Source organism: Gymnogyps californianus, chromosome 3 (genome assembly GCF_018139145.2).
Source record: "Gymnogyps californianus isolate 813 chromosome 3, ASM1813914v2, whole genome shotgun sequence".
NCBI classification, from domain to species: Eukaryota; Metazoa; Chordata; class Aves; order Accipitriformes; family Cathartidae; genus Gymnogyps; species Gymnogyps californianus.
This window is the reverse complement of record NC_059473.1, coordinates 28,492,387-28,636,565: the sequence shown is the minus strand read 5'-3', so window position 1 is coordinate 28,636,565 and position 144,179 is coordinate 28,492,387. Positions and strand designations below refer to the sequence as shown.

The 144,179-nt window shown below is 40.2% G+C and overlaps 1 long non-coding RNA gene across 1 annotated transcript; it reads left to right on the top strand.

Moving 5' to 3' along the window:
- Positions 1–33,929: 33,929 nt before the first annotated feature.
- On the top strand, positions 33,930–122,750 carry LOC127014901 (uncharacterized). Its single transcript, XR_007766238.1, has 4 exons — positions 33,930–33,969; positions 88,655–88,830; positions 120,807–121,028; positions 121,758–122,750. It is a non-coding gene; the product is annotated as an uncharacterized LOC127014901 (long non-coding RNA).
- Positions 122,751–144,179: the final 21,429 nt, after the last annotated feature.

The window sequence follows — 144,179 nt, the reverse complement described above, 5'->3', positions numbered from 1 at the left end:
GAAGCTTTAATTGCTTTCTTGGCTAAGTTCTGTTTTCCTTATGTGTGCTCAGACTATCAAAAGAGTGTTAAATGTTATATTTCACCAAAACCTGTTGCTCCTGCTACCCTATTTGTTCATTATGTTCTCTTGAAGTGTTGCTGCAGAGTAACTTTATTTCATAGCTCCAATAAAAAATGCGTCCAGAACTACAAATGGCTTTGTGAATGCCAACAGCATTCCTAAATTGTCCTTTCTTGTTAAGTGACCAGTGGAATGCTGACAGGCTATAAATGTAGAGTTAATCTTACCAGATAATTTATGCCATTGCTACACTGTTTGTATCCTGTGTTTCCACATTCATCTTCAAGTTTCCACATTGCTTCAGCTATAACTTGTGCTATGACCTTGTGTAACATTATTGCCTAGAGCACCAATTAAACTGTGACTGCAGCTCATGTAGGCATGAGCGTAAAGCTGAGTGCTGTGGAGAATGAGAAGTGTTGCTCAGAGCAGACTTAAGACCCGGCCCAAAAACCGGGATGGAAACTCAGGCAGTTGGTTTCTGCTGAGTGCTATGCAGTTATCCTGCCTAAGTTTAGGATCTAAGGTCCTTCCAAATTAACATCTACTTGAACTGGATTTACTTTTGAATACTGTGTAGCTCTTACAAGCAGAAAGTGATGGTACTTTCCCCAAAGGGTTGACGGTATAAAAGAACAACAGCAAACAAATAGTGGACAGCAAAAGGGATATTTTTAAATTGCTTTTGCAGGTAAGAATCAAATGCAGGGAGAGACTGAATGATTCATGTAGGATCATGCTAAAAAATGTGAAATGTGGTGTTAAACTGAAACTTCAGGCCAGCACCTTAACAGCAGGATGTGAACTACTTTTGTTTCACTGTTGCTTTGTGCTTCTGATGTGCCTAAGTGTATCCATATTTTGGTTATACTTGAATCATAATCAAATATTCATAGTAGAAAAAAATGGCTGTGGCAATTTCAGATGTGACTGTATCCCTGGCTGCTTGTTACCATGTTTCTGAACCAGGTGGTGGAATGGGGTGCAAGAACATTCCTCACCTGCCTCAGTGAAGAAGCCATCTGTGTCTGGTTTAGCAGGGAGATGGTTACCTAAGGGCGGCTGGCTGATGTCGTGGTGGAACAAGTCAAAAAGCATTGACCGAGACCATTTCCATTATAATATATACGAGGATCTTGTACAATGGGCTAGAAAAATGTGTACTCATTAGAAAACTCATAATTACATTCCTCTTATCCTCCAAAGGATCTCAAAGTTTTTAAATCTTTGAAGTCTCTATAGAGGTGGGTAGAAAGGTGTGAAATTGTGTACTTTGATACTAGAATACACTCATAGTAAAAGATCATTTTTGCATGGGTAACGTACCTGTCTGAACTGTAGCAGACTTTCCATGTTAGCTTTTCTCTCATTGGGTGCATATTCTTGGTATTGGGAAGCTGTAATGCAGTCTGATACTCGACAGTTTGTGTTGTACAATCAACTTGCTACTCTTATAGCCATAATAGTGCCTCATAGTTGCAACATGTTTTTATACAGCACAAGAAAGTCTTTGGTCCTCACAGCATGCCTGAGGTGCTGCTGGAGGCTGCAATGAAAGAAAGTGAAATTAGGAATTAGAGTAATTTTTTGGTTCATGCAGTCCATCTGAGGGAAGCAGACAGATTGGAGCTTCCATGTCAGTGGTCAGCCTTTTTTTTGATTGACGCTCTTAGGGGTAATGTCAGCTGAAGCTCTGTCGCCTGAGTGCAGGAGGATTTATGATGATTTGTATTACAGATCATGGATTTGCTGCAAATAAATAATGGGTGTTCGGCCTGGGGTGAACCAACAGCAGCCCCCCAGTGCCTGTAGGAAGGTTGTCAAGAAGGTAGTGCCAGGCTATGCACAGCAGCATGTGGTGGGAAGATGAGACCCAACAGATATTTATTGAAACAAGAGAGGAGCAAACTGTACACAAGGAGAAACCTTTTCTCCATGAGGGCACTCAGGCAGTGGAGCAAGTGCCCAGAGGGGTTGTGCGGTCTCTGTCCTTGGAGGTTTTCAAGACCCGGTTGATCATAGCCCTGAGCGTTCTGGTCTGACCTCATGTCTGAGCCTGCTTTGAGCAGGAGGTGGGACTAGAGACATCCTGAGGTCCCTTCCAACCTAAATTATCCTCTGATCCCATAACAACTTACACCACAGAACTTTACCATGTAATTTCTTGAGGAAGCCAATACATTTTGTTTTAGTGGAATCACACATTTCTTAGAACTTATTTCAGCTTTGATTAAAGAATTCTATCCTGTTATAACTATTTTGTTAATTATGCATGTGGTTTAAAAAAACGGATGAGAACTTAGCTCAAAACTCTCCATTCCAAAACTCATAGTAAAACTAAAATCCTCCTACCTCTTCTCTGCTTTTCTTCTCTTCCTCCTTCCTCTCCAGAAAAAGTCCCCAAATAGAATTAAAAAATCCCCTGATTGTTAAGTGAAATAGCAATATAGAGGACAATATTTATTGGTCCAATCTTTGGTTCTATTTCAGTGTTTTTAGTTTGTGTCCTTAAATTAAGTGCGATATCTTTTGTTCTTATTCAAAGGAGGTTCTGCTAAGTCATTGGGGCACATCTTGTAGAATAAGGGTGAATTATGGGCTACATGGCGCACATTATTTTTCAGACATACATTGGACTGGCAGCTGGAAGTTCCCATCATCTCATTTTGGGGGTTAATACTTGAGAATAACCAATTTTTTGTCGAAGAGAAAAATATTTTTATATTCTTAGAAATGCTACATTATATTGCAGAAATGAAGTTGCAGAAACTACAAGAGGAGAATAAATAGCATGACATTGTTCCAAGTTATCTATTAGGAATTCTCTAAGTTAAATCCATGCTAGAAATTCAAGCATGCTTTTTGTTTGGATCTTGAAATGATCTAATGCACACGGCTCAGTTTTTATTCACCATGTACAAGATTGGGTATATATTCAAGTCATGAGTAAGAGGATAAGATTTTGAAATCTTTGGCTTGTTTTTGGTATTTAACTGGAAGAAGAGCATAATAGGAATCACATTCACATGGTATTTGAAAAAAGAATAGGGTTATATCATGCTGTCAACTCTGCCAGCTTTATTTACCTAACACTTCAGCTAATACCACTGATACCTCAATAGGGCTATTCATTTGGTAAAGGAGGATTTAGGGAAGTAATGGTGGCAGAAATAACTTAAATTTAACTTGTTTGTCCCTACACCATGAAATAAATTCCTCTTTAACAAAGGCACATCTTCTGCCTCTTCTTCTCATTCTCAATGGTATTGCACTCCGACTGTAGTAAGGTACTTAGCAGTGAAACACAAACACCAGTAAGGAATGAATTAATCTCATATAGTTTAGCTGTCTAAAAGTTGCACCTATCTGAAGCAGTTGCTTTGGCTATTTCTAAAATTGAGGCAAAGGAATAGGTGTTCTAACAAAGCTGTTCATCCCATCGTAGGAATACCTAGTTGACTAACTTAAAGTTTGTTCACCTTTTAGTTAGTTAAGGCTAAATGAGAGGAGCCCCACTATAAGCATGGTAGAATTTCATCTTCTGTTTGCAGAAGTGGTCATATTTTTATGTATTGACCTTTCTAGGTGGAGCTGAAGTAAATTAAGATGGTATTCTAGTATTCAAAAATAGCCTGTGAGTCATTACAGTATATTATGTATTCTAAGAAACCTACATTCTCCCAGCTATTAAAAATAATAAGATTTTTATTGTCTAAAGTAGCAATCATCTGTTGCAATTTGTATATTATATAGCAGAGTCGTTCCTGCTCAACAGCTTTCTGAGCAGTCATTTACTTCACTGTGCCACAAAGTAGGATGCAAGCCAGCAACATGAACAACATAAAGTAATGATAGTGGGTACAAACCTATCAGTAGCACACCTTCAGCTCAAATATTTACTGTATGTAATGCTTTTGGTCCTGCAGTGCACAAAGAACCTTTTGTCCAGATAGCCAATAGAAATCATGGAGAATCACTTTATATTTTCTGCAGAAGGCACTGAGATTAGCCAGAGCAGAAAAATACCAAGGCTTCAGCCCTGATTATGCAAACATTAATTCAGAACAAAGATTTTGCTTTTATAGCTGTATTTTTTCTAACAAGTACACTGTTTCTCAGAAATAAGAGAAGACTCCAAACCCCGTTACAGTCCTAAAACACTTCTGCACCAATTTCCCCAGTCTCTTGGCTGTGTATTTAAGGTGAGCCTGTTAGCCAGGGATTACTGAGCCCAGCAAAGACAAAGTGACGTTAAGGGTGGTAGAGCTATGCAGTCAGAATTGCAGCTGCAGAATTAATACACCTGATGTGTTCTCTGTTCTAAGATCTGAAAGGGTTAGTTATAAAACGGGTTAGAAAGGGTTAGTTATAAAATCTTGCAATGCTGACTATGATGAATATGCTGCTTCAGCGACACTAGCACTGAGGGAAGTATTTTTTTCACCAGATCTCTATTCTCAGTGGGAAATATCTGGACCTTGCTCATGGTCAAGTGGCTGAGAGACACAAATAACTTGCCCTACATGAAGTAGACTAGTTTTATTAAGTTACTTTTTTTAACACCTCTCCAGCCAACCTTGTGCTTGGAACAAGATGAGGTCCCCTCTTCTATAGGCCCCCCCGTGTCTGACAGATAAGGCAACCCCAGGGTTCCTCGGCACTGCATTACTTGTGTTTGACTTATTTGCAGAACTTCAGTCCCTTGCTTTATATTGCCAGTAGGTCCAGCTTTCAGCAGACCGTGCTGGCTCTTCAGATGTTTTAAATGGAACAATGCATTATTCATATGCCATAATATGAATTCATGGCCCTTCCGCAAAGGAAATTACTTCTACCTACTTCTAAGGCTTCTCCCATTCAAGAAAATTAAACGAAGCACTCAGAGATGTTTTTAATTGCTTATGACTCAGTTGAGAAACTTCTAAGAATGAGTTTCTTTTTGTAATGTAACTTGAGAGCTCATTCATTGAATGTAATTATGCTGTATGATGGATTGGGAAGTATAAGTGGAGAGCTAAATAAGATGGAGATGACAAAATAATGGTAATAAAAATAATAGTGCTCAGGTTATGTGATACTTCCTCACAGTGTACATCACCACACCGTCACTGTCTTTGAATACTAATGTAGCCTTGTGGCTTCTTCCTGTAGCATATAGTTAGCAAATGGCATGCATTGTCTCTCTTCTGGACTTTAGTGCACAAATGGCTTGGCTGCATGCTTTGGAGCTCTTTGGAGAGGTGGGAGTGAGAAGGTGTTTCGTCCTCTCTGTGGAGTGACTGCAGACCTGCATCCTTTGGGTCAATGTGCTATCCCTCTCATCTGTGAGACCGGGTGGTAATTTTCACAGTTACGGAGACTAGCCATGCCTCTGCTCTTTCCCTGCCTGGGGGCTCAGCTGGAGTCCAAGATGAAGCCTCCAAAGAGCTGTAAAGGCTGCTGGGCGCAGACCCATGTGTGTAACAACATCGTGACCCAGATAAGGCACTGAAGTTGTTTACCACTAATGAAACCTCCATGACTTTTTCAATAGCAGTGTAAGAAAAGGCTTTTATAGATTCTTTAACACAAAGCAAACACATTTTATCAGTCACATGAATGAATGTGTTTGCCTGTCTAAATTGCTGTATGGTACCAGGGCTGTTCCTGTTAATCTGTAACTAGGAGGCTAGCTGGAGAAGAATCACTTTGCCACCTCAGTTAAGTGTTCACTGGGGCCTGCAGAGGAGGAGAATAGCCCACACATTCATAAAAACTAACGGAGGTGGCTTAGGTATAGCTTCAAAGAGAGAACAGGAGCACTTCTGAACATGAGATATGTGGGGAGGAAGGGCTTATTGCTGAACATTTTCTTTTCTGAGTGCTAACTTTCTCTGTAACTTAAGAAACCAGACTACATGTGCTTTCCAGACTCCCTGGTTTTGTCTAGTGAGACGAATCCAGCCTTTTCCACTCTTCTGTTTCTCTTTTCCCACCCTATTCCAGATGTGCAGGCCTGCATAAACCAGCAGGATTCCAATTATAATGATACTTTCCCATTCACTATTCATCCAGTTTTTTCTTGATGTGAAAATGAAATGTGACCCAAAATAACCCAGTTGGGGGGACACACACACTCTATCATTACGTGCATGCGATTTATTTTTCCAGAGTGTTTTTTTAATCTTTTTTTTTTCAAGTACTAAAACAAAACAAAAACCCACAAACAGGAAGAACAAAAAATTGGATGTATGCAGGAGACTCCAGTTCAAACCAATGGCATCTGAGGACAGGAATTATCTCCTAGATGGAACAAATGAGCAAGACCCTGATACATAATGATTACTAATTAATAAAAACAATATCAAGACCCATAGTGATGAGACTCAGAAAAATGACTTCTGCAAACAATACCAGCATTCTTGCTAGGAGGATATGGATGAATAACAAGAAATATGAAGACCAAAACCTCTAACACTAAGTCCTGGAGCAAAATTTTAATTTACTTCAATATCAGCTTTTCCAGAATCACAGAAATATGGAATAGTATAGAATAACTGAAAAGTAAATATTATAGTATTTACCCCACTTTTAATACTGACTAGGGGATTGTAATGCTCTTCTATTTTTCCTTTCCAGGTGAGTTGTGAGAGCAAAAAGAATGCGTTGCTTTTTGTTATGCAGTTTGTACATCAGAATTGGGATGTGTGGCATTTTACAGACTAAACAAACAATATCCAGAGGCAAGCTGAAGTATAAGTCAGGAGTATAAGTTTATTTCAGCTCCTGTGCATTTTCCAGAAAAAAAGAGCAGTTTTTAAAGAGTGAGCCATGGTATTTTGAGTCTGGGAGGGGGCTGAATGAAGGTATAAGCACTTTGAAAGAAAGGCCAGAAAAGACCTGAGAGAAGAGAGTAAATAGCCTGATATACCCAGTGGTCATGTATCTCCAGAAAAATTGAACTGATCATTTTACATCAATTTGAAGAAAGCATGGCTGGCTTTCTTTGGCTTTCTTTTGCTTCTATCTGAAAGGCTCTCAACAGTGCTTTCCTACAACAGCCTTTTGGGTTTTGCTGAAGACAAAATCTTTATAAAACTTGTTACAAAAGAGTCAATGGGGAAGTTGATTTTTGTTGCTAAACAATCCAAGGTTAGAGGAATTTTGTTAACTGAGTTACTGCTCTGATAGTTAAACTCACCAAGATAAATAAGAATGTGCTGAACTATTCTGAAGAAACTGTTTTCAAAATCAGCTGTTTCCAATGACTTTGGCTCTCAGGTGTGGGTAGCACCTGTCCTGTGCCAGAGCTAATTGCTAGTCTTAAGGTCAATGCAAAGGTTTCAGGAGATCCAGAGGAGAAAGTTGTGTCCTGATGCAAAGCCCAATGGAGCCAACCAAACTCTCAAAACAAGGTGCTCCAGGCAAAGTTCTCAACCTGATCACCCCATTTCTGCACCTCAGGAGGTCCTGGCCCTTAAACAACAAGATTAAAGCTCTGTTCAACAAAACTGTCACATATCCGTTAAGTTAAAAAATTTGTTGACCTTAACCATTTTAGACACTTTGGTCTCATTCCTCTTTCCATCCCCATAAGCTGCTGAGGTTTTTAATGATTGCAGCTGGTCTCACTAAGGGATATTTAGTACCTCTGAAAAATTGAGTCCCTAATTACTGTATCCTTCCAGGAACACGCAGGGTGTAACTCTGCAACAGTGGTGGAAGATGAGGATGCTTTTTCCTCTTTTTTTTCTCTCTTGACATTTACTTAGTCACATACTTATTACTTTCAAATCCTATTTCTCATGCATTTGGAATAAAAGACAGTGTAATCTTATGATAGGGGAGAATCATGTAGTTGGCTGCGTATCTACAGACCTGTTCACAAGTTACCAAATGTTTTAATAGGAGTGCCATGCTTTGTCAAAATTCTGAATACAGGACTGTAGGTTCCAAATAACTTCATCTTTTTAAAGTTTTATTGTATAATTAACATTTTTTCCTAGAATATTTTCTTTGTAAAAGACTGGGGTCTAGTTGGAAATCTTTTTATGCTCCTCTGCTTGGCTAGTATCATTGTCTGAATTAATGATAATCTGTGCCTTTAGCAGTTTAAATGATTGGATTTTTGCAGAACCTGATGCTCTGACCAGAGAAGAGACATACCCAATTATATACATTCTCATGGGCATACGTATATAATTTTAATAGATTGGTTTGAAATCTAGCTCTTTACCATTAACACAAAAACTGGACTCAGAAGGTGTTATTCATGTGAAAATTCTTGTTTACACCAACGGAGATTTCCTAGCACAGGGCTAATCTAGAAACCTAGAAATAACTGAGATTTGCCTTGCAGTACTTATTCTAGGAACTACATTGCAAAATATGCCTTCTGAATTCACAGCAGCCAGAAGAGGTGCCTGTTGGTATTACTTCTCACTTCTTCTCAATGGAACCTGATATTGTCATTTATCTTATTTTTGTAGATTAGGAAATTAATATAAAGGTGGCATAGGTGAGAACAGAAAGTCACAAAGGAAGTCTATTGGATCTTTGTGACTGCAGTCTCCATCTCCCGATACATAGCCTTTTCCTGTGCTGGCCAACAGTACTAGCCCAGGAGTTCTTCCTTTCACAACAGTGCTGAGCTGCCTTGTGGAATGAAAATAATACATGTTGTCTCTTTCATACATCCCACTGAAAACTTTCTTCCAAAATTAAATGATGGAACTTCTTTCATGCTAGTTTCAAACTGGTGAAACTCTACTGAGTTCACGAGTTTTTGATGGCTGACAACCAGTGGGATAGGAGAAGAATCAGGCTCACAAATTCTGCTTTAGAAGCCTGGTTTAAAAAAAAAAAAAAGTCACATTTAAAAAGGCTGAGCACTTGCCTGTGCACTTGACAAGATTTTAAACCATTAGGCAACCAGCAATAGCTTCTGATCCCATGGAAACGGCTGTAGAAAAAAAAGGCCTTCCTCCATTGAAAAGTGATTAGTTTAAAGCATTCTGTCCCATTTTTGGCAGTTTGATGGCAGTTTCCATGGGGATGGGAGTAGAGGATTGCTGAAGTGTTATCATAACTCCTGCAAATGACACAGATGGAGGTTAAAAGATGTAAATTATATTTCAACAGCACCTGTAAATGTATTAATTTTGGGAGAGGGAGAAGGGAAAGACAACAAAATGTTTTTCCTCTTTCTCCATCTGCAATACATCTCTGATGAATGATGCAACTAGTCAGAATAAAATAAAATGATCTTTTTGGCCTCTCATTCATAGTTCTGCAATGTAGTAATATTTACCACTTTGAGAACATGATGACCAGGGGTGTCAAATTTCTTCAAAAGTAGATATTGTTATACTGATTTTATAAATTGAACAGCTGAGTTAGAAAAAAAGATGAAGTGGCCAAAAGACCAGGGATCAAAGATATTGCTGGAAAAACACTGTCTGCTTGTTTCTAAAGCCTTGGCTAGGTGACTGTACAGCTCAAATAATGACATTTTTTCAGGGTTCATATCTCAGGGCCCTGGGGACACCAGCAGGCCCCGGTGTCCCTGCCTGGCCCCTGGGGCTCCCCCCACCTGCCCACAGCCCAGGACCCCATGTCAACCCCTGCCTCAGCGATGCTGCAGCAGGGCCCATCTACAGCTCCCCCTGGCCCTGCCCTGCCCTGCCCTGCCCAGCCATCGGTGCTGCCAAGCCGGGCCCAGCCATGGGCCTACATCCTGGCCTGGCTTCAGCCTGTCCCTGTCCCCAGGGATCTGCCCAATGCCCGTGGCTGGGGCTGCCCAAGTGCCCCCCCAGCGGCTCACTCCTGGCTGGGGCAGCGGGACAGGCCCTGGCTGCCAGGCCTTGCCTGGGGGATCCTCCCAGGGAACTGCTGGGCCGGGCAGCGCCCTGGCAGTGAACCCAGGCAGGGGCTGATGGCCCCAGGCTGAGCTGAAATGGAGTCTTGGGCTATGGGCAGGGTGGGGGAGGCTCCAAGGGGGCCGGGCAGGGGCAGGCAGGGCTGTGGGTGCCCTCAGGGCCTGGCCCTCTGGTGACAACCAGTGACAAGCGCAAGAGTTTTCTTCAGAGTTGATTTTTGAAGCTTTTCAGCTCAGGCAGTCCCTAAACGGAAAAGTAAATCTTGTAGCTTCTGAAAATGACCTCAAATCAACTGCTGTGCCATCGCGGCTTTCTAACATCTCGCCTGTCTGCAATGTGGGGAAACGATGGCACTTGAACCCAGTGCTCTCTCTGTTTCAGCTGACGGTTGGGTCTGAAACCCGAAGGGCTTGAATTACTCGTGCTTTGATGATTTTTGCACTCAGTCAAACAGATACCTAAAGGGATTTTTTGGAGAGGAGGAGGGGAGATTTGGGAGGAGAGGAAGAGAGTGCATGATTCTGACAGACCCTAGCTGAGAAAAGGTCTTCTCATCACCCTTCTTTTTCTTTGTTTTTCTAGTTGGTAACATTGAGGACATAGTTTGTGACTGTGAATTGTGAAGTATCTGCACGGAGATTAAAATCTCTTCAATAGATTCATGACGTGAAAAAAAATTACTATGTGGATTGCTCATGGAAAATCTAATTTTAAACAGTGTTGCTTAGCTGTGATTTGTTGGAGAGCTGCACGGCATCATTCTTCTGGTCTGATGTGATGAACATTGAGGTGCTACTACGTATTCTGTACTAGCTTGTAATTTCCTATGAAAGACATAGGATGTACTGAAGAATAGATATACTGGCCTTCGTTTAATGTTGTCTCAGTACTGCATTATGCAAATACAATGTTTTTTTGCCTATGGGTATTTGTGACAAATACACAATTCAACTATTATTAGTTCCAGTTTCTTTTAAAAAAATGTATTTGTCAATCTTAATACATTTCAGTTTATCTTTATTCTTTTAAGTTGTGCTGTGGAATTCTTTACAGTTACAGCTGAATTTCATTTTAATTTCAAGCTGACTCCTAACTTAATCAACATTCAGCGCATTTCTATGGTCTGCCTAAATCTATTTAAATGAGGAAAATATTCTTTCCACTGTCCTATTTGAATAGGAAAGGACATCAGTCATTTCACAAGTGGTAAAGAAACTGAGAGAACAAAGGTTTAAAGGTGAACGCTACATAATTACTTAGCACATGACTCTTGATGCGGGTGATTTGTGTCTATTCATTTTCAAACCTCCATCTGTAGTTTTATGACTTCATGAAGAGTCAGCTTTGTTAGAGAGAATTGCTGAATCAGACTGTGGAAGTGTCATTTGCTAAAGTTCAAATCTGAATTTTAAATTTTCTGATTTGTTTTTTGGATAGGTAATTTAATAGCAGACCTTTTTTTTATCAAATAATTTATGTAAATTGTTTAGCTTTGGTCAGCAATAAATGGCACAAAAAATGACTAAAGAAATGCCTGATCTCACAAAGAAATCCAGGAATTTCAGAAAATCTGTGAAGAGGATAATTACAGGTTGAAGTGCAAGGACTGTATTAGGGGGAAAAAACATGGAGATCAACTATGTTTGGAAGAGCTACAGAAAGGAAATAAAGCTATTGGTATTTCAATGGCCGAGAATGTCTAAAATCAAATCAAGGAAGGAGGTGACCTATCTCTTCTTCAAGAATTAGCCTTCATTTCTTTAATTCTCTGTAAGTGTGAGGACAAGAAAACATCCAAGTTCAGACTGCAATATAAAAATCCTTTGCACTTTTAAAAGCCACTGAAACTCTCTCCATCATCTCCAGCTCCCTTCACGTAGAACTTAAAAACTGTAATTGTGTATCCTTTCTTAATAGTCAGAAACCATTTCTATGAGCTGGAAAATGTTCTAATATTCTTTCAGTAACTGTGGGGATGTGCTTTAACAGTTCTACATGCTCAAGGTGAAATGCATATTATACGTAAATCATTTTGACAAATTTTTATTACACACTGTTCAGGGTTGAAGGATGACTTACTGATAATGCACCTTAGTGGCTATTTAACTGAAAGCAAATATTTATGCTCATTTTCAGTTAATTTGTAGGCACAGTGGAATTGCTAATGGTAACACCACTACCTATAAATGGTGCTATATTGTCAAAGCTGAAATAAGTGGAATTTTAGTTTATGTTATATTTTAAAATATTTTTAGTTACGTTCACTGTTGACTGAAACAAAGATCAAATTGAAAATTAATTATGAACCTTTCATGTTCATATTAATAAACAGCTTTCAAAACTACACTGAGATTGTCATGACTGGACACCTCAGTTACAACAGAAAGTTAAGCTCTGTTACACTAAGTCTTTAGTTATACACACTGCTGAAGGAAGAGCTAATACAATGCTTAGAATAGTAAACTTTCTTCTAATAGGCTATATAATTTAGAATCTGGTGAAACTTGGAGAATTATATTACTTAATTTACTGTTGCAATCAAGTGGGGTTTATGAATGATGTAAGACTAAACTGTGGTACATTTTTATTGTTTTTGTAGTACTTAGCTTTCTTTCATATAATTTAACATTTTTGAAAAAAGAAGAAATTTTGTTCTTAGAGCCTATGCTGATTTTTTTTTTAACTTGTTCTGATACTTGTACCCGAGATTTCACTGCTGTGAACAACCGAGAAACTTCTGCAGTAAACTGCAGCCCTGTGGCAAATATTTGTCTTTATTGAGCTATGTGAAATGATCTTCCAGCTCACTCTGGAAAGAACAAGTTGTCTTTTTAGGGATTGGATGTCAGTGGGATGTAATCATTAGAGTCACTAGCATGTCTGTGATCTGTGAAAAGAATGCAATAAGCTAAAAATTCCCAGTTAGAGCCAACCTTTGGTCCTGATCACTTTGCTCTGTATTTTCAGTGCGTTGGGCCAGTAGACTCTAGACACTATGCAGAATCTTTCCCACAGAAAGTATGCAGGATAAATCTTCAAATAATAAAAGATTAAGCATACAGGAAAATCCTGGCTAAACTAATTTTAAGGCAGACTAGAGCTAGTCTAGAAATTTATTTCACTCATATTTCATTTATGAGTTTGTTAAATAATTTAGAATATTTGGATTTTAAGGTACTGCAAAAATGTAAACTATTGTTTTAAAGAACAAGTACATTTGAATGAATTTCGGACAACAGTTCTTTGGAAGGAGGGGAAGTGAAACGTTTCCAGAAGTTTTCTTTCTCCTTATATGCTGTTTCTGTACCTATATGTACAAAAACAGAAGTCTGGGGTAACATCAAGATTTAAAGAGTAAAATTTGAATGATGAAACTAGACAATTGGATTTTATTTCAGATGTACAAGTTACTGTATTAATGCAGATAATGTATTTTAAATTTTTTTTATTTTTCTGTTGTTAGTTTTTGTTAATAAGTTCCTGCAGTGAAATTCTACACTGAAAATAAGGTTACTTAATGTTTATATTTTGTTTTGATCTTTAAAGACAAAGGAAGACAAGAAATTAATAAAATAAGGGATTGTTCTTAAAGGATAGAGTCATTCTGTCTGATTTTGGTTTGGACACTTTCTGACTTTTGAAAACTCAGCTGACTTTATTTTCCCACTGTAACTCTCTTTCTTGTCCCCTGGTCTTCAGTCTATGTTTATCTTCTTTCCAACTGAAAAAGAAATTTTTCTGGAATTCTTAGATTTTCATGTAAGACAGATGCCACAGACAGGTCTCAGGAGTGGAAGCTGCTTGCAGATCTCCTGAGTTATCTTTTGAATGTAAAGATTTTATTTGCAAACAGCAAGTTACTCTTCATTATCATTATAATTAAAATAAGCTGGAAGTTCCAATGTTTAGAAACATAGAAAGTAAATAATCTATGTATGCATATGTATGTATGTGGTCTGCATATGTATTAATTTCTTCTTCCCAAAATAGCAGAAGGATCTTGGGTTCTGAGGCTTGCTTATTAAGGGCAATGAGAAGCACAACGAAAAACTTCATTGGCGACTTTATATGATGAATCCTAGCAGTTGGTACAACCCATCACTTCTGGAAACAATGTATGAATAGCTGAGTGTGACTCTTGGTGCAGTAAACTGTGTGTACAGAGATTTCTAAATATAGATGTAGTAATTCAGAGTCAGTTACTGTCAGTCAAATCAATATAGATCTTAAAAATGTCTGAATCTATTTTTGATGTTGAAAAATAAGAGCAGTTACTGAGATTTTAGCAACTATGTAATGCTCTTTTAAGAAACTGTGTGACTGTTCATCCATGCCTTAGTAGTCTGTGATAGAAATTGATGTGACTGTCCTGATATCTGCATCTCTATAGTTAATATATATACCCATACACACAACACATTTTTCTGGTCTAAAAAAGAAAGGCCTGTAGTGGAAAGTGCTATCTATTGCCATGTCCAAAGCTGGCAGCGCATTTTGAGCAGCTGACATTTGCCTTCACATGTAGGAAATTCCTTCTTCGCTGTACAAAGCAATAAAGAGACCTCATGTGCATTAACATGTATTTTATCCCTTTTACTTTTAACTTGTTTGTTTTAGTGCCACAACAAGCAGTCTGAGTTAGACCTGTGACTGAATTTTATGAACACTGTGATTTTTTTTGGCTGAAAATCTGGTAATTATGATGAAATTTAATCATAATATAACCCCAATCTTCTCATAAAAACTCTACAGACATTTTGTATTAAGAGGAGAATGGGAAAGAAAGACACAGAAGGCAGAGTGATGTATAACCGCTTTTCACTCCTGATGATTTTCTCCTTACATCTTAAATGTTGGTTGTGTGCTATGTACTCTTCTGTCAGATCAGACTGACATATGGGATGGGGTAAAAGTCAGGAGAAAGGTTATTCTACAAGCTGTGAAACAGTTCTGCTGTTGCTGGGAAAAAACAAAAAAAAAGTGTTAGCATATTTAAAGGAAGCTTTCATCCTAGGGAAACGCCCCGGTGTGATTCCAGTATAGTATAGATTAATTTCCCTTACATCTGTTTCAAAATTTTCTGTGATAAGTCTATTAATTATAAAATATATTTGTTGCACTAGCAGTTTTCAACCTCTAATGTCCACCATAGCCCATCTGCTCCACCCACAAAACCAGAGTCCAGAATACTGAATTGACTGTGTCACAATTGCTTCCCCAGCAGCCAGATGTCATCTGAAATCAAAATGTTTGGCTGTGAGTGGTCTTTTTAAGCAGAGAGGCTACAGTCCTTCAGAGAGAATAAGCTGAACCACCCAGTCTCCCTATGGAAAAGATACAGCTATTGACTTCAGACTGGAAGCATTCATTTGGTTAAACCAGTATAGTTGAGAGAAACATACTCAAATAACTGGAATCACATTTAAAAAAAAACCGGAACAAAGAAAGAAAGGGTTTTAAGTGGGACCAAACCCAAGCAGTTTACCGTGAACATTGTGTTCCATTCTGGGCCTTATATTAACAGGGGGTGTAGTCAACTTCAAGGGGGAACCCTTACAGGAATAACACAGGTATGACAAGTATCATGATGGGGTAAAAGAGAAACACCAGCTGAGACACAATGTAGCAGCTCAAAAAAACATTTTTAAAGGCTAAAAATTCCAAGCAGAAAGAAACCATTACTCTGTGTAGTATACAAAAGGTGTAAGGAGTATGGACTTTTCTGTCCTTTTCTCAGCTAAGCAATTTTTCAGCATAATCTGGTATTCTCCTGTGATTCTTTGGATTTTTTTCTTACTAGGCCTGGCATTATCAATTATTATGTGACCCTCCCTCCAGCAGGGCAGGTCAAGCTTCCAGAATCAAGTACGTTCAGCTCCATCAGAATGGAAATATGAAAGTCTCATGTAAGCGTAAGAATGAAAAGCAGAGGACCCGTTTACAGAGCTGTGAGAATGTGTGCACAACGCAGCAGAAAAACATACTGAAAGGAGCCAAGTTTTAAGGCAGGGAAAGAGCTAGACTACATGGTTTTAAGAGGTCATTTCACCTGTAGCTTGTCACGTAATGTCTAAAATTACGCCTGTGTTCATATAATACTTTTTATCTGGGATGTCAAACTGCTTTTACAAAGTCAGGTAGTACTGTCTTCATTTAAAGACAGCAAAGTCATGCCAAGATGCATGACAAGGAAGGAGTCTAGATATGTATTTCCTCACCAAAAAATACAAGTCGAAGAGCTGCATAACAAAATTTTGTAACAAGAAATTGCACCATAAGATCCCATCAGAACAAGACTCCAGGCTTGCAGTCATAGGGAGCATTTCCATGTGGCGTGGCCCCAAGTTCAAATTTCAGTTTTCATTCCACTGCCGTGGAATAAAAGCAGTCTCTTGCTAAGACAGCTCTAGGGGACAAATACTTGGTCTTGCTAGAGCTTTAGGACTGCTGCTGTTGCCCTGCCTGGATTCCCCATGAGGAACTCACCTTCCTCTCTTCCCACTGTGTCTGCAAGCAATTCAGTCAAAAATTCATGATATACATTCCTCTTTTCTAGTGACTGTATACTGAGTACAGTATAATTACAAGATGCCGCTGACTGGATCTAGTATTGTTTTATATTCACTTTTCACAAGGCATAGCATATTTGGAGAACATGATCCAGTCTTTGTATTTCCTCTTGCCTTCTTCCTGCTCTTGCTAGCAGCTATCTTCAGTTGGAAAAGCTATGGAATTTGTGTGTGGGGTATAGAATATACAATGTGGTGGGTTAGGAGATTTCCTGGTAAGTGAGAATTCTGTTTTGTTTTCCAGGAGGGAAAGTGCAAATTTACTTGAACTGCCCTGACTGATGGAAATTACTCATATTTCTGTTGAGGAGGCACTTTTATGAGCAGCAAGCAGGTATGATTTTTAGTAGAAAACAGAGATACAAGGAAAAGTTTTTTAGTAAATAGAAAGTCCAAAGAAATACAATCACACAATAGGGATTAATTTCTTAAAATGTATCCATGCTCATGCTGCAGACACTCTTCTCTTGCCCTGTCTTCACTTAACATATAGAGGTGTAAAGGTGTGCAGTTGAAGTGGCTTTTGTACCATTAATCATAAAACAGAGGCTCAGTTAATTTGTCTCACAAATATATGTTTTTCTGCAAGGACTCATCAGAGCTTCATAGCAGTAGCATTAATTGTAATTCTCAGTGTGTAAAAAGAAAATGTGGATTTATCTGTGTGCTAAGCAAATTCTCCAAATAGTGACTATTGTGAATTAAAAAGTTTAAGATCTAAAAGGTGTTTGGCAACTTGGGGTATATCTGAACCCTCACTTCCCCCTCCTCAACAGTGGTTCACATAGTGTGCTTGTTTTGTACCTCTATGGTCTTGAAAGAGAGGGGGAAATACAACTGTGTAGGAGATGATGTCAGCCTCTCTGTTATCAAAAGATACAGTGAGTATGTGTGTGTGTGTGTGTGTTCGGAAAAAAGGAAAAGATACTGGCTTTGAACCCAAGTAAGACAGCTGTGTCTGCCATGCCATTACTGTTGCTGGATCAGTACTGAGAGAGGAAAAAAAAATAATCCTTTGGACCCTCTGCTTCTGCAGCTGTCGGACAAAGGTCTGAGCTTCCTGCAAACACTGTGAAGACATCGTCTCTCAAAGGGTCTAGGGAAGCTTTATAAAAGCAGAGAGATGGAGGGGAAACCTCTCCCTCTCCCTTTCTCCCTCCCATCTACAGGGCACTCATCCACTGGTGTGCCAGAAATGAAGTGATTTTCTGTCTGCTCTGCCTATACAGCCTCGTTTCCTGTGCATGCTTGGACCCAAATCCTCAGCTAGTTTGGCACAGCTCTTCCCAAGTCAATGGAGCTGCCCCACTCAGGACCCAGCAGCTGAGGATACAGCCTTCAGTGTTATTCTTAGGCTCTCTGGCATGCTGAATGCAGAGAGGAGCATCGTGCTGGTCTATGCACCCTTTGACTAGGTGAGCTGATCTTACAGCTACGAAGCTGAGTCGATGTCAGTTTTGGAGAGAGGATGCACTGTTTTCTGGGAACCGAGTCCTAGCTGTTGTTCTGTGTTTACTTCAAGGGTGGAAATCTAGACTGCTGGGTCAGAGTTAAATCCTTTGAGAAAGTGCAGTTTTCATGAGTCTGACAGTCTGAATTTATGCACTCTGAATTTTTTTAACCCTTTCTTTTCTCTCCTGACAGAAACTAATCCTAAATCTGGATTTTTGTTTTCATTTTTATATTTTGTGCCTGAATTTCTGCCAGATTACACCCAGGGGGGAATTGAGCCTTTAGCCACATAATGGGTGAGTGAGCTTACGAAAGTATACGTCTTCTGCACTTTAATAATTCTAAGGACTGCATAACTACATCTAATACATTTGTAAACCAGTCACATGGGAAGGAAGGCCTGGAAGTATTGAGCAAACTGAAATCACTTGCTGAGTGTTTTGAGAAATTCTTCCACTTTTTAGGTGGAATGTGGCAACTGTTAAACAGTACATGGCAACCACAGAGACAGTCTGGGACAGGATGGGAGACAGGAATACAATATTCTTGTGGGAACTGTGGGGGAAATAGAGACAGACTGCCGTGCAACAAACTCCAGGATCTGTTTGTGTAGAGGAATGCACAATTGGAGGGGTGGGGAGTGGAAGGAAAGAGAGGAATAGGAAAAATAGACTTCCCCTCCGTGAAATGGATATTATTTAAAACAATAGCTGAGAATTTCTCAAATTACAGAAAAATATGATGCTGAAGCATACAGAGACAAATACACAACTGAAGAGAGGGAAAGAGAGAGCAAGAGAAGTCTCAAAATCAGCTGGATAGTGCTGGTAATTTCAAGACTACAGGAGGAATACTTGTTCTAATCTGTGAGCCTTCTTGGTACTAATTAAAAAGTACATGGCAGAGAATTTTACTAAAATTGTTATCACGGAACATAAAACCATGGGGATTTCCAAGTGGGGACTTCCTAAGTTGAACTTTAGATAGGACCTTTTTTTTTTTTTAATTTCTCTTTTTAAGGCTGTTGCTTTTTACTTGCAGTTATTTTCAAGGGAAAATGCTAATTCTGAGCCTACAACCACATAACTAAAAGGTAGGTTTCAAAAGAATTTTGTTCCCACTTTTATCCTAGGACATGTGACAAACTTTCAAAATCTTTTAGTGTACCTTTTACAAAAGACAGAGCCCTAAGTGTCTGGCTGTAAGCTTTTGGGTAGTGAACACTTTCAAAAATCTGAGCCTTCTTTAGCTGCCTAATTAGGCACCACTTGTGAGTTGTGGAGCATGTGAAAAATTGCTCTTTGCCCCAGATGTCAAAAAAGATGCCACTCAACCTCTCTTGCACTCTCTAGGTTCCACTTTGTCTGAGACTGTACATCACAGACGCAGTTCATTGCTGCTTAATCTTCAGGTTTGCTGTGTTCCCGAGGGCTTGACCTGTGAGTTTCTGAGTACTGCTGCTGAAATCCTTTTAGTTTTGCTGGAGAGTACTCCACAACTCACCAGCCCAAGTCTGATGGTGTTATCCTGTCATATTCTTGTTCTTCTTCTGGAAGCGCTGGAGTATTTTCTTCTTTTTCCTAGAGTGAATTTAAAATGAGATTTGACTCAAGATTTTTGCAACTGCTGCTGTTATTGATGCTAGAAAGTGGGGTATGTAGCATAAGTAAACCTACTATGTTTGAAGAATCTTGATCTGTGTGGCTGAACTTCTGAGCCTCTCTCAACTTCAGTGAGCACAGAAATCTGCTTGTGCAGCTCAGGCCCTAATTTCGCAACCAGGACTCTGTTTCGTTTTTCCATAATACAGCATGTCAGCAGAAACATGAAGGGTAGAGCCAAGGGATCCTGGCTCCCAGGCTCCTACGCTTTCTCTGGACAATAGTTTTCCCTTAGAAACCAATAAGTTATGGACTAAGGACTGCTCCATTTAAAACTATCTTGGGTTTTATGGCTAAAAGGATTTAATAAAATAGGAGTGATTACTAAAGTATGTTACTGCTGAGGGGGGTGAGGATAGTTAAAACTTATGAAAAGGCTTTGCTTGCAGCAGAAAAGCACAGTAACCACTTAAAAATATCCTTGCTAATGTTTTTATTTTAAAAATGGAAAAAGTGAGTCAGCACTGAAGGCTCTGTATTCACTGCTATGTCCAAACTCAGCTGCTCTGGAGAGTCTCCCCATTCCCTCCCCCCATCTATGCTATTGGCACAAGTGAATATAGCTACTCCTAATTTAGCAGCATGCGGTTGTTACCTTTGCATGGGCTCTAACAATGATCCTGAGAGGTTTTCTGCTGTAGGAATTTCTTTTCCAAGGCTGTAACCAATGGTGGCCTCTGTGCAAAAATACAAGGAAAATAATATGCAGGAATCATTTTCAGGTGATAAGTGTGTTCTGTCTCCAGACCGCTGGAACAAGAAAGTGATGCTGGTGGAGCATAGCTCCAGTAGCAAGAAGCCAAATGGATTTTCATATACACTTATACTTGGTCTAGAGGCTAATTCACTGTGGCAATAGCTCTGGGCATACCTACAGAAATAAATCTTTCCAAATTCTAAGAGATTTTGTAGCCACGCTCTGGGCTTGATCAGTTCTGATTCTATACTGTATTTTGCATTGTGATAAAAGGCAGAATAGCTGTACTAGAGGGTCTCTAGCAGTTATCCTAGCAGTATCTATATCTAGTAGTATCTGCAGTATCTAGCAGAGGGTCCATAGGAAATAAATAAGGATGGACTGTTTTCTATTATACGAAGTAGATACTGCGGTGTTGTCGCAGCGGTGTGTATGAAAATGTGGAATGCACCATCTTCCGTCTCTTCAAGCAGAAAGTCTTCCTGCCTGGTATGCAGCTTTTTTTCCTAAGGAAAAGCTATATTCCATACTTTTTTCCTTCAATATCTCCTGTGGGTCCCAGTCTGACAGGGTTTTCAATGCACACTGCAAACCTAAGCGAAATACACACCACACTGTGAAAGAGATACGTTACATAAGAGGTCTCTGAGGCTTACACAGTGCTGGACTGCAGTATAAACTGTCTCCGGGATGGATAAAAACCCTCTCGCAACCTGGGATTAACACTGATTCTTGTCAGGGGCTCTTGATTTGAGAGAAGAGAAGGAAATTTGTGTGTGCTGTTTTAATGAGTTTTAGCAGCTATATAAACCACAGTTTGAAAGTCTGATGTGTATCTAACCATCAGTATGCCTGAACTGTGTTTGATAAAAGGGGCAATGAGCTCCAGTTATGCAGCCTTTACTCCCGTTGCTTCTCCTCTGCAACCAAAGAACAACCAGGGCTATTTGCATATAAATCCTGAGCATTTGGCAAGTTTTGCTGCAGCATGAGAGAAAGGGAAAGAAATGCAAATTCCCCATAAGTTAGTGTTTCAGCCACACTACAGAAGATTTAGCTTATCCACTGCTTGGCAAGCGATCCCAGCAAGGCAGCTGGGGGTCTGTCTGCCTGTCTGCAGCTTCTCTACAACGGCCAGAGCCCAGTATCTGGAAGATTGTCTGAAGTTCTGGAGTGACAACGGTAGTTGTAGTTTGACCCCTCAGTTACTGCGAGTGTCATTTTGTGGAGGGTGAGACAGAGCTTTCCTGGAGGTCACTCCACAGCTCCTGACCAGACATCCACAGGGACTGCTTGCTGTGACAGAGCTCACTTACTTCCAGTCTCAGTGAAAGACAGGCTGCTTCCGCTTTGACTCTTCTACTAGCCCAACAAGCTGCCTTGTAGCAGCACATACAGGCTGGGAGATGTCCTCCCGGACTTCCAGGCAGGGGATTCTAACACATGCACCTTTTTGCTTCAGGGGAGAGAACAAAAGTTGTATGTTACTCCAATTTCCTAGTGAACTACTGGAAGGCATTCAGATTGCATGGTAGAAGACAAATCCTTTAAATACCTGTGTTAAAAAAGATCAAAAAGTAGCTATATAACAGAAACAAATCCCTGTAGTTAGTGACCCATTATCCTAACTATGGATCTGCATGGGAGAGACGGGGGAGAAGTTGAATCATAATAATTACTGAACACCTCAGGTCATGCCTGCCACAATACCAAACATTTCTCTGGAGATATTCAGCACCTCACAGAGTTATATGAATGCAACAAGTTCAGTTTCAAAGCACGAAGATGAATTAAGGAATGGATTGACAAGGAGGATGGTATAATATCAAAATATTGAATTTATGGTATTAGTCTTGCACACCATCACCATACCATATTTTTTCTTCAAATTTCTTACCGAAGAGCTGCAGGAAGCTGTTATGTGAAGGCTGTTATGTGAAGCTGTTAGATAGGGATATATAAATACATCCTCCTGATACACAGTGCTTTCAGAAAGCCTGGAAGCAAACTATGAAGTGCTGCAAGGTGTTGCCTACTGCAGATCACAGTCTTATCTATCAAATCTATTGGATACTTTTAGACTGCTGGTTTTTATGCATACTTAAGTCTTGGGTAAAAAGATTTTTTAAATTGTGTCTGCTTTTTGTTCCTCATTTATGAAGGATAATTCTTAGTATCTTCCAAAGGACTACCACCTTGCTGTTCTGTAGGTTTAGGAAACAGTGGTTTGCTTAGAGTTGCAGATAAAATTGCCAAACTTTTATCAGCCAAACCGTCTTCAAAATATGTTTTCTTTCCAGGAGAAAGGCCTACACAGAAGCCTTTTATGGCATTGTGTATTTATAGCTTTAGTCTGTACTGTGAATGAACGGATCACTCCACAAAACACAGTGCAGAGGCATTTAATGGGCGTGCTCGGCAGTGTGTGAGGCCACTGGGTGGGGAGGCAAAGGTGCAAGGAACCTGCTTGATTTTCTACTCTTGTACAAGGGAAAGAAGGGAAAGGCTTAGCTGAGTTTGGGAATGACTGAGAGTGTCACTGCAGGGCTGGCTTTCTCTGAACTGCTGAGAAGCCAAAGCTCTGCCCCACACCCCTGAGTCTTGCACAGCTCTCCACAGAGAAGTGGGGGACAGTGGCAGGACAAAGGCTGAGCCATGGCTGTGGCAGCTGGTCAGTCAAAGCTTTCCAGAAGGTGGTGGGGCCTGTGATCTGCTGGTGCTCTGAGGCAAAACGTGCACAAGCCTCACTGGTGCTCCACCAACCACCAACCAGCAGTCTGCAATTCCCACTAGTATTGGAAATAGCTTACATCCAGAATGGTTTGGGTGTCAGTGTGTATATCCTGTCACTGTCATCCAGTGATATGATAACATATTTTGCACCTTTGAATGCCTATCCTGCACGCTGCTCACAACGGTGTCCCTTGGGGCTCTTTCTAACATTGCAAACTTAATACGGCCTTGGTCAGCAGCCATTTTTTTTCTGAATCCATCTGCTTTATTGAATTCCAGTGCCTGGAGGAACATTGGGACTCGTAGTAGAAATAAGACTGTTATCTTACAGATCTGAAGGATTAGGAAAGATAGCTTATTTTACTGGTGAAAAGGGAGATTGAAGTAATTGCTAATGGGAACTGTGACACAAAATATTTCAGTAAATCAAGCATACTCAAAATACTATTCTGTATGTAAAGCTGTTATAAGATAAATATTTAAGGTTTTGAATTATATCGCTTTCCACTGGAAATAATTTGTCTGTAGTTGAATCTATGATAGTAGTTGGTTCTGTACAGCTTTGATATTTTATTTTTTAGAACTCAAAACGTTTCTAACACCGCATGCTCCTTATTTATTTGATGTGTGCAGAGTACATGGAAAGATGCTGTACAAAAGTTGGTTAGCAAGTGAATGACATGCCTGAGCTATTTATTTGGAACAAACTGATTCAGCTCAGATCTCTTCCCCACTGTCAGGTATCTGCCTTTATCTCCCATGAAAGTGTGGGCATCAAGAAGAGTTTATGAGTGCATTTTTGGTAATCAGCTCCGACTATTATAGGCAGATTTTCATAGAGTCTGGATCTCAGTAGTTCTGATAGTAAATGTAGAATTTTCAGTAGTAGCTTCCCATGTAACTGTGAAAATCTGGCGTGTAGAGACAGTATCAGCACATAGCTCCACTTCTCAGAAGCATCCTCCCCTGTGAATGCTATGTAAAAGTGACCCTGAAACTATTTTTGGAGGTGATTTCTGCATGTTGCCTCTGCCACTTTATTCATCTGGCAACTTCCTCTTAATTAATATTGCATAACAGTAGGGAGAAGCAAGATCTAGGTCCCAGTCCCTGCCACAGTGAACAGAAATCCTATCAACACAGAAACTAGAGCACAGGTTCCCTCTCTAGCAGGTGAGTGTCGCGGGCATCAGGTTATGGAGGCTAATTTATGTTGTTTTTATAAAGCCAGGCTTTACAAATGTAATTTGCCCCAGAAGAGAAGGATTCCAGCTCCTTTCAGGTGGAGGAAAGTTTTGAACTGGTGTCTCTTGGGAATGCAAATGAGAGCAAAAAGGCAAAACCTCTGGAAGAAAATGTGCAGAAGAACCTGTGCAATGTAGGGCCTAAAGATGTCTAGACTTGGAATGAGATTACAGATTTCTGTTTTATTTTTCTAGTACTTTAGCAAATATTGCCAAAACAAACTGTCCAAGTTATCTCAACCCATTAAACTGCCATCTATGCTGAGGATAATGCCATCCTACTGTTGCCAGTTCTTTTAGCAATAAGATTTTTTAAAGTAGGATTTTATGAACAAAATGTCTCTCAAAAGAATATTATCGTTGCTGTGAAATCAAGCACCTTTTTTAAAAAAAAATGCCAGAATAAAGATTTTCTTAAAAGACCCACAAGAAAGCATGCACTTCTAGACAAGGCAGTTTGGTTACTTTGCAAATGCAGGCAGATTTGCAGGCTTTTGTTGTTAGGGGGCATAAATGACGCAAACTGCAAGTCATAAACGTCTGTTGCCGTGAAAGAGTGGGTGCAGTTTTGGGTGAGCTGCGGTGTGATATTTCCATCTGATACCTAGAGTCAGCCAATAGCAGCAGGTGATGAGAGGCTGAAGAGCACAACATGTTCCAGTAGCACCTGAGGTTTGATCTCTGTGGCACGCTTGCTGCACGCTGCACAGTGAACCTCTGTCATTGCTTCATTGCTGCCTCTGAATTTGGAACGTACAAACCAAAAGTACATTTATTTTGTTTACATCTTCAATAAGTAGTGAACATTTCCTTAGAGATGTGATCCACTGCACCAAGAAATAGTTCTCAGACATCCTGGTGCGGGCATTGATGATTCTCTAGCAGATATGCATTTACTTCTTTTCTTTCTGGTTTGTATTTAGGAGGTGTGCCTTCTGCAGGATTTCACTCCCTACTGTCTGCAGTCATTACAAATGAAGGGGGTTTAAATACTTTGCCAAGCTATGGTTTTTCTCTGCACTATTTAGAAAATCACAACCTCCATGATCAGACAATAGGTAGTATGTCTTGTACTACGTGGAATCAGAAGAGGGATGGATGTTTCTGTTCCCTTTGTGGAAAAAGAGAAGGTGTGAGCAGTGTTATCTCAAGGATTGTAGATGTGCCTACCCATGCTATTTTACTACTTATAGCAAGATGTTCTCTGGAGTGAATGCATCACCCTGGGAATGTGTTTTGGTTTAGGAATGGGACTCAGCTGCCACAAATGAAAGGACTGTACCTAAAGGTCCAGTTTTGCTTTGGGTTCCTCGTTTGTGAAATGTAGATCTTTGACAAATTGGAATGAATAGTTTTAACAAAGATGATGTTATAGTTTGGCCTCAGGGTACGTGGGGCTGTGGTGTAGTGCTTACTTCGCAGGGTCCCCAAAGGCAGAAGATCACAGAGCTCATTTTACACACGTAGCTGTAAATCCAGGGGGAACCTTTTGTGACAGCTTTCTGTAGATGGAGCAGTCTGGAAAAGTGTCACCTGCCACTGAATCCAAGCAGAGGTAGTTTAGAGTGTTTAGGTGGTGAAAACTGCATTGTAAATAAGAGTTTTGACCAGAACTGATCTGCTTATCTACTCCTGCACTTGCTGGGTTTTGCACATTTTTATTGGTATATAAAGACATGGGTAGTTTTTGTCTCTCTCTTCTTGGCTGGTTTGGTTTTTTTCCTCTTCCTCTCAAAAAATGCAATTGTGCTTTCATGTTCCCAAGGAATCTGAGAGCCTCTAAGTGGGAAGGACCACAAAAGTGGCCTACAGGGTTGTTTCTCAATTTTGCAGAACCAAGAAGAGGAATAAGTCTGGTTGGGATCTGTACTTTCATTTATTTCAGGATGGTACCCAGGACTTGTTGCTGCCGTACAGTTATTGCTGCCCACTGAACCTGCTGATAAACTGTGCAGTCAGAAGACCTCCTCAGCTGCATGAGGTTGTATTAGTCTAGGCAGTAGGCACTCATAAATTGCAGAGAGGGGGACCTGTTTCTTCAGTACTTTCTTCTGATGTCTTCTAATGCTGGCTGTAACATGCTCTGGATGTTGTACGTTTCAATCTCCTTTCAGTTTTAGTGGTTACACTGGTTTGTTACAAAGCTCTTTTCCTAGTGAGGCTGAATTAATTTGCAAACTGTAAGTGACAGGAGAATCTAGTATCTCTGTTTAATTTGTACCCCCTAAATCTGTGTGGCCATATGTGCCTTTTAAATCTCAAATGTATAATAGAACAACGGAGCGAAAAAACCTAACTGCAACTTTCCGATCTTCTGACACATTGGAAAAATGGTTTTGTCTTTGACACAAAAGGAATCTAGCCACATTTCTGCAGAATCCCCAGTTTTGGACTCCAAGTTAGATCCAGTTTATACCCCAAATACGCAGATGTAGGTGTTACTATAATTAAGAAGTCATTTGAGAATTTTTCTTTTCAGTGAAAGTCCTTTGTATTCTTTTGCATTTCATCATGTACTAGCAGAATTTAGATCTACACATTGTTTGCACAATGCAAACAAATGACAAGTAATTAAAGACAATCTTTTAAAATTAATATAGAGAAGCAAGGTATATATAACTAGATTTTTAAAGTGTTTTCTCCAGATGGAATTTTGTGACTGTCAAAGAGAAAAGTAAAATTGATTATAGGTGAAAAAGTAATTTGATATACTTCTAATGTATGAAATCCTTCAGCTTGTGCCAGGAGAAGGGAGTGTAACTGGGTTATGCTTAGTGGCAAGGTGCAAAGCTGAAGTGAGATTTATGTCTTAACTTACACATACTTCTATGCCATTGTCAGTTGTTTTCCTTACCACATTTGTCTCTTCTGGGTTTTTTTGGCATATTAGTCATTCCATACAGAGAACCCTAACTAAAGAAAACATGTAAGATTTTAAATCAGGCTGAGGCTAGACTGTGCCTGATTAAGGACAGAATACAGTTATGGTTTGTGGTTGCTGTATCCCTTTCTTGAAATGCTCTATGTGTATTGAAAAGCTACACATACACAACATCTTTTCCATAGGGTGTCCAAACTGCTCTGTGAGATGGTGCCAGTGCCTGCACGCCCTTTGGAAGAAGTTCTGTTCCTTTAGGCCCAGAAGGAGAAAGGCCCAGGGCCTGTACATAAGAGGCACTGGGCAGTGGAAAGCTCTGTAATTCCTGCTAATCTGGTAATACTGTGAAACCACATAAAGGCCAGTCATTGCCTTGTCCTGGACTGCTGTAACAGTGTGTTATGACCAGTTGCAAAGAGGATCAGCTTACACCAAACTCCAATGTCATGAGGCATCCAACTTTCATAGAATCATAGAATTGTTTAGGTTGGAAAAGACCTTTAAGATCATCAAGTCCAACCATTAACCTAGCACTGCCAAGTCCACCACTAAACCATATCCCTAAGCACCACATCTACATGTCTTTTAAATACCTCCAGGGGTGGCGACTCAACCACTTCCCTGGGCAGCCTGTTCCAATGCTTGTCAACCCTTTCGGTGAAGAAATTTTTCCTAATATCCAATCTAAACCTCCCCTGGCGCAACTTGAGGCCATTTCCTCTTGTCCTGTCGCTTATAGAATCACATTGCTCTAGGAACCAATTTTCTCACCTTACCCCTTAACCCTTAGCACAGAGGTAGATGTGAAAGCACATTTGCTTAGGAATTTAAGACCAGAGAGGTACCTTGCCAAAGGCAGTTTTCTGCCGTCCTACAGTACATATAGTTTGTGTTTATGATAATCCTGCAGGAGTAACTTGATTATGAGTTATGTGTCTTCACAGGCCATATCATCATTGGTTTCAGAAAAGACATTTTTTCTGCTTTCTTCTTCTGGCAGAATTCTGGTGGAAATTAGAGTTGTATGGTATCATTGTTAATAGATAGCACCTGTCTTACCTGGACAACACGACTCTTGAATGATCTTGGTCAGATAATACTTTGTGAGTTCATTATGATTGTGCACTAAACATGTTAAGCACTCTGGTTTTAGGGAGTTTGGTGTTGTGATTGACTGTATGGCAGAGATCTCCTCAACCTCCCATGTAGCGGTGGAGCTATGCTAACAGTCCTCTCCTAAACATGGCGGTAACAAAGTTTCTGGCATCTTGGTTATGTCTAAGGCAAAATTGCCCCAACTGTCAAAGAAACCCTATTGCCTCCTGAGTTACAACTTCTCATATTGCTTTGTAAACTATTCTATTGGCTGACCTAGATGAAATTACCTCCTACAGCAATATAACACAGTGTATTTAAGTGAGTATGCGTATCTTTCATTTCCTGCAAGGTGATGAGAACTCCCATTCCACAATAGTTTCAGTGGAAATTCAGGGCCCTTGTCACCTTGCAACACTATGTCAATAAATTAAGAGCTTTTGGGGCTACTCTGCTTTATAGTTTTTTAAGTGCCCTACACATTTATAGCACTGTGTAAATAATAATCCTTAGTCTAGTAGTATTACTTTGTAATAAAAATGAATATATAATGGAAAACCAGCCTCAACAGAGAGGAATATCTTTAAAAGAGTTTTCCCACACCATTGGGAAGACCCAAGTTCATTTTCAATCAAAAGAGAGAGACTGCCTGTGAACATTTAAGTAGTTTCCTCAAGTTTAGAATTTAATTAAAGTTTGTAAAAGTTTTTTGGGCTAACAGAATATTTCTGAAGTTAAAATAGAAAGGCCTACATTAATAATTGTAGTAAATACAGATGACATTATCCAGCCATGTCAAAACCCAGTGCTGTACCCAACGTCCCAGCATTAAGACTGTGGCAGTGAAAGGGGCAGTAGTGAAGCATACTGGCTGCAGCTCAGCTGGTCCCAGTTCCCCGTGTCCAGGCCAAGGCCTGTTCGACGACACCATGGGTCTCACCATACATCTCTCTTCTGAGAACAGCCATGATGGGTGAGGAAAGCGGTGCTCAGGCTGGTCCTACCCGCGGACGCGGTCAGGATGTGGTGAAAGGGCATGCCCTCCCCTGGGAACTGCGGTGCCCTCCTGCATCCTACTGTCTAGCTACAGCTTTTGAACTTCCTTTTCTGAAGTCTGAGGAATATGAACTCTAAAGGACTGGAATAGCAGAAGGTAAATCACATTTTAAATAATTTTTGTTTAGTTACTGCCAAAAGCAAAAGAAAATGTGCATTTATAATGTGCCTTAGTTACTGGGGTGATAAATTCTTCTCCTTTTGAGAGATTATACAGTGTATATTCTACTTTTAAACTCCTTTGAGTGAATGGTTCATTATGTGGCTTCACTTCTACATGGTAGAGCCTATCACAGAGCAGATATATTAGCTCAAGTCCCAGAAAGAGAACCATGATTTAGTGTGGTTCTGCAGCAGAAGTACAAAAACTGAGCTTTGGCAAAGCTGTGGGTATTTGGGAAGCTACAACGTAGTGACCCCAAACTTTGCACTGAAATTGCAGTGCATATTCCTGTCTGGCAATAATTTCATATCGGGGCGGTAAGCTTGGTGCTGAGGAGAGCTGGCTGACTTTGGTGCGGAACTGTGCAGCTACTGCGTCTTGTCCCTCAGCTATTGTTTGGAGCCAAATGGGGTATGTCCCTGGCATACCTCGTAGCATGGTGGTCATACACACACTTTGTGCCTCATAGTCATAGCTAGTCCTTCCCTGAGGTGGAAGGTTTTTGTCTCCTTTCACCACTAGCTTGTTGAGGCTCCAAGTAAATCATACAGCTTGCTGCAGAGTTTGTGGCTGAGCCTGGAATTGAACCAGCATCTCTGTGTTCCAGCCTATTGTCCTAGTCACTCTCTGTTCTTTGGGGTCTGACTCAGCTCTCCTCAAATATCCCGATTTCCATTTTTCCATTTTTTTCTGATTTTGTGTTCTTCCCCCCCAGCAAACTTCTGCCTCTGCTTCTATTTTCCCTTCTTGCCACTCTTCATTATTTGATCTTTAAATATTCAGAAAACTCAATGAATGGCAATATAACATTGTGGAAAAAACTGTTACAGTTGGATGATGCTACATAATCTCATTGCTTATTGTGTTAGAGACAATTTATTCTATCAATTTGTGAATAGGTTACCCTTTTCCAAATACCAGGATGTCTTTTTTTTTAGATCACAGTTGCCACTGTAAGTTCAATACTATTTATTTTCGTTTATTAAAATTAGGCTCCTTTTCAGGGGGAAAGAAGAGGATACTGAGTTCTCTCTGGGTAAATTTATAGATTTTGCCAGTGTGCAGACTCTCCCAGTTTGGACTAGAAAAAATGTGGAAATCATAAAATGTCATCCAAGATAAAAAAAGAAATTAAGGGATTCCTTTTAAGCATGGTCATAAGAAACAAAAATAATCTTTAAAGATGTTCTACTCCCTACATTTTTTGGGGAGGTCATTATAACAAAAGCCAGTAAACTCCAGTTGTAAACTATTGATGAGACCAACGTAAACTATTGATGAGACCAACATTGAAAGGAGTTTGTTTTGGAGGATGATTTCAGGCTCAAAGGCATGACTCTCAAAGCACACAATGTTACTAGTAAGAGGAAATATTACACCTGACTTGACATCATTGCATTGTTTTATGAACTGTGCTTTTGTTTTATCTCCATGCTGGTCTGGGAACACCTCTTCTTTGCAGGTTAAAATTATGACATGTTGGCATTTAGTTGGCATCCCTTTGTTTTCTTTGTTTAAAAAACATGGTTAGAGCAGCTTGCTTTGGAAGAATAGTTTGATTTAATGATACCGGTGCTAATAATCTACATAAATGTATTAGCAACTTTTATGCTGTGTAGGTGCATTTCACTTTGGTGAGAATTGGCCAGCTCATTTTTCCGTTTGATCTCATTCAAATATCCCTACAGAGTCATATATGGTGCTGTGCATACATTATGGATGGGAGAGGGAAGGATAGTCTTAACCTCTGTTTTCTGTAGTGTGGTTTATGGACAACATACCGAGTTTACTACAGTGATATCAGTGTTCTATTTTTTCCCTTTCTTTCACCCCCTTTTTCTGTTATTGCTTGCCAGCAATAGTAAAATCTTAATGAGGTATTTGAGAAGTCCCAATGGAGAACCTGCTACATGTAAAGAAAATATAGAATAAATGCAGGAAATATGCAGGCCAATGCTTTGCTCTATGGATTGTACTGTCACACATAACACAGAACTGTTCATTTGGTTATTTGTATGACTCTTCTTGATGAATATTTTTCGTATAATTATACCTTTCCTAGCAATTCCTCACAGGAAACTAGGTAGCTGGTTTCATCCAGGCACTTGATCAGAGCAGCCCTGCCTTCTGAGAAAATTCAGGTCCATTTTGGAGGTTCATGCCCACTTCTAACCTTAAATGATCATAGATTGATTAACTTTTGTTTTGACAGTTTTGCAAAAACCTTTTCTTCCTAAAGACTCCACTTTTGGAGTCTGTTGCTGAAGGTGAGGGCAGTGAAGGATCAGAAGCTGAAGCTCCCCTCTCTCCTCATCTTTTTGTGCGGGAGCTTTTCCTACTGCTAGGAAAACTTTTCTGAACTTTGACAACGACTGAGCTTTCAGCAAATCAGTGCACATTAGCACCCTCAAAACAAGAAAACCAAAGCTAACTTGTGCAGCTGTAGTGCTTTAGACAGTCTGAAGAGTGACTTACTTTCTATATCAGGGTTATGCTCACACTGCTGTCTGGCAAACTGTAAAGGTAAACGCCCAAAGAGGGGAAGGCAGTGGCCATGGGGTGAGCTGTAAATACAGCAGTCTGTGAATCAAACCACTCACTCTCTCCCACCCTTTCTAGAAATCTATCAAGCTGGCAGGCTGCCCTGCTTGAAATAAATGTGGAAAATATTATGTAACTTTGCCCTGTGCACTGCGCTGACAGCGTAGGCACTAGGCAGGTTTTAGTTACACTATCTGGTGTGGCTATTTTTGGTGACCAAAGGCTTCTCTCTTTAAATTTATGTCTCTATTTCCTTTGCCCCCACCCTCTCATTTATTTTTTTTTCCACTGACAACAGAATGCAACTCAACATCTGCAAACAGGAAAACAGCATCAGCAAAGCTGTTTAAGGGCAGGCTATTCCCTTTTTAAAAAAAAACAAACAAACTAAAAAACTGCCAGAGGAGGGCTATATTGCCTCTAACTGTAGCCAAGCACTGAAACAGTCAGTCTCAGATCCCCTCCCCTGGAGTTATATGCTGTGTCAATACCTCCCTCTGCTGAAAGCTCTACATTCTTCCTCTCTTGCTTGACTTTTTTTTTCCTGTGACAGGACTTGCATAGATCAGGAGCAATCTGTGATATATAATAGAGCAGCCTGCTTATTGCAATGCAGCTCCCCTACCAAGATTATATTGTCTGGGGAGTGCATAAACTTAAACTATTCGTCCTTCCCCAGCGTGACTGTTTGCAGGCTAGAATCTGAGATTAGGAAAAGATGATAATTCAGAGTCAGATGACTTTTAAAAATACTCTTTAAGGAACCCCTGTGCTAGAATTCAGCCATTGCCAAGTGACATTCTGTGTAAAGACAATTCTACATGCATGTGCCTTACAACTTCAATTTAGTTCCTTCAATTTTAGTCACTTAATTAGTTTTTGTTCTAGAAATAGTAAAATTACAGCATGGTTTGCGATCCATTGCGCTGCATGAACTACCATGTAAGACTTTAAGTGTTGTGTTACTCAAACAGATTGAATTATCTTAATGGTTGGAAAATCTATGAATCATCTCAACTACAGCTGGTGTGGTTATTAGGAAGCTCAAAGTCAAGACCTCAGTTTTTCAGAGGCTGTGGGATTAGGGAACCCAAGCTGGTCATTTCTCATCTCAGGACATTATAGGATAAAGATTTTAAAGTGACCAGCAGATTTTATTTTTCTCTGTTTCAGGTACCCCAAACTGACGCACCAAAAAGGGTAGTGATTTTGTTAGAGGTGAATGATTGAACTTAGTGGAGAATTGGGCAACTTCAAGATGTCTTGAGTTAAGCCCCTAATTTTAGTAGAGGACTAGAAGCAAAAGGCCTTGGTTCATAAAGAGTATTTTCCTTTATGTCTGCCCACCCCTTCAGAAATTTTGAAATTTCTGCCAGTGTTTCAGGGAAGGCTAACACACTGCAAAGCAATAGCTAAGCTGCAGCAGTTCACAGCTTTTTTTAATTAATAATCCTTAATATTTTCTCATTATGTTCAGCTGCTTCAGAGGCAGTTGAGTTTTCCCACTATTTGATGGCAGATGGCAACGACCACTCTACATCAACCTTGTTTTGGAAGAAGTACAAATCAGGTCATTTCTATTAACTTTTTCAACAGCACTTTTTAATGTCTTCAAGGACTTTGGTAATGTTAGAGGTGAGAGGAGGAATAAGTCACACAAGCAAATAATTATCTAAGGAAAAAGAATAAATTCTGTGTACAGGCAAATTGTCCTGATTGGGTGGGGCTTAAAAAAAAAACCACACAAGGCATGGAAAGGGTAGAAGGCAGACAATAGGCTGCAGGAAGGAGCACAGCTGTGGGGAATAAAAACACTGAGGGGAAGGTCATATAAGAAGGAGAAGGAGTCATCATCATCATGTGGGTGAAGTTTTCAGGAAGGTGCTATTGTATGGAGACTTGTGAGGAGACCTGACCTTGTAAAGGAAGAAATAAAGGACTACTTGCCACAAAAATGATGGTAGGAATTAGGCTTTGGAGGAACATAGGGTTGTTTGACTGGAAGTGTGCTGTGAGGTTGAGGTTTTTATGGCTCTCTGGAAGATGGCTTCTCCTAGCAAGAGAAGACTTGGCCAAGGAAGCATGGCTTGAGGAATGGTACTCTGTAGAGAAAAAGAGGTGTCAAAGATACCCTTCTGATTCATTAAACATCAGGCTTTGTATGGAGGTTTGCTCATTCTTAATTACTGTGCAGAATATTGTATCTTTTTTGCCTCATGTCTTGGATATTTATAACTGGTAGAAAAATACTAGCAAAGTTACTGGGTATACGGAAGGAAAATCTTGGCATGTGTTTGTACTTGACATTTCTTCAAAATGATACGCTATGAAGTTTAGAGTTTATTTGGATATTAAGTCCCTCATGCACAGGTTCTATAAGATACTGGATGTGGATGTGACCTGCTGAGCTGAACCTGAGAAGAGGAGGTGCAGATTTATTTAAATGGATATGGAAAAAGGGATCCTTACTGATTTTTCTGGTTTCAGTGGTTTTTGGATATGTCAAGATTTCTAGCATTAGGTTGGATGTTATTATTGCTAAAGAAAAATGCATATTTTTGCCTCTGATTTTTTTTTTCCAGACTGTGGTGCACAAGGGTGATTTAGAAAGAGACATGTAGCTTTGACTGAACTGCTCAGTAATTAACATATAAGCATTGCTAAAATTTGTGTTAGCTTGTGCTCTGAGTTTTAGATGGATGCGGTTAAGAGACAAGGTCCCACTCCGTGCTTTGGAGTTTACTTAGATACTGCGAGCGCTCAGCTGAATGTCTCTTCTAAACAGAGCTAGATTTAGATGGGGGGAGGCAGGCTATAAAATGTGCATCCTAGCTGTAACAGGACAGTCAGAAACACATCTGTAATGCTGTGGGTATGTAGTTGTTTGCAGTCAGCTGAGTGACAAAGTCTAAAGTGGTGACTCAATGGGAATCTGCTGCTGGCTTTGGGTCTCCAGAGCTAGGTTCAATTCTGTGAGCTTTGGAAAGTTTCCCCACACTCCGCAAGACTCTTCAGGGATGAAAGTCCTTTATGGAAGACAGATGAAATGAGGATGTGAAAGGCTCTGCGCTCATAGCATGACTGCACTCAATTCATTTTTATCACTGTTTCAGACAACAAGGTATATATTTCTGTAGGCTTTTTTGCTCAACACAGTGGCCGTACTCTGTGATGCCTTCTAATCAAGCTATGTTTTTAAGTATCAAAAATGTCTGAACTAGCTGGGCTTACAATACATGAAACACATGAACGTGTAGGATACCTAGAGCAACTTGCTAGGGGCACGCTTCTCTTGCAAAGGAAGTGTCACATGTTTATGTTGCCCAGCCATTAGAAAGTAAACCAAAAGATTCAAGGAAATGGAACATATATCTGAAGGGACCATTATCAGTTATGCTAAATGCTCAGTGAAATGTGAGAACAGGCAAATCTCAACTGGTTTCAAGTTTTCTTACAGTCGAAACTCAGATCAGGTTCCTCGAGAGTTCAAGAATTTCTGAGCAAACCTAGACCTGCTGAATGCTTAGAACTTGAATAGCAGCTTTACAATGCATGTTCAAAGCACTTGCTATAAACATTAATAAATTCGCATGGCACCCATGTGATTTAGAGAAGTTTGATTAGCCTTGTCTTACAATTCAGCCCATAGGCAAACAAAGAAGCAGATTTGTGGAGGGTTTTAGTATGTAATGATGCAGTTGAATACCTCACTGGGTGACTAACCTCCATAGGTAGGCCCTCTAGGTTCCTGTCTGGTTTTTAAGGACCTACAAACTTTTAAAAGTAATGTACTGAACAGGTTATCTTGGTGAAGTCTGGTTGTGATGAGAGCTAGATGAGCTATCTGCAATAAATGCTTTGTGACAACAATATAGGTCCTATTTTTGGTTTGTAAATTGATTTTTATTTTAGTATACCTGACCATTATGCAGACCATTAAGTGAGATATTAAATGGGGCATTTGTAGATGGATCAAGATTTGCTCTGTAAATACTATGATTTGAATCCTGGTGCTATTCTCACTATCCCTCAATCCAATGGCTGCAAAGCCCAGTGAGACGTGCAGTGTTTAGATGTGAATATTTGGGTGAACACATACAATGTACAACTTCTGCAATTGTTTATTTTTGGCAGCGGTCCTATAGAAAAATGGTCTGCATTATCACATAGAGTGGTTCGTTTGGATGCATGTGGGTGTGTGTATGCATGCACATCTCCTCTCCCCTTCGTCCCCAAAGGAATAGTACAATGTACATGTACAAAAGAGACAGGATGGCCTCTTCATTAAGTCACTGAACAGGAAATCAGGAGAGTTAACTCCTGTTCCTGACTCTGTGAAACTTTCTGCCTGCAAACCTGGGAAATCCTCTTAGGAAAACTGGGGCACATGAAATCTATCAGTAAAACAGGAGACTGGAGTAATTTCGCTGTTGTATCTAAATACTTCAAACTGGCATGAAAAAAAAAAAACAGGAAAGTGTCTTAAAAACACTATTAAAACTGACTTTGAAGCCTTGAAACACATGTGCCCAAGTACAGAAAATACTTTAAAGGTAAACTTCAGGATGATAGCTAGATATTGGCCCCCAAAAATGTTGCTTTGATCGCTTTTCGATAACGAAAGCAAATTTGGCAATATCAAAAGACAGATCTGTATTTATTCTGTTAATTACTCTTGAAATGTTTGTAGAACTCTATCAAAACTTAACATTTTTGCTTGAAATGTCCCTTTTTGATGTGGGCAAATGAAAAATGTTGCTTTTAATCTGGCTTTTTTAATGTCGTCTCAATTTAAGTACAGTCTTAGCATTCTGCCGATGCAAAATAAGTCGTCTTTTCCAAAACTGCCAGAGAACTGAAACTCCTCTTATCCTTTGTTCTGATTATTTATATGGACATGCTTTTACCACCTGTAAATGCTTTGGATACTCTGTTTTGGTTTTAGTGTCAGTACTCTACCATGTCTCTGCTTGTTTCATTGAGGGGGATTATATTCAAACATGTGATCCTAGGAGTGCTAGGACTAGTGAAGCCTGATGCCCTATGGTTTTGTCTTGGTAATATGGCTTGGGAAGTTTTTCTGCACTGTGTGTTCATAAACTTTCTGTCTCCTTTCTGTGCAGATTCCTGGGTGTCTTACAGTGCGTGAGCTCATTGTTACTTTTCCATTAAAATGTCTACCAGGAAGTGTCCCTGCTTCCTTAAGGGAATGTCCCATGTATGCAAGAAAAAACTACTGTTAAGTCACTTCTCCAGGTGAATTGTCTTAAAAAAAAAAAAAAAAAGAGGGATGTTTAGCCTGCCTCTTTGCTCTACCTAGCTGCCCACTTTAAATATAAAATTTAGAATCACCTAGGCCAGTTTAGGCCATAGGAAACCTGCCTTGAAACAGATGAGGTCAATACAGAGCTGTTAGATCTTTGGACTTTTTTTCCTCTTCCTGAGCCATAGAGACAGCATACTTTGAAGTTTCTGTATAAATTCTTGAGCAATACTCCAGGAATCCAATTTCTTCTTCTAAAGGAGAAATTAAGGCAGATGCTTAATGGATGACATCTCTTACTAGCTACACCATTTAAATTCTAATTGCAGCCTGATCCACTTCTCTTCTCTAGGTCTTCCTCCAGCTGTACAATCTGTCGCCTTGCTGGTCCTTTAACAACTAGGACTTCAGGCGCCTATTTTTGTGCATCTGTTCCTCTCTCAACCCAGAGTTCCAGCTCTGGACTGGCCAGCAGCGGGTGCTAGGGGGGTGAAGCAATTGGCACCTGCCTATCCAAACACCAGGGTGTCCATTCTGTCTGTCCGGGATGAAGACGCGGGGCTGGCTTTGTGCTTATAAACCTTGATTGATAACTGCACCTGTGCAGCTGCCAAGGTCAGGCTGTCTTTGGGAGACTTTTATCACCACGGGCACCTGGCTTGGCATAAGATTTAGGGACGTGGCCTGTCTCTGATGACATGGTTCTGGCAGTCTGAAAAGACTTTGTTGCAAGACGTTGGCTTGCAAAGTCTAGCCAGGTGACAGCTTTGCTTTTTGACAGCTATCAGGAACTTTGAACAAGGAAGAAAGTCTAAGCCCCACCTAGTGCATCAATAACTGATGTTAATACCTAATAAAAGATAATGACTTTTTTCTACTGATGAATATGCTGCTTCTGAGGGCTTGGGTTTAAAGAGGTTAGAGATTCCTTGCACTGTTTTTGTTTTGTAAAGCAACTACAGGTACGACTTTCACAGATCAGTATATTTTGACTTGGGGGAGGAGGGATGGCTGGGAAGTCAGACCAGGCTGCTCAGGGCTTTATCCAGACAGATATTCAAAACCTCTATGGATAGAGACTGCACAGACACTTTGGGCAACCCACTTCACCATCCTCATGGGGTGGAGAATTTCTCCTTGCATCCAGTCTGAACTTCTCTTGTTTCAATTTATGCCCATTGTCTCTCATCATCCTAACACTTATCACTGTGCATTGCCTTGCTCCATCTCCTCAGCAATCTCCCCACAGGCACTGAGGAACTGCTGTTGGCCTCCCCCACAGCCAGCTCTTCTCCAGACTGAGCAAGTTTGGGTTCCTCAGCCTCTCCTTGCTGGGCAAGTGCCCCAGCCGTGGTGGCCCTCAGAGCTTTATCAGCAGAGAACGACTGAAGAACAGACATCTTGAGGGGGGAAAAAGGTAAAAAGTCGTTGCAAGGAAGACTAGGGTACATGGAAGGAAAAGATAACCTTTGAGAGCAAGAGGTTATTCTGCTAGTGTCGCCTCACTCTCACCCTTGAAAGAAGTGGAGAGATTATTTGTAAAGAGGGACTGAGACAGCCAGAGGTAGAAGCTTAATGTGTTGATTGCAGGTGACACAGCAAGGAGCTGGAACTGCAGAAGATAGTGCAGCTGGGAAAATACGCATGGCACTTCTGCTTGTCAGGATGAAAGGAAAGCTGGGGAAAGCTATGGGCTAGGCTCTATTGTCAGTCTTCAGGATTTTGAGCTGAGACTGAGATGACACAATGAGTTGGTCATAGTAAGAATCTTTGAGAACTGGCATAATTTTTAAGCAGATGTTTAAGTATGCTATAGTTCTTTAAGCTGTGTTTACTATCCTCAGCTGTCACTTATTGAGACTAAAGCTGTGTAAATCTACATGCTTTCTCTTGTGTTACTAGGTACTGAACTCCTGAATGTATGCTAGTCTTTCTCCAAATCCTGCAGGTTGGAGTTTCAAAGCACTGACCTAAATTTAAAATAAGGGACTGCTAAGTACTTCCTGAGGTTGCCTCTCAACTTTTCCAGGGCCTTGACATATCTCTGCAATGACAGTGTTATATTGAATATAGTATGCTTTTTCTTATCCTGCTGTGGTAATATTTTAGTTGGAATGCTCTGCTCTGCAATGAATGGAAGTAAAACGAGTCAATAGGATGCTTAAATGCTATGTTGCATTAATCTGTCTTACAGTATTTTGAGTTGTACTTAGGCAACCATTTTGGAACAGAACATTTTGCTGCAAGATCTGGCTAATGTAGGGGTTATGTGTGTTAGGTTATGTGGTATGTTTGAATTTTTTTGTGGAGGTTTATGGTCCCTTGATATCGATAAAATCACTGTTTGTACTCGTGACAGGACTGCTAACATAAATAATGTGTGCTCCTTCTTTTTCACTTCCTGATGGGTAATTGGTGTATTGCCCAAAAGACCAGCTCTAGCAGAAGCTGACACTGGAAAATATAAGTCTTCCTAGTGATTTGGGTAATAAAAATGTCAATCAGGCTTAGGTAATGATGCTAAAGCTTTTCTATAGAAACTTGTATCACAGGATAAATATGAGTGTGGGTTTTAACCCACAGTGTTTCAAAGAGTTCCTTCGGCTGGATCAGAGGAATAGCAAGCTATGTTTGGTCTCCATGTATGGATCTGGGCAGGAAAATGATGCTGAGACACTTTTATTCCATAGATTTATAGATTATGTTTTTGAAGGGGAAATGCACAAAAAATTCTATAGCTGTTCTAAACAGCGGAGGAAAGGTCTAGGTTTCAGGCACTGTTAGAAGATGAAGGTGAAAATCTTTAGTAATCTTTTATTATAATGACTGGCTTAACATGTGTGGACAAACAAATGTCCTTTTGGCATACCTGACTGCAAGTACAAAATGTACTGCTGTGTCTAGAGTTTTCATCTATATTATTCAGAATCAGACACAATTGGGACTGAATTTCATTTTACCCCACCTGTTTCTCTTCAAACTGTGCAATCTGTTTTGTCCCCTGCTGCTTAGTCTTCCATTTGGCTATTGTTTCTCTCTGAAAAAACATGTTGGCTCTGTAAACTTGCTTACTCCCTTGACTGTATGCTTTTTTGTGTGTGTTCTTGCATCATGATTATTTGTGTATTAGAGCACTCTTGTATTTTCCCTGATTATGGAGGTAGTAGAGAAAACTGCCCAGGGATTAATCTCAGGAAAATAGTTCTCAAGCTCTGACAGGAAACTTCATGACATGCTGGAGGCCAAACTCTATCCAAATTGCTTATCTGAAGCACTAACTGTAAAGATTTGAAGAAACTTACTGGGCTTTGGATAAGGGTTTTGAATCCTGAGTTGTAAATGCAATGTCTTTGAATTCAGTGGAGTTACTCCACTCCGTCATGCAAAATGAATAGGTGTATTGGCATGACTGGTGAATTTTATTCCTTTGGTGTAGGAGTTCTGGTTCTTCACTATGTAGTTATGTACCATGCTGACTATCTATTCATTTATATAAAAATGTCAAGTATTTTATCCCCTTTCTGAATAGCAATACTGGGACACTGCAGAATGGTATCCAAAAGAATTATCATCTTGATGGTCTTAGAGTCCCTGTCCAAGCAGATCTTCAGGTATGGGAGTTTGCTGTTGTCATCCATATTTACATGGACAATAGCTAAGCTTGCTGGTAGCTGCTTTGCAATATGTAAGCACCCAGCTGCAAATTCATGGTCTCTCACTCTTTTAGACAAAGTGAGGATGTCTAAAAAGCTCAGCTGAAGAGAAATTGGAACAGGAAGTCAAAAACGAGACTATGTGCCCTGGTGTCTCCTTCAATCTGTTTACATCTAATAGACCTGAGACTGTTTCCACTGAAGCTGATGGAAAAATTGTTTTGCTTAATGGAATATATTTGTCTTAATTATATCCTTGTTTTAATGATATGTTCTGAATCTGTTGTTCCCTACTTCTAGAAATCCCCAAGAGGGTGAGATTTTGTTGTGCTGTTTGCTGTAAAAATGAATCAATGAAAGCAAGATCATACCCCGGGCAGCTCAGAATTTCAGCACTGTCATTTGACAAGTGGATAAGTTGGGGAGAGCAGTCACCCCCAGTCTCCTCTCCCCCTGCCCGATTTTCCGTTTTTTGGGGGAAAGATTTAAAAGCCTGGAGGAACTGGTAGCTTTGGGTCACATGGGGTGATTCTTTTTAAAAAAGGTGATGTTTGCAGTAGCACTGGATGAACTACAGTTTGTTTGACTGCTAAGGCACAGCATAAAACACGCAACTTCTAGCTTCTCATTGAGTTTATATATATTTTTTTTGTTTCTACCACTTTCCATTTCTTCTCCTGTCAGTTGTGTGTGAACATTTATATGAAACCTTTACCTTTGCTATATTCTATCGTTCATATCACATGGTTGCCACCAACCAGTACAGTTCTAATTTTTATCACTTTTTTGGTAGAGACTGTGCAAGAACTGCCGTGCGCATATACAGTGTGCTCCACAGCTGCTCAAGTGTGACTGTGCCATGAGCAGCAAGGTGTAAGCACACAGCGTTTTAACATCGATCCATTACCTCAGAAGCGTGAAACCGCATACGGAAACCAAATGGGTACCAGGTTCAGAATGTGCCTTCCTGTTTTTCTACTGTTTTCTGACTTGAGCTTAGAGTGTAAACAGACCTTTGTTTTTGTTCCTTTTGCTTAGCACATGTCTCTGTGGCAGCTTTCTCCATTCAACTATCAGCAGAGAAGCAAGACTTTTTCCCTTGAGCAACTCTGTAAATATGGTAGACTTCCGCCCTTGAAACCTGTGGGCCAACCTCAAGCTCTTTGCTGAGCAAAATTGACTGACCTCAAGTAGGAATTTTCTTTGAATAAAAGGCTGTAATTTTTTTATTCTAATGAATATTTAAAGTGTATATAATTGTTTATTGTCCTGCTCTGACACTGTAAAATGAATGTGCTCTTTTAAAAATTTTCTTAAACGCTTAACCTTGATATCCAAGCAATGAGGAAACAAAGCAGAAAGTCTCTTAAAAAAAAAAAAAATCTTACTGTGTAACTTGCATTTTTCAAGTAGTTAAAAGTAGAATCAGGCCTGTGGTGCTCACCAAAGGTCTTTTGGGCCATACGTAAACTGCTCCTTTGGAACTATTTGCTGTTGTTAATAGAAAATAAAATATTTAAAATAACACATGGTACGTACTTCACCTATACTAGTTTTCACTATCTCTGGCTTTGTATTCATTGGCATTTGCGAACTTTGGTAAGAAAAAACAAGTTGGATGAGTTCATACTAAAATACCAAGTGCAAAATTGTAATGAAGAAGTTCAGTTTAAAAGCAACTTACATAACGATGTAGGGGATTTGCCATCAGTTGAAATCTTGACCTCCACACTGGATGCCTTTCTGAAAAATATGCTTAGTTTAGTCAGATGTTTTGGACTTGCAGCAGGACTTGCTGGGTAAAATTCTTCTCAGTTTATGCAGGACATCAGCCCAAGTGGTCATAGGTTTCTTTGTTTTTTCTTCTTGTGTAACTGCCATTGACTTTCAGGCAGTGGAAAACTGGAGATTGTATGTATTCAGAAGCCATATATATAAACTTGCCGCCGAATAATTGAGTAAAAATAGGGGCAATCAAGATTGCAAGGGAAGCATTCAGTGCCTGGTAAATGAGAGAATGCACATAGTATGAATTACATCCATGCAAAGCCATTATGAGGTAGTTCTTAAACCTAAAATCATTATTATTTTACATACAATATTCAGTCCCTGTTCTAAAGGCAGGTTGATGCAGGGTTTCCCTACAGGAATCTTCTGTGTTGTTTGCTGTATTGCTGTGCAGCCACTGGTGTGTATTATCAGCATAAACTGAAAAGGGAGTGCCATCTCTGTTCTGTACACCAGATCTGTAGTGGATAGAGACTTTCCTGCATTTCTTAACTGTTATTTTTGTAATGTTAACTTCCTTTTAGTGCAGACAATTTGGATGACTCGTCAGCAGGACTTTGGAGCTATATTGGACTAACTGGTAGTCATAGCAGGTTGTTATTCCATCTGGACAAGTACAAGCGTGGAATGAAATCTAAACCTTGCTACTCAGCTCCACCACTATTGATGGACATGGAAGCAAGGGAGAATATGAGTACTCAGGGTCCCATTTCAGGCTTTGGAGGAGAGTAGGCTTCATTCAGCAAGCCCAAACTCTTCTGCACCATTTCTGCACAAGATTTCTCTTGTCTTTAAACTAGATTTTTCTTAACTTGATCCTAATTTCGTGTGTCAGTCCCTGCAGCCACCCCTTGCTGAGCCTGGCTCTGAGCTCCTTGTCCAACTCGCCTCCTTGTTTCTCATCCTGCCTGCTCTCAGATCACAGATCCCTTCCTGGACTTCTTGTTCAGTCGGGTCGTTTGTGTCTTCTCACTGTAAATGTGCTGCCCATCCAGATTCAGTGCTGCCTGTTCCCTCCCTTGCTCCACTGCTCATGTGTCCTGGACCAGTCAGTCATAACCCTGAGACTAATGCTTATTTTCATGTCCATTTTCACTTTACTGTTTTTTTTCTGGGGGTCTTTAGATTGTGCTCAGCCCCTCCCAATCTTTACCACTGGACTCCTCTGCTACACTAAAACCCAAAAGGCATCCTTTTTCCAGACCAGAACCTCCTACTTTGGTCGTGTCCCCCTGTATTCCCCCAAGCACCCCCCTGTTTTCAGTTCAAAGGAATATTTTTTTAGACATATTAAAGCCCTTCAGGGATTCACTGGTTTACCAAGGACAAGGTCCCTGCCATCAGTTTCCCCAGCAAAGGAAACAGAAAGAGGTATTACATTAAGAAATGAAAAAATAAGTCCAGATTCATCTGCTTCTTCTCAAGTTGGAATGAATTCAGACACTGTGGCAGTTGCAGCCAGAAGTTGTAAATGTATGGAGCATATTAAAATTTCCTGGTTTGAATAGTATACACAGCTTGAACTGATGAGAGATGGCAGCTTGCTAAATGAAGAGGGACTAGGAAATGCTAACTGCTGAAATATCTCTAGGTACAAGTGGAGACTTTATTTTATTTTTCATTTGCAAGAGCTTAGTGTGGCAGAATTGAGGTAAATGTACCCGGGAACCACAAGGGCCTATCCTTGATGTAAAGGTTTCTCTTGTAAAATGTAATATTCCTACCCAAAGGCCTAGAAATGTTAGGGATGCTCAAAGAAAAGGTCGATAGAATTTGAGCTTTGCAAAACCAATTTACTTTTGATGCCCCTCATTCTTAGAAACAGCTGAGCTGTTGACTGAATTTCTTCTTCTTCTTCCCTTTCTTCCCCCTCCAAATTTGGTTTAGTCAAACACATGGCATGGAAAAGCTTCAGCCTTGTTAGTCTTACAAAATTAGAAATTTGTTTTCAATTCATTATAAAGAGAAGTCTCTGGATATAATTAAAGGTAGGACTATGTTCTCCACTCTTGTAAATATCTTCTGATCTTCCAAGCTAAGTAAAACTAGAAAGAAAATCAAAGAGCAAAAACTTCTTGCATCCCAGTTTCCTGCTTTTGGTTACTGATTGGATGGATGGAGGGACATTTGTCCATGTATATATAGTTAGATAGACAATTTGGCCCCATATGCTCTTAAAAGGAGTCATCTTCTAAGCCTAGCTTCCCCCCCCCCCCCCCCCCCCCCCCCCCAACCAATTTGCAAATTCTAGGTTTATATTTTTCAGTCTCTGCCTTGTGTTCTGAAAGTCATATTCAAGTCCCTTGATTCCCCACCCCCCCCCCCCCCGAAATGCTGAGCTCCATGACTCCTTTGACCTTAGGTTGGGCACCCAGCAAACTACAAGTGACTTTAAAGGTTATTCCTTTGGACAACTTCAAGACAAAAAAAAGTGGAGACTTCCTGGCAGGTCACTGAGATTTTTTTGTGATAACCATGAAATAGAATGTTGGTTTTTTTCACTGCCGTGCAAGATTTAAGCTGGTAGCATCAGTAAACAGCAACTGAAGTGTCAAAACTAGTTGGATTTCTCTTCCCCAGGCAGCTCATGTTGTATGTGAGAAGTCCTGAAAACTGTAAAGAGCTCTACCGTTGAGAGATTTAATGGTACACAGTTCAAGTTCAGCATTAAGTTTTATTGTGAATGGCGTTCTCAGAAATGAAACAAAATAGATTATATTTCATAATCTCTGCCGTTTCAGGTTTTCTTTCTCATGCTGCTTCCTTTGTTGTTGTTGATAACCTTAGCCAAATTTCTAGAAAGCTGAGAATGTGTGTCCAGGAAACACTGGACAAAATTTGGTAACAACAATAACTTTACATAAGCATAAATAACTGCTAATTTAAATATTCCTCACAGTTAAATTGCCATTCTTACGCCTGGTACTTTGGAGACAGATTATAAAAATGAGTTGGCTGTCAGTCATTCATGACCTCTTCCCCTTATTTTGGAGCAACTAATAGGACAAGAAAAGATGTTATAGCTGAAGCCTTTGGGGACAAGAGGACAAGAGAAGACACTATAGCTGAAGCCTTCGGGGAGTACAAGGTTTCTGTTGCAGTCTCTGCTGTAATTGATCACAGTTGAGAAGTGCCATGTGTTAACATCAGAATCCATAGGTTTACATTGGTGGCTGCATTTTTTTCCCCCTCCTTATCCTAGTTCTAAATTTTTCAGACATCCTTAAGGTCTGGGCTGATACTTTGCTAATTGGAGTGCAGTCCATGAAACTGAGAAATGGTCTTGCTTCAGTTACAAATCCTAAGGGAAAGGAGCAATTTGATCTCATGGAGTGAAGGGTAGAATGCTGGTGGCTACTTGGGCAGAAATGTGTGTGTTGGTGGGGGGCAGTCCTTACTGCCAGCGTTTGTACTGGTAAACACTGCTGCTTTTTTTTATCAGCTCGCTTTTTGACTTTCCCACTTACTGAGATGTCTTTCTGAAAACTACTACATTCAAATGGAATAAGTTACAAGAATATTTGTAATGATTCCCTCAGAGCCTTTGCACAGCATGGGCAATAACAGCTATTTCTATTAATACGGGGGAGTTTCCCCAAGGCAGCTATTCATACCTCTGCACAAATGTTTTTAGAAAGTCCTGCACAGTCTGTTTTTATATTGCAGTAAAAGTTTGTGGTTTAAACCTCTTAGAGGATGCTTATATATAACTAGACTGAAAATCCCCTTATGTGAATGCTGTTAGTGGCCAGACAGGTTCTTCATACTTTTATTGTAAGGTTGAAGAACTACAATGAGGTGCTATTTGGCAAAGATGCTAGTTAAGAAAAAGGTTTATAAAGTGTTATGTAATCCATTCAGAAGCAATGTTTCCCTGAATGTCTTCTCTAGATCTAGGAGTAAGTCTGTTTAAACAGCTTATGAAGCCTCATGCTACACAAGCACGATTGCTTAAGTTAAATTCATGAGCTGTTGAACCCAAGTACTACTCTATTTCAGTAGACAATCTAGGGAAAAAAAACCAACACCACTGTTTGTTCTAGATTAGTCCAGCTGAGTTTTGTCTCCAATAGACGAAAAATAATCCTCAGGAGTAAACTTTAGAAGATCGTCTGTTATCTTGTGGAATGACTCCTCAAGAGAAAAAACTAATGCTAAACCCGGTTCTCCTAACATCTGCTACAAACTGATGTCCCTCTGATTTCAGCAAATGTGATCCTGATTTTTCTTTATGACGCAGGAGAATCAGATTCCCTTGTAGATGGAAAAGGCTATTCTGGTAGTAATGCAGAGAAAGTCAAAAAGGCTCTTTTGGGACACAATGTGTCCCAGAAATGTAACCGCAAAACCAGGACTGTGCAAACCTGAGTTCTAGTTGCAGCCTTGATACTGATCGTCTCTGATCTTGGGTGAAAAGCTTCAACCCTTGCCCCTTTCCCGTCTTCTAGCTGGCTTGTGTATGTTGGCCTTATCTCCGAGATTAAAATGTACCAAAGGGAGTGAAACAGTTTTAAGCAAAAGTTGCAAACTAAGTGAAAAAACACAAAATCTATTTTAGTTTATATCTACCTGATCTCCATTTGCTTAATTTTTTCTTTCTCTCTTCTCTTATCCCCTTTCACTTTTTTCACCAAATATATCGGCAAAAGAAGTGGAAAGCTGAGATGAAGCCTAGGGATTGTCCCTTGCATTGCTACAACTGTCCTCTGAAGAAGGAAAGTTGTCCTGAGATTTCTACAGTTAATCTCCTGGGTATCTATCAGTCTGCCCTCTGAAGTAAATGCTGGATGAACTTAGAAAGATCTGAAAAAATCAGGAGCAGGATCACTAGGTCTGTTAGGGCCAACAATAATAATCTGAGCCAAAAAAGCAGTCCAGTTCTGTTGCATTACACCCTTGATCTCAACTAAGCTTGCCTCTTTGGGCTATATCTAGTTACCTTATGTCCTGTCTCCTTATTGGAGATGAATGGCAAATGCAGTTTGGATAGCACCACTAGATTCTACTGTAATTCTGGATTAGCTGAGCAACTTTGTATAAACATCGGCCTGAGAAACTAAAGGAACAGTAGAGTTACATGTGCCAGTGGCAATTGCGTAAGCATTCAGAGTGGATGTATCTGTATTCTGGTCTCTGTGCATACCTAAGGTATAAGACTGCCCGAGCTCTGACAGTAGAGCTATTGACAAGTGCCAGCTGGTTGAAAATACCATTTTCACAGTATATTCTCAAGAAAATTTGGTTTTTTTTAGTTCTGTGAACATATTTACAGCATATTTATCCAAAGATGATTGTTATTGGGTTTTGAAACAACATACCATTACAACCAACTTATTTTGCTGAAAATGGCTTTTTCTGAAGTTCCTGCTCCTGCTAAAATTAACTTTTTAAGGTGGCTTAATTGACCTTCTGTCACACTAGATTTTACTCTCGGATTGCTCATGTGGCTTTTGAGGGTTCATTTGGATTGTCACTTGTAAAAATGAGAGACAAATGAGGCCTTTGAGTCTATTCCGTTTTCATTTTTTATATAAGCCCCTCAAAAGCCCGTAGCAGCCAACTCCCATCTCGGGTTTTCTACTCAACAAAATATTTCTAACATTATGTGTACCCCCTTATCACCTATATGTTGTGAAATCAGGCACAGCTTTACTCTTTGCTAGGTAAGTAATTACCATATCAAAACGTTAACACTGTAAAACATTGTATGGTGATAGAAAGGATGGTAAAAAAATGTATATAGATTTTAATTTAAAATGCCTCACTAGAGGTCTTGGCAGCTTCTGTTAGCCTCTCAAGCAACAGCAGTGATAGAGAGCATTTGGCTCTAACATCAATATGACCTCATTACATAGGACAGGAATATAGAGGGCAGAGACAAAACACTCTGTACTAATTTTAGGTTCCATTTGAATCTGTGCCGTGTTTAAACTTGTCTTCACAGCATCCTAGTTTGGGTTGAATCTCTTCAATAACATCTGATTTGAACGGATCCCCGCTGAACAGCATAGCTTCTTGGTACTGCTTTGCTTCCTGTTTGGTAGTGGAAGGCTTTAACATTTATTTTGGTACTTTCCTCCTGCTGACTTTTTGCATTAGTATCGGTCAGAGCGGAGTATCATCTAAAACCTGCATGTGGCGAGCCACATGTTCAAACTGCCAGAGTCCAGATGACATTTTGACTGGCCCCATCTCTAGTGTTTTAATCCTATGTGTTAAAAAAAAAAAAGGAAAGTAAGTAGGAATCCACAAGCAGTACACTCTTAAAATACTATTGATTTAGATTAGTAATTTGATTTTATCCCTTTTTTAATCATCTTAAGTCACTTCTAGACAATCCATACAAAGTCAGTGCAGTTATTCTAATTCTGCAGCATATTTTGTGTTAGTAATGGGTGGAAATTCTGGGACACCTCAACAACAGAGCCATACCCGAAGCTGATCTAACACCTCTGTGCTGCTCTGATAGCTCAAAGAACTCAAAGTTGACTGAGTTCCCTAGCTGGGGCTTCCCCAGGCACAGGGAGGGGAATCTGCAGCTGGTGCTCTCTTTACATAGCTGTCTTTCTCCATGAACACCAAGCTGCAGCTGCTTATAGGGGAGCCTGTCGGGACCAGCCACCAGGCGTGAAAACTAGGGTAGCGTTGTGGCTGCTCTGACGCTCACCCAAGAGTTTTGCTTTTTATAGTCTGTCCGAAGCCTAAATGTATTAGAAAACCTGCTTTAAAAAAAGAAGGGGGGAAAAAACCCCCACAAATTTTTGACTGCAGTGATCCACAGGTGGTCTGCATTACTTGTGTATAATCTGAACTGTTTGAGTTATATAAGAAATATCTCCCTCTCGTGCTCTACGGCATAAGCCCAACATAAAAGCTTAGGTTTTCAGAAGGACTTAGGATGTTAGGCACATAAATCCCATCGAATTTTAATGGAATTTAGGGTATTATTTGGTCTCAATTGAAAAATTAATTCTAAATCTGTGCAGGATTAGAGGAAACTCCCACTGTGAACAAAACTTTTTTCCAATAATGCACACCTTTTCCTGAAGCTTCTAGCCACTGTTACAGTGTTCAAAATATCACTTCATGCCTGAGGAGTCTGGCAGAAAACTTTTAAAGTTCCCCTCAGTTCAGTAGGCTGCACACTGGTCTAATTTACAGCAGCAATTCCTATTGCCCCATGAAACTTTGGACTTGCCTTTCATTTAAGTTAATAGAATGAGAATTTATATAACTATATTAACAGTTGCTTGAGGCGAAGAATATATTAGATAAAAGCTACAACAGTGAGTTTTCCTCTTTTATTTTTTAAAAATGGTAAATTAGGTGGTTTCTGGTGTTGTTTTAATTGACATGCTGTAAAATATATGCTTTTCTTAAAAAGTGAACATCCTCCCTGTTCATGAAAATATGTCAGGCTTTCAAAATCCTAAGAGTTACAATAGCTGTCTTAAGCAATATTGCCAATATTTCTTCATCCTAAGGCTCTGTTACTCCACTCAAACAACTGTCAGATGTTCTGCCCTACAGAGTCTGCCTTTGGGCCCCTGCAACTGCCTATAGTCTCCCCTATCATTTCCTTTCAAGATAGGGCAGTTCACAGGTAGTGTTAAGTATTGTAAAAGTTGGTTGCCAGATATCTCTCAGCTGCAGAAAAGAGCTCTGTTCCACATACTTCTTCAGTTTTATATTGCTATTAGCTGTCGGCTATCAGCTTGCAGCTCTTCCCCTGTCCCTCTCCTCGCTGAGCTAGCTGCATTCCCATCTCCAAGAGGAGGAATCTCCTGGTGCTGTTTGGCTTCCAAACTATTTACACTGAAACATCCTTGTAGAAATGGAAAGAAGCAAAGGTCACGTTAACAGCCCCGTGTTAAAGGTCAGCAATACCATGGTAACCGTAGAAATCTATCCAGCTGCCTGCAGGAAAGTTGAACCCCTTACAAATAGGAAATAACCCAAATAAACAGGGAGGTAGATAAAAAGCAATATCTTAGCCCTGAGCCACGCGTCAAGTGGAAACGTAACATTTGAGAGCTTGTTGGGTATTTCCTATGCCTAACTTTGAACTACATTGCTCAAAATACAAAACCGTAGCAAATATTCAGAAAAATAACTGCCTTGTAAATGTTCTGAATCTCAACCTGAGGCTTTTTTTTTACTGCAAGCGTGTAATGCAGCCAAGTGTTGTTTAGTATCCTTCCTGTGCCTTAAAGTGTGACTTTTATGGGTGACGTTATGTTTATCGGTCTTTGTTCATCCTCGGCCTCATGTACCCCACTGCTGCTTCCTCTGAGGCTTTGCCGCCACACTGCAGGGTGTTAATTTCCTGTTTTGAGTCTGTCACAGACAAATTCAGAGCCTCGATTAAAACAGAACACGCAGATACATGCTGCTGACAAAGGCACTAATAAAACTCTAAAGTTTAAAGGTGGCCCTGGTGTTTCCTCACCGAGCAGCATGGGGACCTTTCACCTCTTGGAGACATGCTGTTTGCAAAGGTTTCTTTTCTTTTTAATTAGGGCTCGCCTGAATGAGTTTTAGCAAGCTGCTCTAGCATTTGGTGTGTTTGGTTTATGGATGTATTGACTGTAAAACATGCACAGCTCACTTGAGCTTTTTTAAAACAAAAAGGCAGCCTTATGAAACTTACAGGAGTTGCAATTAAAAAAAAAAAAAGGCTTAAACAGAAAATGTGTTGGTCACAGTGATGGGTCTAGTATGTATGGTCTCTGCAAGACATATGCGTGGGCATCTGAATTCCTGACCTCTTATCTTGGTCATTGAGCAGAAGTGGGGCAAAAAGCCAGCTTTTTCTTGCTTTTGTGAAAATCCTTCTTTTTGCACTCACATCCAGCAGTGGAAAACTTGCAAAAGTCATTCCTTTAGGCATGAATTTCTACAGGTTTTTTCCCCACTTGTTCATCTAGCACAGTTTAAAGTGTCTCAGAACGATTATTTTAGACCATCCTGTAGAGTTACAGAACTAACAAGCAAAAAAACTTTTCCTATTACTCGGTACATGTTTTTTCTCCTCTTCAATTTGTTGTGTTGTTCCTAGTACTGCTGTAAAAGCCTTTGTCCTCCAAATAAATAAAATGCACACATGTTTACAAGAGTGCATTTTAAACTTGGATTTGTTCTAATAGAGGCCTTGTTATTTTCATGCAGTGTTGGGACTTTTCTTTATTTCTGTTCCCAGTAAAATACTCCTTATTTCTGTATCCTAATGAATTTTAACATTAAGTAGTATATTTGAAAACTTAAGTTTTCAAACCTAGTCATTCTGATATATGACTACTAGTTTGCATGTCTGCTACAGCTATTCAGAAAGCCAAATACCTCATCATAGAGTCCCCTCAAAATCAAGAGGGAAGCTCTTGAGTTTCTCCACTGATCTGTCTCGGAGATCTCTCTTGCAATATACCTGAAGTTTAACTACACTTAGGCTAATTATATCTGGAGAACAAATTTTGTAGCCTGATTTCTTGCAGATGCAGCTGTGCCCCTCTCCCTCATATCAAAGGAAATACCAGCCATGTGCTCATCATAGCCTTCAGGTAGAAGGGGTCTTTAAAGCCTTCTGGCATGTGCCTCTGACCACCCCTCATTGCCTATCTTTAAGCCTGCCATGTCTTCTTTCCCCCTTGTCCTCCAGTGCCCAATGTTTGAGCCTATCTGAATGACTTCCTTCTTGCCTCTCCTGTATACCCCCACTTCAGTGGTGCCCTGTGAGCCCTGTCCTCACACCCAACTTTCCTTGCCCTCAAAGCCAAGTCCCAGTGTGGCTGTGAGGATCACTTCAGGTCTGATGCATGGAGAGAGCACCATGCTGGGCAGCATGAGAGTTCATGTGCTGCAGATGCTGCACATCACCTTGTGCACATTACTCTCTGGTACAGGGTGGAGGAAGTTAGCTTCAAACTGCACATTTCCTCTGCCTTTCTGCTGCAGTATTTCCTACGGCTCAGGTTCATAGCCTTATGTTGTGCCTGATAGATTCCTGGACCCTCTGTATATGCTGTCTTGCAGCAGAAGGAAGAAACTACAGCTGCGACTTACTACTCCCTATCATCTGCCCGGTCAGGCCATAATACTTAGCTGGGGGGAGCAGAAAAGGTGGTCTGGGTCACACCCTCAATGGCTGAGTAAGTGACATCTGGTACCTCTAAAGAGAGGCACCTCGCCAGGCCCTGTGGAGCAAGGCCAAATACATATTTCTTTTTTTTTTTTTTTTAAGCAGTGCCCTGGGCCAAGTAAACTGCTGCAGGTTTTTGTCTGGATCTGACTGAATCTTAATCTAATCTCTTTGAGCTGCTTTACTTGAAGTTCTCCTTCCTTTACTTTTCTTTCAGCTGTGCTTTGTCCCCAAGACTTTCTCCTCTTCTCTGTCCATTTTGCTTTTCTCTTTGGTGGCTGTTTCTACCTCTCTCCATTTAGCTTATCCCATTCCATCTAAATCCTCACCCAGGAGCGAGAAAACATCAAAACAAAACACTACTAATAGCTGTTGTGTTTTCTGTAGTTGGGGTGTTTGTTGTTTCTGTAGACTGTTACTGTCCTAGCCTGCCTCTCTGCCTTGTTTATTTAGATGGCAGTGCGGACAATCCATGGATAGGAAACTACTCTTCTTGCAAAAATTGAGTACACCAGAATTCCTCAGAATTGGTGGATTTTTGGGGCAACAAATGTGATTATTAATTTCATGTAAGGAACTGGTATGTTTCTTAGTACAGACTATGCTCTGTCTGTTCAACAAAAAGGGAGCTAAGAACAAAATACTACTTTTACATGGCTCCAGGCTTCATTGTTGAAACAAGCTTTGAATTCAAGCTCTGAAATTCAAATTCCAACTAAGAAAATTTTGGCTTACAAGTAAGCCTAATACTTTGCTTGAGTGCAGACAGACCTTTGGTACTGCTAGCCCTCTATAAAATGCTGCAAAAGGTGGCATAATCAGATACATAGGCATTCCCTCTGTGTAGAGAGTATATCAAAGATGAAATGGGATGCAATGGCTCTGGGCTCCTCAAGCTGTAACTGGAAGGGGTAGGGAGTGAAATGCTACTACTAAACTTCAGGCTAAGTTAGAGCATTCATAAGGCATCCTTAACTCTCCCCGAGGGTGAGTTCAGTGCATTTTAAAACTCTCTCATGTCTTCACATTACAGGAGCCCATTTCTGCTTTCAGAATGTGTCATTGTTACTTGCTATGGCTGAGTTGATCTAAGGATTGGTAGGAGAATTAAGCTGTAAGTCTTCTGAGGCAGCAATTCTTTGTTTGACTCTGTGCTATATAAACATCAATATGGGTGGTAGCCCATAAATGAGATCTAGGCACGCCTGCTATATGTATGATACAAGTGCTTAGATGAGTGTTCTGCGTTGTTCAGTCTATTCTGAAATGGTACATTCTTCATTGGTCATGCCTTCAAGGTTTCATCTATGGGGAAGAGTACTTTGATAAGCTGCTTTTTTTTTTAAAGCTGGATATTAGCAGTGTGATAGCAGCCACTATATAGCTGGGATGAGCTGTGCAAAAATAAGAAACGTGAATCATGTTTTAAATGAGTTAAAAGTGATGCATTCCATATGCAGGATGTATATGCTTCTCTCTGCATTATGAGTAAGATGCAGATCTCATGCAAGTCATGGGTTCTATGTTTTTTGCAAAACATCTGTGACTTCTGACCTTTCCAGGCTTGTGTGCATATGAGTGAGAGCACTGGTGTGCTCACAAACTGTGGAACAAACTTCACTGAGAATAACAGAGTAAATCTTGGAATGCATGAGAAAAGCTAATGGAGAGCTGGAGGCCGGTGGTAACAGTGGGTGACACAAAAGACCAGACCAATTTCCCAAGGCATTGAGTTGTTTTAGCTAGACCAACTGAAATGGAGGTGTTGTCAGTGTTTCTCAGTTTTCCAAGTTAGCAGCTGATGTTCCTAATGTTATTCAAGTGCAAGAATGATATGAAAGCGACGCACTGAGCCTGTTCCAAACTATTTTATGTTAAAATCATACCTAGCACAAGCTGTGTCTGCAGCGCACACACTATTGACTAATCTGTGAAACAGACCTGTGAGTGCTGGCTGTCAGTGTGAGGGACACAGAATGAAGAAGCATCATTCAAATTCTCTAATTTCATTCCTGATAGTGGGGCATTAACAAATTCCATAAGTGTCAATCAAAGATGTTTCTCTGTTCTGAACTAATTTTAACTGCTCTTTGTTCTTGGATCCTTGCCTTGCTTGTCTCCTGGCTACTCAGAGCTGCACTTTTCCTCTTGCTATCCAAGAGTGAATGTTCTTTCTCTTTGAGTCCCTTCCCCATCTTACTATTTTTTCTTTGTTAAAGTTCTCTCTAATTTTGTTCGCTTCTGTTTCTACTCTCCCCTCACTTATTTGTAACCAAGCCCAGCCACCTCTTTTACAGCCAGCCTTCATGCTCCTATTTGTAGTGCTTTACCTGTTCCTGTGTGGTGGTCATGCTTTCCTACTAAATTCTTTCCTGATGTTGTCCGTTTTTTTTTTTTTGCCCAGAAGCCTCCAATATGGGCCTGTTGAAGGGAAACCGCTAACACTCTTCCGGTTTGAAAAAAATGAATAGAGAAAAACCACACTAAACAAACCAAAAGTCTTGAGATGGCATCTCCCTCAGATCACTTCTGCAGAGAGCTCTGCACCAAACTCCTCAGAAAAAGAAAGCATCTTCTGTGGTGTGTAGACAAAAGCGCTGATTGCTAAATGCTTCAGACTTGATCACAGCTCTGCCACAATTGCATTAGGAAAGGCACAGTCTTGACTTGCCATATCTGCAACAGGTTAGATGACAGATTGAGAATTTTGTGTCATTCTGAAGAGAATGTCTTGCAGCATGTCTTCATCAAAGCTTGACTAATGTGCTGGAGATGTAGCACAGCTGCAGGATATTTCTGCTTGCATGCTACAAGAATGCTGTTGGATATCTTTTGTTCTTCAATCCATTTGCACCCTGCAAGCTGAATTTAACAAAAATTTAATCATTATTGTTTTGTAGCAGTCTAAGTAGGTGGTGCAAGATAACAGCCTAGTGCCAGGAAAATCACTGAACTTACAGAATAAATCTATTGAGCTGTAGGTTTCCAAGGGTCATCAGCTTGATCATGAGCAGGCTGAAGAAGGGTTGTAACTGCTTTTCTAGAAGCTAGAGGCAAAAACGGACCCTAAAATGGTTTGATTTTTTAATGAATAGTCCTTATTATAATGGGCTATGATATGGAAAAGGTTGCAACCCTAAAACTTACACACTGCGGCGCCCGGATTGAAGAAAGCCTTATAGCTGCTGAGGATACTAGATACCCCAATCAAAATCCTGCCAATATTACTATGGCAGGAGTCACTAGGTGGCAACATTACCTGTACTCTTACAAATCCATGTGTGGGCATTGTCCAGACATTTGAAGAAGCATGCCTTGTTCTGTGGAGATCCTTCTTTTGTGGGAACTCAGGCCAGCAATAGGGGTGAAGCCATCTCTCTTTCCAACCCCGTTCTGAATGGGGAGATTACTTGAATGCTGATAACTGCACACAGTGTCAAATAAGTCGCTCTAATGGTATACCCACCAATTTCTGTTTACATTACTGTGCCAGAAGTAAACAGTGATTTAGGAGTGTGTATGTATCCTACTCAGCTGTGCCTGCTGTCAGTGGGGATGTAGTGGGGGCATGGATGGGAGGCAGCAGTCAACTGGAGGAGTTTCTGTAGCCCACTCACCTAAATCTGCCAGCATATGTGAATTAAGACCCATTTTAGTGCTTTGACTGGAGGCTGTACTGCCAGGGCTTCACATCTGCTACCACTCAGAGAAGCTGAGAGTGTTCCTCTTCATTCTGGGCTCGGCAGGTTTTGCACATGGCTCTGATTTTGTGTGAAGTTGATTTTAGGTATGTGCCATAGAGGTTATGCTAATCTTCCCCCAAAAAATGTTCATAGAATTTCCATTTAGGATTTCAGTACCTCTGTAAGAAGTGTGGTTAAGAATAATGCTTGAGATTTAGCTGTTTACGGTTGATTGAGAAATTGGCTAGACAAGGTATATGATGCTAATAAATGTGAGTGCTGGACTATAGCTCATTTTGCCTAAGTTTTCCTTGTTAGAACTCTGCAGCAATATTTTAACAAAATGTTTTTTTTAAATTCAAATTTTAATTGACAAAATCATGACTGATTCATGCAGGTTATCTGGAAATCACAGAGCTGCTGAAGTATGCAAAAAGTACCGCCTTCTCTCTGCCCTTTTTGCTGCAGATGTTGTTTCTATTCTTAAGTGTTTTGACTGAAAAATCTCATTGAAAAAATCTTAGGGGCACCCCAATTCAGAAAAGTCCTGATGCAGTTAATTATTTCCTCTTAATTTACACTTGAATGCAAAATAACAAATGATAGAGTTCTGAGAGTAAATGCAAAATCAACCAAAACTTCCCCTAACGATCTTTTATTAAAATATCACAATTGGGGGATATTTATTTTAAATAGTGAAACTTTTAATAACTATAAAGAGTATTATTTGGAATAGATTAGTAGTTTTCCTTCTCTCCATATAGCTCAAAATTTCCCACTGCAATGAGCACATTGTATTTTTGTTCTTGCAGCTACATATCCTATCAGGAAAGCCCATCCCAGGCTCACATGTGGGACAGTCTTTTCTCAGCTCCACAGTCAGCAGAGTAAGTCTGAGAAACATTAGTCTTCCCTCACCTGCATTGTGTTTTTTATTTGTGAACTGATTCTTCTTGAAGAAAATTCAAAGGTCTGTTCTAAGTAACGTACTCTTGAAGTGGGAAATATTGTTAGGCACAGCTTCGTCTTGTAAATAAACAATAGAAATACAGATATTCTTATTTTTTTCCCCCACTAAGGAGAAAAAACCCCACACAACCCCTTTGGAGGTCATTGCATTTTATCCTATTAATCTGAAACAAAAGAAACTGTTGTGCAATGTGAGTGATAGAGTAATATAGATTGATAGCCACACAGCTGTGCTTCTCTCCCCCTCCAGTCCCATAACCTCCTGTGTTGGTATTCATCTCCACAGGTTCCATGCACAGACATTTAGGAATAAAGTAAGATGCATCAAAGCAGTGCAACAACTGATGGAGATGCTATGTCTATTGATTGGTATGCTTTCTCTAGCAAGTAGTAACAGAAAAAGAGGGGAAAACTGATTTCCCCCCCCCTTCTCTAAAGTGTTGAACACTCACTTTTTTGGGGGGGTAATCTCTCCATAAAGATAGCAGCTGATATTAAAATATTGAAACTATATTCATTAACAGCAGCACCTATATGGACTACTTGCCTTGTACTTAGTGAGCTGCTGGGTGCCGGGTCCAAGTGGTGTTACCAAAAGCCCATGCTGAGGACTGCTGGGCCAGCTTGTTTTGCAGAGCACCAGGATTTTTCCTGACTTTTATTTGCACTTGGCGAGGGCCCCTGGTGAGCACTAGTGCTGCTGCTCCTCATATTGAGTGAGGAAATTGAAATGTACTCGAATTAGAAACAGATGACTGGAATTTAGAGATGAGTTAAAACTGCTCTAAGCAAAGGGCAAGAGTGATATAATTAGTCTGGCTTGCAACTTGTTTGCTTATGCTACATATTAGAGCCCTTTTTTATAGCTTTAAAAAGTAACAAAGGAAAAATGAAATTAGTATAGATACAAACATAGCTTTTGGATTTGAGCTTTACAGTTCACTCTTACATCTAAAATGTCCTGAAGCAAAATGCCAGAGCTTGATTCTCTGCTGGTCCAGGTCTTGCCACAGGTATGATTTCACTGGAACCAGGAAGATGGTTTTGAACTGAGATGGGCATTAAAGGACCACAGCGAAATTACTTCCTCTCTGCCTGCTGAAAATTTGGCTAGCCTCCTTGCTTTAATAATGAGAAAATTAAAATACATAATAGAACCAGTGTCCTTAATTTTGTAGAAGCTTGAGTCACTATTTAAGCCATAGGGCTTGGATCCATCTGTTTTAAAAGCTTGAATTTGATGATGAACTTCTTTGTTTCTGCAGTGACCTCCTAGCTTTATTACCAGCATCCTTAAAGAATATTAAAATGAAAACCTTCTGAGGAGGAAAGTGGTCCCCATTGCTTTTTGGATGCTTTGTCTGGTGCTGGCTGTGCTCCAGGAAGCATGGTGATGCCGACATCCACTGCACTGATGTGTTGGTCGATGTAACACTGCTGAATGACTCAGAGAGCCTTGGTTTTCAGAAGGCATATAGCAACTGAAAACAAAAAAGTGAAAGAAATCCAGTAACAGATTAGTTCAGATGCTAAAGACAAACAAGACTTTTTGTACGTAATGCTTAGTTCTCACCTTGTCCTTCAGAGTCCTTAGCTGTTAGCTGAGACTCACTGTGTTTTAAATAGCATCAGTATGAATGGATGCACTAAGGCCTCTGATCGAATGAACACAAACCTGCAGATAATTAATTCCTGTTACAGCTGCAGGAGTTGAAGAATAATTTGTGCCGAAGTATAGCAGAAGGACAGAGCAGTTTTATTGCTGCAAACAGCAAAATGTTCAGCATGTTCAGGCTCCTTGTTTCAGAAATGCATAGGTAAAAGGGGCAATGGAAGCACAACCACCCACTTTAGTGCCACAGACTCATCTTGTTTGGCCAAGATCAGTTTAAGTTAATGGAGAGAACTCTGACCTCAGAAGTGACTATGATGGAAGAGATGCAGGTTACCATTTGTTGTATATTGTTTATTTTAAGGCATGGATACTGTAGCTAGGAAAACGGTCCTGAAGTGGTCAAGTAGTTGTGTGTCTAAAATGTGAGATTATCAGAGGATTTTGGCAAAACTTGGGAGGAAACTTGAGAGCGTGTTTTCAGGACCAGCACATTTTTTTGTTGTACAGTGATCTTCGCAGAGGACCTTCATCTGGAGCTCCTAGATGTTACTGTGTAATGGATTATTGGAGCTAGTAATGAAAAATTATTCATTTGAAGTAGTTCTTTTTTCAGAAAAGCAGTTTTGTTGAATTTGTGGTATTTCATAGGAGCATAAAGGTTGTAAGAATTTGGTTTTTTTTTTTTTCACTAGGGAAAACTTGTTCTTTTCCATCCTTTGAAATGTCTTAATTTAGACTTTCTTTAAAATGCTAGAGAATATTTTTAATGCCTTACTGTTTTAATGCACAATACACATATTTAGTACTGTGATATATTTTTATGGCTATAAATTAACTTTATTCAGATCTTTCTAGAAAGCTTAAAAACTTTAGCCTATCGCTTGGAATCTCTTTTGTTTCTCCCCTTGCAAAACACATTCTGATTTCTGACTGGCTTTCCGCATAGCAAAGGAGTGTAGGGCATCCAGTCTGCTGCTTCAGATGTTTCTCTGCTCTAAGAGGGGTATATGTCTACATGGGAAAAAAAGAATAGTTGCTTTTCCCATTAAAGGTATAGGGTGGTTTCGGTAATTTATGGCAAAACAGCTTTATGGGCTACTGCACAGTGTGACTGACTGCAGCTACTCAGGAATATCTGGACTACCTGCACATCTCTGAAGAGTAATGAGGAATCAGTGCTTCAGCTTCTCTGAGAGGGAGAGGGAAAAAGTCTGACAGGGAAAGACTGGTGGGGACGTGAAGACCCAGGAGCCTGGCCTTGGTGTATGGTTTGGCTTTCTGGCTATCCCTGAGCTCATTGACAGAAAATCTTCATTTGAATACCTGGAAGTCAAACAGCCACATCATTTAAAAAAGGTCTTACTATATTGCTGAAGATTTCAACAATATCAGAGCTCTTAGGTTTGCTTTAAGAAGTGGCTTTCGTCTGAATCTAGGTGGGATTTCCATAGTGCCCCCGTCTGCACAAAATCAACAAATGCAGCGAGCCTTTAAAAACATTTCTGCTTGTGCAGGGGGGGACAGAGATGACAAGTTAAAGCTTGTTGCCGCTAATGCAGAGTGCGCAGTCACGATACTAACCTGCCCAGAGAAAAGGCATTTGGCTGGGTGTATTGCAGCAGTGCTTAGTGGGATTGCTTGTTTTTTCCCTCTGCCTTTCTGCCTGTTTTCTACCCCATTCAGTCTCAGAAGCTGCCAGGTTATCCTGACCCTAGTACAGCTTAGACTCCCTGTTGGTGAAGGAGCATCACTGTATTTCTCCTTTATTTTGCTCCGTGCCCGGACTGGCGTGCCAGGCAGCTGGTGTGGCCTGACACAGCTGAACTTGCACTGCCCTCTGTTAAGGAAATGCTTGAGGCATTGTCAGCTTTAGGACAGATTTAAGTGTCTGTTGCGCTAATTAAGTTGTGCAAAGGAGCCTTAAAAATGCTGAAGGTCTGCGTGTCTGGCTATTATGACTTTTCCAAGTAATTACTAATGTTTGACATGCAGGAACTGCCATTTTTTGAACTGCTATTTTGTTATTGTAAAATTATAGTAAGAAATTACTTTGTCTCCATAACATTCTCTAAAATTGAAAGTACAATTAACAAAAAATCAAATTTTCCAGTTTGATGCAATGAAGCATCTGCAAAAATACTCTAGAGGACATGATGATAACCACAATCTGCAGCTGTTGTGTTATTGAGAGCTGATCTCAGATCTGTGGTCAATGTTGATTTCAATTTTGTACTTCATGTAGGGATTCAACTTTTATTTACAAAGTCTTATTCCAAAATGTTGCATCCACTCTTTGAATATGGGATGAATTTGAGAGTCTAGAAATAAGGCTGTTATAATTTAGGTCATCTACCAAACAATTCTTAATTGGAAAGTTCATCACTGTGCACTACTCTTTTGCACACAGGATCTCCAAAACAGAATAGCAGTTAAAATTGTATTTTACCATGGTTAAAATTAATTTAAAACTCAGGGGCAGGCTGTTTGAAGAGACATTTTTAGAAACAAGGGTGACTTGTTACCATTACTTATTAGACTGGAACGTGGCAGTGGGGTGCTTTCCACCTGAGAAATTACCCTCTTCAGAGTTTCATGAGGTTTTTTGTAATGATGGAGTTCAGACTTAAGGATCCTGGAACAAAGACAGCTTTAACTCAAGTTTGTACAATTAGGAGTCTGGGTTTGTAGCATTACTAATGATGATTACAGTGTTACAATTTATCATGGAAGGGCACCCAACGATCATTTGGCTCCTTTTGAGAATCTCAATCCTTGTGCATAGCTTTCCACTAGGAAACATCTGTTCCTGAGTGGTCTGACTTGAAACCTCAACTTCCTATCACATCCAATGCAAAGATGTCTCCTGCTGGTGCTTATTAAAGAAGGAAAAAAGAGAAAAGTATGCTTGGTTAATGCCATGCTTTGGGGATTTCACTTGTGATCTATGGGGTCATGAAAGAAAAACTTCCCTATGATAGGTTATAATTTGATGTGTGTTTTTTGGGTTCTCTGGTCTTTCTCTGAAGCACAGGAAACTAACCACAGTAAAAGGAGGGATTTAGGCAGGGGTATATTCTTTAAGCAGCATTACATTTTCAGGGATCTGGTTCATTTTTTCTTGTAGACATGTTTGGGTCCAAGAATGCTAGCTTTTGGGTCAGATCCCTTTTGATTGCCAGGGTCTATTGGATTTTTTTTTCTCTTCCATGCAGATGTACTGGACTATTAATTCCTTGAATAGGCAGAAGGCTGCTCCGATTCACACTGAGATGAATTAGGTGTCTGTGCAATTCAAATATGAAAACTTAATTTATAGCTTCTAATCTGATGTTGCAAACTAGTAAAACACTTTGCTACAATATATGTATACTGGAACCTCCTAAGTCTGATGGGTTCTTACTATTTCTACAAAAATGTCATGAAAACCTCCCTGCCACTTCTAATCTGACTGGCAACCAAGTGCAATGTCACTTCAAGCCTCCAAACCTCTCCCTTAACATGTGCTGAAAAGTCCAAGAGTTGCATGTAAAACTGTGATTAAAATCTTTCATTACACTTGAAGAAAAACTTTTCCCAAAAGAAATGACATTACGATTTTATGGAACCGTCAGCTACAACATAATAGATTTTCTGAGATTTGATCCTATAGATAAGGAAACACATAAAATTCCACTGCAAAGGTGATATTGTAGCACAGTTTAGAGGAACTGACAGAAAGCAAAAAAGCTAGACTTAATGCTTTTATGAGTCTTTGTATACTTCTGTTCCTCTACAAGAAAGCTTTCCTGTTGGAAGTCCAATGAACTTTGTTACACTCTTAGGCTATAGCTATGTGTCAGACAGACCAACAACATCTATTTGAATTTAGACCTCTGAGTTTAGGGAGAAATGATTTTATTACTGCTTTATTTGTATGGGGATATTTGAAAGGGATTTTGAAAGATGCAAGAGAAATAATTGCATAGAAGTACAGTTAAATTTGTAGCATGGCCCCTGATGCATAAAATTTAAGATTAAAGGCAAAAATTGATTCTTTGAACCCTGTGCTTAGAATTGGAGTCCTTAGTGTTTTCTGTTTAATACAAGCAGTAAAGAACAGCTGCTGCTCCAATAAATCAGAGCCCCATCAAGAACTGAGAAGGTGAATATACTGTGCAGGACAGTAAATGCAGGACAAGAGAACAACAAGAATAGGAATTGTTTGCCTCTTACACAGAACCACTGTGGTGGTGGGAATGGAGTGGAATAAAGGAGGAGTGGAGCAAAAGAGGCCCAGAGAAGAAAGACCCTGAAATTGGAGTGCAAAGCCTTTACTATATTCAACGTAGATGGACTGCAGAGAAACAAAACCTGCAGAGGTAGTCTTTCTTTTATCTCTTTCCTGACTGATGGATATCAGTGCCTTCCCCGTCCCAACCCCCCCTCCCCCCAGCTTCTGTGCTGTCTTCACACCTCAGGGTATTCGTGCTCCTGCTACCTGCAAATGGAAGTAGCTGATAAGGGTTGTATGAGAACGTGCACATAGCAAGCCGCTGGGCCAGATCCCCTTGGTCCGTTGTATTCATTCAAAGCTCAGAGTGTCAAAATTTCCCTCTGTGTGTAATTGTTACTAGATTTCCCAATTTATCTTTTGGGGGGGGGGGGGGCGGGCGCAGAGAGGAGGGCATAAAACAGATTAAGTTACTCATACCACCACCCTGTTCTCTGGGCTTGTTTAACCTCGGCATCGCTTCAGGTATCTGAAATGAGCAGTGGTCATGTTTGTTGCACTGAATGCAATTGCCAATATCCAGTTTGTTAACACTTTGCTGGAGGTCTTCAGAGATTAATGGCTAAACACAAACTTACTCATGCTTGTATGACAATAAATGCTCTCTAAATTCTACATAATATCACCCTAGGAAGGCAGAAGGAATGAAAATCGCTATCTAATTCTCGAGTCAGTAATAGTATTTTTGAATTATTTCATTGTAAGCTCTATGGTCAGTCTTTGAATACTACTTTGTTACAGCTCATTCTAGATTTTCAGTGGCTGCTCATGTCTTTGCCACACTATACCCCATGCAGGTCTATGATCTGCAGGGAGTTGTATAAAGTGTATATCGGAAGAGAGATTACCTCTGTAGTCTTAATGTCTAGGAGCTTTTCTGTAACTACTTACATGAGAAAGGGCACTGTCTCTTGTTTTTTAAGCATAATAAATAAGAGAATGAGTGACTAATGAATTGCTTTTTTTCTGGAGATGTGAAGAATCTGCAAGATTGATTCAAAATTTGTCTTTGATGTAGTTAGGAGGTTGGATTTTAATGTAGTTGTAGCATTGACTCACTTATGTTCTTTCTGAAGTCTGTGAAACATTTGCTGTGATTTGAAAACCATCATTCATGTTTCATGTCCTTTCTGTACAAATTTGGTTCTGCTGTCAGTATGTTGTCTTTGCTACTGTAATGTCTCATGGATTACTATCAATGCTTGAAGAGTCTGTCAGCTAGGATATGATAAATCTGTTGCAAAAATGGTAGATTTTGAATTTTCCTGGAAAGTTTTCATCTACCTCTAGATAAAAGTTTATCTTGAAAGTCACTACTCTCATCCCTCTGACATCCAGAATGGTGAGTAATCTGTACAATCATTACAGAGAAAGAATAACTATAATACAGGAGGTATAAGACATAGCAGACTGAGCAATGGTGAACACCAGAGTTACTGGTCAATGTATGAGTTGTTTAAGTTGATTGTCAGCTATGTGGGATAGTAAGGTTAAAAGATTTTTCCCCAAGATACAATCTTAGACATATGTACTTCTTTCCTCCTAGTGTAGTTCTCTGCTTTGCTTTGTGCTCAAAGCTGTGCTATACCAGTTTGTTTGAGATCTTATGGCGAAATAGGGAAAGACAGAGATTGTGTTTAACTTTCATTCTTGTTGACTCTGTTAGTCCCAAATGGCTAAACCTCTTTGTCCGAGTCATAGAGGATCAAATCCTGGAGCAGCTCTCACTTAAGGAAAATAAGTAATCTTAAGTCATTGAGCTGAACCCTGAATTTCGTGAGAGACAACTCTTGTTTTGGTTTGTAGGACTATGCTGGAATCGAAAAGACTCTTGGCACGATATAGGGCTGAATAACAGCTTTGAGATTTGGCCCCTAGGAATTTCCTGTTTAAAGAATGCTGGGCTTGGCCATGAACTTCGTATATGCAGCGCACACAACGCCAGATGCATGTACTCTCTTTTACAAAGCTGAGGGAACTGAAGGCACTCCTGGATTTTAGCAGGATCTGCAGAAGCTCTGACAGCTGATAGATACTAATGTTGTATCCATAGCTCATGAGTTGCCATAATAACATACACAGTACTGCATAGCAATCAAGTATAATCTGTAGCTTTACTTAGGATAGCTGGAGTTTAAATATAACTTAGTACAAAATATTTTTTTCTGCTTTTTTGATTTATTTCCTATGTACGTAATTTTGAGGATATGGAACAGCAAAGTATGATTTAAAATGTTAATTTGGAAATAAGTGTGTAAGCTTTCTGTGGTTCTTTGAAATAAAGTAAAAAGACTACCTAATTGCAGGATAATTGTTACCCCCCTGAAACTGGTTGATCCTAAGTTGTTGCAGAAGCTGCTTCAGGATCATCACCTGAGTATATTCTTAAAACAAAGCTTTGATCTGATTACAAACAATGCCCCAGACACTTAACAGCACATCTGGTATAGCCCTGAATCCAATAAACATTTAAGCAGGATTTACAACAAAAGCGAACAAAACCACCTAGGAGAAACTGTCACCCAGCTGGATGCTTCAGCCCCTGGGACAGGAGGAGCTGATGGCCAAAGGCTCAGCATAGAGGGATTCAGGCAGGACTTGCAGCACTTCTCTTTTGTGCTTCTTGCAAATGCCCAAATGTATAACCTCACCACCTTTCCACTCAACTTGGAGGTATCAGATGTATAAAGTTCCCTCAAAATGTATGGCAGATGTCGTTTTGCACAGGTATATTCTAGGATAGGGCAACTGTTTCTGCTGAATTATTCCAGGTTGATTGGCAGGGGGGTTTTAGGGCTTGGGCTGAGCAGCCTCTCTGTAGCTTGGTCTGGTTCACATTTCTAGTACTAGTAGCTTTTTTTCCCAACCAGCTTTGTGTCTATCTCATAATTATTGCCCTAATCTGTTTATGAGAATACTAACAGGCTCAAATAAGATCTCACAAAAGCCAGTGTTTGTGTGTGTACACATAAGGCACATGCAGACACTATCCTCTTCTTATGGATATATCTCGTTACTCAGTCAAGAGAAGAAATTAGAGTAATGTTACTTCATTTCTTCTTGGCAAATCTGCGCCAACATTTCTTACCCCATTGCACTCTTTAGGCTTGTGGTGTCTGCTGGTGTTTGGTGCAACAGCTCCTGAGTGGTCCGTAGCTGGCCGCCTGCCTGAATAAGTGAGAATAAAACATTTGGAAATGGTCTGACATATATGATTACATTATTGGAGGGTTCCTGGTGGCCTTTTCAGTTCAAGACTTGGGAAATGACTGTTGTAGATCTGCTTACAAATTGCTTCATCACCTATATGATACACAGATAGATACTAACAGGTCATAGGTCCTGGTGTGCTCCAATGCTGTTACTTTTCTACTCCCTGGATCTTCGCCCACATTTTCTCACCTTCAGGCTTTGCACTCTTTGTTCTCTTTTGAGCTTTTGGAGACATTTGAAACTACTGAAGCTTTCTAAAGAAAACTCAGTCAGTCTCTGCTGGCTAGAATTAATCTTGTCTAAGTATTTTTAAGGCGTTCTGGCTGATATTCCTTCTCCCCTTAAGTATCTTAACAGGTTTAAGCATGTTTTCACTGTTAACCCTTTGTGGTAGGAGGAGGAAAGCTCCATCTCTGTTGGGCTGTGGTAATGGTGGGATCAGCTGTAGTTTGTGATAAAAGGCAGGTGTGATTTCCTACTGGCTGGAGGTGTTTCAGGGCTGTGAATCCCCTTTATAGATGATCATCTTGCTGAGCACCACCTCCTTTTCAACATTTCCTCTTGGCTAACTTGGGTGGCTTCTTGCCTCACACTTTTTGTCTGAATTGCCATCTTTGACATTCATTTCTTCTGACGTGCTCTACAGAGTGTGTTGGGTCCTAAATGAGGATTTTGGATTTCACTAGACACCAATCAATTTTTAAGCACAGGGCTGAGGATGAGCTCACTTACTGTTGAGTCAGGCAGCCTTGAAAACTATACCGCCATTGGACTAAAAGTTGTTTCCACTATGTTTGTGCTTAAACTGGCAAAACCTCATGACTACTCAAAAAAAGAAAAAAATTACTCTTACCCAACTGCAGGATGATAAAGCACTCTATTTATTTAACAAATGATCTCTTTGGGCTAAGCTAGGTTTACTTTTCCTGACAGTATCTCCTCCCAGAGTTTTACTGAGGCCTTGTCCATGCTTACAAACTTTGCCAACACTGGCTGATAGCTTTAAAAAATAACGAAAACAACAACTAAAAAAAAAAATCTGGGAACTATGCTGGGTAAACTTAGATTAAGAGATGGTGGCTGAAAAGTCCTTTTGCCACTACTGCTTACTTTGTTCAAGCAGTGATTTATGTACAGAAAGGGACCATTTAGTAGGTGTCAGCTTTACTTCCACGTAAAGGATTTGACAGCGGACAGATAGGAGCTCTGCTTAAACTGTCTGAACGTGAAGTATGGATTACGCAGGGCTTCAAAATGAGTCTACTAACTTGGTTGAGAAGGGCCTCTTCCTTCCATCCATGGGTGCACATTCAGGGTTTGATTATGAATAACAAAATGATGGTGCTGCTCTGGATATAATGCACCACGGGGCATGCTCGTACATTCCACAAGCAAAAACAACTGAAAGCAGGAGCATAGTAAAAGAGAAAAGGGGCAAAAGTCAGTTCCTTGAGTTTTATTGCACCTTCAGGTGACTTTTGTAGACGGATGGTAATATTGGCACCAGGCTTCCTTGTTCCTATACTTGTCATCAAACACATAGGGATGTACTGAAAACATAAGAAGTGGGAGGCTTTTTAAACTGAGTCCATTTTCTCAACCCTGTTGAAATTTGAGAAGTAAAATAAAGGAGGAATAGAGAATTAAAGAAATGAGGAACGAATAGAAAATTGTAGAAAACATGAAGGATAAATGACAATGGAAAAGGAATAATATTAAAGATGGATAAAATGAATGGCTGAGAAGGTCCGCATCAGTATTTTATACATCCTTCACAGTGAATGAAGGGATTCATTGAGTACTGCATCCTTCTCCAGGGGTATATGCTAGGTAAGTATTATAATTCTCTCTTGTTTTTCTCCCCCTTTCCCTCATAGGAGACAAGCAGTGAAATACAGTTTTCTGGCAAAATCTTTAGTATGACTCTGAATAAAATATTTGCTTTTGTTCTTTTTTCCTGTCCAAATTTTAGCAATGCGAGACCTCTCTGCTGTGAATGTCAGACATGGGTAGCTGAGTCATACTGAATAAAAGGGAAGTACAGTTGACCTGCCATTGTTAGAGTGCCCTTATCACAGCTGTTTTTTGTTACCTATATGAGAGCTTTTCTTCTTTGCGCTACTGTTCCTGTTCAGGTCTGCACACTTAATTGTGTTGAAAACTGGTCCCTTTCTGTAAACCATCTAAATATTCACAGTACAGAAAAATACAAGTAGACTAAAAGCTTAGTTGCAGATCCTAAAAGATACTAAATGTCCACCTTCTACTTACACAAATTTCACTGGGGATCAGAGCCCTACTGTGGACTGGAGAAGCAGCATCAGTGAATGCTGAATTGGCATCATCCTATACCTGAATACTCCTGAGAGGCTGGGGGCAGTGATAAGTGCATTCTGCCTCTTTTCTGCCTCCTTGCACAGTCCCAGGTCTTGGGGACCCATGACTGTCACAGTGAGATCCAAAGAGGAAGTGAGTGGGCTTCAGAGGTAGATCCTGCCCTATGTTGCCCGCATTTCCCACAAGTCCCACAGTGAGTTCCTCTTGTCATTAATTCTAGAGGAAGATGTCCATGCTTGTAGGTGTCTGTCCCTAAGAAATTATTGTTCATGGTAAAGAGCATCCACGAGGGTGAACTATCCAGATATGCTGTATGTGCAGCATTTGTAGAAACAAACTCTTGCTTTTTCTTGTGATGCTATTATGTGTAATTTATGTACAGCTGGCTGGGAGGAGTGGAGGGAGACCACGGTTAGGCAATACAAACCCAAATGTTACTTTTACTTGTGTGCAGTTCACCATGTAGCAGTGCCTGCAAAATACTGGGTAGACAGAAAAACTGCCCCCGTGAAAGAAACAAAGAGGATGATAGAGAAAGATGAGTCATGTTATTGCTAGGCAATACTATTCAGTTTGTATTTCCTCCCACTAAAAAGCAGAGATTTGGTTCGAAATTCAAAAAGTGCTGTGAGAGATTAGGATGAGATGTTATATAAGAAAAGAATTATTAGAATGATATTTTCAAGCTAGCAATCTTATCTTTCGGGGTGCAATGTTGCAGGTGCTTTGCAACAAAAGGGTAATGAATATAAACTGTTGACTCAATTTTTAGAAACCTTTTTTTTTGTTCATGCTTTGTAAACCATTTAATTCCCTCCCTCCCACCTGCCTTTTCTAAAGACTTCATGGGTGCAAAGGTGTAAAATTAGCTGCTGCATCTTTGGAAGGAAGCTCCAGGACACAGATGATATGCTTTCAGGCTAGACTTTCAAAACACTTCCCCAGCAGATCAGATTTATTCTGTATTGGATATTCAAAAGGGAAATAGTAAATTATGTTGCTGTGTCCCTTGGCTGAGGAACAAACCAATTTGAATTGAATGCATTATGCTGGAGCAGGGAATGCAGTATTTCTCTGGGGTGGGCTATGGCTGAAGTCGTTCACTTTGTCCTGGATTCTGGAGTGAGTGTCCAGAGAGATGATTTCACGTAGCTCTATAATGAATGACACTTGGAAGAAGCTCCTTGAGGAACGCTAAAAATATCTTGCTCTATTTAGCCTTTTTTCCTGTTCTAAACAGGTCAGATGGCTTGACGAGGAAGAATTTTTGAAAAAAGAAATTTAAAAAAAAACCTAAAAATTGGAGGTGTGTATCCTTGAATCTATATTAGGGATACAGGAAATTACTGCCAAGAAGAATTCCTAGACCTTCAGCTGTAATGGCATCTTCAGCTCTGTATTTACAGTAGCCTTTGTTCTTTCCTCAAGTAGGCATACTAAGGCCAAGGTTTATCCCTGTCTCATGTTTTTCCATGCATTAGTAACATCCATACTCATTCACAATGTATTTTCCTTCCATATAACACGACAGTGTGTGGATATAGTGAATCATTCCATAATTATCAGGAAGGAGTGGGGGTTCAAGGCACACTATTTCTGACCTTACACCTCTCAATGCAAATAGCTGCTGTAACTACAGGTTCTGGTCAGATTTCAGAGATCACATGGGAAGAAAGTGTTTATTCCTCCTTTGAAATAACAGATGGTGTGTGAACACCGGCATACAGATTACAGTGGATCCTCTTAGTACCTGCACAAGAGGTCATACTGTAAGTGAACATTAAGTTCATTGGAAGGGACAGGTACAAGTTGCTGGCATAAGGGAGTGGGTAGCCTAGTTTGAAGTAAAGGTAGCCAAGAGGGTTGTCTGAAAAAGTTGGAAGCCTACACATCCATCTTCTCAGCATGTGAACTTTTCTCCACTTTCTAATATTTTTTTTAAATTAAAATCTCTCAATTGTTTGATATTTACCATTTTTCTGCATGTGCTTTGTCTTAGAAATATGCAAACCAGTTTTTCTTTGATAAGAATCCTCAAGGCAATTTTTATGCGACTCAGTTTCTTGTTTTTTATACTGTGTCTGGAAGCAGATTCATACGTTTTGAAGACATACAGGACTGCTGGGATCACCTAATCAGATCTCTTATGTAAGACTTCCTTGAATTATTTCTGTCTGGAACTAGAGGAAGAGTTTCAAAAACAATAAAGGCAAAAATCTTCCAGTCTTGATTTTAAGTAGATATTTCCTTTATTAAAAATAAAAAAAAGTTGCTTTGATTTGTGGAGTTTTGGAGGATCATTCAATCCATAGCATTTTAAGGTGGTTCTGATTATTCATCTTTTCAAATTATAACCTTGCTAACAAATTTGATTCATGAACAATAGGATTAGGAGAGCCAGCATTTGCTATGGATACGTAACCTTTCAACACCTTTTGCTCTTCCCTCCTCCCTAGGTACTCCTAGATACCCCAACTGAGCAAGGGACTACTGCGCTATGCTAATTCAGAAGGGTGTATGTGTTGACTGCCCAAATGTCAAGTGGACTTGCTGCTGATGGTTTCTGCCTGCTTTTCCTCAAGTGGAGAGCACTAAATGAAATATCTTAACCACAGTTTTTTACAAAACTTGATCTTTGAGATTTCTATCCAGCTTCTAAGCTTGAAATTGTCCAGCCAATACAAAGCTGACTGGGGAGGGGTACAGGCAGGAGAGGAACAGCCAGATTGGTGATGGTCATGTCTAAGCCCCATTCCCTTCTGTGTCTAACTGACACCTGGTAAAATCTTAAAAGCTGGAAGTGTGAAAAACTTAATAGTTCTAATTATGGCTTTGAATTGAGCCCACAGATTCAGATGTTCCCTAACTTTATATTTCATTGGAGGTGTAAACTTTGCAGCTGACTCCAGTTCATGGAGAATGTGAGCATGATTATCTTTGGGAAGTTTGATGTTGGACTATGTATATTGGGCTCTCTCTAATCGTATTGTCCATGTCTTTCTCTGCCAATACAGTATGATTTTCTCTCTGGGCTTTTTCATGGCGAAAGGAGTATCTCATCTTCCAAATTTGTTTCCGAAAGCCAAATGTGTTGTATCATTTCATTTAGCAAATCTAACATAAATTGAGAATTCAGTACCACATGGTCATGGTAGACATAGAATTTCACAGACATTAAGATGTTTTATGGCTTTTGGATTTGCCGAGAACTATAATTGTAAGAGGCACCAGACATTAACGAGCATGGAAACTAAACTGCTGCTATGCTGTGGAAGGCGAAATTATTCCTCCAGGTCATGGGTGAAGTGAAGTGATGAAGCAACAAACTGAAAGGAGTCGACAGCGCGCTGCCCACTGGCAATTACTTTTGGACTGTGGCTATAATGATTTTCCATATGTTACTAAAAAAACCTTCCATCTTTATTATAGACAGAACTGGCAATAATAGTAAGAATTCATCCCATTACTGAAGGTAGAGTCTATTTGGACAGTTATCAACATTCATTTAAATTCCTCTGCTGGAGATTTAAACTGGCACAGGCAACTATTACCGAGGTCATAAGAGTAAGCTGCATTTCTCTTGTCCTAAGATGGCTAGCCAGTCTGTTGTGCTGCATGTGTACACGCTATTTTTACAGTACTGTGTATTGTTGCCAGTGTTGATGATCCAGAGCACTCCTGCCCAAAGGCAACAGGCTCTAGGAATGTAAGCTATTTCATGAGTCTTTGCCTTTTCACACACAGAAATAAAAGCAATAATAGCCTTGGCTGGCTTGTACAAGGGACCATTAAAATAATCAAACGGAGAACATCGAACTCACACGTTGGAAGCCCAAATATGAACGGAAACTTGATTAAAAAATAGTTGCTGTCATGTCCAGAATAGCAGAAGGCAAATGAATGTTTCTGTCACTGCTGTTAGATGCAACAGCACATTTAAAGATCTACCGTTTAATCCAGTGACAGGGAGACAGCCACATTAACAAGAAACAAGTACTGTCATCCTCTTTCTGGCATTGACTTTAAATTGTGTGAGTTGTCCCATGGCTTGAAAGGGAACATGCTTACATTGAGTGTGTGTGAAGATGCCATTGGATCCTACGTACATGCAGGTAAGCCATGTTATACGAGTAATAAGTTATGTGGAAGGATGTCATGTTCTGAAGCATACGGGGCAAACTTGCTGATCTCACTTTGCAGAGATCCAACATACATTATCCTAGGGAGGAGGAGTTCGTGCTTTGTGAATTTTGGATTCCAACTTTCTTTTGAAATTGAAGTAATATATGAAGCTGCTATCTTGGTTTGAGATCAGATTCATGAGAATCACTATGATTGTAAACAGGCTGACCTTTTTTGGATCTGGGATTTAGCTATGTTGGTTGAAGACACTAACATCCCTAATGCTTCAGCATGGTTCACCAGTTGCAACTTGCAGTGTGCATAGTTCTTCACTGGCAGATAGAAAGAAACTGTCTGAATTTGCTTGCAGCTGTACTCTCGTGAATCTGAGGTCAGTAATTGCCAGCATGCAGATGGTGATGAGCACCACAAGATGCTCCTATTTTTAGCTTGCCTGGCTCTTGACAAAATTAATACCTTTGTACAGCTTAAGCAACTCTGGATTTCTCTTTGAAATCTGTAACCCAGCTAGATCACCAGAAATTCAGTCTCAGAAGTTTAGGTTTGACTTTCAGGTTGGTATTAAAGTACTGGTGTAATTCAGGCAACTTTTTTTTTGCAGCAGGAGCAGTAACCATAATGTTGCCTCTTCCCTGTACTTACACAGGCATTTGGGTGGTTTGGTTTTCAGATCCTGTTTGCCACACACAAACATGATGCACACAGTTAGCTCTAAGCAGTATGAAGGTGTGAATGAGCAGCCAAGAGCAGAGATGGCTTAAGGTGACTTGTGCGGTATTGTTGCTGAAAGTGTAACCACAAGCTCAAGTTCATGCTGCTTCTGGTAACAAGTCCAATTTCAGAGGCTCTGGTTTCTCCTTGGGTGGTGGCTATGGGAGGGAAGGCTAAAAACAGCTAAAAGGTATAGTATAACTTAAAATACTTTATACCTTGAATTTGCTGGAGTTATGACTCTGGTTTACATGACACCCTCATAAGGAAGGGAGGGAAACAGAAGATGAGATTCTTCCAGACAGTGACAAAGTAATTAGAAGGAGGACATTATCAATGATCCTTTGTCATAATAGTGTGCCCCTGAGAGGGACTCTGTGGAGGGCTCTCTGGAGCTTGGTTTTGTTTAGAATTTACACAATCGGGATGATGCATTTTAAGTTTGTAGATAACACCCAAACTGAACCTGCTGCGGAACAACTAAAATTTGAAGAGAAATTGAAGAAAGAGTCCGAAGAAATGGGATGTTGTTCAGTAGGAGTAAGTGCAGAGGAGAGATGACTTGAACAGGCAGCTGTACAGATGCAGGACAGACAATAATGTAGGTAGCTATTTAGTAGAAGAGAGTCTGATGCTGTCATAGCTAAGCAGCTGAACAGGAACCAACAGTATCATGTGATTGCAAGGAGGAAAAAAAGCAGGTGCTATAGAAGGGTGTAAAAAGACACAGCTTTGCAAGCTGCATAAAATGAGCCTTCTGATCTCACATTACCCTCCTGGGTTTAAGATTTGGATGCAGGTATAGATCAGTTGGAGAGAAGAACTGAAATAGAGGTTTAAGGGATTAAAAAAAGATCTGTATGGAATACTGAAATCAGGCTTTCTTAACCTACCTGAGAGAAGAAAGAGAGAGGAAATCATAGTTTTGAAGTATGTACCAAGCAGCTGCAAAGAGGAAGGGATCAATCTGATAACCATGTCCCTAGCAGTTAGGAGAGGAAGTTAATGGTCATAAACTACCACAAGAAAGGCTCAAGTCAGTTTTTCTACTGGTAAAGATAGACAGATGGTAAAGAACTGGTAAAAATTGCCTGGGGAAGCTGTAAAGGACCTCCAGTGACAGAAATCCCAATATGTTAGATAACCATCAGGCTGGAAAGACATAGATAGAGTTTGTCTTGCCTTGGGGCAGTGGAATAACCTGAATGACCTTTTGAAGACTTTTGCAGGCTAATTTTTCTGTTATTCTGTAACTAGTTGCCCATACTTTTTGAGTAGCAGTGTTACTGCATAACCAAACTCCAGAAAAAATACTGCTTCATGTGCATTTTGGTCCGGACATAAGCTACTACTTTGCACAAATTACAGCTGATGCCCCCCATGTATGCTGACTCACTGGCCATGTCCAGAAGCTGTGCCCGTTGGCACCATGTTTTCAGTTGAGAAAATCAATGACATTACGTACAGGGAAACAGACAAGCAAAGTGTTAATAGAATGCTTGCTTTCAAGACCAAATGGATCAAAAATGAGTTTGTTACTTTTTAAATTGCTTGTAAAAAATGTCATTTGGCTTTAGGAATTAACCTGGGAAAAATATCTGTATCCACAAATACTTGTTTACTTTGTCATTTATGTGTTGCCACTTTATAAAGCTAATAATATGTCAAGCCAACTGTAATCCTGTTTGAATTTGGGGTGAAGGGTGTTAAATAGACTGAGAATTGTCACAAATATTTGATTCTTGACCTGGGCCAAACAGATTTAATTTGAAGGATTCTCTGACCACTGTTCTTTCATTGTATATACATTATACCTTTGCTAAGCACATATTTGTGGCAGCCATCTAGGATAACCTCTGTGTGGAGGCCTGATGCTGATCTGAATAAAAATCAGATGCAATCTGACATGCAGTATTTATTATTGAACCTGGAGCTTAATTGATGTCAAGGCTGGTGTTCCCTGCAATATTGTTTCCAGAAAAATGTGGGGGGATGATGGAATGGTTAGACATGGAAGAAAATAGTGCATATGTGGTGGTTCTGTTTTAAAATGAAAAGGCATAAAATATCAAGATGGAAAGAACTGGGGAAAGCTATATGATGCATTCAAACGGACTCCAAGTAAAACATCTGAATCTTTCACAAACCAAGCCATGTCTTTTGAGCTTCTGCCATATTCCCCACATTTTCCATCTATGCAGAACAAAGTTACCTAGTTATAGTGCATGCAGCAAATTTCTGTCACTTATTTCAGCAAAGCTTTGCATTCAGGATAAAGGTAGATTTGCCATACCAAATCATGAGTACGATTCCCTGTGGTATTCCAACTTATGAAGGCATCAAGTGCTGGAAGGAAAAGTGTTTGTACTGAAAGCTGCTGTTTGTGGTGGTGTATGTGCTGTGAGAGACAGTTTGCTGGAATAGTTGCTTCTTCATGGACTCTCCCATATTGTTTTTAGGGACACTGACCTCATCTCTTGATCTCTTTTAAATATCTGCAGATTTATAGGAAGAATGAAGGTTATTTTACTCTTTTCAGATACACTTTGTCTTTTCTCCCCTATGTCTGAGGTCCTTACATTTAGAGGAAAGACAAAACTGTATAGGCTGATCGGAGAATAGTTCATAGCTTAGTATATGCATCCTTAGCTTGCAAGCTGTATGTCACTGGATCCCCCTAGCCTTACACTAGAAACCACAGTGTCTTTTTCAGAATACAGGCAGATTTGTGCAAACCTAATGCTCATTTATCTTGTGGCTGCCTAATAATTGTAGGGTATTTTCTAAGGCAATGCCAACATTTAGCTAGTTTAATGAGTCTGAGCAAACAAATCCATCTTTTAGAGCTGGCAGAACAGGACTGCATAGGAAATTGTTTGTGCTGGTGCTGTTGAAATAGCAAAGATGCCTGATATGCCTGGTGCAAGAGTCCGAAAATGTTATATGAGAAATGTGCTATCACTAGACCTCAAAAGAAGAAGATAGTTACCAAGCTGACTTTACGAGGCAAGTCTATTCTTGCAACGACAGCTGCAGGAAACCATGGTGAGGCTTTCCTCATCTCTTCAGATAGTCTCCTGACCCCTGAGTTGGAGTCTGTTTGCTCCTGTCTGTTGCAAGTTGGGGAAAAGAAATTTTTGTAGCAGGAAACTATGGTTTAGAGTGCACTGGTTGTGTAGGAAGTGCTACAAAAGAGGCTGTGCCCTCAATACAGTCTGAAGCCGTGTGCTGTCTCCTGCCTTGTGCTGAGCAAAAGCACATGGTATGTAACACTGGTGATGAGAAATGATACTTGCAAATATTCACAAACTAGCACTGCACCTTCCTCCCCACCAAAGCCATTAGAGCTGATGACTTTCTTCTAAAGGATAGTAATAGTCAGACAGATGTGTTAAAGGACCAGACCCTTAGCCATCATAAGCAATTGTAAAGCTCTAAGCAGCAGAAGAAGAATCAGGCCTTGTAATAAGGCATCTTTTTCTGGAATAGATATCTCAAGATTTGCTATTGAACAAAATTCCCATGGAAAACAGCAAGAGGCTCTGCCTCAGGGGTGACCCATCTGCCTGACCCTGCGAGCAACGTATTTCTTATATGATGAAAGACACAAGACCCATACCATCATTAGGGAACAAGGAGTGTTTGAAAAGTGGGAGGCAACAGAGCCCAAAGCTTCTGCAGAGTGCGCTCAGGTGTACTGGAGTCCTAGCATGGCTGGAGGAGCAACGGCTCTGGGTCTCCTAAAGCTGGGGATTGAGGTTGTACTATGGCTTCTGCATCAGGAAGGTGTTGCCCCTACACAGAGTTCCTGCTTGAACTGCTTGGAAACCACAGGCTGTGGCTGCCTCTGTCATGATTTGCTGAAGCCTTAGTGAGCAGCCTTTTCTACTGACCTCAGATCCATAGATCTCTCCACCTTTCTGTTCTTTCTCTGCTTATTGCCATTATCATGTAAGAAATCTTATTTTTTTTCTTCTCATGCATGCAGATGAAGTCTCTGTGGATGAGACTTGGACACCTCTCTTCAAACAGAGCAATGTTTTTTGATGGGTTTTTTTAGATACTCCTGAAATGAGTGGAAAAGCTTATGGCTGTTAAGCCTGAGTAAGGATTTGAAAGTCTGCTCATCAAAGGTTTGTGATCCACTGTATTTTCATCTTCAGTCCTAGTGCAGTTGCCAAGAGGGCTTGAAATTCAGGGGTCAGTTCCCTGTGGTTCTTATGTCATTGTCATTCTCTAATATTAGCCTTTATTGCCTTCCTCTGAATTTTGCTTACTTGATGACGGCATGATTAGACTTATGTGGGCATCTTGTATTTCATGATGAAACACACAAAGGGGGTGGAATCTAGCAATAATAAAGAAAGCTGAGCAAGATTTTAAATGCCCAGCACGCATTTTCTGCTTTAGAGATCTGTGTCATTCTGAGCCTTTGGCAGATGCACCAGAAACTATTGCAAGTTTGTGTACCCCACTGTGATATGGGGAAATAAACTGGAACATATTTCTAATGATACCAGTGCAGTAGGACATAGCTGATATGTACATCTAATATTGAACTGGAGAAGAGAAAAACAGTTTTGTAATTTGTTCAGTAGGTACCTGATGCAAAGCACTCTTGAAATCTGAATGGAGATCAGCAGATTTTTGAGATGAACCTTACCATATTGCAAATAGCTTACGCAAAATGTGGTTTTTAAAAGCTGTTACCAAGCTGCAGATTAGAGTTGGTGAGTCTTATTTATTCTGTATGTGGCTTTTCTGGCAAAGTGAGAAATTAGACTTGTATCTAAAGTGTCATTAATAAAGCATGGTTATATTATTATTTTATTATTTTTATTATTTAATTGTCTGTAGATGCCAATAGTCAGGAACAATTAGTAACTATTTGGAAAAAACAAATCCGAGTCATGGATACATTTTAAACTCCAACTGAAGGTCCTCAATGTTCAGTGGAACAAACCAAAAACCATCTCCTTGCATGTACACTATCCCTCTTCCCTTTGTCCTCCTCCCACATCTCCCCTGCCCCCCAGAAAAGGAAAGAATTAGGGATATTTTCTATGAAAATGAAACATTTCCTTCAAGACCTTGCGAGACTTCTAGTTGATCAATGTGAAGACAGATGAACATTCATATGGCACCACTCCTGCTAAAGTTGATGCATTTGGGTAGTTCCATTGATCTCTATGGGACTGTTCCTGTGCTGTGTTTTTGGTCTAGTACTTACCAGTTTGTTCACTTGTAGTTTGGAAAGCTATTATAATTGCTACAGGAGAATCAGAAGGGCAGAGGCAGTATTTGAAGCTAAGAAATAGGCCAACATAAATTCTTAAAAAGTCTTTTCAGAATAAATGTAGAAGACTGGAGCACCTATGACTGTGTGCCTGCAGTGGTGAGGGGTTTAACTGGTGCTTTTCAAGCTTTTTACGTTTCAATAATAGCAATAGTTGTGAGTGGATGTTGCTGTGGTGTGATGCAGGACACAGCCAGTACTAAAGCTATTCCTGCTCTCACAGTAGCATAGGGCAGCACAGCTTCAGTGCACCAGTTTTACAACTTGCACCTCAGAATTTGGCAAGCTGGAACAATTCTGAGGCTGCAGAGTTCACAGACTGTAGGTTCAGAGCATGGAAAAAGATATTTCAGTATATATATAAAGATAATTCAACGCGATCTGTCATCTAGGCTTTTCTGTTTATTAAAGGGAGAGTGCAAAAAATAAATCTTTCTCTTGCTGGGAATAATTATCTCCAAATTTGGAGAAGCATAATGAAAAGTCTGAGCAAGATCTTCACTTTATTTAAACTTAAGTTACTTTTCTCTGCACTGCTGGTGGTTTATCTAAAATGCGTCACCACTCACTGGATTCTCGTGGCTGAGAATAAAGTAGATAAACTTGTAGATTAGTGATTTTATATCTACAATGATGTATGCATGTGCACATAAACATATACAGACACCATTGAGACAAGTTTCATGCAGCCAGTTCTGCAAATAATCTGCATGGAGATTTCATTTCTCACTTTGCCATAGTTACCAGGCTAGTCTGTCAGATTTGTCAGGTTGCTGTTTACTGATGAACGCTTTGTTGTGACATCCAGATTTATAGTTCTCATCCTTTCATTTTCAAATGTTGCCCACAGCCAAACTAAAGACTGAGAAACTACACAGCTGTTTAAATTCAAATGTTTTGCTGGAGTGGAAAGCCTACCTTTCCTACCCTGTCTTAAAAAGATCCTGAAGCGTCCTAATGATGGCACTCAGCCACTTTCATGTTGCAAAAGGTATGCTATGCCATTGTGTATGTTGCTAACATTACAGTATTAAAACCATTTTGGTAAATCTCTGCCTCCTTCATAAGTACTTCTCTGTGAAGGTGTGGATTTACCGGGTTTCTGTCAGCTTCTTGTGTTACAGCTGGAGGTGGTGGTGGTGTGTGCCTCTGCCATGTGGTGTGATTGCAGCTACCTAGCTGCTCCAGTCAAACATGGACTGCATTTACTCTTACATAATATAAAACATAGTAATGTGGGTTTTGTGCATCTCTCTTGAATCTCAATTCTTCAGCCGTAACTGAAAACAAGTCCTGCATCTGATTTCCTCTTCCCCAATACCTGTACACTGAGAGTGCGGTGGAAAGTTAGGAGCAGGAGAGCCTTTGGGATAGTGAGGGCAGACCTATGGATGTTGGAGACCAAAAGAAAGGGAACTCGGGGATAAATTTCCCCTCTGTGCCTCTGGCAAACGTGAAAAATGTTGCATTCTTGCAGAAACGTGGTTTGCTTTTTACCCATAACCTGTGGGTTATACATGTGAAAACACTGTGTAGAATATTTCTAAATTGCATGTGCTTAGGAAAGCTGCAAAAGATCGAGGTAATAACAATGCTTGTGTGGAACTTGTTTATTTGAACCTGATATCATCAAGATGCCTACAGGAGTCCATTAATGACAGGTGGCTGAATCACCCTGACTTCTGTGGATACCAAGGACGCAGCTCAGTTCTTGTGCTTTCTGCTGGGAATCTTGACAATAGGGATTACAGCTGGAACAGGTTATGAGGCTTTCTATAATACAGGCCCTTGTCCTGTTAGGGCAGTATGGAGAGGACTTGCTTTGGTAAAACCCTTCTTGTACTTTTCCTTCGATTCAGTTCTTGAATGTGAGGTCACAGTCTGTCACTGCATTTTACTCGTGGACATGATCAATACCATACTGAAAATTTTTGTTTCAGTGGAGTTACCTGTGTGATTCTTTACAAGATCAGGGCTCCAAAGTTTTGGTTGCCCATTCTCCAAAACTGGATTTTTTTGTTTCAAAGCAAGATAAATGAGTAGGGCCACAGATGCAGACCTGAATGATGCTGGAGAGACATTTACAACAAAAAAGATTGGCAGGATCAAAACAACAAAAGGCTAAATTTAAATCTGCTTTACTTTATTCAAATGGGTTTTGAAACATTTACCAGCAGCTTTGAAATGTTGGCAGCAGGCTGTTCAAAATAACAAACAATGATTTCTCACTTAGAGTTCGTATAAATAATAACAAAAAGAAACCCCTCAACTTCCCAGCATTTTCTTTTTTTCCCCTCTTGGCAACAGCAAACCTACTATCTGCTTTCTCACCAATAACTGCATTTTCCCGCTTTTATTCATTACGCTGTTTCTCATCAATGATCTCTTGCTAGCTGCAGTCTTCTATTTTAAGAAAACAAAGAGCCTTGAAGATAATCGTTTTATTAAATGTATGTAAAATTGTGGTAGGTCAGCTCTGTGGTACACCACCCTTGACAGTCTCTCTTGACACTTCCCCCTGTGATAAAAATAGAATTACTTGGTATTGTGGTAAGGAATGAGTGAGAGGGTGAAGAGAGGACCTTTTATGAGGTGAAGTCAGGGACATGCCTGCTTAACATGGCAGAAAACAGATGCTTATTCTAGATGCTTTGTGTTATGGAAACAGTGGTCAAGGCTGCAAGGTGACTTAGCTATGGCAGACAGGCAACTTAGAGCCATTTCCAGAGTACCTTGAAGGCATTCCTTAAAAAAAAGATGATGATGGATTTTGATTTTTTTTTTTTTCTTACCTGTTTGCTGCCAAAAGAGTTGTGTAGATTTTGGCTGATGGCCTGTAGCTCTCAGAGAGACTGAGTACATATTATGAAGATCACACCAAGTACATAGTTTAAGCTTGCATATTCATCTTTTTTTTTGACGTGTCATATAACCTGTACTTCTGGAGTCTATCAACTGCAATTACAATAATGCAAAATGGCCCTCTGTGTTTTGTTTCTTATGCTCATTTGTGTACATAAAACATATGTGACTCTGGCCAACAGTGCTTGTGATTTACTTATTTCCTACAAAAAAGAGGAAAAAATGATGGCCAGGCTCCCCCAAGAAGACTTTATTAAAGCCTTTTGAAATGTCTGGTCAGTGAGCACCCATCTGGGGGCCAGAATCTGGGTTTATTGGGTGAATCCCGAATCTCCAGGATTTGCTAATTGAACTAGTTCATTAAAAATTGGATGCACTCTCTGCATCAGGGCTTCGGCTCCCTTTGGATGCTTTACATTTGTCTCTATCTTATGACTCTCAAACTGTCTGCTCAGCCTGTCTGCTCTTGAACTTGCCTTGAGAAACTCTACGTGGCATTGCCAAGTGTCCATCATCTCAAGGAAGAGTTACATATTTTTGATTGTCTCTGTGACATGCTGTGAATGTAGAAAAAGAAAATTGAGCAGGGCTTTTGAGATGCTTAGAAGTTTAAGGAAACACTCTGCAGATTTACTGAAACAGTTTAGAAAGGCAGCGGCTGCTGACAGTGCCCCTTTACTTGATACCACACTTGACAAAATCAGGTGCCTTTAATTCAGAATGTGATCTAAATGGGATTACAGTAGGTCACTCAGAGACTTTATTTAATTTCAGAACCAGGATCTCTGTTCTACAGGTATTAACAATGTCCCAGTCAGTTCAGGCGGTATCCATGAGGCTCACCTAATATCCTGCACAGAATAAAGAAGAGGGAAGAATTAGAGCAATTCCTCGTCCAAGGAAAGTAAGTTATCCACTAGGTGCCAAGAGACGAGCCACTCAGAGCACATCTACCAGCTGTTGTTGGGGTGATACAATAGAGAAGTGAATCAGGACAGGCGGTGACCCTGGCTTAGGTTTTAAATGGAGTTTAGGCATCATTTAAAGTTGCAAGGCCCAAGTGACTCCGGGGTCTGTCTGATTTTGGAGCTGATTTATACTTCTGAGTGCAAAGCACATGTCTATACCATGCAAAAGGGAGTGGCGAAAAGACGCCTGAGGTAGCAGTGATGGTGCTGGAAATGGAAAATATGTAGCTGGATTAGTGTGGTGCTGTAGCGAGTCACACAGGACCTGCTAAATTGCTGTATGGATGCAGCTATGCTGATCCTTGGGTGTAACTCTCTGTGGAGCTGGGCTCTGTGGAGGTCCCACTTTGAGCTGGTGCTACCTCAGGCGTTTTGGGCTGCAACGTGGCTATTGCTCTGCTTTTCCAAAATGCTTCTGAAAAATAATATTCCTGTTCCTATGTGGTTTAGACCTTGCAATACCATCAGAAGCAACTCCTGTGTATTTTATAATCTGGGCCAAGTGATCTTTCCGTTTGGGGAACTCAACCTTTTAACATGTTTTTAACTTGGGGACCAGAATGAGTCAGAAAATATTTCTTAGCTGTGTAATTTGCTAAATAGTCCTTGTCACTGGGATTTTCTAATGTTGTTCACTTTTGAATGTAATCTTGCTGGCAGAGGCTATTCTATTCCAGGAATAAATTACTCTCAAAGGACAGTGACTGTTAATGTTTCCACCATTACCTTCATATGGTGGAGGATAGAAGCTATGTTTTCACCATAAAATGGAGGATTTATTTTTGGTTTTTTTTCTCACATAAGAATAATGATCTTGAGATAACTAGCCCACTGTAAAACCAAAGCAAAACAGAAAATCACTCCGTTCCCTCTGCCAAAAAAAATCCCCTTCTATTCTTCCCCTCCTCCCCAGCAGTGTGATGACAGTTTATACGTCTGACTGTCATTATGCATACTGAGATAAAAATAAGCCATACTTCTTCTCTGTTACTTATCTCAACCTAAAATCCTATTTTGACACAACAAAAGATATATTTTGCTATTATTACTCCCTTCACTTAAGGGAGCGCCTCTGGTCGTGCAGGGTGTGGGTGGGTGTTTTAGTGACTATATAAAGGGACATACTCAATACAGCAGCATACAATTTTTGAGCAGCTATGGGATTGCCAACTATTTCATAGGCTAGTCTGATTGCCCATTAGTGTTTCCATCATTGAAGATCCCTGGCAGGCTGAATTCAACTGCAGTGATGTCAAAGCCCAGAATGACTCAATAAGGCAGAAACAGAACGTGGATGCTAACTGCTTTAGAAAGTACTGCATGAAAATAGATGGCACCAGATGTTAATAGGAAGATGTAAGGAAATCCAAATGGGTAACTGCATGCGGAGCCTACCTGAATGATATGCTCAGAGTACAAAGTGAGACTGGTGGGACTCCGTTTGGCTTTGGAGTTAATGGACTGCTTGAAGCAGGCGTGTGTGTGTGATTAGCTTTGCATGCAGAAGTAAATCTGAGTGAGAGGAAGGATGTTTAGATGGGAAATTGAGTTCACAGTCAAGCTTTATTGGTCATGTGTAACCACTGTGCCTCAATTTCCCACCTACAACATGGAACTAAGAGTGCCCCCCATCCCTCAGGTGTATTGTGAAGGTGAGAACAGATTTTACTCTGATAGGGACTGTTAGAACAAGATTAAACCTTTTTTAGATTATTATTATTTTACACAGTGTATTATCCTCAGCCTTCACTTGTGCTCGTGCAATCTGCATTGTTGTTGCATTTGCCTCTGAAGTTTCATTTAAAATGTCTTCACAATTCAAAATGAACCTGTCAAATTTTTCCCCGTTTCACCTAGTTTTGATGTGAAACTGCACATTTCTCATGGCTCTTTAGATCACAAAACTCTGCTTGAGGCTGGGCCCCAGTTGACTGAATAGTTATGCAAACATTAGCAAATTTTCCCTTGAGCTAAGTTTCATGTTTGCAATGAAACCTGGACTCAGGCAAATTTTGTGTGGTTTTCATTGCAAACATGTAGGCAATGCAAGAAAGCTGTGCATTTTCCTGTCTGCCCTCTGGAATGGTCTAATTTTTCATTTTTCTCAAGTCTCCCATGTTAATGCCATAGCAGAGTTGTTGTTAATGTGCAGTTTAATATCTCCATGTTAGCCATTAGGTAGAGCATTTGCTGTAATTTTGCAAGGCATTTTTAGTACTTTTGGGCAATTAGAGTTCAACTGATGGTTTGCATATTAAGATTTTAGCCAACGCATGAAAAAGTCTCCTTTTTCTTCTTGGCATAGTCTGAAAACCCAAATGTACTTTTGTTTGTTTGTTTACAAGCATGTGTCATTTGAAACAGAAGGCCAGCCGATTAGTGTGAATGTCTAGTCCCCTTCTGCCAGATTTTATATTTGGGCTGGAGTGGCGGATGGCTGTTGTTTTTGTAGACTGGCAAGAAGTGTAATTACACAGAGCCCTTCCACCCCCTTACGGCACACTTGGAGTGTTTAGTGTCGCGCTTTTCAGCCTACGGAAATCTGCCCTCAGTGCAGGAACCCTGCCAGCTCCGAGCAGTGCTAGTCGAACTTCTGTCACCAGCAATAATTATCAAGAGTTCTACCTAAAATTCCCCCGTTGTACAATGTAAATAGTATGCAAGGTCTAGGTTGTTCTTCATGCTTGTTGTTTTTTTTTTTAATAGGGAAATTATTTTTGTTTTCCGCTCCATTTCAGTTCCTTTTTCAGCCAGTTAAGAAAAGTTAATTGCTTATGCTTATTAACAGCCTATGGGAAATCTTGCACCTTTCCCCCCTCTTCCCTCCTTCCATAAGCACAAAAAGGAGGACTTGTAAGCTAGTGCATGAGTCGGTAATCTTGATTTATTGAGCTGAGATACCTTTGCCTGTATGTGATTAGAGGCAAATTAGGAATTCTTGTTGGTGTTAGTTTGCAATCCCAGATGACATATCTTTGAACAGAAAACAGAGCAGAAAAGTTTGCAGCAGTCCTGAAGCTGCAGAAGCTGCGGCTGTTCTTGCCCCATGCTCTGCCAAAGGCTCTCCCACTTCAACAGGGTTTGAAGAAAGCAGTGTGTGCCCTTAGTGACTTCCAGGCATTGTCTGATCTGTTAGCTTAAATTTCCAGTGGAAGTGGTGCATTTACAGTGAAACACAGGTGTTTGCAATGAAGCAGGTGAGGTGCAGACAGTTTTCTTTTACAGGTCCTGCTGCGGTAAGGGAGTAACCTTGTGCAGAGGGAAGTGCTGGGAGGCTGAGGTTTCTTTCTGGCCCTTGTAAAATACTTAACTGAAATTACTGGTGAAGTACTAGTTATCTAGCAGGACAGTTAATAGTGCATTAGTCTCTGAATTATTTTATCCCTTGCTAGCTAAGGATATGTCATAGAAACACAAGAGCTGTGATTCTCCACATCTGGCTCTTTGCATCCTAGTACCCAAGGGGCAATGCATATCCAGTGCTTTCCAGCAAGAAAAACTCTTTATGAGCAACTGTTCATTGCACAGTGTAGTATAGAGAGTATAAATTAGACTGACTATTGAAGGGAATGAGTTTGTGCCCTGAAGCATAGTATTTAGAGACTTATTTAGATACAAAATTGTCCTATTCTTTTTATTTATAATGTACATAATATTACTAATGCTTAAATGCATTAAAGAGTTCTCGTTCAGTCAAGCATGTGCACAGTAACCCTCAGTGAGGATTTTTTTGGCTGTTTGGACTGGGAGCCAAACAAAGCTCACAGGACAAGGTCCTTTACAAACTTATGGATATTATTCTTGTTTTCCAATGCATAACAACCAACTACTCTTGTTTTGCTAGTATTATTTAGTGACCTCATCCCTCTTCTTCCCTTGTCCTCACAGCTAAATGACCTTTCTCTGTCCCGAGTCTTTCACATGAATATGGTTTGTCTTTGAGATGAACGTCCATCTGATGAAAGAGAAACAGAAGGCATCACAGTGATAAAGTTGCAGGTTTGAAGTTACTTTTGAGCATGTAACAAATGCATAAAAGCATACAAATACATACATTTATGCTTATTACAGCTTGATATGGATACATGATTTTGTACACTAGCTTCTGCCCAAACATTTTATGCTGTACACTGGTTCATCAAACACCAACAGCCCCCTTCTCCCCGCTCCCCGTATGTTTATGCAAGTGTTTAGGTGAATTAAGTGGCATGCAGTGTTAAGATAAAGGGTAGATGTAAGAAAATTCCGTAAAATATTAATGGAAAAGCTTGTTTATTGGTAGTCATGGAGAAAAGCACAGCAGGCCACAGTATGCTAGCTAAATACATGTAGAGCATGTATGTACTTGGGCTGTAGCTGTTTAATGAGAACCTGATTATGCCTTTTTATGCATCAGCCCTCCAGCTTGGCCATGCAGGCATAGGAGGAACTGTAACGTGAGCGGATGTCACTGCGAGCACATTGTCTCTTAAACTTTCCTTCAAGTATAGAACCTTGTTCTCTTTGAAAGGTTGCAGTTAGCGACAGCTAGTAATATTGAGAAAACAGGGCTCTGGCATTTTTCAACTTTGCTTGGTTTGTTTGCTGTTCAGCTAATATTGGCATCTTTTTGCATGTTTTTTGTTGGTTTGGTTTATTTTTTTAGCAGGTCTTCCCCTCATTCCCTTTCTTTGTCTCAGAACTCTGAACCCTGTTCCTGCTGCCTCACCTCCAAAACTCACACCTTCACCATTTTTATTGGAATGGAAAAATCAGAAGTGACACACAACAAGTCTGTATGATTGTTGTACCGCACCTGGATTGTCTGCATACCATGGCACTGTTCACTACTCTGCAACAGGGAAAGAAGCAGCCTTTTATTGCTATCACTTTACTCATGTTTTCATGAAGAAGCTAGAGATCTAATAGTATGAGATAAAGTTCCTCTGTTAGAGTACATAAAGCTTTCCTGCTTTTATTCATACTAGCTTTGCAATTTGCTGTGAGTTCTTAAAAAGACTTGTAATTTTGAAATTTTTATGTAGTCCCACACTTGTGTACACAGACTTGAGCTGAAGTTCATATACCTCCACTGAATGACACAAGCTGCAGACAATTGCTGTCTGCAATCTTTCTCCTGTAGGTTCTTTCTCTAGCTGCTCAAATACCACGGGAACTTCAGCTCCGAATAGTTTGTTAATGTTTAATGGAGTTCAAAGATCTCTGGTGCAAAGATGTTTGTTCACAGTGTACAGTTTTGTTTCTATCAGAATTACAGATGAAAGAGGTTCTAACGCTTGCAGGATATTTAATGTTTCAGATTAGCATTACTAGCTCAGTTTACTTCGGGCTCATCAGATCACTTGCTTTCTATGAATCTCTCTTCCTGCCTCCTTACACCCACCCATTGGTTCCTATGGTTTTTTATCTAACTTTTTTTTTCTTTTCATCTACATACATTTTTGCTATTTCTTTGCTGCTTAAATCAGAATTTCCCCTGATTTAACATAGTAAACAAAACCAAGGACAACATGGAAAACATTTGAAAAGATTAATGCCAGCTGCAATCATGTCAGCAGTGCAGTTTATATTTAGAGGGGAAGCGTGCTGGAGAGGAGGTGAAGAGTTCAGAGTGGGATTCAACCTGAGTGCTTGGATCTGAGTGAGGAAGGACTGACTGCTGCTAGGATTGAGCTGGCCTTCCCAGCTCATGTACATGGTGCTGCTTTCAGTCTCTTAACAGAGCTTTTCCCTCTGCAGCCTTAGAAAATCTGTTTGGAAGGAGAAAGATGCACCAACACCCACCCTTTTGCTAAGAAGCCACAAGTTCAGACAAAAGGAGCTTTCGATGCTTGCTATTCTTGCAAGTTATCCAGCATAAACCTGACTCTTAATTCTGTATCCTACTCAGTGGACCACAAGTCTCCGTACTTACCGTGAGTTTTACTGTCTTGATACTTACATGTCCCCTTTTAATGCGTGTTCATCGCTTACCCCAAAATTCATGTCTTTATTTCTATAGTTCTCTTGTCATGGAGGGAACTATTTGTGGATCCCCATGTTACAGATGAGGCGTTGACGCTAACAGAGTGATCACAAAACAAAATTCTGGCGGAGCAAGCCTCTGTTGAGTTTTGATAGAAACATAGCTGAAATTTGACCCTTTAACAGATTTTGAACCCGACTATCATATCAGTAGGCTTTGTTACACTATTTCCTCTACTTCTTGCTGATCATTTCAGGGGAAAAAAAAAAGATCCAAGGCTTTTTTCAAACTCTACCCTATGTCTGCTTCTTGCACAACAAGTACAAAAAGAAAGTTTTTTAAACACAGTTAAATGCACACAGTCAAGCATTTATTAAAAGCTCTTGTTTAATATCTTTTTAAAATAAGAAATTTAATGAGATGTGTTGGTGAGGGAATGTTCTTTCCTCAGTATTGTTTGCACTAATATATTGTTGAAAGGGAAGATTAGAGGTTCCAGTTAGTGTAAAACTGGAAACCCTGAAATAATAGTTTTGTAATATTATGAGTCAGAAAGATAAGAAAATCATAGCTGCCTGTCTGTTAGCACTGCAGCTAGTCCAGCATCTGGAAACCGGAAAAGAAAGCCATTACCTCAAACTATGCCATTTATTAGCTGAAGGAAGTGAAAACTTTCAAAGAATGACCTGGAAGCAGCATAACTAAGCATTTTTTTATTATTTTAATTTTGCATTCGGGGAGACAGGGATGAGGAGGTCTTATGCCTTAATATATGAGGAAAATAGCTGTCTTAATCACATCAGTACGGTTTAATGGCAAAAGACTTTATAACCACAGCAATATCCATTACCTCTTAAATAAGACTTTTTAAATTTCTGAAAAGAGTAAATCTAAGTGGTAGCGTATATATCACTGTCAGCCAGAAGAAATAGCCCTTCCTGAAGTTTCCTAGTGTTCCCTCTCTGCACCCCCGCACTGCCCCCTGCAAAGGCATCCTGCAGTGAAGGGGTTAAGAATGTACAAGGGTGAGTCTCGTAGCTGAATTTATCTTGGTAACCCAAGATCTTCATGAATGTGGAACACTGTTACTACCGCAGCTATTCTTGTATTGGCTTCCCCACCAAGTCCTAACATGCTTTCGTCCATGCATGCTTCTTGAGTTTCACTCCAGGGGGAAGTTTGGGGGAGATCTGGTGACAAACAGGCCTCAATCCCTTGCATGCTTACTGAATCAAGTTGTTTATATTTTCCACACATCCTGCGTTTGTTAAGCTGGAACTTTTATTTCTTTGTACTTTACTATACTCTTGTGTACTAATTAAGATTGCAAATTATTTAAGAGTTTCCACTGGAAAGCAGAAAACAAGTGTGAGCCTTGAATTTTTTTAATTTTTATAATCTAGCATTTAAACAAGCAGGTAGACAAAGGAAAACTGTTGCTTGTGCTCACAAGAGTACAGTGGATTGATGCATTTAGACATGGACTCCTTGCAGACGGCAGGTATAGATCTGCGTTATTGGAGGATCATGATGGAAGGCTGAGCTTTTTCCCCAGATATGGCAGTTCCTGGCCATCCTGGTGATCTTTCAAGGGGCAATGAATACTTCTATGAAGACAGCAATTCCTGATCTTTATCACGTGAAAAAATATTAATTTATTCTGTTTACTGTGGATACTGGCTCATACCAAAACCTGATTCAGAAGGTGCTGTGGACTTGGGAGTAGTTTAAATTGCATTTCTGAAAACTATCTATCTCCCTGTCCTGTTCGTTTTCCTGCCAAAATCTTCCTATATATTGGGCTAAATCCTAGATCCAGATATGTCCACCAATATACTGTTAAACTTTTGTATCAGGCCGGTTTAGCATGGTGTATAGCTCTGCCTTCTCATGGTGCTAGGAGATATGTGTTTTAATATCACTCTTAAAGTGAATATTACATATGGGAATGTTGCATCGCATTTGTTTACCCGAGTATTGTATTCAAATGCAACTCAGCTAATGTCTAGAAGCATAGTGTTTATGAGGCAAGCAAAGTACTTTGCATATGCTCAGGCTGTTTTTCAGCACTTTACTTCTTCCAAGCCCTGAAGTTCAGGAAGCAGCCAAACTGGAACAATCTGTATTGGAACAATAAGATGAAAGGTTGGGTTTGTAGATTAGCCTGATACTTATCATTTGTGGGGTTGGGATTGTAACAGTGCTGTTGCTACTCTGATATCTGAAGCAGAATTTTGATAAATCACTTGAAATCTCCTCTTGTAAGGGAAATTCAAGCTAGACTTTAATTAGATGAAACTCCTTTTATCCAGAATGAGAACATCCCTAGAATAAGATTGTTATGCTGCATTTTCTCTTAAGTCTCAGAAATTTATTAGCTTCAGTAAAGGGCTTTGTTAAGGAGAACAATCTTTGGGACTGGCTGGATGAGGGGAACAATGGAAGTAGGTACCATTGTCCTTGGTCTCTCTCCTAAAAAATGTGTGTGCACAAGTGTGTGTCTGTGGATCATCTTGATTCTTTTGAGGGATATTTCTTTTTATACTTCTTGTCAAGCATTCAGTTGTACAGTGATAATTGGTCTCCATCTTCTCTGTGCAAACCACTACATGTGTATCTGTAGACATGAATAAATACTTAGGAGAAACATTTTTGTTTATGCCTAAATAAAGAACTTGTAGCTAAATTATCTTTTAATTTAGCTGGAGGATTTTGAGTTAATCTGAAAAAGATATGAGTGTCAATATTTTCAAACTAAACTTTAATACCTAAAAAGAAGTGCTGAAATTCAGAGATGTTGAATATCCATTTTTGAAAATGGATAACGGAAATTTTCTAGCTCTGGAAAAGCAAACAATAATTCTGAGTCTAGGCTTCCAAATTTGAAAATAATGGTAGATACTTCCTCATCTCTAAAACTGGTTATCTATTCAGAAGGAAAGTTGTAAACTTGCATATGCTCTCATTCTGAGAAGTGCTTTGAGATCAGTGGGTATGAAGTGCTGGAGAGCTGTAGAATAGACTTGTTCCAAATGAGCAGAACATTTTTTTTTTGAGCAGGAGACAGTATTTTTAACCTGCTCCCTCAAAGCTGAAATGATGTTTGCTCAACTGTTAACATGTTTGTGGCGAAAGATACAAATAGCACAAAAAGGAAAAGCAAGTGCCTTGATGAGCTTGGTAGTAAACACATCTAACAATGTTACTATAATGAGGACACTTCCTTTTTTGGGAAAAAAAAATTTCTATTCAGCGCAACATCAGCAGAAGTTCCTTTCCTTCCCAATTCTGTGCGAGAAGAAACTTCACAGTTTACAAGGCTGTGGTCTTTTCAGTAAGCTGATACAAGCAATGCTGACTACATGCCTTGCCCAGCAGTATGTGGTCAAGTGTGTATTAATAAAGAAGAAAACTCTTAGTGGTTTGGCCCAAATTCTTTTGGCTCTATAGGCACTCCTGTGTTGCATGTGGGACCGGGAATTGAAATACTCTGAAATCCTACTACAGCTGAGTGCAGTTTTAGACTACTACGAAAGGCGTGAGAGGAAGCTCTCACTCTGCAGACAGACATCTCTACTGATTTCTCAGCAACTTGACATTGCTTGAGATCTCTTGTCAATAATAGTGTCCTTCTCAGGGTAAAATATGGCAGATTGGTTTGAAAAAAGTCCAGCAAAGGACAGCAGGAGGGGAGGAATGCCTAAACTCCAGTGCATTTCTCAAGGGCAATCTGGGAGAATGCCACTGATTTCCCTCTTCTGCATCTACTGTAAGTTTCTCCCATTTGAGAGCTCTTTGGTGGGATGTCTTGGCTCTGATTTGACTGCTTTCTCAGCTGGGATGGTTTGCCGAGGTGCCAAGTTCATGGATGATAATAAGGGTCTCAGTGGTATAAATATCAACTGATAATATCAACAAGAGTGAAAATTACATAAAAATGATTCCACCTTCTGTTCCCCAGGAGCAAAAGACTAGGGTAAAGGATATGTCACACCTGAGGTTTGTTCTTTTTCTTTTAATTTAAAAATGAAGTATAATGAAGGCAAGATTCCTTATTCAGTATGATCCTAGTGGTTAATGAATGGAAGTGAAAGCTCTCAAAGAACCTTTAGCTTTTTATCTTTGCTGAATCTGTTAGCCATGGAGGTCATAAGAAGGGGTTGCTCACGCTTCAGTGTCCTTGTTTATCTGGATGGGCTTAACTCATGCTAAGGTCGTAGGGTCTGAGTGCAAAATTGTGGTGAGCTTGAGTGGAGTTATTGAAAGACATGCCCACCAAGGGACACCTCTGAGGGGCTGGGCTCACCTCAGTGAGCAGGCGTGGAGGTTTCAGTGCCTCATCCCCTTTGAAATGAAAATGCTCTCGAGAGTCCTGCCCTGTGGCTTGATTTTCCCAGGTTGCAGACACCTAACAGCTGCCCTTGTGGAGTTGTAAAAATCTGCTTTAAATATGAGTCTTCACCACTCTGGAAAGGCACTTTCCTGCCTTGCCTGGAAAAGGACAGTGGCTTCCCTGTTCTGGAGACCATTAGCAGCTTTGTCCTCCATCATCATGTATTTAAGTACTGGAGTGAATGTGAAGCATGGGCTGTTAGGAACAGGAAATCAAAGGATGGACTGAAGTGGTGAATGGGAGTGAAGCATGGGGACAGAAAGCTGCACTGGGAGGATGGTACACGGGCTGTTAAAGTCACTGTTGTGAACTTAGGCAGGACTAAGGCTTATTGGTGTATAAGTCACTGGGACAACTAGCACACATTTAGTACATTGAGTTGGGTTAAGTCAGTTGTGGAATCCTCGTTGCTGTATGGGATTTTCAAAGCCCTTTGTAATGTAAGGGGAGAAAAATGAACTTGTGTATTAAGTAAATTTGAGAATATATGCTATGGTACCTCATACTTTCTTCAGACTCTGCATCTACAGGGGGTGCTTTTCAGTAAGCTCATGCCACCCACCCTCCAAAGTGCCAACTCCTTTAGAAAATTCACTGTATTAAAAAAACAAAACCAAAAAACAACAGTCCGTCCCCCCCCAAACAGAGCGCTCTTTAAAACATGAAAGCTGTTTTGAAAAAGCTGACTACTGATCAGTTTTCTCAAAAGCTTAGTAACTAAAAAGAATGTATCTGATTCATCTCAGCACTACAGACACAGGACCCACAGAGCCTGAGCCTAAGAGCAGTTGGAACAGATCTTCAGGTACTGTGAATCAAAGTGGCTCTCCTGACACAAATGTAGTAGTGCCAACCTGTGCCATCTTAGGATTTGTGTAAAAGCAGGTCCCTTTAATAGAAAGCCAAAATCATGTTCTAATACAGTAACTGCCTTTTGAACCTCAGCTAATTTTTGTGATTTTCCCCTTTGTTAGCTGTTTTGACCTCTTATATGAACTTGGGTAATGGTGCTTGGGGGGGGGGGGGAATCTTTGAAAAGAGGAAAGTAAACCAAAACCATCTATTTTGAAATGATATGAAACAGCTGACTTAGTATTGCCAAATTCTTGTTTTAGAGCTGATGAACAATTTGTCTGTCCCTAATTCCGTCTTTTTTTCTTTCTTTCAAAATGTTCTTTTACTATTGCAGCTTGTGAGATCATGTAAATTCCTATTAGCCTGTCCTTTTCCGAACTGTTACACTATGCTGTTCCTTCAAGAGATGCTGTTTAGACACTGACACAGGACTCCTCTACGTATGTACCCCTCTGCTCTTCTCCCCTAGCCTCCCAGAAGGTTCTTTTTACTCTCTTCTGACCCTTTTGCTATTGCAAAGGAGCAGAATCGCATCCCAGCTGGCCAGTTAAGACCTCCTCAGGTGTAAAGTGGTGGAGTAACTACTACAATCTCTCTCTCTCTCTCTCTTCCCAGCCAAGGAAGCAGGAGGGTCTGGGTTGGAAATGTTTCAGAGCCAACAGCAGTTATATAGTGCTCCGCTGGCTTTCAGCTGATGTACGGTTCTGGAGTGAGTGTGGCTAGATGATATTTGCTAAAATAGCCCCTGCAGCTGAAGATGCACAAGTCCTTTCATAGCAGCAGCTGAAATGGCTGAAGACCATACCCTGCCCCAATTGCAGTGACTAACCCCTACTGAAGGCTACAAACTTCTCTGTGCTGCCAGTTGTGCTTCTCTTGATACAGTTCCCGATTACCAACTTCAGTCAAAATGAGCTGGGTTGGCACAGACCAACATTTAAATTGCTTAAATTATCTGGGCTTTTCAATGAAACAGGCTAGGGATGACCAGCGAAGCAGCTCATCCAACAGACCTGAGGAGGCAATAACCCTTGGTAGAAGGGCAGTGATGAGTAACTGGCGCTGGGTTAGAGCCTGTAGCCTCCTCAGATGGCACTGCTGCAACTGGAAGAGGGTGGCTATGGACAGCCCAGGCTGTCCAGCTTCTGCCAGTGAGCTGGGGGCCTGTGTTCACTGCTGGATCCTTGCCTTTGCTCCCTGTGTAAGTCTAAGAGGGGATGCTGGATAATCATCTCTCTGCTCAGCACGTTTACCAGGCTACACAAAATGCAGTGGTCCTTTCTCTCCCCTCAGAATAAACTAATCTTGTGGCACACCCTTAATGCACTGCTGGCAACACCAAAACAGTGTGTGACAACTTTTGCCACACTGCTGTGTGGGGCAAGGTAGAACTACAGATACCCTGGACCAAATGTCCTCTTTCATGCTGTTCCTAGGATCTCAGCCCTTTGCATTGCTGCTTGGCTTCCCAGAGAGAAGAGAAAATATTTTTTTCTCTCTTATTCCTCCTTGCCACCTATTTTGGAAGGTGCTATAAAAGCCCTCTCCTTCATCAGCCTCCGTTCCCTCTCAAGAATCAAACAGCACTTAAAGCTTCCTCTCTTCTCTGAAGTCTTAAAATCTTTTCCTTTCGTCAGCTGATAGTTAACCCTTCTTCTCACTAGTGAGCAGTTACTTCAGCAGTATCCTCCTAGAAACCTAAGGGACTGTATCTAACTCTTCTCTGGCAATACCAAAAGAATTTACAGTTTGAGCCTATTAAAATGCTTACATCACCTGTTTTTGTGTTTTTCAGAGAACTACTGAAACGATAAAAATAATCTGGGAGCTCTAATTTGCCATTCACTATTTGACATTTGCATTTCTGTTTCTGTCATAAACCCTGGCCAACCAGGCTTTAATCACATTCATGTTTGATTGCTACACCTCACAGATCCAGTAGCTGTCACACAGATGTTAATGGGCGATTTTCTGCAGCAGGCCTTAGCACAGGCAGAGGAAAATCAGAATTTGGCCTGTTGATTCCTTCTGTTGGTAACAGCTTCCTGGGTTTCTCGTCAAAACTTCTAGCCTCATTTTCCATTTATTTAAATGGAATCGCTAAGCTTTGCAAACATTTTGACTAAAGTTGGTTACACTGATAGTTTTTCTGGCATGATTTTTCTACAGACTAATCTGTGCTCACTTGCTTGGGCTAGCATGATCCCTCGGGAGTGTTTTGCAGGTTGGGATCGGTGGATGTGCATTGTACTCGCCCAGGTCAGCTCCCCTGCCCTGGAATGCTTCTCCCCTGCAGCCAGTCTGAACAAGACCCCAGCTCCTGTGGGGAACAGAAGTGTGAGCAGGGCTGCTGCTGTGAGGTCCCCTTGACAGGAAGAATCCTCTTCACCCATAGTTGGTCCCTCTGCAGTCCATGGAGAGCACACAGGACTGAGCAAAAGTCTTTGATCTTGCTTGTTTCTTAATCAAAAATAGCAACAAGCAAACCATGGTTGGACTGTCAGAATTTTGGCTTCAGTCTTGTTGCTTGAAACTTCAAGTAAGACACCCTCATTTCAAGTGAAATTAATTAAAATGTTATCGCGCCCATGGCATTGAGATTTTTTAAGTCTACAAATAAAATTGGAAGGGTCTCTCTACCCCGTATGCCGGAAGGAATCACGGGATTCTCTCCAGGGCAACCTGAAGCCTGAACTTCTCTAGGTAGTGTGTGGGACACAATAGCTAGACATAGCCCCCTAACTATAGCACATTGCAGAATGTGCTTAGAAGTCAATAGCAGTATTTTGAGACCTTTTCAGGCTTTTTCAGAAAATGTACCTTGTTAACTAGACATTTTTTTAAGAAAGTTTTACTAGTGTCACTACTACACATAACTTCGCGTTCAGGACTTGGAGCAAAAACCAGGATGCAAAAGGAAGTAAGTACACTGATGGTATCCCTTAAGATAAAATAGCAGATGTATTGTGCAGATCAGCTCCAAGACGGGTAAACGTGTGTCCAAGGTCACTGCTTCACCCTTGGCTAGCTGAGGTCCTTAAGGGAATTTTGGTTTTGCCAGAGTGTATTTAGAGTCTCTGCGAGTTGCACATCATTTCCCAGGTGCCTCTTGTTTTCTAAAGTCCAGCTTGAGGCTCCATGTTCCAAATTGCCTCTTTCATAATCAGCTTTGGCAGACTGTGCTGCAGAAGTATTCTCTGTTTTCGTGGACCCTCCACACAGAAAAAAACCAGCTTGCGTTCCTGAAAAGAGACTGCAGATGAGAAGAGTACTGCTTCAAGTATAGACGTGCATTATCAAGTCTTGACAAATTTCTACTGATTTCTGTTTAGATGATAAATGCATCTCTAAAAGGACAATAAAAGGAATAAATGTCACATTTTTAGAAGGGAATTGGCTGTTGCATAATTTCAGCTTGTCTTGATTATGGGTGAGAAGAATCTCACTATAGTTTCAGAAACTGCCTTGAAGCATTGCAATATTTTTTTTTCCTCTGTCTCTTCCTATCTTTCTGAATAAGCTGCTTCCTGCCACCCCAGAATGGTCAGTGCCACCCCCTAATTTACAGTTAGGAATGCAGACACGAGGGAACGCGAGGGGATGAAATATGGTGTCAAGTTTGTATCTGCTCACATTTCACACACTAAGGAGACAAGCCCCTTTGGCCAGTTGCCATGGGGAATTTTCTTGCAGAAGTAAATAACTCAGAACAGAAAGAACTCAGATTCATACTACCCCAGCTGCAGAATGTCATTAAGTCTCAAAGGATGCTATGTGCATTGTGTGAAAGGAATTTTGTAATCTGGCTATAACTGCAGTTGCAAAACTATGTTTGAGTTTAAACCTTTATTTTGAACTTTTAATTATTGGCTTGTTCCTTGCGTGCTGATTAAAGCACACATTGTCTTATAGTTTCTATTTTTAAACCATAAAAAGGTTTAGATTAGATGTTTCAATAGCAGATGAGTGGTTGATTTTGTTTTGTTTTCTTGTTTCTTCCTATGCCAACTGCACTGAAATCTCCATTTCCTAATTCACTTTTTAAGGATGCTTGAAAAGGGAATTAAATCTACCAAGGTACTCAAAATATCATGTAGATGGCTTTTTATTTTAAAGTGTCATTCATTACATGACTTTCTGACCCCAATAACAATCACAAACCTGGTGGGGGGAGGGTTTGTTTTTTTCTTTTTTTTTTTTTTTTTCTTTTTTTCTCTTTTTTTCTTCTCCCCCCCCCCAATGTCTGAAAAGAGAAAGCACAGGCACCTCCCTTCCACTAGTAGATAGCCAGTTCTTTTTCAGAGTTACATGAGTGTGGCATCCATGAAGTTGGTCCTGGTATACATGGGAGGAGACTCTCACGCTGTGGCTTCATAGTACCAGAGGACAAAATAGCTTCTGTTTTGGTGGGGTTTCTTGTAGTGCTAGTACCTCAGCTCAGATTTGGTGAAGAAATGGGGAAGATGTATGCTTTTAGCACTGATTACAAGTCAGCATTTGAAATAAAACCCGTTAGCTGGACAAAACTAATATCTGCTAGAAAAAGGCATTTTTAAAGTTGTCATTTAGTTGGTTTCTACATCTCTGGAATAGCATACAATGGCACAACTTACATTATAGCTTTTCTTTAAGTATTTTGGTGGTTGTCTCTGTGGCAGCAGGTGCCACGAATTGCTTGGAGAAAGGTTGATGCCTGTGTAGCTGTGGTCATTAAACCATGGGTTCATACAGTGCTTTGCGTAGGTGCATCGAGCAGCCCATGCAAGGCTGTTTTAACTGAGGTGGTCTTTGAACCAACTGATCGCTAAGACTGCAGGGTGCCTGGATAGCAGCAGGGCAGGGGATGTGTCTGCTGACCAAAGCCCAGACACCTGTGCGCCCACGGCTCCTACAGACCTTCCTCTTGTCTTGCAGAGTGGTAAGGGCTTGCTGCCAGGTCTGCCTCAGATATGTCATGTTGGAGGAATCGATGCTTGGCTGCGTTACATGCTCCCAATCTTGTGTCCCCCACCTGTAATGCTCTCTTGTTAACGAAAATTTCAACCTAAGCTTTAAACTGCTTTGTATTTTGTGGTCAGAGGGTAAAATTCAGGCCGGAGCCTGCCAGCTTCTAAGCATCCCATGTGATGCTCAGTGGCTCTGTCAAACTTCCCTGCAACCCAGAGAAAGGGTAGTTAGGAATAAAAATACCACCTGGGTCGGAGGGAGAGCACGCGTGTGTGTCTGTGTCATCGTCCATTAGCTCCCCGAGCAGCAGTTTGGTGGAACATGTACTGAGCTGTATGCCAGGAGACAGTACATCCTGCTCCCAGCTCTTCCCCCCGACTATTTTTGTGCTCTTCACAACTGTTATTAAGCAAGACCACAGGGTATTTTTACAGCATAAGTAGAAGAGATCTATCCTGCATTTTAGGGCTGTGATCTTTCAATAACCCATGCCAAAATATAGGTACATGTAGTATCTTCATGTAATCTGAAGAATTTGCCCTGGGATAAAAAGGAATTTGAATGCTGTTAATGTTTTGTTCAATTTGATCAAACAGATTAACTCGCCATTGGATTCCATCTCCTCTCCTTGTTTCATTTAAAATGCTTCCTATAAAGTTTTTAAAGAGCTGCACTTCTAATAATAGAAAGACTAACTCTGTTTTTACTTTGGTTTTGGTGTGGCATGGGTTGCATTGGACATCCTAGACTGGGCACAAAGCAATGCTACTCCAGGTTGTTCTGCCTAGGCTAATAGAGCAAATGGAAACCTTCTGACCTCAGTGTGGTGCATCTGACTCTGTGCTCGGGACTCTGCTCTCTTGAGAGTCTCTGCAATGTCATCTTTATTAAAGCTGACAAGCCAAAATATTTCTTCTGGATCTAATTGCTATTACTATAATACTGGACAAGAATACACTTGTAAAAATGACAAATTTTTAAGGACTCCTTTGCCCAAAATTTGAACCAATGTTACATTTACGCCACTATCTTCTTGTTTTGCTCTCTATAGAGATTTATTATTTATGCTTAAAATGCATGACTCTGTATATCACTGATTTCAGAAAGATTTGTTGAACTTTAAAATTAGCAATTTCTATCCCGAGTTATTTCCTATGCACAATTAAATGTTATAGCTGAATGAGAAGCCTCATATTCATTTTTGTATTCCATTTAAGCAACATTTTGGGGTTTTGATGCCCAGTTTAGACCTTCTTGGAAACACTGAGTAACTGCATTTCCTAGACTCAAAATTTTTAAGGATTACATTTCAACAGGGAGATTAGGACAAGATGGTATAGGTAGGACAGTGCAGTTTGTAACTTATGAAGAAGACAGCTGAAAACAAGAGGGGTTACACAGAGTGCATGCTCAGTAGTGTGCTCCTGAGGATGGACTTGGGGACTATAACCGGATCTGGTCTGCCTGGAGTATTTCTGTGCCTGCTTTTCATGTTGTGGGAGTGCCTCTATGGAAATCTCTTTGGCTGTTTAGACCTGTGTGGCAGACCTATTGAAGACAGACTGCTGCCTCCTTTTGATAATGTAATGGTCCAATATCTCGAAATTTTTTCAGTATAAATCCAAGGTGATATCAGAGTAAGTGACAGGAAAATTTGGCCTTTATTTTATTCCTGAATTTTTCCTTGATCTCCAGCCCTTTTGAGTTGTATTATTTTGTCCTGGGGATTACTGTCAATTGAAGCCCAAGGTTTTGAGGAAGAGGGGGAAAAACAAGGAACTAAATTGTCTCAGAGTTATTTGAGTATACTTTTAAAACATGGAGTAAGCATTAAGAAAAAAGGAAGTTAATGACCTATTTCTATGAGATGAGGCAGACTGTAGATTTTGAGGAGTGAAGCTGAAGTGCCCCATAGCAGACAAAGTTGTTGCTGAAGAGCCCTGCTTCCCCTTTTGATATTCACTCATCCCTTTTTAAGAGATTTTTGTGGATTCTCAATCTCGCAGCTGATGCAGAGTTAACAAAACAGAGTTAAAATTTCCCCTCATGTTTATGTAGGATGAAATTTTAAAATGTCAGGGCTGTGGGGGAAGATGAGGCTGAATGAGAGCCCTTGGGATAGCCAACCGTGGCCGGGGGCGGCAGAGGCGGCCACCGTGCCTGCAGCACCGCTGGCCCCATGGGGCTGGGGCGTTTCACTCGTGTCATTCAAAGTGAGTCAGATTGCTGTTGTGGTTATTTGGCTGATCTGCTTCAGCTGTTGTGTTGAGTATGTATGCGCAGATGAATGTGTGTGTGTGTGTGTAAGTGGAGCAAGTTAGGCAGCAACTGCAGAGCGGATCAGCTGGCAGACCACGGGTGCAGGGTGAGCAGTGGGGCTGGGCTGAGCAGCAGGTAGGGCTGGGAGCAGGGTGAGCTATAGGTCTGGGAGCAGGCTGAACAGCAGGTAGGACCGAGTGCAGGGCGAGCAGCAGGGTGTCTGTTTAGCCTCCCAAGTTTCCAGAAGTGCACGTGGATGGAGAAGTTGTGTCCAAAACTTTCAGGTTTCTCTTTGACCCTTTCTGTAATATGGGACAAATCCTGCTGCTTGTCATGCCTTGGTTTTCTTCTCTAAGGGAGAAATACTCTTGGAGATGGATGATTGAAAGTCTTGATCCGTGCCCCACTCCCTCCCTGTGCAGTGGTGCAGCTGGGTGCAAGGACCTACTTCCTCAGGAGGCAGACAGTTCTGCTCCGTGCCCTCTCCACCCCTCACACAGCAGTAGGAACAGCAAACCCCAGTCTCTGCTGCTTTCCTTTCCAGGCCCACCGTTTTCCCTTCTTTGCAGCAGGAGCGAGCCTCAGCCCCTCTGCAGAAACCAGACCTGCAGCCTTGCCACGCTCCCCTCTTCCTCCCTCCATCACCTGCCCAGTGCTGCTGCCAGGCTCCTGTCAACCTTGCAGTGAGAACGAGTTATTTTGTCTTCCCTGAAGCGGCAGATTTGAGTTTTGCCTGCACACCCATAATGGTTGCTCTGGCTCTGCCCCGTCCCGGGTGTGCTGCAGGACTCCCACAACAGCCAAGATAAGGCTCCCCATGCAGTGCCAGCACCATGGGTAGGCTGGAGGAGATGGGTCAGGGTGGGAATGAGGAGGGCTGCTTGTGCATTGCTAGGAAAGGTCCTGACCATGGCAGGGTACAGTGTCTAAGCAGCCTGTGGGGAAAGTGTTGTCTACCAGAAGATCCTCAGTGCAGTCTTGTGCTTATAGCAGTGCAGGGCAGAGTCCAGAGTGAGGGGATGGGGTTTAACATTGACTTTTGCTACCTTGGGTTGGACTGTCTGTCCTTCGCTCCTTGCAGTCTCCACTGCTAGTTTTGGGTAGAATGCCTTGAAAGAGGTGTTGTCAATAGAGAAGACATGTCTAATACTCTTACTGCACTGTTAGATCCACTGAGCGACAGTAGAGATTTTTCTTCAGTTGAGAAAAGTCAGCACTAATTTAGGTAGTTCTTTTACTTATGTGTTAGCATTACTCAGGATACATTTAGCTGAATGTCACGACGCTGATTTTTTTCCTTCATCAGATTTTCTCTTTCACAGATGTGAAACCTTTAGTTGTCCCTTTTGAGAAATGCCACAGGGTTATTCAGAGTTGTTAGATTACTGTTGTAACTAAGGATTTTTGATGTGATACCTCAACATGGATTTGACAACATCCAACAACTTTGGATTGTGTATAACACTTATCACAAGTGGCTCATCTTGTTGGTTGGGAAAGAAAGTGTGGTGGTGTTGACTTGCTTTTCCTGCACCCCAGGAATTAAAGGAACTGGAAATGGGCTGTATGGATTTTGTATAACGAGTTAATGTTTTAAACATTTCTCTATTTGTCTGGAATATGAGCTACCAATACTTTTGTTGTTGTTGCTGTTGCTAAGTTACATGCAAGTGTTTCTTTATGAAGTGACACCCTTAAAAAACCTCTGCTGGTTTGAAAGATTTTGATGAATCTTTTTTTCTCTCTCTTTTTTTTTTTTTTAAATACCCCCCCTTACTCCCTCTCCTCCATGCACTTCCTCCCCAGGGCAAAGGGAGATTATAGAAAATTATTCTGTGATAATAGGTCTGGAAATGACAAATAATGATAATGAAAGAACACAAATGGGAACTTTGATTAGGATTGCTCTGATGGACTGTAATTTTTGTGCACCTATCTTTACACAGATGCGTCGTCCGGTAGGGTGCATTTTTCATCGTGCATGCTGGTCTCTTCAGTGCATGCCAGATGTCTGAAAACTACCCCGGTTTTCACTCCGTAACAACACGTGAGTCCTAAGTAGATCAACTTTTAGGGAATGTTTTCATTCCTTTTGACAGTGGAGAAGTTAGCGTATTGCGTGGGTGCTTTTAACTTCTTGCGGCAGTGTGTCCCACGAGCAGCAGCCCGGGGGTGGCGCAGCCTCCCACGCAGCCTTACCTCTATGATGGGCAGGCACAGGCAGGAGGAAGGAGAGGAAGGTGGTCCTGTTATCAGGATCTTATTATGACTTTTGGTTTTTAAATTTCTGATAGTGCCAGCAGAAGGATTTTAAGTGAGGGTGCTGGCCTTTCTCGAGGCGTTTATGTAATTTCTTTCTGTAAAATGTAAAAACCTACAAACTAGTTTGTCCTTGTCGTTGCTGTCGTAAGGGCTGCCCGTTGAAATAAGGGGAGTGTTGGTTAGGGCGGCTAAAAGATCTGGTTTCTGAAAATATTTCTGAAGCTAGGGAGCCAAGTTTTGTCCCGGACCACACCCACATAACCTCATTCAACTACAGCATGAGTGCTGCAGGAGCGGAGAGCCTGCGAGCAGCAGGTCTGCGTCAGCGGAGGATGGCAGAGCGGGGCAGAAGAGGCAGAGAGCCCAAAGCATCTTTTCCCCCAGCCACCCACTTTCCCAACGGGGCCATGAGCTTTTTCCACCTCGTCTTCCAAAAAGTCTGGTGATAAATGGGGCAATATTCCCGAGTATGTGCGTGCCTGCTAAAAATATTGTGAAATGCGTGAGAGGTGGCCAGGTGATCTGAGCAGCGTCACCGACGTACTTTGGAGAATGAGCTTGTGGGGAATGAAAGCAGGGTGCTGGCTCTCTTAACAAGACTGAATTTGTTTTTCCATAGCCCTTTGAAATCCTTCTGGGCAGAGGCTTTTAATTGCAACATGCTTAGGAGGAAATTTAAAGCAACTTATGGTTAGGCTACATTATAGGTTCAAACAGGAGGCATATCAAATACCTGGAAGGAAAGTATGACTATTTTGGTTTGCAGGGCAGCCCAGATTTCACAGAGAAATGCCGTTTCAAAGCTCTAAGGCAGACACAACAGTTTTCCTGAAATAATACCAGCAGTAATCCCTTCAAACATCCCCGAGTCTATTGGCTCACGCATGTTTTAAAATTCTTTCTCCGTTTTGTTATAAAAACTTGCATATTGCTCTCCCCTTCACCATATGAAAATCTTCTAAGAATTTTTTATGAGCTTTTGTAGACTTCAGAATAAGCTCTCCTTCCCCTCCCCTTCCTTACTTTCTAATCCAATTTAGTCAGATAGTTACTTCAAATCCCTTGGAGGCCTGTAGTTTGTTCATTCTCCCACAGTGCTGAGATTTCCCTCCAGCCCAGCTGGCAGGAGTTTTTAGAAATAACAATATCTCAGGGGGAAGGAGCTGAAGATTGAATGGGGTCTTTTGTCCAGGTCTCTATGAAGCCAGATTAATTATGCATTGCAGAACACAGTTTAAAGCTCTGAATTAGGTCCTCATTGCAATGAAAGGAGAGCACAGGCTTGAAAACTGAAAGAATTCCCATTTCTATCAGCGGGACAGACATATAATGACTGAAAGCAGGAAGAATTTTTGAAAATTGCAATTAAACAGTATTTTGTATTTACCACTCAGTAGCAGTTGTCTTAAGCATTTACAAAAGTGATTCTTTGACATTTTTTCACATGATCGCTCCATAGGTGGCTGGACTTTGAGGATTTTCAAGTCTTTTCTGTGTTACTAGGCTACTCTTGAAAGTACTTGTGCTTTGATGAATGAGAGCGGTTTTTTTTGGCCAGCACTTACCTGAATAGAGGTCTTTAAAACCTCAGCAGTACAATTAGCAGTCGGTCAGATGATACTGATGGTACAGGAAAAAAGCGAATGGTTTTCTCCTTTGCTTCTGCGGATTTTCTAAAGCTGTCTGACCCAGTGTGATGTGCAATAACAACATTTTTCTTGGTTTCCTAATGCACTTTAATTCCAGTTTGAGGAAAGTAGAACTCTTTCACGGATAATAAGTCCATAATGTTATACAGCTGCCAAATAAAAAGTTGTCCACAGGCATTTGTATTCATAAGGGCACTTTCTGTCGGGGTAGGGGATTGTGTTTTGGGTAGAGGACTGGGGCCAAAAGAGGGATAAGGAAAAGGTTAGCTATGAAACCTCTTACTTTAGAAATCATTAGTACTCTCAGATGTGACCAAACTGGGATAGATGGAGTGTGAGCAAAATAGACTGATTATTTTCCTTTTTATCATTTTCTTGAAATCCCCTATATGGAATAAGACTATGTAAAATAACTATAGGGTATTGAGCTTTGCAGTTCAATTAATTTTAATTAAAAATGATAAACTGTTTTTATCCAAAGAGGATAGCCAAATGCATACTTAGGAGGATAGCAGTGTTTTGGGGCTGAGTAAATCATTTACTGAATCACACTAGAAAATCTACAAGTAGGAACTTAGTGTAGAAGTCATTTGATGAGAATATTATGCAGCAGAAGCATTTTCTACAGAGCAAACACAAACAAAATCATAGCACTGTTTAATGTTCAGCATTATGTGATGAACATAAGCATTGTCTGTTAGCCGCAATCTGTCCAGCTGTCTGTCATACTGTGAAAAAATAGCAAGTTCCTTGTTATTAACCTAAGCACAACTGGAACGACTCTGGTAACATACGCAAGACTGGCACAAAGTCTGTGGGCAAAAGTCCTTCGGTTGTCCCGCTCCCAGGCATGCCAGGTCTGAGGGGTCTCTGAGCTAACTGTGGAAATTAATAATGTGTTTGGTCAACATTTGAGATACACGGTTTGTCCTAGATTGTCTCCATGTTGCTCCTCTGGAAGCGCAAAGAATTCATTGAGAGCTATGTTGCCCAAAAGCCACCGCTGCTGGCAGGGAGTGGAGGAACGGGCACCTTTGGCAATGGTCTCCTACGGTTTGCCCTAAAGAGAGGGTACAGCGTCACAGCGAACGTGGAACGTAACATCAGCTTCCAACTAGTGTGCAGTTATGGAGAAGCTACCTCCATCTAGCCTAATTTGGAATCACCCCAAGTTGCTCTATTTTATGGTGTCACAATGGGTCTGGTTGAGAGGGAGTGAGAAGTGCGCTGTAACCTCTTGCTAAGGTACATCCAAGGCCGGTTTATCGTGTACCTCTGCTTCTCTTCGCTTCTGCTTTGGGTCTGCTTTGCTCTTTTGCAACAAGAGGTGAAGAGCCTTGTTTTTCTTCTCTCTGTGCTTGTCCTGGAATGAACCAGCTGGAGCAATTAGTACTTCCCAAGTCTTTTCCAAAACTCAAATTGAAATAAGGTTTCTGAGATTTGAAAGAAATGTGAATGCTTCCTATCGTCATTTCATTTGCAAGCATCTATGCCAGGGAAGAGTGGAAATAGCTCCCACTGACTTGAAGTGCTTGGTGAATAAAGGCTCCAGAGAAGTTAATGCCAGGGCTGAAAATATCCAGGTCACCAGGTCTGCAGCAGTTTGTCTAGCTCTTAATATCTGCCATCTGAACCTTCTCATCAGTAGGTTTTGGACCATGCACCAACTCTGTTGAGGCAGTCTCTAGGAAATATGAACAAAACTCAGGTCTGTCTGATAACTTGCAGAGTAACAGTAGGGCTCACCACACTAGTTACAGTGCTGTTCACAAGCGATCTTTTCCGTGTCACTGATCTTGAAATAAAAACAAAAGTTGTTTTTAAGGTAAGAATACGTGGACAGCTAGAGCTGTCCAGAGCCTTTCCCCACAAAAAATCTTCTGTTAGAAAGCTGAACAGGATGAAACAAAGTGTACTGCAAAGTGTCAGCTTTGATCTGCCAATAGAGACGAAAAAGGCTTGCTGAGGATATGTGCCTCTTTTTAAGGAAACCCCTTTAATTGTCTGCAACACAGCCTGCCTCGCGCCAGTCTGCTTGGGAGCTGCCATAGTTAAGAACCTGGGAGCCTCACTTGGAGCCAGGGGGTCTCTGGGCTTCCAGGTCTGTGTCGGTGAGTCTGCAGGCTTGGGCCCAGCTTTTTGGGGCCCCAGGATAGCTGGGCTCCCAGCCGCTGGGCTGAGAGCAAAAGAAAGGATTTCACAGTCTTCCAGAAGCATGTGCTACTTGGTGAATCTCAGTTTGAAAGTCTGTACACAAGGGAAGCATTTCCATTAAAATAAAATAAAAATAAATAAATTAATCCTCCTGCCTTGAACATATATTTAAAGACTGCAAAGATAATTAAGTTAATGCCAGGGCTGGGAGTATTGCGTCAGCTTTTTACCTCTGCATGTCCATTATCTGAACATTTTGGACAATCCTATCAAAAACATTCTAGTAATGAAATATATTTAATCCATTTCCTCCTCAAACTTCAGCTCCTCCATTTGGAGAAGTTTTGAGTTTCTCCGGCAGAAGATCAGACATTTTTTAGGGTTCTTAAAAGTGTTACTTTAAAAAATTAACTGTTCACTTTTGAAAATCCTGTCTATCTAGTTTGAATTCCTGTTGAAATACATTTCTGTCATTCTTCTTATTGTGCAATTAAAAAAAAAAAAGAAAAACTACATAGAAAAACCCCTCTAATGTCTGAAAGTGATCAATATAAATACTTAATATCAGTAATGTTAATATAAAGCTGAAGACAAGAATTCTGTATGTTAAAATTACATGAACTTCAAAGCAGCAAACCAGCATTGTCACGATGACTGATCCACAGTTGTCTCTGTTAGTGGGAGATAAGAAAAGTTTTTAATGATAGTTTGTTTTTTCTCTTCTTTCTAAGCAGGTCTTGAAACTATAGGGACAGTTTCAGGTGACCTAAAAATGCCTGGCTTAGTCTAGTTTCACTATAAAATCCTGGACCTTCAACACTTGAAAATCCATCATGTCCCTATACGTGGATGTAGGGGCTCAGCTGCAGTGTTCAGCAGTTTTGGTCCAAATAACCCTCGTCTTTTAGTTGGAGTATTTGCTTTCATGTCAAGAACCGTGCTGTTGCCACGCAAACCTTTTTTTTTTTTTTTGTGCTGTGAGATTTTTACGCATATTGCTCTTACTGGACTAGTTTAGTTTCTGAGTTCTGCATATGTGCAGTTGTAAAGAAATCAAATATTACAGCTGGAAACTGTGAGATCAGCCTTGTTGCTGCCCCTGCCTCCCATTTACCGTGAAAACAAACACAGCTCTCTTCTCATGTCTGCCAGCAGGAAGGGGGTGGGGAGGCAGGCAGAGAGGCAGGGGAAAGTTTTTTCTTCAAAAAGGAAGAAGGTCAACTATTTTGGGAAACTAAAACCACTCAGCAATTAGAACAATTCTTTTCTCTCTGCTCAGTGATTAGAGAAGTCTGCAGGCAAGCAGTAATTGCTGCAAACAGTAGAGCTGTGCAGATGGATGGGAGGTAAATGCATCTCTTTGCCTTTGCAGTAACATGTCTTTGCAGAAGATGAAGTGGATAATGCAACGTATTTTGCTGTGCCAACAGTTAAATTATAACACAGGATCTATAAATCTCTGCACTGGATAAGTCAGTTCTTCAGGTACAGTTAGTCAGCTGACGTGCTGAAGGCAGGGACTGTGTGACTGATTTCCACCCGCTGCTTCTGATGTCTCTGTAGGACTTACTGTTTCTTAAGGCTGCATCCACCTAGGAGAGGGAAACAAATAGATCTTGGAGAAATTCTTACTTGCAAGATGCAAAACAGTGAAAAATTGGAATTCAAACTGTAAAAAAAAAAAAAAATTCCAAAGCTGGGAAGTTTCTTATTTGCCTGAAGAAACTGAAGAATATCTGGTTAACGCAGCTTTTTTTGTGGGGTCCTTGGGCTAGCCCTATGCCTCCTGCCAGGAGTTCAGGTGTCTGCACTCTTCTGGCAAGCAGAGCCTCAAAGGGGTCCATACAGAAAAATATAGACACGTTCCTTATTACTCTCTTTCACGTGTTTGTGAGTGCCCTTAATTTCTTCAGGTTTCACCTCATGCCAACCAATAGTTAGAAAACTCTAGTACATGATCTGAAAAGTGTATTTTTGAAATGACCTATTAAAGTTTTCTGGTCTTCTGTTCTGCTAATGGGTTTTCATGCAATGAAGATTGCCTCATATTTTTTAAGACATTATTCCAAAGCCTGATACTTTTTGTTCAAGATTTTTTTTTCTCAATAGATGCATTACTTTTATGTGTCTACAGTTGTAATTTGTTCCCTCCATTCTTGGTGTTTACATTGCAAATACTACCAGACTGCTGTTTACAGTCCTTTCTCTGAGAGCTCTTATATGTTCTACAAACGTGTTTATACAGAAAATTAAATAATTATCTATTACAAAGCATTGCTCAGCTCAGAAACTTCCCTAGTTTTCATCATATGGTCTGGTAATCTGATGCTCAACTGACTGTAGTATTCCATGTAGGATCATATGGGAACTGTATAAAATTGGACTGTTAAAATGTCCAGTCTGCACTATCTCAAGATGCATATGTGCGTGCAACACAAAATTGTATTGATCTTTGCAGCTGTGTTGCAAGCTGTTGTATAATTGGCTGTCTGCAATCACTCCTAGGTGTCCTTTGTTCTTTGTTCCTTGAGTTTTTTCATCTGATTGTGGACGTACATGAGGATGTCTTCTTCCAGATGAATTCAACTGTTTGCGCAGTCTTCTAGTGGCCATGCCTCTTTTTTGTTCAGTAGTATCTATGGAAAGCATGAGTTTCCACTTCTCCCACATCCTTTACGAAGAACTATTGTACTATAACACAGAACTAATTTTGCTCTCTTTCTCTCCATGCTTTCAGCCCAGGTTTTAGCCAAAATACCTAGAAAAGAGATTCAAATCATGCTGTTCAGTGTACCTATCTTGTGGTTGCCAGAAGCGGGTGCCTCAGTGTAGATGTGTCCTGGAAGGCACTGTGAGTCCACAACACCGGTAGGGAGTTCGTAGCCTTTTCTTTGTCTTAACTGGAGCTCCTCCTGCAGCATTTGCGATTTCTCAGCCACTTGAAGTTAAAATAATTCCTACTCAAAATGTACTCTAATTGAGATTTGTGCTGCCCTCTCCATTTGCCTGGAATACTGTGCCTGTTCACTGGCTTTACAGACAGTGAACACTGTATTCCGAGAGGAACACAGTGAGGAACAGCCAGCAAGAGTCCTGAGAGAAAGATCGTTCCCTGGTGTTGGGTGTGCACAGCCTTCTCAAGTCATGTCCACAATAGCCTTTTCTTCCCAAAATTCTGATTGTTATTACCACCATTTCTGCTTCAGACATGGTGTTAAACGAAAAAGTTCTTTGGCTACTGATGGTTTTATTACAGCATTTCCAACCTTTTCAGAGCAAGTTGTGACAATATTTGCAGCATTGTTGTGTTAAAAGTTATTTTTATGTTTTATTATTTTCATTAAGTATTTTAAATATATACTATGTTAGATAAAATAATATGATATATTAATATAATTTTTTAATTATTAAAAAGGTTATGTGTCTTCTGTAGCATTTTGCTGCCAACAGTAGTATGGAATGGAGGCAAAAAAAAGTATTCGGGAGATCTGGTGTGTCCAGCATCTGAGATAGCTGTTTCTTTTCTGTCAGGTCTTTTTGAGATCACATACCCTTGTTACAGAGAGTTAAAATACTTTGAATGCTACGGGGCGGGGGGGAGGAGGAGGAGGGAGAGATTTTGGCCAACAGTCAGATAGTTGTCTCAAGTCTTTCATCTGACAATGTTTGTGCCTCTCCTGTGCTGATCACAAGATCATTAGATTATCTAGGAAGACAATTAGCGAGGCCAATACTAGCCATAAAATTCTCTGTCACATGTTGAGATTACTATGCGTTTGTCAACTCCTCCATCATTAGCTTAAATTGCCAGTTCCTTGGGATGCATAATTATTCCACTCTGAGTCCATTCTCTTATTTTTCGGATGGCTCTGTGATGGGACTGCCACTAGGCAGGAGTACTACCGGAAGGTCTTGGAGCAGATCCAGCCAAAGGTTAAAAAATGGCTATTACTATAATCCAAAACATTTATTCTTTCATTGCTCATCTTCTCTTCTCAGATGTCATCCTATGAATACAGTATGACACATCAAAAAACCCCAATGAACCCCTCCAACAAATATTTGGTCACAGTAGGTGCATGATTCATAAGGCGTTGTTCTGCCAGCATATGGACATGTTGTTTTTGTCCTGTTTATTATTAACTACTTGGAATCTTATAAACTTCTCTAATATTGCACTTCTTCAGTGTTTATTTTGGAGACTACAGATTTTCCTTTATTTGAGATGCTATAAACAATGTAATTTCATGAATCACTATGCCGTAGGGACTGGTATAGTTAAAGTTTTTAATAAAGTCGCTGGCATCCATAAGTTGTTTCTCACTAATGGGTGGAGATTTAGTGTGATTTTTCTCACCATGGCCTAGGAGAGTCCATGGTGTAAGTCTGAGATAGCCAAAGTGGATGCCATCAGTAAAGGCAAAATGCATTTCACGTACACTTAGTGGTCTAAATTGGGCTTTAGATGCACATGAGTAATTTACTTTTTTCCTTTTTTTTTTTTTTTTACCATTAATACAAAAAAGCCTGTGTCCAGAGGGTGATTCATCTGAACTATGAAACCATCTAAAATTAGGATGAGATGATTGCTCTCTGGTAGTCCCTAATTTTCTCTGTTGAATATTGTGCAGGAATCCTAGATGAGGTTCGGAGGAGATACCCAACTTTTACACAGGTAAAAGTAGATGGGATGAGTCTTGCCAGCAAAGACAACCATAACATTCAAACAAATGTAAAATCTACTACTTCAAGTACCTTCTCACACTCTAAAATGGAGTGAGATTCAAAGAGGAAGGAACTGACTTATGTGCCTGTCCTGGTTTCGGCTGGGACAGAGTTAATTTTCTTCTTAGTAGCTGGTACAGTGCTGTGTTTTGGATTTAGTGTGAGAATGATGTTGATAACACTCCGATGTTTTAGTTGTTGCTAAGTAGCGCTTATCTTCAGCCAAGGACTTTTCAGTTTCCCGTGCATTTCAGTGGTATATTTCTGAGAAACGTAGAAGGATTTAATGAAAGTATGGTCCTGAATGAAAAAGGAGTCTTCTCTATTCGACATAAGTACAAACACAACAGTACCTTATAATTCATAGACTAGCTGCACAAAATTAATGTGATTAACTTGGAATGTAGAATGGGTCACAAATCTTGTGATAGTCCTGTATTGCTACTTTCTGAGTGTGCAGAAGCTTCAGTTTAGAAGACATTCAAGTGAAAGATCTTCTGTTTCAGAAGACAGGACTGAAACTTTACTAGGGAGTGTGAGTTTCCTATGCTCTGTTCTGATGAAAATCCTTGCAGCGAGCCTTAACTGATGGTGCTGAGAAACTGAGTGGAGCAAACTGGTGAAAATAGCTATTTTCACTACAGTGCTTCCCACCAGTCACCTAGCTTTCCTAAATCCATGGTGTATTTTGGCTGTAAGGCAAGCAGTCTATGTTTTCTGAAATTGAGGTTGGACCTTATGAACATGTTGTAATCATGTTTTGAAGATTAGATACTAAAATAAATTCTCTTTCTTCAGTAATGATTTTGAAAAGTATCCAGGTACCTATATCTTTGACTGCTGTGAAAGTCAATGGTACCAGTCAAAGTGGTTTATTGCAAAGGGTTCATTTCAGGACTGTTTTTTTCACTCTGGTTTATACGGTCATAACTTGCTTTCTTACTCATGTCAGCATCTAAGATGGTTGATTTCTGTTTTCCATAGCAGTATTTTAAGAGCACGGGTGCTCTCATTCTCTTCTCACTCTGGATCAATACTAAAGTGGCTTCTGTTTGGTAGTAGTGTCGATACCCCTAGGCCGAGGTACATTATTGTATGCCTTGTTTAAATTCAGGCTAATTCAAGCATACCAAGCAAGTTTTCAAGTATTAGCTAACATTGTACTATAACTCTTGCAGCTAATCAACAATTTGTTCAAAATGTACTCCAGAACTGGTATTTAGGACTTGAAGAATTTGTTGGTGCTTTCCAGCATATGCATTAACTGTGTTTGTGTGTTTTCTTTTGCCTTGCAAAGCCAACAAAATCTTTAGCAAATTGCTGTTTTGTGTAGGTTCATAGGCAATTGGCATTATTTTGCAAAGCATGTGCAACATAAATGACTCATTAAGATTTTGAAGTTTAATATGCTGGAGGGAGAAAAGAATCCGAATTATATAAACCCTTGTAGCAATAAATATTTTATTTTGCTTATGTTGTGATATTCAATGACTGTAAGCTATACAAATCAGAATTTCTATTCTTTGCTTATGCAGCTGCTGCTTTTACATGTTTCATTCACAATGATTTTGCAGGAAGCAGCAAGCTGACACTTGCCATGTTTTCTATTCATTTTTCCCAGAGTTCTAGATTGCGATGACATAGTCTATGAACCATGTTTGAATCTGTGAACTATGTTTGATTTCTGTAGGCATAGGTCCAACATCAGTATATCTCCGTGCTGTTTTGATCTGAAAAAATTCAAAGCATTTTAGAAACAGGTTGGTACCGTTAGTCCTATTTTATAGTTATAAAAACTGAAGCAGGTCTTACATAGCCTTGTGTCCTACGGTCAGTTAAGCAGTGTTGCCTGAATTTCACTGGGAACTCATGGAAGCAGGACTCATGAGGTTTTGAAGTGGTTGTAGGATTTGAGGTCTGAGTGACTGTAGGCAGTTCTTGTGTTTTGTTTCATTTTTAAGGTATTGCTTATAACTAGGAACTTGAACCTGCAGCACTTGAGTTCTGTTGCTGATTCTCTCATTGACTTGGGAAGATGGTCAACATTTCTATGCCTTAGAGGGGTATAAATTAATCTCTGTTAGCTTCACTGCAAGAATTAACTAATGTTTGGAGTTGCTAAAATAAAGTGAAAAGAATCTTGATTAAGGCTTATACTTCTGTGTTTAATAGTAGAAATTTTAAGTGTTCCTTTTATTGAAACAAAGGGTGATTTTCCTCCATGTATACAGCTTGAGGGTTGTTAGACCACAAATTAATAGAACAGAAGTCCTTGTGAGCTTTGTCTAACTAAGAATTGAAGACTGAATTCAAGATAAATGGTGCCTGACAACTTTCTATTCCCTTCTTTCTAGGAATCATCACTTTTAACTCTAAAGGAAACTAGCAGGAACAAACAAACAAACAAAATCCCTGAAGTTTAAGATAAAGTATTTGAAGAAAAAATGCCTCATAAATTTAAGATAATTAAGTTATTTAAAATTTAAGTGTCTGAAAGAATAATAAAACTTTCTGTTGCTATTTTAGAAATAACTTTTATATTCTTTATCTTTCACGTCCTTTATTTCAACACACATGATGAAATACATTGAGATTTACATACGGATATTTTATCTGTCAATCTATCTAATTGTGCTTTGAAGGTTTCTATCAGTACGCTTTTCCAGTACCTTGTAAATTATTACTTTAAAATTAAACACATCTTTCCCAGATATCCTTGCTCCAAGCATCTGTATTGAAGTCTGCTGAAAGAAATGGGAATCCTTTGACTGACTGTCATGCATCAAACCTCCCAAAGACACTTTGGCCTAAATTTCATATTTACTTAGACACAATGATATGAATCAAATTTCACTCTTCTTTAAAGAATGAGCTGTTTGTTAACTATATTAGCAACTACACTGGAAACAGAATTATAAGGAAGCACAGTTTAATAGTGTTTAGTGTTTAGAGTTCAAGCCTGTATTTTGATGAGATATTTAGTAAGGACATTTTATACTAATTCTGACTCTTATTGCAATTTTATTTTTTTAACTTACATTTCTTCTATTTAAATTTTACCAAGGAAGCAGATTTCAGTTATTTACATGCTGAAATATATTGACTAATATTTACACATTCATGTACTGGCATAAAAACATTGAATACAGATTGAGAGAGAGAGAGCTGTCCTGCGTTATTTCCTCTTTACGCACTCTAATTTAGATACCTTAAATAATTACATGCTTTTATCTATGTGCCTGATTGATTTTAATGATATCAAAGAGGCAGACTGACTGCTAATTAAATTCCTCACTCATCAAGTCATCCAGTCATTATTTCTGTGAAAAGTTGCAGGATTTTCCTGAAAAGTGCCTCAAATGATTCCATCAGGAGTAAGCACATTTCTGGGAGGCAGATTGCTCTGAAATTTAGGTCTTTACTCTCAAAATTAGGTCAGAAAAGCTATTCTGTCAATACTGCAATGGGATGAATATACTTTCGATTGTAAATCCAGTGTTTCTTTTGCACTTGCCAAAGAAATGAGGATTTTCCAAATGATGAGCAAGGAAAAACAGCCTGTTTCAGAGGCACAGGAGGGGCAAAACTACATGTGTCCTCCTTTATTTTTCTTTTCCTCTGGCAAAAGTCGGTAAAGGGGTTTAGGGAAGAGAATAGTCTCATTAAGAAATGAGTAGAGATATTTGTGATTGAGGGAGGGAGGGAGAAGAGATTGAGGGAAAGCACAAAGTGCTGTCATTGGAGAGGGCCGAGACAGCTGAATCAGGGTGATACAGACTTTTCATTATCAGAAACAATTACTCCGGCAAGAACAGCATGGGACTTCATGAAATGTTTTTGAACTCGGATTCCTGATAGGAGCGCATTACATAACTTGTACTTTGTGAATGCTGGCAACCGGCAACCTACAGAAAGACGCAGCCAGAAGCAATGCGCTCAGCTGCTTGCTTTTTAAAAAAAAAAATATATCTGGGCCAAGCATTAAACAGACAAGCCTATCTTTACCCTTCCCCCTGCCCCCTCCATCAACAGAAGCCTGGTTTTCATCACAGATTAATAAACGAAACCTTCTATCATTTTACTGTGCTTCCCACAGCCTTTTGGTAGGAGTTAACAATGCTCCGAGTCAACATTGCCATGGTGCTTGAAATGTCTTTGCATGTTTGTTCACTTGAAAGAGTTGTGGTGATGAGGTTAGAGAGAGGGTTTTAAACCACCAGTGTGTACAACCTCAGAAACTTCGGGATGGTTTTGACCGCGTTTGGTTTGACAAAAATCTGTTGGGAAGCTGTCGCTATTGCTTTTGTCTTTCAGTTTTATAATAACAATAATTTTTTTTTAAAAAAGAGCCCATGTTATATATCCCACTGTCTCCTGAAGTGATTATTTGTATCATTTGCTGTTAAGGAAATATGTCCAAGTGCTGAGGAATTCTCATTAAGCAGGCTCAGCTGGAGCGAATAGCTGGAGGATTTCACAATACCTTTCTGAAATTATCGGCAGGCCCAGAAGCCAGGGAAATTCTCGAATTTTGGGGTTTTACCATGGTGGACATAGCCACTAAATCTTACTTATTTGTTTTCAAATCAATGGGTTTGTAGACCATGTTATTTCACAATCACTGTTGGTGGTTGTTCTTCTTTTTTACTTTCTCTTCCATCTGCCCTGAAAAAGATGCAATCTTAGCCAAATGAGCAGAATCTCTTCCACATTTCTAAGAGAAGTGTTTATAGGACTAAACACCATAGAATTTTGTTGGGTTTGGATGGGTTATTTATGAGAAAAAAATTGGTTCATTGTCCTTGGAGGTAGAGGCAATCCTGCTGAGCCCTTGAGGGGAACCGCACTGTAGGTAATTACTGAATGCGTGAAAACTTAACAGTAAAAGCACATATTAAATTTTGCTGTAATATATCCTTTTCTGTGTAGTGTGCTCATCAAAAAACAAGTTAAAACTTTTCTGTGTTGTGTAACTCTTTAATTCTCTGTTTATATGGTAAACACTTCTCTATTTTGCTTTCCAAGGGCCATCATTCCCTGCCTGCCTAATCTACTGTTGCTAACAAAAATGACAGTAACGAACCAGGGAGGAACAGCCTTGTCTGGCCCTTTGTTTTCACTCCGTTGGGTGAACACATGTGTTTTTCCCTTTGCCTTTTCTCTTTTCTCCTTTTCTCTTTGGGAAAGGAAACCATTTGTATGCTGCACTAAAGAAAAGTGATTGAAAAGTGGAAGCCCATACTTCTCTCTTCAGCAAGTGGAGATCTGTTTTCAGTCTGATGTTTGGTGAAAGGAAGCTTCAGAGCTGCAGGCCAGCTGCCAGGAATGTCTGATTTCCTTTCCACCCACTCCTATGATCCTCCCTTTTGGCAGTGATTACCGATGACCACAGCTGTCATGCTAGGTCATGGTAAACTTTCAAGCAAGGTAGTGCATGAGATGTACAAGGCCCAGTCCTTGATCTGCGCTGAAGAACAGGATCTTAATTGAATCTGGTATCAGACAGTGCGTGAACATACCACAGCAAGCGGCGTCGGGCTGATGTCAGCTTGTCGTTCTGGTTTCTTGAGAAGGTGGGCAAGCAGGAGGTGCTTCTCTAGCCAACAGAAAGCTTCTTCACAACTTTTCTGTAGCTAGTGATATCCTGAAGCATGAGGAGGGGTTGTAATTTAGTCAGAACGGATGGTTGTCTGGAATGGGTAAGTCCTTCCAGCCAGCTGAAACTAGAAATAGCACTGTGGGGCTGCTCTCACCCAGTAAGTATGTAATAACACAGGAGGACCATAATCAATGATCAGAACAATAGCGTTCAGGTGGTTGTGCTGCATGCAGCACTCTGTACGGGTGACCGACTGTTGACATTATGGATGCGGCTGAAAATCACCACAGAATTGCAGAATTCGGTTCAGAAAATGATGGATGCTGTTGTCAGGGACATAACTTCTATAAATAGGACTTGCACTCTACGTAAGGTAGTATTTTGTTAAGCTTCACATGTTCAGTGCCAAGTGCATAAATGTCTTCTGAAGAGGTAGTATTTTACTGTTTTATGCTGTTATGCTGGCTTCATAATGCACTTTTTGCTGTAGCATCTGTTCCTCTTCTAACAGCGTATTAAATAACATGACTAAAATCCGTTAGGTGTTTGTTCTGTATGCCTTTCTCCAAAGGGGGAGGCATTTGCAATGCAGTGTTTGTTTTAAAAACATATAAGAACAGGTTGCTTTCTGTTTCCCAGAGAAAAAAAGGTCAGCACTTGAGGGACAGAAGGTCATAAATGCTGCAGTTGTCCATTGTTTTTGTGGGAGTTTATTGCAGCTTCAGGCTGGCACAGCCAAGGAAACTTGCCTTCAAAATAGCCTCAGGATATGTGGATGTAGGTGATGCTGATTTCCTTCGGTTCTCATTTAAGATGACAGGATCTGATCCTCGTGGTCTTGCTCCAGTTGGAGGGATGATCACCTTAGCAAGTCCCATCTGAACTTCATTTGGTATGATTTACTTCAGAACAGTAAACATAATTTCAGTTCTTTTGCTCTTTGTTCTCACAAAATACCTATGGCCTTGTAACAAATCTTACATAAAATTAAATTTGATTTTATTAAGCTCTTACACAAGGTTGGGAGAAAATTCCAGGAACCCTCTGGACAAAAGCCGGTTTCTTTACAGATTTCTCCTGGCCAAACAAGGCAACTAATGACTACTTTCACAAGGCTGGGGAATCCACAGCTACAGCTAAGCGGGGTAAAAAAAATGTAATAAATAAACAAGTCCGTCCACAAACCCTTCCTCAGGAAACCAGCATGGGAAGCGCAGGCATTTAGAATGACAATCCAGCATGTTCTGCCAAAGAGAGACTTTCCAAAACAGCTGTAGAAATGGCTACAGTTTCCTTGAGCGTCCATTTTAAAGGCATTATAACCTCAACTGTTTATATGTTAATCTAATTGTTTTCATGCTGCCAGCTGTATCTATTGCGATTGCAAAAATAAAGTTTTAAACCCACATAAGTAACCCTCAAGACGGAGTGACAGACTTCAACAAACGCTGCTGTCCAAGAACCCAGCTACCTTCCAGCCTCCATTCATTCAGGTACAGGCAGTTTTGAGGCTGTGACAGAAGCTGTTGTTCAGTCTCACTGTGGGATACCACATTTGCTTCATTTGTGCAGAAAGCTTTTCATAACTGTCCCATGTCTGGAGCACTCAGGAATGAATATGCTTCCTCTCTTTGAATAATGGCTGAACTCCCGGTGGAAGAGGAGGTATTTAAATAACCATGTTGCCATGTAGAGTATCTCGTGATTTCAATCCTCAGAGTCCCTGAGCTATCTGAGCACATATTTATAATCAGCCTGGTGAATGCTCTCTCTGGCTATTTATCAGCTGTGAGCCTGTGTTTCCATTTTACAAGTGCAACTCTATAATGTAAGAATATGGTATGTCTTGTCATTAGCAGAATTTTTTTTTTTTTTTCTCTCCAAGAACAGAAAGTTCCCAACATAGGACAAACCTTCTTTGTGTAATCTTATATACTTTCCTCTCTTTGCTTTGCTGTCTTGGACTTAATTGCTGAGACACAAAAGGATTTCTGTGTCTGGCCCTCACTGCCACGTTAGCGAGTTTAGCTCGAAATATATGTGTAACTGGAAGGACCTGTGTCCATACTATTGAACTCTCCTACGCTCAAAAAACCCAGACTGACTTTTGAGAGCAGTCTCTGGCCTATACTAACTCCTGAGCAGTGGCTAGGAATTAGCTGTAACGTGGCATTCTCCCAAATGCTAGCTGACCCAGACTAAAACCATGTCAGGACTGCTCCACCACTTTAACAGGAAAGGCATTTGATGTTGCTTATTCTACCGGTATATGTGCAGCTCTTAGCCACAGACAGACCCATCTGTACTGGTCAAAGGGCGGACTCAAGCCCCTTGAGTGAGACTCAATGCCTAAATTTCAGTTCAGATTGAGAATTCGCAAGGCCATCTGCAGTCATCGTGGTTTCTGAAAGCCCAGAGACACAATTTTGCTGATAAATTCCTTAAGTAGCACTGCCTTTATTCAGAAGTAATACAATTTTGGCAAGACTGAGTATCCTGGTGTGGTGAAAGCACCATCAGAAGTCATAAAACAGTATTCCCTGATTCGACATCTCCTGAAGGGTCGAGTTTGGTAGGCCTGCTCGTGGTGACAGCGGTGGTTTGAGCACAAAAGCAAGCAGCCATGGCTGCTTCCATTCAGGAGCGTGGATAGTGCTGGTGGTGAAACACTGAGCTCTGTGTCAGAGCTCCCACCCAAACGTTCAAAGCCGTATCCTTCACCTCAGATAAGAACAACTGAGGCTTACGTGGAAGTACTCTGGAGTTTTCTGCTTAGTGGGGGATATATGGATTTAGGATCCTAAGGGTGCTGTGTGTGTAGGGTCCTGGTTGCCTGTTTCCTGCAGAAGTCTTCTGTCCTCTGTGCGATAGCTTAAGGTGAATGGCGATATTAACACTGGCTGCTTAAAACAAAAGAGTGATCTTGATCTAGTCACCCACACCCAAAGGGATGTGTAAGGCCCCTGAATACAGGAGGGTTAATGAGTAACTCCTATTATCAGCAGTGAGTTTAAAGAAGCTCTGCAATGTAGAGAAATGAGGGGTTCCAGACACACTTCTCCATTTGGTGTTTTCTTCTGCAGCTTGACCGACTGAGGCCTCTGGCTGCTAGGAATCCCATCACCGTGCATGTAAGTGCTTCATGATCGCACAGGAGTTGCTGCCTGGGCTGAGACTGCACAGCCTGCTCTAGGAGCTGGGCCCCTGCAGCAGAAGTGAGCATAACATCACCATATGTGAACATCACTGAAGATGCAAGCAGCGTTGACCCAAGGAAACTGAAGGCAGGTGTACGGTGTCCTCAGGTAATGCCTTGACCACGCGGCTTTATGTCTGCTCCAGGGTAGATAGCGTTGCTGTAAATAAAAAGTGGTGCTTTGAAGCGAAGATGTTCTTGTCTGTCTCAGCAGAACTTGTGCTAGCAAACAAGGCAATTCCTGAAAAAGTGCTGCAGAGACCTTCACATCCTCCATCTATCAACTCTGTACGAGAATTATCTACCCCTTGCAGCACTTCTTTGCATTTTACTTGTCTTATCAGCCAGTCTTGCCCTTATATTTGAGAAATATTTGCATCTCATACTTTCTACCTGGGTGTCCATCAAGCAGCTGCTTCAAGATAGACTTTGTACTAAGTCAAAGCTTATCTACTGTTGATACCAGTAACTCCATAGGATATCAGATAATATTGAATACCTACTTTTTGAAGGCTATAAACTGGCTTGTGTTAGATAATCAGAAATGAGAATCAATACTCAGTTTTGAAAGTTTAGATTTACAGTTGTAAAATAAATCTTCCTACTTCCAGCATAATATTTTATGTGCATGGTAAGGAGGGAGTGTTAATTAAAAACTGTGTATAAGAATGACATATTTTGATAACAGGAACTGTTGAGACAAGTGGATTGACTCAGATGTTTTTAGAATGTGCTAAAACATTAAAGAAAAAATTGATTAAAAGTGCATAAAATTCTACTTGCTCGCTATCTAAATAGACATTCAACTAAAGTTAAATGGATGTAAATTTCTGTTTAGGCCTGCTTCAGTAGTTTGACAGACACCTGGGGTAGGATGTGAACCAGATTTAACAGAAAACTACTTAACACTTTGTGAAGAAGAGCCTTCCGCTAGGGTTGAGAACTGGATTAGAAATGACTGAATTTCTCATGAAGAAGACATCAGTCATGAAGTTTTATTCCTTTGAGTGCCCTCAAGAGACCAGGCAGATCTGATCGGCAAGGAGCGCTGCTGACTCAGGCTGCTGCGGGAAGGCGTCGAAGGCCAGCCAAGGAAATCTCTGACCTTCACTTCGCCGCTGACCGTCACTTGGGTTTTCCTGCCTGGAAGAGGGGCGGTGGGCTGGGGTAGCTGGGGAGGAAACAGAGACCAGAACCATTGACCTCAATCTAAACACAATACAGAAAAAGACAATAAACTCCAGGAGGAAAAACACAGGAGTGATTTACCTAGGAGGAAGTGAGAATATTAAATTCTTTCAAGTAACTTCAGGAGGTGTAATAGAGGAAATCTATTGAAAACACACAGAGAAGACAGCTGTCTCTAGCCAGTGAGTCCTGTGACACACAGAAGTGTTGGATATTTACTATATAACTCATATTTTACAAATGATTAAATCTGTGAATGCCGTGGGATTATTGCAATTGTGCATTCATATTGCTTTTCTGCATCTGGAAAAGTAGAAAGGTTATAAACTGTAATAAATTCTTCCTAATTTATCTGTTCATCTGAATATGTGTTCAATATGGCAAAATTGTAAGCCCGCTTGTCCAGTGTTGACAAAGATTTTTAATGTGGTTCACAGTGACCTGTGATGAAGTTCCTCTCCTTGAAGGTCTGCTTTACCCATTTTACCTAATACTACTACTTCTTCTCCCTCTCCCTCTTCTCTCCTCTCCCTTCTTCCATATATCCAAAACTATGTTGTGTTTAATACAGAGAACTGTAGCTATATGAATTGCCAAAAACATGGTAAGATTTTGTTTTTTCCTTTTCTGCAGAGTTTGCACAAGTGGGTCACCTTGGCTTTAGGTATTCACAAGACTTCTGCTATTGATGCTTATCCTTACCAGAGAGTGAGAAGACCTTTGTGCAGTCAAGCCTCTTTTTAAAAAACATGGGAAAGCGGCTGGAAAGCCAGTTTGTAACAGCGGACAAGTTATAAATAGTAACTTACAGAATCACACTCTGAACAGAAATTCTTTGATTTTATTCATTGCAGTATTATATTATGTTGACTCTGGTTTCCATGTACCAGAAGTGTATATCATATCCTTATCATATCCTTAGGTTCTTAGACACAGGGATCAATTAACATATGTCAAGGGTAATTCTTATACTCTGACTGCGCCTGGCTGACTGACACCACCTACGCATGTGGAGGGGGCGAAGCACCAGAATTTAGGTCTCTTAAAGGAATTGTGTCCTGTCAGATGATGAAGATTAAATAATGGAAAGTATTCTCATTCTCTCCGGTCTCTTGAGTTTGATATTTTTATAACTCTTAGCCCAGACTAAATCTTCATGCATTTTGAACATGAAAAAATATAGAATTTCTGTCTTTTTATAAAGTACACATTCATTAAAAAGGAAGCTAGAAAACCATCTTTAGAGTAATTTCTTCTATAAGAAAGAGATAAAAAGAACCAACTTATCCTCCCTCCCCACAAGCTAAACTTTAACAGCACAATTCTATAATGAAAGAGAAAACAAATTTTACTCCTTTCTCCTAATTGATGCCATATTGCCAGGTAATTGCAAACCTTTTTGTATGCGTGCCTAGGACATTGTGCTCATGTTCAGTGCTGTGAAAGAAAATCCAGTAAAATTCTATTTTGCAATGTTGAAAGCAGTTGTTCTTGTTTCAAGGAAAATAATAAATTTTGTCAAGTCGACAGTTAAGACTAAGCGTGCCCAAGTACAAGACACACTAAGTAAAACAGTATGGTTGTAAGCCTCTTTATTTTCTGCCCAAAGCACCCTGAGAAAAAGTGTCTCCAGAATCTACCATGTAGCATATGGGTAAAGGAAGAACATACTGACTTCTTACTATCGATGTGCTTCATCATTCCATACTTTGGCACATCTTTTCTTTATTCCCTGTACTAATATTGTAAGTGACTGAATACATGGAAACGTATCTTACCATATCAATATTTCCTTGATGTTAACAATGTCAAGCAATAATACCGTAAAACAGGGAACTGAGAACAGCTTTGAAAAACAATCATTGCTAGGTTTAACTTTCTGTGACTGACCAAGAATGAAAGAGGGGTTTAACATTTTGTTTATTGCTTGTTCATTGTGTATCATTAAGGCTACATGATGTGTTTGGGCAGCCTAGTTCTCATTCCCATAAATAAAAGAATTCCTGAGTGCAGGAGTACTTCTGGGAAAGAAACAGACTTAGATCAACAGAGAAGATTTGATTTATGTGAACTATTGTCTCTCATATATTTTGTCTCCAATCTTCTTTAATTTAGGAAGATCTAAATATCAAATGCATAGGAATTTTGTGACACGTGCTTTAGAGTCAGGCTCGCTATGGATTTAATTTCACTAAGCAGTTCACTGCCCTCCAAATGTCTTTAGAGTTGAGGTAGTCTGTTGGTGCCCAGTAGGTTTGTAGAGTCTAGTAAGTGGTTAAACCTAACTTTCTAAAAATGACCATGTCAAGTGTGACAGTATGACCAATTTAAAAGTCTTTGGAAAGTTCTATATTCTTTAGAGAATATAAAGGTTTTTTTCACCTCTGTGAGTTATCTTGACTCTGAGTCCTCATGCAAATGAACACCAACTAATAGGAATACTTCTGTAATTGCGGGGTGACGTAATAAATAAGGGTGAGAAATTTCTAAAGCTGTTTGCGTTCTGGTTCGCAGGCCTCTAGCGTTACATTTTTCTTGTGCACTCTGGCAGCATTTGTTATCTAAGGGAGTCTGCATCAGCTAATGGCAGAATTAGCTGTAGCAGTGTGGCAGACCTGTGATTATATACTGTAGCTGGAGAATCATCATGTATACAGCCCTGGACCTATACCTAATGGTAGACCCAGTATCTATGGCATCTCAGTGATGTGTGCTTAAGCAGGAGGAAGGTGTGCTGTGGATCTTTGGAAAGGTCATGTTTCAGCAGGCCGTGTGCCCTACAGTAGGGTCTGGGTGGATATGGGGAGAACATTTGGTTGGGAGTCTGTCTTAAAAAAACCACAAATCAATATACCAAAGGAAATTTTGTACGCTGTCAGTTGGCATCTACTTCCAGTAAGAAATGAGAAAGTAGAGCTACATGCCAAGTCTCCTGGTCGTCTTCTGTGTTTGCCTTTCACTCTGCGGGTAGAAATATGTAACCTTAATATGTAGTTTGTATAGTCTCAACCTGCTCTGTATTTCAAATGGTGAATGAAGAACTGTGTTACAGGCAAATTCTGGAGAAGATAAAAGCAAATCAACCAAACATTAGAGGAAAACCAGGCGGAGGATTTAATGTTACGGGGCTGAGAAGCAATGCAGACACACAGCTGGAGCGGTGGGCTGGGTACTGTGTGCATGGCCAGTGCTTCCAATGTTGTCATCCATCTTAAAACCACTGGCATTGCTGAACAAACTGTGTAGAGTACATTCAGCTTTATTTTTGATTGTTTTAACTTTCTTCCTTTGGATAATCTAAAATTAAATACTCTGTGGATTCTGCTACAAAAGCTCAAATTGTAAATCAATCCTAGCTGTGCATGTAAAAGAAACCTCCTTGTAAACCGAACGTCCCACTGCCACAGAGCAGCACTGCGGCACTGGCACTTGCTGCGGGATGTTTGGTCTGCTGACAGACTGGAGCAGGACAGGGAGTACATGGGGACTTATTGGAATACATCTGAAGAGTAATGGCTTATAAAGACTTGCAATAAATAATAAATGCCCAAGGTGATATTCTTTCTAATGAACATTTTAATGGTTTCTTTTCCCCAGTAGGGGCCTCGCAGACTTCTTAATAGGGGCACAGAAGGAACTCTGTCACGCGGCTGTCTCTCTCCATCACTTTTTGTTTTCTTCTCGCCTGTCCTTTATTGCTGACTGCTACTACTTCACTCTGCCTCCAGCTGTGAGGGCAAAGTTTACAGTGTCTTCGAAACCTGCTGTTTGTTTTCTTTGGTTGGGGTAAAGCTTGATGAGGCACAAAGCAAAGTGCCTCCCTCGCCCACTGGAATGCCCCAGGCAGCAGGGAGAACGTTTCTGCGACCCAGCCCTGCTCCCTACACCAAGCATGAACTAGGAACAGAAGAACTAAGGCTGCTTCTGCAGTAAGACACTGTTACAGGCTGTCCTGGTGGCACGATGACGATGGATAACTTTTTAAACTATCATCCCAGGCAAACTTCAGACATTTTTACATGGAAGCAATGTATCCCCAGGGCATCCATGCTCCCTACATAGCTCATCTTTGTCTATAGATTCTTTGCTAGATGCAGGAGCCTTTCTTTTTTAACATTTTTTTCCTAAAATTTCCAGAGGCACCCTGCATGATGGAAAACAACTTCATGTTCTGCCTTGCTGGTCTATCAATTCCGTAATATCAGAAAATCTGAATAGATCTTTATCAAAGTACTTTGTGTTAAAATTCAGTCCTGCTAGGAGATTATGCCTAGCCACCTTCAAATGGTTAAGAACTGTATTTTTAACTGGAGTTAGAATATTTCCTAAAGGAACCTACAGTCTGGGATGGAGTCCAGATGTACATTTGAGATGGCTAAAATGGAAAGTCCTGATTTTTTATTAGGCATGCCATTCAGAGTGCAAAATGAAGTGTGAGCAAAGAAAGCATGTTGGCATGGCAACAGCAAGTATAATTTAATGCAACAGGTTTTGATTCTAACCTGAGAAAGGAACTATTTGTCCTGAGAGTCAGCTTGTAGCCCATAAAAGTTTTAAAAGACAGCAACTTGTCTTCACTAAAGGCCAGCAACTGGAGAGACAGATACCTCAGAGCTTTTTGGCCAACAAAAGAATCTAATTATTCTAATGGTTGTCGTTCTGGCATAGGTGTGCAAAAAGGAATTGCTTCAATAATGCATCTATTGCTTACATGATAACCACCTGCAGGCCACCTCTTAAGCACAGGGTATCTCTGTTATTTTTAGTAAGATATGTGATGTTTGTAGAACTGTAAGACATAATGAGGATAAGTACTTTGCAGAAAAATACAGTGTCAATTACCAAGATTAAAATTTAGGGTTTAGAAATTCCTGTCTCCTAAATCTATGATGAATCAACAATTATGTCCCCACTACTTGTTACAACTATTCAACTGAAAAGACTGAGAGAAGAATCGAGTATAGGAAAGCAAGCTGTTTTCTAGATTAGCTTATTAAGGCTGGAACTAATGGCCGATAGCTTAAACTGCACATCTGATGCCAGGTTTTTGGTTTTGAAGGACGTGCTCATTTTCCTTTCAAGATTAGCTGCTCTGGATTCCTGAGAGTGGAGCTGGCTGCACAAGCCACATTCAAAACATTTGACTCTCTAATTCCATCTGCTGCCACCTCATCTGTCTCCATGGGAAGAAGCAAATTTACAGGAGCAAGAAGGGGAATGAACCACTTTCCATTTTTTTGACTTACAGGAAGAAATAAGAAGCACCACGAAACTTAAGGGTATCTTTGATCTTCCAGGATTTGCAATTCACTCTCTGAACTAAAGATGCTTGAAGAAGTTTGGCTAAGGGTAAGGTATAATCCTCCAGAATGAACAGAAGATTCTAGACATGACTCAGTCTCACCATGGAGAGGACCTGGGTCACCCCACTGGAAGGCAGGCAAAGGGTAGGCATCTATGTGCACTTTGTGACCTAAGGATCCTTGTACTGTTTTCACTTCATTGTTTGCAGGTGTCTTGAACAGTGGGCAAAGGGATTTGTGCTTACGAACCACATATGCACTGAAGGCAATAAAATCTTCCACTGTGTAGATGCCTGTGAAGTAAAGCTTTTCTAGTCTTCTGACACACCATGCCATGCTCTCATCATAGCCAAATTTGAGTAGCTCAAGATATATGCAGAAACCAAAGTGTAGCCTCCTTGTTGCACCATGTTCTTGTTGTTGTTCAAGACTCGTATGACCCATTCATAGCTTTTTCTATAGTGGAAAAAAATAATTATAAAACACACAAGACTTGAGTTTGGTGCATTTCTGACACTGTGACTGATGGCTTTATTTGGAATATGCATCCTAGTTAACATAGGCCTATCCTGGCCTACATTAACAGTCCTTTTGTCTATATATTCACTATTTTCTTTCGTTTAAAAAGAAAGGTGCTTAAAATGTTCCAGCATGACTGAAAGTTTTCAGTAGAGGTACACTTTAAATGCATATTATTTGGTTCATATCCTGTTGAGAGAAGGAAGAACATGAGGTGGGGCTGCAAGCAGTGAATTTCAATGTCTTTTGATGCAGCATGGGTCAAATGCATGTCATGACCTGAAGTCTGTTGTAGCCCTCTTTTATGTGGTTCTTTCTTTTTTGCTCTTGGTGAACCTTTTGAAATTTTCTCCTGTTAATGAAATTTTTTTTCAGAAGCATACATATGTGAAATTTTGCTGTTTAATAATGTCACCTAGATCCGCTCCCATTGCCTGCTGAAATCAATGGAAAGATCCCCATTTAATCAGTCTCTTGGAAAGTTCTTTACAGTTCTGACATTTTTCTGATTGCTGCATTATTTCTTGTTACAAGTATTTGGAATATACCAGGAACCAGTGGTACCTATACTGGGATAAATTTTGTCAATCACATGCACTGCAAATTGCTGCCCACTTAAAATACATCAGGTAGACACTACCCTTGGCTTCATCACAGTGGGATGCAGCACAGGAATGCAGTGGCTTAACAATGCACGATGAAAATACTAAAAAGATAATATTCTTTACTTCTATTTGAAGTATACCATGTAGCGCTTCCTTTGGAGGAACTGAGAAGTAATTATCATCACATCACCATTTCCTTAGAGTGACTAGATTAACAACAGGTTATGGGGGTCCAGAGCCGGGGAATTTAAGCCTTGTTACCATTTATAGTTTCTCTCTGTGTCCTACAATATGTTTTCGCATTAGCTAAAAGTGCCTTTTCAGGAAATTGCCTTCAAGGGTTGTTTTGATGTGGGGTGGGGGCGAGGGAAGAAAGCAGTTGCCCTATTCCACTATAGCTGTAGACTAAGTAGTTACTTAGTAAGAAGCAGGTATGCAATTTTCTTCTCTGTCAATTCTTTTTCATTTATTGTTCAGTAGGACGGCGTCTTCAGGAAGTTCACGCAGGCCACTGCATGTCATCCTTTTACAGGTAGCCAGTAACAGGGTAAAAAGAGTGAAGGGATGGTAATAAATCACCTGGTTACAATTTTCTAGTTTTGCTAGTTGCTAAATTTTATTAGACAGAGACTGGAATATTAGCCTTATTAATATTGATTAATTATAGCTAAATGGGAACACATTTGCCTCTTGTCCTCAGGACTGGTAATTGTCCTGAGATTATTTTCCTTTTGTGCCATTACTGTTCCTGACAGGACAACTCCTACTGCTGTGGAATGGAACAGTTGACAGTCCTGAAGGCCATGTGTAACCTGAACATTTCTTGAAGACCTCAGTAGTTTTGATTTGTGGTTTGAGAGATTTACTGTCTCCTGTTCCATGTTTATTGAATTTAGAAATTCATACATGTCCAGTGAAACAGTCCCGCAGGTGGATGTGTTTGGTCTCAGACTCCAGCCTCAAGTATATTTTCTCTTACTCTGTTTTTGGGTTTTTTTTATCTTTTCCTGCTCCTGCAAATTCAGGAAGAAAAGATTATATTTTTTGCATAAAGTACTTTTAATCCTCAATGAATGAGATTACTGGGGGAAAGAAATCTAGCAATTGAAACTCTGGATAAATTTGCAAGGAGAGAACCCCATAAATATCTAATTCCTTGCAGAGACATCATAAAGTAACGCCAGAAGTGAAAGGCCAGCAAAGGCCTCATGTGCTACGTGTGAAAGCCAAGATTATTTTTTTCACTTGAACTATTTAATGTAAATCTGGAATAACTGAATTTAAAATGAGATCACCTGAGAGAAAATTTGTCCCTAAACAACTTGTGAAATTCTACTTTCCAACTTTTTTTAGCAGTTTCAGAATTGAAGATGCTCTTCCAGCTATAAGTTTTGCACAAAGTCTTCTGTGAACAGGAAACTTCAGTAATGTTCTTGAGCAAATAGAATTAATTCCTGGAAAAACTGGTCTACAGACTGATTTTTATTCTCATGTGACTCATTACAAACAGTTCATTTTTATGGTTTTTTTTCCCCATTAATGTAGACAAACTCCACACCTAGACATAGAGTGACTATAGTGACTGTTGTTAGGGTTAGTGGAGTTTTTGTTTTAATTTTTATGTACAGAGTTGAAGCGAGAATTGTTTGTTTTGGTATCAAGTGTATTTGTATTTTATTTTGCATAAAGTCTAATAATTCAACATATTTATTTTCTACTGGAGTCTTACATCTGAATGCCTCCTGGTCTTCCACATGACTTCACTTCAGATAAAAAGTAGATCATCTATTTTAGTAATAAATCTGGTCAGGGATGTTGTGCCACTTCATTTTTAACTGGATTTTAATTTGACAGATGTGTACTTAGATAGCCTATATCACCTGACTGATGCACAAAACACGTATTCCTCCAAAGAGACCATGTGTCTTCTGCACCTTTTCCATCTCATTTATGCCCATCTACAGATAGTGCTGCCTATTCAAAAGATATTGATATGAAAATGATGACAAAAGATTTTTTTATAATCAGAACAGGACGTGACTGGAGCAAATCAAGAATACTTCAAAGACTGTGTGCCAGACCTCCTTGACAAGAGCAGGTGGTTGAAGAGTCAACAATATGACATAAGTGCTTTGAGTGTGATTCAAATGAGCATAATTGATTCACTACCACATGATATCCATATACTTTGTGGGGGCCTTTATTCCAATGAATGCTGCATTGAGACATAAATCAGCATAGGGGGATGTTTCTACTAGTGCTGATCAATGAGATACATCATTTACGTGTGAGATGCATGGTTCTGTACTTACTCAAGACCTCTTACAGATGCTGCCCTCTTTAACAGTGAATATTTGAAGAATATGTTTTGATAAAAAAGAATTCAAAAGTACTTTTGATTTTTGCATAAAATTAATTTGCATAGTATTGCATGCTAGTACTTGATTGTCAGTTGCATACTCGATGACAAAATCACCAAAATCTCTCAGAAAAAAATTATGCAATGAATGTCCTAAATGTTCATAAGCAACTAGAACATAGCATGGAGGGAGGGAATAGCTAATAATTTGTCAAGAGCAAATTACGACAAAGCAAACTAACTTCCTGCTATGATGAGGTAACAGGTCCACATATACAGGGAACAGACTAAGCCTCCTCCTGCTCCTACGTTACTTAAGTTTTGGCACTCTCTTGAACGATATTCTCATCGGAAAGCTAAGGAAACATAATCTTGAGAGTAAATGCAAAGCTGAATGAAAAGTGAAACTCAGAGAACAATTACCTAATTTTATTGTTTAATTGAAATATACTGAGAAGTTTCTACAGGGAGTTGTTCTTGATTAAATATTGTTCAATATTCTCATGAATGATCTGAATGAGGGAATAATATCATATGCAGTGAATTTGCATATGACAGGAGATGGGAGGATTCTGAACATGTGGAAAGCAGAATTAGAATCCCAAATGATCTTGACAAGCTGGAGAGATCATCTGAAAAAAACAGGATTAAGTTCAATAGGGACAAATGCAAAGTGTTAGGCAGAAATAATTGCACAAATACAGGATGGGGTAACACAATAGACAGCAGTTCTCCGGAAAAGATCTCAGAATGAAAGTGAATCAAATTAAACATGAGTTGATGAATTATTAAAAAGCTAAGTGACTAGCTAGTATGTATATGAAAACCAGAATGCAGCCTGCAGAAGTAATCTTCTAGTATTTTATACTGGCAAGGACTCAGCTTGGAGCACTGTAGCCAAAGAGAACTTGAAAAAATTGGAGTTATTAAGCACTCAAAAAAGACGGAAGGGTCAGGGCAATAATGAAGATGTAAAAAAACCCCACTGTTGTAAAGAGGAAGGGAGTAATATGTCCTTTTTGTTCATGGCAGACACAATAAGAAATAACAAGCTAAATTACACCAGGGGAGCGTCAGAATAGTTATTAGGAAAATCTTTCTAAACATAAACATAACGAAGCCTGGGGAGGTGGTGAAGTCACCATCATTAAGAACATACATCTGTCACAAGTGACATAAATATTGATTCTGCCTTGAGGACAAACCAGATGACCTTTTAAAGTCCTTTCCAGCTCTACTTCCTATAATTTTATATCAAGACAGGAATAGGTTTTGCAACTCTGCTTATCTCGCATAGGACCTAATTCTATGAGGAGATTTATTGAGTCGCAGGAAAAATTCTTAGTCAACAAGAGCCAACCCGTGTACAAGAACTAGATTTGGTGAAGTTATTGCTTAGAATTCTTGCTACGTGAATACTTTTGTTAAACTTATATTGACTTATACCTGGAAGTATTATAAGATCAGTATTTCAAGTTAGTACAAGTATAATAAAATAAATTCTGAAGTGATTTGATCTACTTAGGGAATAAGAGTGACTATTCAGTAAAATTAATTCTTGCTCAGTGGCCCATGGAAAGTTTTGGGAAAAGAAAGGTGACTGACTCATGCCACCTTTATGTATACTTCTGCCATTTCAGGCTGCAGCTGTCTCAGGAGCTTGTGGCTGTAAGAGACCCACACAGAGCACTGCGTACTTTGGTACTGTGCACTGTGTCCATGACCTGAATCTCAACATCGCTCCCAGCAGAATGGGAGAAATAAGTTGCATAAAGCCAGTGCACTGACTTTTTATCACCTGGGCTTTGTCTTCAGTTATTTCTCCAGGGCATCTTTTGTGCAATGCAAATGGGGTGACCAAGGGGCCATGGGATGAACTGTATCAATTTCATTCCTGTGTCTATCTGAAGTTCTCTGTTTTGATAGGAACTTGATGTTTTGAAGCGTTACCTGAGCACTGCTCTCAGTCTGTTGTTTGTTTAGGCTGGTGACAAAATGCTTAAAGGATGTAGTGATGCAGAAATATTTGGCCTATCCAAAAAAAAAAAAAATATTTCTGCATATTTAGGGAAGCTTGTGAAACTCTTCATACCTTTCTGCTCCTTGAAATCTGTGGTAACTCTTTTGTATGCTGCTTCCTTCTAGCTTTATGCAGCGCATGGTACCAAATTACTGTAGCAGAGCTTGGGAAACCTCTGTTTAGCAGGTCTGGTTTATGGTTATGCTAAAAATAGAGGTGAAATGTATAACTCATTTCAAGAGCAATTTCTTCACTGAGATCACAGGATCATTTAAAGCTGTCCAAACACTTAGGGTGAGTGTCCAGATAGTCTGGATTTATTATTATTTTTTTGCAGGAAATTTGGAAGTGGGACAGCTTACTCACTGTAGATGATTCATGTCTTTATGTCCTAGTTTGAAGTGGTTCACCACACCGTGGTCACAACTCCAGAAGTGTCAGATGATCATCAGACATCACTCCTGCCTGTAAGACTGATTGATTTTTCCAACTTTCTAGAGTTTTCATAATTTACTAACCTCTCCCCCCAAACCCAAACAATTTAGGTTCAAGAACAAGCGTTAGGAATCTGTTTACGAAATAATTAATATACTAAATTCCCCAATAGAGAAAGCTCTTAAAGCCAGGGCTCTGGGGACTCAAGTGCAGAGATACAGCCGTTCTCATGGACTCTTAAAGCACTTTTCCATGTTCCCTTGCAAAGGTTTTATCTTTTCCAGTTTTAAATCTTTTTGTCTAGACAGCAGTAAGTAACTGGCATACCTTTCAGTCAAGAATGGTATGGTTAAGTCTTTCAGATAAATATAGCTGGATATTTAAATACAAAAATAAATGTCTAAAGCTCTACTTATTAGTAGCATCTGTCTCGTGCTTGATGTGTACTTCTCAGAAATATTCTAATACCTACAGAGGCTATATTTAAGCAACCTTGCTTCTGCTTTGGTGATCACATGTCATGCGCTGCCTATATTGTTGATTTTGTTGCTAAGCCCCGCTGTGAGTTCTAGTTTCCAGTGTTTCAGGTTACATGTTTAAACCTGGCCTTCCAACTGTTTCACACTATCCTGCGTGTCCCCGTCTACTAAAGCTGATACTCCGGAGGCCCTCTCTTTCCACACTGGTCCACACTGGCATGAAAAATTGAGTGAAAGGAGGAGTTAGGATTACAGATTTTTTGTTTACGATAGTCGTTAACTTTCCACTTTGGAAATGTCACTAAGAGGAAGCCTTAGGAAGCACATATTGGGTGTATGTGGTCAGCAGATCGGCCTCTGCCACCTTCCCCCTTTCCCGGAGAACTGCAACCGTTAAGGAACAAAACCCAGAAAATATGATGAACATGGCAGACATTAAAGCTGAGAAACCAAAGACAACTAGAGAGAAAAAAATTCTACTTTAAAACTCTTTCCTATAAGCCTTCAATTTGATGTTTTTCTTTAGGACAGATAAGGAAAAATTTGATCTTATGGACACTTCTTTGGAGGATTATATTTAGGCCCATTTGCGTTACTGGAAGAGAGCTCCCTGTACACCTGTGAGGTTTCAAGTAACTTACAATATAAAGCGTCAGTGACTTCCAGTGGGACTTGGGCTATCCCAGTTAAATTCTGTGCATGATGACATATCAGTCAGCATGATAGGGCTTCATTTCTGCAAGTAGAAACCCCTCATGCACTGTGTTATGGAAATTATTGCTCCGTGCCAAGAAACTCTATGTTACTCCATCAGGCGCAACTCTGTTCCTCTTACTCTCTCTGAATATTTTCTGTACGTGGCTATGGGTAGTTTGTGTTTCTTCAGTGAAATAACTCTAGAGTCTGTATAAATGTTTTGATGCATTGTAAATTTTTTTGGCAACATGTTGTTACTCCTTCGATTAGAGCAGCTACCGTTGTTTGTTTTTATATTTAGAGCAAAGAAATGCAAACATCCTTACTATCAAGAAGGCTAGGTGGGGTAGTACTAAAGGTAGGTTGTTTTTAATCTCTGTACTGCCTGTATTCTAAGCTTATGTTTGTGTGTGCCTATTTTGCCCTTTGGTCAAGCAGAAGCTGCTGTTTTTCAGGGTGCAATAAAAACTATTTTCTGAAGACTTGCTTTTGGGGGATGAAGGGCAGAGGAGAGAAAAAATCCAAGCTGAACAAATCCGTACGCTGAGGTTGACTTTACCTTAGAAAAGTTGCTTGGATTTTCATACCCCTACACCAGTTCATTGATCTACATGCCAAAAAGAGCTGGTTGGTTTTGATTTACAGATTCTACATTGTTGAGGAGATTATAGTCTAATTCTCCTTCTGCTGTGACTAGTCAGGGCATGAACTGCAGTCATAATGATAGGCACTCTGTTTCTGGATTTTAGCATGCCGGGCAAGGAAGTCACTTCAAAGTAAAGCTGAAACACGTGAAGAAGAAGTTGTGGGGGAGAGAACACTAGGAGGAGGAAATTAGATTGACCTTGGCTTATTAAAGAGTAGTATACACTGAGGAATCAGTGAATTTAGGCACCACTAAAAAGGATAATATGCAGTGAAAATGATATCTGGCTTTTATTAATAGAGTTGGTGTGAAATAGCAAATGTAAGAAAAAAGTTAACTTGGAAAAGGCATCCATTTTAATGGGAAAATGTTTTGTTGTCAATGATTGTTGGTAAAATGTAGTTTATGAGTGTGTAAAGCTGCTCTAGGCATTTTGGTTTCATTCAGATTTTTCTGTTTGTTTTTTTCTTTTTTCTCCCCCTTCTTCTTAAGGCTGGCCTGAGATCTTAAAAGGCACTATAGTTTAGACCTTTGTATTTTAATAACATTTGGCTCTTTCTAATCTCTTACCTTCAGCCCACTCCATATGCTATTACAGCACAAATGAAGTACAAGAAGCCCTTGGTTGGAACTCTGGATATTTATTTGTAATAGACACCTTATTTGCTATATTTTGCCTCTTTGTAGCCAAACATGATCCTCTTTCCTTTGATATTTTAAATGATTTCCTTTATTATTTTTGAGACTAATTTTTGGGTTGCCGCTTGCTCAAGAGTAGTCTATTGTGTGGTCTAATGACAAAATTTGAGCAGATTATTTTTGCTAGTACTTGCTTCTATTTAAAATAGATGAGTGTCATTGTGAGGGCTGAGTTTCTGACACAATATTTACAATTATAAACTCAAAAGTTGCTTTCTGTGCATTTTCTTCAATAGTTAATTAAGATTCCTTGTCCTGGTTTCAGTCAGTAAATTTGCTCATTAGAGTGTTTTTATGTAACCACTTTTTGATCGAGACATCTGTGGAAAAGTGACAGTGAAAAAGTGATAACTAAGGGAAAGGTTAACAAGTTAAACCAAACATTAAACTTTTAAAGATTTCAATTTGTGAATCATTAAAGCTGTCCTAGGTATAAAATAATTTAGATCTTGATTCACTGGTTCATCTTCATTCTGGAAACACTTCAGTTTGGGTACTACACAGAGATTTTAATTTAGATGTGTGCCTCTGCTCTGTTGAATTAGCCCAGTGTTATTTTGCTCACCTGGAGATCCGCTTCCTCTAACAGACGGAGGCCAAGTTTGTTTTATAACTTGAATATTATTGTATATCAAGAAAGCCAGATTTCTTAGGGGAAGCTTGATTTAATCTGAAAGCCAAAACACTTCCAACTGGATACGCTTACATCCTGGCTGCACACGCGCACATTCTTTACTCCCTGGCAGTGACGAATACACGATGAAGCAAAGATTTCTCTGACGTCGGCATTGTAGAGCCCCTTTCTTCTTCCTCTCCTTCTCTCCCCTGCCCTTCAGTTTTGGATTCAGGGGTCAGAGAGGTTCAGTTTGGGTATTGAATTACAATGTTGTCACTATTTTGGAAAGGAAAATGCTGGCTGAAAACATGAAACCTTTTTTTCTCCTGTTTTGCACAGTAAGTATCCCCACAAGTAAAAATATGTGGATGTAAATGCGGTGCCAAATTAAATGCTATCAAAAGCATGGTAGCTTTAAAATTGTAGAGGTATGTGAAAGACTGTTTAATCTTTTACCTGCTGTATGTGATATAATAACACCGATATATGCTGAGCAGCCATTTGGGATTTTATATATCAAACAGAGAGTCTGTGTATTTTGAAATTTAATCCTCGTGAAATATTTGACATCCTGAATGGGATAATTGACACAGGGACACTAATTAGGGGGTTATAATTCAGAAGGTTCTGATCATGTACTTTATACTGACATGTATATTGTCCCCCTGGTAACAGTGTTAATGGTGCTTAGACATGTGCATCAGGAAAAGAGAGCGTACCCCTGAGAGCTCTGGAAATCAATCTCCTATGTAATGCCATTTTTATAATGCTCTAGAAGGAGCAGATTTAAACATTTTTCCATGTATTAAGCTGATCATACATAAAATATTCTGGCTTTGGAATAGTTTGACTCAGCTGGTGTTTTCATTCTTAAAAATCTGCAGTGAATAATATCTTCCCCTGAAACTGAGATTTTCACCTAAAGTGCTTTGCAGTTCTCAGTGTTCACTTGAAATCTTGGGTAAAGCTATTATATTCATCTGAACTGAGTCCTGTTTACCTTATGCAGGGATTATTTCATCAACTTGTGAAATGCAAAACCTTCTGTGGCAAGAGGGAAAAGGCAGTCTTGTGACTGCAGCTCTGACCTAAAGGACACGCTCTCTCCAAGTATGATTTCATTCAGGTAGTGAGAACAAGAGCTGCGTTAAAAAACAAAAAGATTGGCCTTAGGCAGACAGGTGAGCTCAGGTTTTTCTCTCTTTTCCTCCTGGCTTTGTGATCATACTATGCACATAATCAGACCGTCTGCCTGCCCCAAACAGAGCATTCCTTTATGGCATTTCAGCAAATCTGAGCGCTGTTGGACTCTGTTTCCTCGTCTTTACCAGACTTCAAACTTTCTGCATAATCATAAGGCTTAAGTCAGAAAATACTTTTAAAGCACTCATTTGCTATATGATAAGTGAATACAGAGAATTATTAGCTAATACTGCTTAAGGTGCAGTACTCTACCACTGTAGACAGAAGACAGAAAAGCAAAGAACAGACTAAAATCCAGTCTGGCAAAATGTAGTTAGCAAATTTAAAACCACCTGGGGGATATTGATCTCATTCTTGAAAAATGTGTAGAGGGATTTTTAACTTTCTCAAAATTAAACACTTTTTAGGTCTCCTTGTGTGCAACTTATCCAGAAGCTGGCTCTTTCTGCAGTACAGTGTGTCCTCTGATGCTCATGTTTGGACGTTGCTTCAGCAATGACTCAGAGTTCCAGCTATTGTTTCACTAACACCAGTTCTTGCTGTGCTGGGGGTTTCCCCTCTCATCTCTTTCCCAAATTATCGGCCAGACCCAACACTCTTCTGTTCATAAAAGCCGATGGGAGGCCCCAGATTGGGCTAGGATGGCTACAATATACTATTTATGCAATTCTAGCGTTGCAGCTACCCTGCAGAAGAAATAATGGTTATTCATTTTCATATCTGACATGGGAACCCAAATGCTTTGAGGCATCAATGAGAGGAACAGTCATTGTGATACAGTGCGGGTGGCAGCACTTTGTCAAAGACTGCGCTTTGGTAGAAGTACCTCCTGTAATCAGCATACCTCGTGGCTCTGTGCGGCTTCTCTGCAGAAGAGTCACACTGTCATTTCTGTAGTTCGCTTGGGGGGAAAAAGAGGCAGATAGGCTTAAAAATGTTAAGAATTACCAGTGTACAAAGATCCATGCAAAGCATGGGGAAGACCTTTTGCTATTTAAACAGAAATATGGACAGATAGAGACAGACAGTGTGTCTTGGAAACAAGACATCAAGTGGATTGCTCTACTGCAGCTGTAAATTCGGACTGGATGGGACTGGAAAGAGCTGAGGGCATCAACCTTGTATGTTCTGTAGCACAAGGACATGGAAAATGGAAAAATGAACATGTGACATACAGGCTAAACCAATGTTTTAAATGTGTTCGTACCACCGCAGCCAGCCACCTGGGCTGGAACCTGTTATCATTTGGTCTCATGCTGACAGGGTTTGCAAAACATGCCTTTCAGAAAACTGAACTATTTATAACAGCCCTCATCTGTGCAACGCACATGCCACTGTGATAGGACTGCTAACGTGAACTTCTCTGATACACTTCATCTCATCAAGGCTAATGAGAATAGCCATTACATGTGTTCCGAAGTGTCCTTGACTTATGGCAATGCCCACATCTCATATGGTTGCAATCTTCCTTGCATGTGGTTATTTCCAGAAGGTTTTTTGAAGTTTTTTTAAAAACACTTTTCATTTATGTTTCTTATGGAAATACAGAAGAAATGATTAATTTGCCCCGTGTATGGGCTTTTCTCTTAATTAACAATTTTCCATATTCATGTTAACCCTACCTTTTTTCTTCACCTTTATTTACAGTTAAATTATTTAATCATCTGCAAATATGGATTATAATCTCTTTTGAGAAGAAGCTACATGCCCTTTACCACTCTGAAAAGCATAGGGCACTCTGAAGTGTCATAAAATAATGGTACTCATCTTAAATCGCATCTTTTTCATATATCCTTAACTTTGAACCTCAGCAGCAGTTTAAATTCAATTCATTCACTATTTAGTACTATCCTCAGAGATGAGCTAGGAGGTGGAATGAGCAGGTCTCCTAGTCAGCCTGAAAAGTTGCTTGGTATTTTGCTTCATTTTTGATGCTTCAGCATAAGACATACAGATTTCCATTTTAAAGAGCCTTTGTGGGCACTGTTGGGAAATTCTGACAGTAATAAATATGATTATTCTGCTTGCGTCTTAAACTTTCCATAGGCTTTTTTTGATTTTGTGCTGCTTACAATGCTTGGACCCTCAATATAACAGAGAATAATGCTTTGTTAAAACAAGCTGCTGTATAAAATATGTGCTTACTCAGCTGGAAGCTACTTGGCCATTTCTGCTGCTCCTCTCAAGTTCCAGAGCTGCAGATGGAGTTGGGTTAATGTAACATAACTTTCCCAAGAGCCTGCAATAGGACTTGATGTGTTTTCTGCTACATATCCTCATCTTCCAAATTAACCTGAAGACAAATGGGATCTGTTTATTTGCTACTTCTCTGAGACAGTGTATTTGGCTATTGTAGTAGTGTCTGCTTTATATTTTGAGTAAACCTGAGTCCCTAAGGAGCTGGTTAACTAAGACTAGAGAATACCCTATGTGCAAAAAAAGTCAAGGGCACACTTCAGCATGCAACATGACAGGGAAAAAATCAACAGAAAAAATTGAAAAATCTTGTGAGAGATGGCATGTGTGCCCGATCTTTGGTTCAATGTCTTCCCCTCCTTCTCTGGGCATGTGCCATTCAGTTATGAGTACAGAATCACAGAAAACCTGAACAACAATAGCAGCAGTGTGGAAATCAACGCATGTACCCACACTTACTGAGTGGTTCCAGAAGATATGGGAAATTCTATTGATGGAAAAGCTGATTCATACAATTCTCCCTACCCCAAAAGTATGACAAACAAAACCACTCCAGTATATTTAGAATCTGTCCACAGAATATGCCAGGTGCTAACAATACTCTTGACCATATTTTTATCAGGAAAACAAAATGCAATATTTGAGAATAAAGCTCATGACAAACAAAGCCCATAACACAGTGGGCTGCAAGTAGATCAGCCTTTAACAGAGAGGACTGACAAGTGTTACCCTTCCTCTTCATTACTCCTTGAAGACAGACTGAAACAGCAGTGGACGTGCACCTTGTTGAACTGCTAGATCTATACTATTATTCAGGCTGCGATGCCAACAGTTCAAGTTGTTACTGACCAGGCATGCACCTGGAGATGCCTGTGCACCTTGCCTCTTGTGTCCTGTACTGTGCTCTGTCAGAGAAAGGAGAGCACTGTGAAAATGAGGTTGTGATCCAGCACCGAGCACTCAAGCCAAAGCTCATTGATACTAAAAGGTGGATTCCTGCTGCCCGCAATGGATCCTGAAAACATGGCAAAATTTTTTTTAGTTCGGTTTCTGTATTTCCGCTGACCCAGCTTTTTGGAAAGAGGGAAACTGCATTCACAGGGAGACATTGTGATTCAGTACCTAGCACATTTAGAGATGAAGTAGCACAGGAAAGTAACTTTTCTCAATGCCTCCAGCTTGTATGAAACAAAATAGATTATTAGCATTACCACTTAGGACAAGCTGAAGCCATTTCAGAGACATACAAAACTTACAGATGAAAATATACAAATAGTGCAGAGACTTCAGCTTAATATCGCTTCGTTTAACACTCCAAACTAAATTTTTACATTACGGCTAAAAATATTAATGGGTCCCTAATTCCCCATGGTTGGCTGTATATCTGCCTAGTGTCTTTTGTGGTAGCTGCTGCAAGACTGATCAACCAGTTATTCCTCAGGAAGACCGAAGCCTCCTCCCACCTGCTGTTTACATCCCCAGCCATTTGGCTACAGGGCCAGGCAAGGGCAGGAAACAGTCTTGCGCTACATACACCTACGTGACACAGTATGGTGTGTTAGAAATAAATGAAGTGGTTTGCTGAGGATTGACGTTAACTAGGGGTCTCTGGTTAACTCTGACAGAAGCCACACTGGGTCTTCAGCTGCACATTCTCCATAGGTGAAGGGAACAGGTGACAGGACCAGCTCAAAGTAGCAGTCCCAACCCAAAATTGGATTGAAGCAAATGAATTTGAGAGAAATAATTTAAAAAGCACAAACTATAGGAAAAGACTCCAGGTGACATTGTGTCCATGAAAATATTAGGACAAGTTTGCTCTTCTCTGTGCATGAACATTGATCAACAAGCTGCTTTCTTTAACCAGCAATGGTGATGAGGTGATGGTCATTTTTTTTTTGACTGCACTTCTTTAATGAGATAAACCCTTAGCACTGTTACAAGTGTTGAAAGGTGTCAGTAACAGCAACGTCAAGAGTGATGGAAACCAGCACCATTGTACGTTTTTGGTAATGTGGGGAGCAGATGTGACTTTCAACTTTTCAGAAATTATTTTAGACACCATATTAATAATAATTTAAAAAAACCAGTGAAAACCTTAGTATTCAATGAGATAAAAACACAGCTATGGCTGACACGGTTTGGTCTGGATTACAGAAGGAAGTTGAAGAATGCAGCTTCAACTCCAGGGTCTAATAGGCTGTGAAAGAACAAGATGTGAAAGATATGCACAAACAACACGTGACAAATTCTTTTGAGAAAGTTATTACTCCTCCTCTTTTCCATTTCATTTAGAATGAAGAGAGTCAAACAGCCTATTCTGTTGTGTTCACATTTGCTAACTGTTTACACTTCCTAGTTAATTACTTTCTATAGTTTAATGGAAAGAAAACCTCAAATATCTTGTTTTAAAAGCTTACATTTGCCATACCAAAGAATTCACAAAGCTCATGCTCATTCGTACCTTTCAGTCCAAAATAAGATCTTTCAGAGATTTGAAGAAAAAAGAGCAAACACCAAAATAGACTTTAAAATGCTGCTCATGCTGGGACAACACCAGATAGGAAATTAAAGTTTAACAGTTCAAATAGGGAATATTTCTTCAGCTTCTGGGGCAAGACAGAGTTGCTCAGGAAATGTGGCATTTTGCCAGAGCAGGGAGCCTCCAGGAACCGAAACAGAACAGTACTGGTGACCCTTCACTGCCTTAGACCAGCTGTTGGAGAGAAGGCAAGCACTGGTGTGTGCACTGCTACGTGAAAGAGAAGAAACAAGAGTACATGGAAATTGTCACATCAGCATTAGGCTGGGAATGTGTATCTTTGCTAGTGGGAATGTAATGTTTTCAGGGGATTTTTTTCCATAATGTTCTTTTATAGGCTATATCTACAATGATACTTTTTTTTTTCTAGAATTCTACCTATATTTGTGCGTTTCCCTGCAAAATACTGTGTCATTTGTATGTGATCACAGAGAGTGAATATTACAGTTGATGGGATCTGTCCTTTAAAATTACTTAAGAAGTTTAAAGGCGTGCTCTGGGGAGTTGGTTTCTCCCTGTCCACCCTAACCTGTGGAGAACATAGACTAAGGAAGAATCACAAATGGTAGCTGCAGCGTTTTGGGGACCCTAATGCTATTCACCCAGGCAGGGTAACTTCTCATTCCTGACTGGATCTGCTCCATAAAGATATCTGAACTGAGTGATAGGGACCAAGTGCGTAGTGATTCAGCTGACTAGTTGTTGGATACCTGCTCTCAGTACTGGCTGAGTTGGAGGGATGGCATCTGGGCTGTCCCTGCCTGTGCTACACACAGCCCATGGGCTGCATGAAGCTTGCAAAGCAATGTGTTGGCTTGCTGGGCAGCCCAGAATCATCTTGGGATGTTTGCTGCCTTCCTGGACACCACTCAATGTATTTTTGCCCCTGGATTGCTGGGCTAGCCAAAAAAGAACAAAAAAAATTCAAATGTAGCTAAAAGGAAGGGGGAGTTTAAGCCATGCATGCTGTGATATTGCAGATAGGTTCACAGGGCACATGAGGATGGGGATGTTTCAGTTGGAGTAAAAAAGGAAGAGCCAAATGTTCAGTGGAGGACACACGCTTGTTTAACTTGCACAGTGCTGACACACAGTGGAGGGCTCCATGGTACCCTTTCTGAAATTCACTCCAGTCCCCAACAGAAAAAGAATGCAGCATTTTGAGTACAGAGGAGGCACTCGGCAACCCTAGAAGGAGCAGCAGCTGTTAAGCCAGCTACAGAGAGGGCTAACCAGAAAACACTGAAAGCTGAGATCAAACAGATGAGAATGGAGCAAAGAAGCAGTAGGAGACAAACAAAAAGATGCAGCCCAATGGGCTGTCTTGAACACAGTTCTCTCTTAATCCTGAGTGACCTGGGTTTGCTGCTAGAATGGCAAGTTTTCCTAAAACATTATTAGCCCTGAACAGGTATCTGATTCCATTTTTTTAATTTTCACTGAGGTATGTTAATTTATACCACTGAGGGATCCTGTTTTCAACATACTTTTACATCTAGAAAGTTATAACTATCCATACTGCTATATAATTATCTTTTCGGAGGGGAAGGGTCAAATCCACTACAAATAATTGTTAAGCACTTCTTATCCCTATTGCCTGGGTAAGAATTACAGAGCATGGCCTTTTTTGAAACTCTTCTCACCTGTATGGGCATGATGCTGCTAGCTTAAATGGATTTCCTTCTGTTTCGAAATAAGTCACGTGACAGGATACTGCTAATGTTCTTGTCCAAACTGATAGTGCTACATCCTAC